General features: G+C 37.4%; 1 protein-coding gene across 2 annotated transcripts; it reads left to right on the top strand.

Moving 5' to 3' along the window:
• Positions 1–3,391: 3,391 nt before the first annotated feature.
• On the top strand, positions 3,392–102,383 carry cpne2 (copine II). 2 transcript variants are annotated; one of them, XM_059335105.1, is made up of 16 exons: positions 3,392–3,617; positions 8,019–8,217; positions 30,703–30,882; positions 33,230–33,304; positions 35,671–35,742; positions 39,261–39,344; positions 40,340–40,429; positions 41,692–41,790; positions 45,750–45,836; positions 49,387–49,446; positions 66,684–66,817; positions 68,881–68,935; positions 69,466–69,517; positions 81,369–81,502; positions 98,185–98,421; positions 102,082–102,383. In XM_059335105.1, exons 2-16 carry the CDS (start codon positions 8,041–8,043, stop codon positions 102,187–102,189), a joined length of 1,644 nt encoding a protein of 547 aa, XP_059191088.1. In that variant the 5' UTR covers positions 3,392–3,617; positions 8,019–8,040; the 3' UTR covers positions 102,190–102,383. The 2 variants fall into 2 exon arrangements, with proteins under 2 accessions (XP_059191088.1, XP_059191089.1); XM_059335106.1 differs by lacking the exon at positions 102,082–102,383 and adding an exon at positions 99,036–99,102 and having other exon boundaries at positions 3,393–3,617; positions 98,185–98,431.
• Positions 102,384–112,581: the final 10,198 nt, after the last annotated feature.

The following is a 112,581-nucleotide window of genomic DNA, read 5'->3' as shown; positions in this document are numbered from 1 at the left end:
CGGCTAACTGATGCTAGCGGCTAACTGATGCTAGTGGCTAACTGATGCTATCGGCTAACTGATGCTAGCGGCTAACTGATGCTAGCGGCTAACAGATGCGAACGGCGCTGCTTGTTACAGCTACAAGAGTAGCCATTAGCGTATTAATGCTAACTCAAAATTGTAGTTGCAACATTAGCTGACAAGTTATTACAATGTAAATTATAAGTTAGTACAATTTACAGTTGAGTTGACAAAACTCAGAATTCAGACTTGAGAAAACTAAAAAAAACAAAACTTTAAATATTTAGTTTAATTGTCCAACTTAAAATTTTATCGAAGTTTGTTGCCTTGAAAGTTTGAGTTCACCCAACTTTTCTTTTTTTGCAGTGCACTTTGCACAAAGCTTTGTTATAATCCACTCTTCTAGGCAATCTCCTTCTGACTGAAGCCAACAGGAACAGCTGAAGTGACAGTTCTATACCAGACCTGGGCATTGGGCGGCCCGCGGGCCACATCCGGCCCGTTGGCTGTCCTTGTCCGGCCCGCGTGAGGTTACCAAGAAATTAGAAATCAATATAACCGCAGTGCTTTTATTTTGAAAAAAAAAAAGCAAACATTATCATTAGCACTAGAGCTAACAAGCACTTTTACTATAGTTAAGACAACAAATATAGCCACTAATATATATGACAGAATAAAATAAACTCTAACAAACCTTGTGTCCTGTCAGTCAGCCACTATAGAAGCCTTTTGATACTTTATATCAACTTTATATGAATTACTACGCACTCGTTATTATTTACCGTTCATTTTTTAATTTAACCGTTCTACCGGTTATTTCCTGTCACTACCTTTCAAAATTAAAGCACCCGTTTTACACTGGACGACACCTTTTCAAAATAAAAGCATCACAACATTGTAAAACACCTTGAAAATGTACAAACATGAAAAAACAAGCTATAATACAAAAACATAAATAGGAACCTTGCTAAAGGTCATTTACAGTTGTGTTTAAAATAAATGGAATAGTGATATAGTGATTGGAGTATTTACTACTTTTTACTGCTATACTTGATTTACTCCACATTAACAGTCTCATCATAACATGTGTTCTTATCAGTAGCAGCTCAAAACCAGATAATTTACTATATTTCATAAATCGATTACATGAATATTGTGCAGAATTTAGGGTTGGTATTGGTCATGTGGCCCCTTGGGAAAATTAATTGCCCACCCCTGCTCTATATAAACTGTTGTCCTAATTATTGTCATTTGACATTACTTCATTGTGGGTAAAACGCAGTGGTGGAATGTAAATGAGTTATCTGTTAAAATGGTTACAGTTTTAAGGTTCATTTCAGATGGAAATATTGAACTTTTTATTCCACTACATTTACTTAGAATTATTTTTTTATTTTTTATTCCTTGGCCTTTAACCACGCATGAGACTCTGCTCTTGTTTTTAGTGTTTTATGGTTTGCTTTTATTTTTATTTTTTTTAATTGTTTAAAAAAAAACATGAATCTATTTATTTTAGTGTTTACCTGTTTTATTTATTTATTTTATTGTCTCTTGTTCTGTTTGTTTATGTACAGAACTTTGTTGCAGCTGTGGTTGTTTTAAAGTGCTTTACAAATAAAGTTGAGTTGAGTTGAGTAGAATGATATATATATATATAGATAGATAGATACAGGTGTATCTCAATAAATTAGAATATCATAGACAAGTTTATTTATGTCAGCAATTCAATTAAAAAGTGGAGATAACACATTTTATAGATACATTACACACAGAATGAAACATTTCATGTCTTAATTTATTTAATTTCTTCTAATTATAATGATTATGGCTTACCTTTAATTAAGACCTTAAATTCATTACAAAATACCAATTTTAAAGTATGTTTAATATGGAAATGTTGGCCTATTTCACTTGAACTACTGTAAATTGACTTTCCCATGATATTTAACTATTATTTTAACTAATTTATTGAAATGCAGCTGTAGATTCATTGATTCATCGCTGATCATGTCACTGCAACGTGCTGAAAGTGTGAAAGTGATCGAACATTTGTGGTAATATATGTCTCCACCAGAAGAGGGCGCCAAAGGAACAATGCATTTTCAGAACTTCATTTTATATACTGCAGAAATACACTCCAGATTATCCTGCTCATTCTAAAAAAAAACACCATAAAGAACGACGGTTACACAAGAGCATACATATTTACGTGTCAAGTATAATGTTGGTTAACCCATAAGAACCCAGAGCCAGTAATCCTTAAAAAGGAAAATTATGGGGGATATACCATAGACCAAGTGGACCTTATGATATATCTTATTTTTAAATGAATAAACTAGACACCTTTTCTGCTTACAGAAACACAAATTTGCCTTTTTCTTTTCATCTCCACCACATATATCAAAGTTGTGACGTTAATAGTGCTGTTAGACAACAAATTCCATTTCAGATTTGTTTTTAAGTAACAAAATAATAATAAATCGAGAATAAATAAATATAAATAACACTGCCTTATTGGACGGCTTCTCAACAAGCTGCTGTAGCTGTTAGAACACTAAAAAAAACACTTATGTACTTGAGAAAACATACATGAACATTACTAGAACACAGTGGCGGTTCTAGACCAGTTTTACTGTGGGGGCCAAGCAGGGGCCAGTGTTTAATCAGAGGGGCACATTAAAAAACGGCAAAAATGATATTTAAGCATTCAAACCCTTTATTTTAGGTTATTTAAAAATCAAATATAAGTTTATTTCGAAGATACAAATACATAGATTTAAACAATGAGACTTACCAACAAGAACAGTTATTTTTGTACGACAAGGACATTTCTCATTTCTGTGCACAATTACTTTTTTTTATTTTGAAAGTGCAGTACAGTGAGAATGATCTTTTTTTATATATACACACAAGCTTTTATTGCACAATTCGACTATTATACAATGTAACATTCTGGGTTCCTTCTGTGTACAATGAGATATTGTTTGAACAAAAAATAGGTAAGAATTGTTCCGTCGTTCATCGTTATAAATTGATCATTTTATTATTAATTTGACACAGGGGCCACAGCAGGGGCCAAGGGCTTCTTCACAGGGGCAGTGGCCCCTGGAGGCCCCTGTGTAGAACCGCCACTGCTAGAACATTTAAAATGTTTGTGACACCCGTGTCACCGTGGGTTCTTATGGGTTAAAAGACAAGCAACACACACAAAAAAAAGAAAGAAAATCCGATATACAGTTCTGGTTGTAAAACGGAAGCGTGCTATATGAGTTTTTTAGTGCGACGCGTTTATTTTGTAAGGTAACTCGCATTACTTCCGGTCGTAGTCAGTGCCGTCAGCTTGACGCAGCTGGGTCCATCAGCGGCGCTGGGCGCAGAGAGCAGAGTCCAGGTGGCACCGAGGATGATTTACCTTCACACACTGTTGCGCCTTCTAGGATACTCAGGATAAAAAAATGGCAGGAGCTACTTCAGTTTTTACTCTTTGGTAAAAAAAAAAAAATATATATATATATCTATATATTCGGGGGGATTTTATTTCACCTCACTGAGCGCAGAAATTAAAGTAATTGTCAACTGAAAAGCGGCGAAGAAGTTGGACGTCGTTTACTGAGGTGAGTGTACTCAGTTTTTTATATTTTGTTCATCTTTGAGATTAATTTGTAGATATTTAACAGTTAGCTGGTGTGATGTGTTTGCTGTTAGGAGGATGATGATGAAGCGCTCAGTTGTAAAAAAAAAATGACTCTAGAGCCAAAATGTGCAGTGTTGGTTAGAGAGGTTAGGGACGGAAGGATGTGGACGGATGTGACATTTAACTAAAACATCCAGCATGCACAGTGAACATGAAAGGAAACATGTAGAAGTGTGTGTGTGTGTGTGAGAGTTGCTGCTTTATTGTCTATTTCATGTTGGAAAAAATCTCTAAATGATTACTGTTTACACTCTGCACTTCATTTCTATTGGCCACTTTGGCTCGAATATGGCAGCCAGGACATATAATTAGACTTAATGACTGTGTGCACAGCTCACTCTGATATTAACAAGCAGCCATGCTGTTTAGCTCGTCAGTCAGTCTCACTTATCCCCTGTCATCCTGCTGAGGGGGTGACTCAGGTGTGAGGTCTTCAGAGCCAGGGTCAGAACTGGATCAGAGACCTGAGCAGGGCGGCCAGGTGCCTTTTCTTTCTGCAGCCCTCAAGCACACAACACTGTGCTGCTTCAAACTCCTACACACAGAGTGCAAGTGGTCGTTGTATAATGGCAAAGGGCGGTGATATGGGTTTAATAGCAGGTCCAGGTTGTTTGCAGCTGGGGCGAATACGTGATGGTGCAGCAGGTTTATTAGTTTAGTTTATTATTAAGATCCCCATTAGCTGCAGCTATTCTTCCTGGGGTCCAACAGTATCAAATATACAGTTGAAAACACAAAACATAATAAAAATACAAAACAAAACAAAAATTATTCACATATTAATCCATATTACACACATACATCCTTACAAAATCTACTGACACATAAAATATATGTTGTATATACACATTCGTTCTACAGCAGGTGACTAAAGACATTACAATTATGTTTCAATCCGATCCCCTTTATTTATATAGCACAATTTTAGCAAACACAAGGTTTCCAAAGTGCTGCACAAACAATAAATACATAACACAATACAAAGAGATATAGTAAACAATAGATCAGTAAGATGCAATAAATTAAAAATGGGATAAAAATAAATAAAATAAAATGTAAAATGTACTGCCCGCACAAAATAAAATATGCACGAATACAATAAAAACAAAAAAATCATAAAATCAACATAAAATCAACATAAAAAAAATGTTTGTAAGCTTTCAAAGTTAGGTTTGTGTTTCTCTCTGTTGATCATTCTTGACTGTTATAAACAAAACCTGCTCTCATGCATTGTAGCATCACATATGAATTGTATACAGTCATGCAAAAAAAAAAAAATAAGACCACCCTTGTTTTCTTCCATTTTAATGCCTGGTACAACTCAAGGTACATTTGTTTGGACAAATATAATGATAACAACAAAAAAAATAGCTCATAAGAGTTTAAAATTAAGAGCTGATATCTAGACATTTAACAAGAAATTAAAGAAAACAATAGTCTAATAATTCTTTTTTTCCATGACTGCAAGTACGGTCTGTTATTGTGTTGTCATTTCATTTCTTTCAGTGTAGCATAACCTTCACTTTTTTATTCATTCGTCATCTGCAAACACTGAATGAATGAATGAGTTAACGTGTTTCAGCCAGTCAAAACAAGCTTTTCACCACCTGTGATGAATGGCTGAGTAAATGAATGAAAATATTACACTGGCATTTTCAGTACATCACCACTACCAGTGTGACATCACAGGAGCAGACCAGGAGGAGCATGCTGGTTATGACACATTAGTATCTTAGCAACAGACAGCATCCTTTTTAGCTTGCCGCTCTGAGAACAAAACCACCTTTATGGACACAAGGTTCTTTGCTGTTTATGTTTCGTAAAAGCCTCTGGGAAATGATTTTAAAAATGACACCAGTTATTCCCGAGAACAACGTGTTCACAGTTTTTTATTACACTCAGAAAGTGCTGCATGACATACACGTGTGTATTCTCCTTTCTGCCTTTTTTTTCTTGCCTGAGGCTTCTCCATTTTGGAAGTTTTGCGATGGCTTTGATCTGTGTGTGTCTTTGTAATGTAGTGAATAATGTTGGGGTTATCACAGGGTCAACCATGGCCAAGGCCTCACATTCTTCCTGTGTGTTTATGCCTCAGCTTCATTTCTTCCTCGGTGGGTATTTCTAGACAAACAGTATCATTAGTCTAATTAAATTTAACTCTTTAGGGCCCTAAAACCGCAGGAGACATATTGTAATTGATGTTACTGATTATTTGCAAAGTACTTACTCGTGTGTCTCTTCCCTTCTTTTTTTTCCAGCTAAATGATACCTAAATTCAACGCACTTTAAACTGTTTTGCAGCATTATTTTTTATGATAATCTGTGTCTGTAAACTGCTGATTTCTGTGGTGAAACACACACTCTGCCTGGCAACAGATAGAGACACCCAGAGTGTTCCTAGCATCTTATTTTCTCTCTGCCAAGGTGTTTCCAGTAACTGATGATTTTGTCAGCTGTCAGTGTGAGCCACACATAACACACACACACACACACACACACACACACACACACACACACGCTCTTGTGAAGTTTTACGTCAGACCCTTATTGAGTAACTACGTGTTAATCTGGACGCTAGCCATCACAACATAGAAACAATCTACAGTACACTTTAGAGCTGCACGTAACAATTATTTATTATTTTAGGACTGTTGGTTACACAAAACAAAACATTGCATTTTATCAACTTGGGCATTTTCTATTTTTTCTAATAATTTAAAGATAAAACAATTAATCGTTAGGTCAGCTTTTATAGTACAATAATAATATAATAATTTGGTATTGCCTCGCGGGCCAAATAAAATTACACTGCGGGCCAAATTTGGCCCGCGGGCCAGAGTTTGACACCCCTGCTCTAGGCCATGGACTGCCATATATGATAAAATATAGAAAATAAAAAAAATTGTGAATGTTGCTGAAACTGAAATAAATATGTGAAAGTAAAAAAACAGAAAAAAGAAACAGATTGTTTTGGTGCGAGTTGCCGCGTGTTAGAGATATCTGCCCTCTCACAAATATAATGGTATTAGAGGGCATTTTACTTTTTTGATTTGTAATATTATATATTTGAGTCAAGTCAAGTCAAGTCAAAGTTTATTTATAGAGCACATCTAAAAACAACCTCAGTTGACCAAAGTGCTGTTCAGTTATTAAAATAGAATAAACCATACACAACTGGATATAAATACAAACAATAAAAAGAATAAAATACTAAAAACAGTAAAACAATAAAATAAAATAGAATAAAATAGTAATAAAAACTCAATCCAAAACAGAGTTAGAGATAAAAAAGACAAATAAAAGGGTAAAAAAGTAAAAAGAAAGCCAAGGATTCTTGCCTAGCTGGGACTGAACGCCAAGGAGAAATTGAGAAATTTGAGGGAAAAAACAACAATGTCTCCTTTCAGAAATCATGACAAATTTGGCCCGTGGGCCAGAGTTTGACACCCCTGCACTAAACTATGAACATAATGAACATTTCACCTGTTAAACATAACAATGTTTGCATATTTATGCATGTGGCTCAAGGCCCAACTGCACTGCAAAAAAGCCAACTTGTATTTTTTGGCCTAAAACAGTGATTTAAGTTGGTAAAACTTGGAAATATAAATTACTGACATTTAGGGCAATAATGTAAGTTAGCACAACAAAGGAAGCCAGTTGTCTGCTCAAAAACAAGTTGGTGAGTTGTTGTTACTTATATCTTTAAGTTGGGGTTCACAACAAGGGACAATAGTTCTGCTAACTCTTATTTCTTTGTTGGGAAATGCGGGAAAGCGGTAAAATTCGGTCATTAGCGAAAGCTAGCGGCTAACTGATGCTATCGGCTAACTGATGCTAGCGGCGCTGCTTGTTACAGCTACAAGAGTAGCCATTAGCGTATCAATGCTAACTCAAAATTGTGGTCGCAACATTAGCTGAAATTTCGTAGCGGCGTTACAATCGTGCCAATTCAGCACATTGCAGAAGTTAGCAGAAGTAAGGATTAAAAGTTATTACAATGTAAATTATAAGTTAGTACAACTTACAGTTGAGTTGACAAAACTCAGAATTCAGACTTGAGAAAACTCAAAAACAAAACTTAAAATATTTAGCTTAATTGTCCAACTTAAAATTTTATCGAAGTTTGTTGCCTTGAAATTTTGAGTTCACCCAACTTTTCTTTTTTTGCAGTGTGAACATAATGAACATTTCACCTGTTAAACATAATGTTTGTATATTTATGCATGTGGCTCAAGGCCCAACTGTGCCAAGACACAGCCGGTGTGTGTTGGTGTGTGGGTATGAAACTAAAGTTCATCCTGTGTTTTCTCTGCTCCAGGGTAACTCATCGACCTCAGACCATGGCCTACACTCTGGGCTCGACCACCGAGGGCCAGACACGCAGCGTGGGGCCGCAGCACTGCGTCACTCGGGTGGAGCTGTCCGTTACCGCCACCAGCCTGCTGGACCGAGACGTAGCCTCCAAGTCTGACCCGTTCTGTGTTCTCTTCCACGAGGTGGATGGAAACTGGGTGGAGGTAAGGATGGAGGGGGGATAAGATCAGTGGCGGTTCTAGACCAGTTTTACTGTGGGGGCCAAGGAGGGGCCAGTGTTTAATCAGAGGGGCACATTAGCACATGAAAAAATGGCAAAGATGATATTTAAGTATTCAAAATCTTTGAATGTCTTGAAAAAGACACAAAATGACCAAAAAAGACAAAATGAGAAGACAGAATAACCACACAAAAAAATCCACAGAAGACATAAAAATGACCAAAAAAAGACACAAAATATCTAAAACAGACACAAAAAAGACACATAAATGACACCAATGACAAAAAAGACACAAAATGACAAAAAAGACACAAAATTACCAAAAAAGACACAAAATTACCAAAAAAGACAAAATGAGAAGACAGAATAACCACAAAAAAAAATCCACAGAAGACATAAAAATGACAAAAAAGACACAAAATTACCAAAAAAAGACACAAAATAACTAAAACAGACACAAAAAAGACACATAAATGACACCAATGACAAAAAAGACACAAAATAAACTAAAAAAGACACAACAACAGACACAAAATTACCAAAAAAAGACACAAAAAGACACAAATGACCAAAAAAGACACAAAATGACTTCCAAAGACATGAAAAAGGATTCAAAATGGACAAAATAGCCCTTTACGACTCCACAGAGTTTAACTATTATACAATGTAATATTTGGGGTTCCTTTTGTGTACAATAAGAACAAATTTTTGAAGGTTAGAATTGTTCCATTGTTCATTGTTATAAATTGATCATTTTATTATTAATTTGACACAGGGGCCACAGCAGGGGCCAAAGGCTTCTTCATAGGGGCAGGGGCCCCTGGAGGCCCCTGTGTAGAACCGCCACTGGATAAAATGAAAGGTGAAAATGTAACAGGTGAAGAGAGAAGTGGAAGAAGAGAGTCAGGAGTGAAGAAGAGGCATGTTTTGTCTTCAGGTGGAAAAAGGCAGAGAAATCGGCAGAGAAAATGTCAGATTGAGGAGAAAAGGCTGAGCGGAGAGATAATATATTAGTGTTGGGATCATAAGGAGTCAAACACATTTCTGGTGCTTCTTCATGCTGTTTATTTCAATTCTGGGGAGGTGGAGAGAAGAGGATAAGAGGGAGGCAGAAATAAAAAAGAAGACTGAAGGGATGATGGAAAATTTGAAAAGTGTTAGAAGTGCTTTCAAGGTCACGTCCACCATGCTGGCTCTGTCCCCGCAAAGAAAGACCAGAGGATTGTGTTTGTTGTCGATGGTGCTTTGCAGACAGTATATGTTGTGATCCAGATCCAAACTCATGATGTCTTGACCATCTGGCAGGAGCCCCAGCATGCTGAGCCCAGTAGGATGCTGCAACATTTGTGAGCGTTCTTCCAATGTTGATCTGGCGCTGTAGTCTTGGTAAAAAGCAAGTTAATGATATAATGTTCCTCATGTAGATTCCATAACAGATCTCTATATAATACATTAATACAGATATGTGATATCTGTATTACACTGTAAAAAAGGTTTGTAGAAATAACAGTACAACTCTGTCAAATACATCAGAAATAGGGCATAAAATGAAAAATTGTATATCACCGTATTAGACACTTTTAATTACCGTAAATCAAAGAATAGCGCAAAACTTTTACTTTTTTCTGTCATAAACTGGAAGAAACACACAGGTTTTAGGTAAAATATAATATTTTCATGCAAAATTTATGGAGAAATACCATGATGTGTGAATGAATGACACAATTACCCTAAAAATAACAGGATTATTCAGACTAAATTACAGTTTTTGCTGATATTTACATTTAAATTTGGAATAGAAAATCCACTCACTGTCATTTTTACGGTGAAGTTCTGGCAACCACAGCTGCCGGTATTTTACCGTAAATTAAACAGATTATTTTTTACAGTGTAGTGTATATGTTTGGAGACAAGTAACAAGACATTTAAGGCATTTCTAGCTGTTAGCTGGGACTTCTCTGTGTTGAGCTAACATTTTTTTTTATTTTTAATTTTTATAATTATTTTTATTAACGAAGAAACAAAGAAAAGAACAGTGGATTACTTATTAGGAGCCACAATATGAAAACAAAACACTAAAACACAATTCTAGACAACAAAGACTCAGAAACATATTTACAAATTAGACAATGTACACACAAATAACATACAAAGAATAATATAAAGGATAACCACAACAACAAAAATGAAAACAACGATACACCAGTATAAAGCCACACGGCGAAAACAGACAGACGAACAAAAAAACTAAACAAAAAACAACAACATAAATTTAGCCCAAACAGAAATATAGAGAGACTGGTAATAAAAACAGATTCCAGGATAAAAAGAGAATCATATGAAACGTTAATTAAATTCAAAGTAACCCTTGGACCACAGCAATAGCTTTAGACCATGGGTCTCAAACTCGCGGCCCGCGGGCCAATTGCGGCCCTTGTCACGATATTTTGTGGCCCCCACCTTGATATGAAAATTTAATGTGAGTTTTATATGAATGTCACTTTACTGTGTTGTGTGTGGAAGGTCCCTTTAATTACTTTTTTGGGGTAATTTTGTCTTTTTTAAATAATTTTGTCTTTTTTAATAATTTTGTGTCTTTTTTGGGTAATTGTGTGTCTTTTTGAAGTAATTTAGTTTTTTTCTGTCATTTTGTGTCTTTTTGGTCACTTTGTGTATTTTTTTGGGTCATTTTGTGTATTTTTAACGTAATTTTTTTAACGTAATGTAGTGTTTTTTCAGTCATTTTGTCTTTTTCTGTAATTTTGTGTCTTTCTTTGGTCATTTTGTTACTGCCTCCAGCGGCCCCCAGGTAATTTGAGTTTGAGACCCCTGCTTTAGACCAATTGATTATGGTTTCAGATGGAGCATTATTAATCCTGGCTGTTGACCTCTCAAGAAGACAGACATAAAAAAAAACAATAAAAGCCAGGTTCTCTTGAAATTCGTGACAGGTTCAACCCAGTTCTTTATAATTGGTGTTGAGCTAACATGTCCTCTCAGTTCCTGCTGTTGCTTCATGCAAAGTGTTTGCTGCCTCAGTCCAAAGACAAGCAGGTTAAAGGCTCGGTCACACCAGGATTTGAAGTGGTGAAATTTCACGGCGAAATCAATTCATTCCAGTGAATTAGTGGATCTGCTTGAGGAGGTGAAATTAACTGAGAGGTCCATGTAGAGTTCAAATTTGACGCCACTGACCAATGGCAAGACATCTTGAAAGGGCACGAGAGAGAGCCTCGAGATCGAACGTTCACTTTTATTTCACCTCATCTATCGGAGTAAAACTGTTTCAAAAAAGAGGAAACATTTGCAGGCGCTTATGAGACAGGAGCTAATGGTGCTGATACATCTGTTGAATAACTGTGTGAACTTATTGTTGCATTAGTGATTAAGCTAATCCAATAAGTTTGCTATTAAAAAAAATAGTTTGGAAGATTGTAAGGGCAGAGAGCTTTATTTATTGGATATTTAAACCAATAAGGCAACAGTGTTTCCCACAGACCAGATAGCAATTTGTGGTGCTCCACTGACACCGGTAAAGTCCTAAATTCTTTAAATATATCACTTTATTGACATTTCAAACATTTTTAGGCGAGAAAGTAGCCACTGAGATCCCCAGTGCGTTGTTAATTTGTCTAAATACCAGCTGTTTACACTTTTGTTACGCTACTCAAGCTAGCCATCGTGAGCAACGCACTTCCGGTTACATTTACAAAAATAAAACGCCCGTTGCCCTTCACAACGATAGAATTGGTGCTTTTACTTTGAAAACAGGAAGCGAACCTATCCTCGATGTAGCTAGCTTGAAGCAGCCGTTTGGACTGCTCTCGTCCCGTTAACGGCATTTGCGGCAACCATTCAACATGCCTTAACGCAGTAGTTCTCAACCTTTTTGAGTCGCGACCCCCAATTTAACATGCATGTTGTCCGTGACCCCCGCTCACTGAACACAATCTCACACGCACAGTTCAGATCACCCAAAAAAGACACAAATTGACCACAAAATGATCAAAAAAGACAAAAAATGATTAAAAAAAGACACAAAATTACCAAAAAAGACAAAAAATGATTTAAAAAAAAGACACAAAATGACCAAAAAAGACAAAATGACCAAAAAAGACACAAAATGACAAAATAAAGAAACAAAATGACCAAAAAAGACACAAATTGACCACAAAATGATAAAAAAAAAGACACAAAATGACCAAAAAGATTAAAACACATCAACACATGAACACTTTAACACAGTGGAGACAGAGCTGACTTCCAAAATGATTTGGCGACCCCCAGATATCATCTCACGACCCCAATTGGGGTCCCGACCCCAAGGTTGAGAACAGCTGCCTTAACGTTACCGGAGAGTCTTGCCAGCTCTGAGATCGGCCCGGTTCATTGTAAAACTTTTATTTATTGATGTGAATGCGGTGTCTTCTGTGCGTAGGCTAACGTTACGGACAGTTTTTTTAATGTCCTAGAGAGGAGAAAAAAATAATAGAATCATTTTGTGGCGGTCGGTCTCCATTATGTGTGCCACAGAATGGTCTATGTGTGGGAAACACTGAGGCAAGCTAATTGTTCTGGATCTAATATTAATTAAAGTTCTGTGTTCGTTTACACATCCAAAAGATAACACGCACTTTCAGTCCACTTTCACACAGTGAGCGTATGTGAGCGCATCATCTATGGACATCACAAGAGTCAGACGAAGCCAGAAATCTACCACATTTGTCTTTTTTTATATGTAAAGGAGCTGAGAGAAGCGTGCCGTCACTAAATCACAAAATAAAAGAGTCTGGGTCGACCGTATAGTCGTCCTTGTGCTCCAAAGTGCTTCATTTACCACCAGCTCTCTGAAGATGGTAATAATTTCACTCTAACTGTGTGTGGCTATTAGCGCTGCTGTTTCAATTGGACTTTTTTTGCAATGAGGCTCATTTGCACAAAAAGGAGCCAATTTGCACCAAATGCATTTATATTATCTCATTTAAATATGTGAAAATAGAACCGGAGCGGCGAGTTACAATTTGCCCTTTGCGGGTGCGTTGAGAATTGTTTGTTTTTGCTTCATTTGTACATTTGTTTAGCAAAAGCCACACAATTTTTTGGGGGGAATAACCCCAGATGTTTGTTGCTGTGTGACATGCAGGAGAACATCCTATGAAAATCATTATTGATCAGTTTATCAGACAACCAGAGCAGGTCCTCGAACACAACCTGAAATGAGCAAGATGAGGGAATAGGGCTGTAACGATTTATATCAATTTAATGATCAGTGATCTAATGTCACTGTTGCAACGTGAAAAGATGACAAATTGATAATGTCATCTTTAAAATATGCATTTATTTTGAAATTCCACTCCTCTAAAACTCATTTTTTTGTAATACCAGTGCTGTGCAAAGCTACTCCAGTCCCTGCCAACCCTGCACAGGATAAACCACCATAGAAGAAGAAGGTCCACAGCAGGATTAGTAACAATTAATTAGCTCAATCAAAACTATAATCAGAATATATTCTGTATAAATGAGTTGAGCCTTCAGTGGCGTTGCATCAGTCAGCATTGAGTCCAGTTTGTACTCTGTGTTCTGTTTTTGTTTCAGGCGCCTCGTCCCTGATTGTAATTCCGTGCACAGTATGTGACGTAATGTATGAAATACAGTATTTTCACGGTGTGGAAAAATAAACACATGATTGCTAAGTTGAAGCTGCTGAAGAGGAACATGGTGATGAAGTTTTGGTGTGTGTAGGCTGCTGCCTCGAGGCTTTTTTTCTAGCGAACAGCTGGTCAACAGGGCAAACTGGCTTTTTTGTACGTGTGTGTGTGTGTGTGCGCGCTCATGCTTGTGTGTGTGTGTGTGTGTGTGTGCGCTCGTGCTTGTGTGTGTGTGTGTGTAGGCGAGTGCCTCGGGTTGTAGCTAGCTGTCGGTCAGCAGGGCATGTGGCTCTGATGTGAAATTGCCAACGGTTACCATGGCAACGGAAAGGGAAACAAAAGCTTAGTGCTCCTGGAGTGAGGGAACGACGGAGGAGGCGAAATGAGGCCTGAACCTTTTCTCGGATATTATCCACAGCTCGCTCTTCCTCTCGCTCCTCTTCCTCTTCCTCACTTTCTCTCTGATCCCCCTCCTGTTCGCTTTTGTTTTCTCTCTCTTCTTTGTAATTTCTGTCACCAGTCCTCCCCTCTGTGTCTCCCCCTGCCTCACTTTCTGTCTATCTTCGTCTGTCTTGTGAGATAGAGGTGTGAGAAGCAGCTGGGTCCATCAGGGGGAAAGAGAGAGAGAGAGAGAGAGAGAGAGAGAGAGTGAGAGAGAGAGAGAGAGAGAGAGAGGGTAAACGTGTGAGAGCGAAGAGGTGTGAGAGAGAGATGAGAGAAGGGTGGAGGAAGAGGAAGAGAGAGGATGAGGGGAAAATTAACACGAGGATCGAAAAAGAAAAGAGGATGATAGAAAAAGAATGGAGGAAAGTGGTGAATGATAAGAACCACGATGGAAAATGATGATAGCAACTAAAACTGGTGTTACAGAGTCTGCTTTGACAATTTTTTTTCTTCCTCTCCGAACTGTAAATCCTCATACTAATCTGGACACGTGTTATGGACACAGATACACGCCTGAAACACTGCAAGTGTGAGCTCACATTCAATGTGATGCTTTAGCACGTACAGTAGGGAAGCTAAAACCAGTGGGGTTTAAAATCACATCTTTAGTGCAGCCTTATTTAGCCCTGTAATGTCATTTGTTGCTTCAAAATCTGTGATACTGACTGAACCATGTTTTTCAATTATACACGGCCGTTTGTAAAGTTGGAGTAACGTATTTTTTAACCTCTTTCCAGGAAATGATTGTGACTACACTGCAAAAAAAGCCAACTTGTATTTTTTGGCCTAAAACAGTGATTTAATTTGGTAAAACTTGGAAATATAAATGACTGACATTTAGGGCAATAATGTAAGTTAGCACAACAAAGGAAGCCAGTTGTCTGCTCAAAAACAAGTTGGTGAGTTGTTGTTACTTATATCTTTAAGTTGGGGTTCACAACAAGGGACAATAGTTCTGATAACTCTTATTTCTTTGTTGTGAAATTTGGTCATTAGCGAAAGCTAGCGGCTAACTGATGCTAGCGGCTAACTGATGCTAGCGGCGCTGCTTGTTACAGCTACAAGACTAGCCATTAGCGTATCAATGCTAACTCAAAATTGTGGTCGCAACATTAGCTAACATTCATAGCGGCGTTACAATCGTGCCAGAGAAATTCAGAGTTGAGCAAACTCAAAAACAAAACTTAAAATATTTAGTTTAATTGTCCAACTTAAAATTTTATCGAAGTTTGTTGCCTTGAAATTTTGAGTTCACCCAACTTTTCTTTTTTTGCAGCGTAGGGCTGCAACTAACGATTATTTTAATAGTCGATTAATCTGTTGATTATTTTTTCGATTAATCAATGAATCGGATAAAAAAACCCCCATTAATTTCCATTTATTCCAAAAACAGAACTGATAGCAGGATTTGTTTGAACGTTAGAAGTTGTTCTCTACACTTCACACAATCTTTTGAGACATTTTGCATTGCAATTATTACCATTATTTACCATATTGTAGTAAGTGCAAGTTAATTCATACACCACATTTAAACACAGCTTAAGATGACCAAGTGCTATAAAATAACTTGAATGAAACACACACAAATATATTTGTCAACACTAACCGATATGAGACAGCACAGCAATGTCACGACCCGGCTCGATTTTGAGAGCCGTAACATGTAATAATAGGAATAGAAATGAGGTGGAACGCAACACTGGGCAGTTCTGGTTAAAATCGAGTGTTTTTTTTTAGGAATAGGTAGGAATAGGTCTTTATTTGTCATTGTCACATGTACAACGAAATTCAAAGTGCTCTCAGTAAGTGCAACATTTAAGAGTCTATAAAAATATAAATATAAAAAGAAAAATATGTACAATTCAAAATACCTAGTTTAGCCAAACACATAAACACACCCAGACATACATGCAGAGTCGCACTGGAAAAAAACAAAACAAAAAAACAAACAAACAGCATGAACACACAGTCTCTGTGTCCAGTAAGAGAGTGCTCTTGTACAAGGAAATATAACAAAAGGACAACAGATTGAAAAATTAATGGGTCAAAAAGGCGAGTGAATAAAAACGTGTCTTTAGTCTTGCAAACTATCAGACCCGTGCATCACCACTGTTATTTTATTTAATTTTTTTCAAACTTCTCTTTATTGGGTTTTTTTTCTTTCGTTCACATACAAAAATAAAGAATGTAAATGTTCATTCATGCTTAAAATCAACACGAAAGAGCAGAATGATAGTAGAAAAATGAAAGCAATAAAATAAAATAAAAAAAACCCCCACAAAAAACAAAAACAAAACAAAACAAAAAAACCTAGGTGGAGTCAAATCAAATATCAAAACAAAAATAAGGTTTACAAATAAAATAGATTTAAATATTTTAATACAACTCGGAGGATGTCAGGTTTTCCAAACTTTACATTTGTTAATTTTTCATGGGGTTATATGTAGTATAATAATCCATAAAAGGCTGCCATATTGTGTAAAAGGTATCTATCTTACCTCTCAGGGTGAATTTTAGTTTTTCTAACTGCAAATGTTTCATTATATCATTCATTAAAGTTTGATAAACTGGAGGATTTTTTTGTTTCCAGTTCAGCATAATTGTTCTTTTTCTTCACCACTGTTATTAATGAGCTAACGCTAGCTTGTCATGCTTGTCAAGCGTTTCTCCCGTGGTCTTTCCTTTTTTGTTTTTGCTCCGTTGTGCTCTGATCCATGCTCAAACCCAACTTTTTTTCGCTATAAGCAAACATCTCTGTGACTTACCGAGAGGCGTTGTAATTGTGCGACACTATGAATAGACGATGAAATTTGTTGCCAACACTTTTAATAATCGAATTCTATCGTTTATATCGATTCATTTTTGCAGCCCTAATTGTGACAATATGGCTTACTCTTGACATATAAAATGTATATATTCTCAAAACTTTATTTATCGATCTCTTCAAAGCCACAGTTAACAGAGGATTGTGTCTGAAAACAAAATGATTCCAACTTCATTCGCAACCATGTGTTTCTGCTTTATTATACACATTTTAATGGAGCAACTAAGGAAAATTCTTCACCAAAATGATCACGAGAACAGTGTTTGTGTCCTTTGTTAAGTTGCTTTAGGTGTTGTACAAATTTTACAAATCAATTCACAATTTCACAAAGTACAGTAACATGAAGGGTGACGCTCAGAATGGCAAATTAGCATCTTTAAGGTCATTGTCCTGGTTCCATGCTCATGACTTTACTGTTTTGTTTCATTCTCAGCACTCTCATCAACCTTATTTCAGCTGCAGTAGCAGCTGCTTTCAGTGAAAAAGCTCTGATAGATCCATTGAACGCTACCTGGGCAGCATCAAACAGCCAGCAGACAAAGTTAGAGACCAGCTGGTGAGCATGGTGCAGCGTTTAGCAGCGAAAGAGACGGCACCCCAAAATAAGGCGAATGTTGATACTGTTTTTAGTGTTGAGATGCTAAACACCTGCTGTTTTTGTGTTCATTTTAGTGCCACAGGTTTGTCTCAGTGATTCCTTTTCAACAATAACTTCTCTGATGTCTGAGTCTTTGAAACCATTTGGGCTCGTCTCATTGATCCAACCTCCTAGCATTTGGCTATTGAGCAGAAAGAATCTATACTCAACCTCATTATAGTCATAAATCCCTCATGGATGTGCACTGCAAAAAAGCCAACTTGTATTTTTTGGCCTAGAACAGTGATTTAAGTTGGTAAAACTTGGAAATATAAATTACTGACATTTAGGGCAATAATGTAAGTTAGCACAACAAAGGAAGCCAGTTGTCTGCTCAAAAACAAGTTGGTGAGTTGTTGTTACTTATATCTTTAAGTTGGGGTTCACAACAAGGGACAATAGTTCTGCTAACTCTTATTTCTTTGTTGTGAAATTCGGTCATTAGCGAAAGCTAGCGGCTAACTGATGCTAGCGGCTAACTGATGCTAGCGGCTAACTGATGCTAGCGGCGCTGCTTGTTACAGCTACAAGAGTAGCCATTAGCATATCAATGCTAACTCAAAATTGTGGTCACAACATTAGCTGACTGTTACAATCGTGCCAGAGAAATTCAGAGTTGAGCAAACTCAAAATTCAAAAACAAAGCTTGCAACTTAAATATTTAGTTGAATTGTCCAACTTAAAATTTTATCGAAGTTTGTTGCCTTGAAATTTTGAGTTCACCCAACTTTTTTTTTTTTGCAGTGTGCACACTCAGCCCAAAGTCACACACATACACTTTAGAAAGTTTCTGATAGATTAGAGATGTTGTTCAGGCCCTTGAGGAGTCGCATAACTCTTGTAAACACAAGCCAACCCCAAAGAATGAACAATCAATTACCAGCTACAAACAATGGTTGTAAACACACCAACAGGTCAAGCAGCAAACATGACAAATTGAGTAAGTTATTTATTATTTGTGTTATTTATTCAGATGGATTAAAGGTACCAGCATATCATTTGAGGCCAGCAATGAATTGTAATGGTAGACAGCATTAACCTCCCAAGTTAACCCTCTATGGCACGCATTATGATGCCAGTTAGGAAAAAGTTAGTTTTTTTTGTCTTAAAATAGACTAAATAAACATAATCTGAAGTAGACCAATGTAGACAGTCATCAGTTGGATATGGAACATTGCACTGAGAATATTGCACATTAAAATACATTTTGGTGCTTATATATATATATAAGAGTTAATTATATGATAGGTGGAAGAAGCTACATGCATATTTAGAGTAATTTCATTAAATAATTTTATTTAATATATTTTATTCCATTCTTTGTAAACAACAATGTCACCATAGCAGCATATCATTGTGTGTTTAGTTTTGCCGTTCTGCCAAACAGTTTGTTTTTTATAGCCGTGCTGTCCAGAAGGTGTTGTCTTTTCTTCCTCTACCGTTGAATCCATGTGAAAACAGCTTAAAGCTTGTGTGATATTTATTATTCAAGTTTGAATACAGTCTCAAGACATTCTTGTTGTAACCCTGTAGTAACCGATTGTTGAATCCAGCTGTTCATATTGTTATTATTGTACACTGCAAAAAAAGAAAAGTTGGGTGAACTCAAAATTTCAAGGCAACAAACTTCGATAAAATTTTAAGTTGGACAATTAAACTAAATATTTACAGTTTTGTTTTTGATTTTGCTCAACTCTGAATTCAGATTTTTGAACTTATAATTTTACATTGTAATAACTTTTAATCCTTACTTCTGCTAACTTCTGCAATGTGACCACAATTTTGAGTTAGCATTGATACGCTAATGCAGTAGTCCTCAACCTTTTTGAGTCGCGACCCCCAATTTAACATGCATGTTGTCCGCGACCCCCACTCACACACGCACAGTTCAGATCACCCAAAAAAGAAACAAAATGACCAAAAAGAGTAAACAAATGACCCAAAAAGACACAAAATGACCAAAAAAAGACACAAAATGACCAAAAAAGGACACAAAATGACCAAAAAAAGACACAAAATGACCAAAAAAAGACAAAATGACCAAAAAAAGACACAAATTGACCAAAAAGGAAACAAAATGACCAAAAAAGACACAAATTGACCACAAAATGACAAAAACAAGACACAAAATGACTAAAGAAAGACACAAAATGACCAAAAAAAGACGAAAACACATTAACACTTTAACACTGTGGAGACAGAGCTGACTTCCAAAATGATTTGGCGACCCCCAGATATCATCTCGCGACCCCAATTGGGGTCCCGACCCCAAGGTTGAGAACAGCTGCGCTAATGGCTACTCTTGTAGATGTAACAAGCAGCGCCGCTAGCATCAGTTAGCGGCTAACTGATGCTAGCAGCTAACTGATGCTAGCGGCTGATGCTAGCAGCTAACTGATGCTAGCGGCTAACTGTTAGCCGCTAGCATCAGTTAGCCGCTAGCATCAGTTAGCCGCTAGCTTTCGCTAATGACCGAATTTCACAACAAAGAAATAAGAGTTATCAGAACTATTGTCCCTTGTTGTGAACCCCAACTTAAAGATATAAGTAACAACAACTCACCAACTTGTTTTTGAGCAGACAACTGGCTTCCTTTGTTGTGCTAACTTACATTATTGCGCTAAATGTCAATAATTTATATTTCCAAGTTTTACCAACTTAAATCACTGTTTTAGGCCAAAAAATACAAGTTGGCTTTTTTGCAGTGTACTTGTTTTTCAGATGAAAGAGCCTGTTTCATGTGTGTGTTTTTATTGGTTTCTATAGTAAACATGCCACGACAGACAACAAACCAGAGTAGAAAATGGATGAAATGCAAAAACAGTCTGATTCATTTCCATAGCCCGGTGAGCCAGGTTCAGATCCACAGTGGCACAAATATGAGACATGCACTTGAGACCGCCGGGCTGCCGTGATGCCCCACCACTATCAGTTTTTAAGCCACAGAGTGCAGCCATACTCCTCCTCCTGCTCTCCTCCCATGCGTCAGACAGATGGATAAGTGCTCTAAGCACTGTTAGCAGGCTCAAGTTAAAACCCTTTTCCCTCTGAAGTAGGTCTGCAGCAAGCCTCTTCTCAGTTCTGTAGTTAAAGCAATTCGTACAGTCAGAGGCACAAAGATATTTGAGATAAAAGCATTTATAATTATGTGGAAAAAAGTAAATTTCATAGAGATGTTGTGGTGGCATCACACCAACTGTGACTGTGTGTGTGTGTGTGTGTGTGTGTGTGGGAGGCAGGCAATGGCAATGAACTCTGCCTTCTACAATCTACAATCTGCAATGTCATTTAGCAGACGCCTTTATCCAAAGCAACGTACATTAGAGCAGCTATTCTCAACCTTGGGGTCGGGACCCCAATTGGGGTCGCGAGATGATTTCTGGGGGTCGCCAAATCATTTTGGAAGTCAGCTCTGTCTCCACTGTGTTAAAGTGTTCATTTTTTTAATGCGTTTTAGTCTTTTTGGTAACTTATTGTCTTTTTTTTGGTCATATTGTGTCTTTTTGTGTCTTTTTTTGATCATTTTGTGGTCAATTTGTGTCTTTTTTAGCCATTTTGTTTCCTTTTTTTTGTAATTTTCTGTCTTTTTTTAGTCATTTTGTGTCTTTTTGGTAATTTTGTTTCTTTTTTGGTCATTTTGTGTCTTTTCTGGTAGTTTTGTTTCCTTTTTTAGTCATTTTGTGTCTTTTTTGATCATTTTGTGGTCAATTTGTGTCTTTTTTGGTCATTTTGTTTCTTTTTAGGGTGATCTGAACTGTGCGTGTGAGATTCTGTTCAGTGAGCGGGGGTCGCGGACAACATGCATGTTAAATTGGGGGTCGCAACTCAAAAAGGTTGAGAACTACTGCATTAGAGAGATTATACAACACAAGCAAGGATGAAATCAGGAAACAAGACAGGAATAAGCAAGAGTAAGTGTCATGGGCTAAGTCAAGGCCTTCATTCTGATCTCAGTTAAACACACTTAAAGTTTCATGATTGCATCTTGCACGCTTGTGATGCTATTGTGTTAAAAAAAAATCTAAACAGTCATATAAATACTCAGCGAAGTACTCAAAAGCACTTCTGTAGTTCTGGCTAGAGAAGGTGTCTCTACGCCCACACTTTGCCATGACACACACACAGACTCACAAGGTGAAAACAATATCTGCTACACACTGTTGCGGCTGGTAAATGTGATGTCAAACAACAGTGACAGGGATATTGGCTATTGTGGGACAGATAAATTTGAACAAAGTAATAAAAAAAAGAAGATGACAGAAAGGAGGAGAGCTACACGGTAAACAGCAAAACCAAGTCCTGATCGGACACACTACACTACAACACGTGGGTCATGAATTGGAAGTTGGTGAAAAGAGGAGTAAGATTATTCATTCCCCAAGTGCCTTCAATAAGTCAGAATGACTGAGCCTACGATCTTGGAAAAGCAGACTACAGTTACCATGCTGGGCTCTGACGCTGATGAGTATCTGTACTATAATATTTACCATTTTCACCATGTTAGTTTTGGCGTGTAAGACTCAGGCGGCAACCTCCTGGTCTGAGCAGGGAGGCAAACCAGGAAATACCTGAAGCTGCATTCTACCAAAAATTCCAGCAGGGGGCGCTGGCGAAAGGTTTCAAAAGCTTTTGGGTCCATTCATTCCAATACAAAATGAGAAAACTTCTCGCTTGATTTATTACCTCAGAATTATTTTTGGGACAACACTATGGTCTCAAACGCTAGTAAAACATCTTTTTCAAGACAATTAATAGTGTAAATAATGGCCCCATTTAGAAGAAAATAGAAGATATATATATATATATATATATATATATATATATATATATATCGGAATGTTACAACCATTCCTAAAAAAGTTGAATGCTGTGAAAATGCAATGATTCACAAAATATTAGACCACCCTTGTTTTCTTCAATTAATTGTTCATTTTAATGCCTGGTACAACTAAAGGTACATTTGTTTGGACAAATATAATGATAACAACAAAAATAGCTGATAAGAATTTAATTTATGAGCATTAGACATCTGGACATTTTGGTTTTCTTGATAATGATTTTGGTTATTATCTAGAACACCATGGAAAATGGCTACGTATATTCAATTCCATACAATACCAAGACAAGATATTTAATGCTCAAAATAGTGAAAGTTGTTATTCACTCATTCTGAATTTGATGCATTCTGCGGATTGTCATGCTTTACATGGCGTCACAACTTTTTGTAATCAGGGTCGTACAATTCTAGACAGTGAACGAGGTGTTTCCTCCCAAGTGTGTTACTTGATTAGACATCGCAGCATGATGTCAAGTTGTGTTTCACCAAAAGTTGATTCAACTTTATTTGCCTGATTAGGTGTGAATTCAGACCAAGGTTATTATAGTTAACGAAAACTAACGAAATAACGAAAACTAGAATTGAAAAAACATTTTTTTGTTAACTGAAATAAAAATAAAAACTAGAGTTTAAAAAAAAACGATAACTAACTGAAACTGTATTTTGTGGTTACAAAACTAACTAAAACTAACTAAAATTATAGTGAAAATGTCCTTAGTTTTCGTTTTTGTCAACTTTTTTCATTCATAATTCAGTGTTTCTATTTCAACATGCAACACATGGTGAATATGTTTACTGAGACTGGGATGTTTACACTCCAACCAAAATACAAAACACCCAGAACTGTAAGAGTTAATAACCTTATTGGGGCTGAGATGATAAACCAAAGGAAATAAAGGCAAAATTTATTATGACCTCTTTGAATCTGGCACCCAACACATAGCCCATTACAAAAAAAAAAAAACTAACACTAAAACTAATAAAAACTAAACTAAAACAAAGCATTTTCAAAAAATAAAAACTAAACTAAAACTAGAAAACTCACTCTAAAAACTAACTAAAACTAACTGAATTTGAAAACAAAAATTCGCAACGAAATTAAAACTAAAACTAATGAAAAATCCAAAACTATTATAACCTTGCTTCACACTTAGTAGCTCTCTAAAATAGCTCTCTAAAATAGCTCTGGTGGTAAATATCCACCTGAATAGTAGCACTTGATTCTGTGTGTGAACTTGTTCAAATGATCTCATTTAAATGTAGCAACACTTAGCTCCACCAAACACTGTAATAGAATATGACAACAAACAAAGTAAAGTGCTTTGTTTAGTACTTGTTAATCAGCAGGAGGACACATGTTATTCAGGCTCAGAGTGCTGATGGCTACCATTAGCTGTCCAATGACCATACAAAATTGCCTTTTGTATTCACTTAAAATCAGAAGTGGTGACAGGCTAGACGCACACTGACCCTGTCTAATGGTGGATAAACACACTATGTGGTGTGTTCAGGGTGAGTCACAGTGGAGAGTAGCACGGCCAGTGAGTATTAGTCATCCAACCACCGGGTTGAGAGGACTCCGAGCAAATAACATGACTCTCACACTGCACTTACACACACCCACACACTCTGATCTGTCTGTGTGCTGTCCGGGCTATTTTTTGTGGGGCCATCATCACTTAGATGCTTCTCAAAGCTGGATCCACCTGGGAAAAGTAGCTGACAATTTTAGGGTGAAAATGTTAATAATCTATTTTTCTTTCTTTTTTTTTTCTTCTTAGATAGTAATAGTATTTTCTCATTTAATCAAACTAGTGCAGTGACCGTAGCAAGTATGTATTTGTACATTACATGCCACACTACACTGGAAACAATTGTCTTGTAAGTTAACAGTAAAATACTGGCAGCACACTGCAAAAAAGCCAACTTGTGTTTTTTGGCCTAAAACAGTGATTTAAGTTGGTAAAACTTGGAAATATAAATTATTGACATTTAGGGCAATAATGTAAGTTAGCACAACAAAGGAAGCCAGTTGTCTGCTCAAAAACAAGTTGGTGAGTTGTTGTTACTTATATCTTTAAGTTGGGGTTCACAACAAGGGACAATAGTTCTGATAACTCTTATTTCTTTGTTGGGAAATTTGGTCATTATGAAAGCTAGCGGCTAACTTATGCTAGCGCCTAACTGATGTTAGCAGCTAACTGATGCTAGCGGCTAACTTATGCTAGCGGCTAACTGATGCTCGCGGCGCTGCTTGTTACAGCTACAAGAGTAGCCATTAGCGTATCAATGCTAACTCAAAATTGTGGTCACAACATTAGCTGACATTCATAGCGGCGTTACAATCGTGCCAGAGAAATTCAGAGTTGAGCAAACTCAAAAACAAAACTTAAAATATTTAGTTTAATTGTCCAACTTAAAATGTTATCGAAGTTTGTTGCCTTGAAATTTTGAGTTCACACAACTTTTCTTTTTTTGCAGTGCAGGGTTGCCAGCATTATACTGTTAATTTTACAGTTCCTTTACTGTTATTTACTTTACAGTATGGTACTGTGATAAAACCACATACTGAATTACATTAAAATCCTGCATTTCATTGATTTTTACAGTAGACTAAAACACAGTATAGTGCTGAAGCTAGTTGCAATATTGTTGCAGTATACAATGCAGTCATTTTTTGTAAATAGAGCATATTACTGTCTGAAAGACAATTACTACGAATTAAGCGCTGTCTTCACTGTAACCTCAGTCATTTTAATATACCATACAATGAATGAGTTAGTTAAGTAAAATACAGCCATTAAAAAATGTGGACAAGAAGAGACTTAGAAAATATAATTTATATATATCATATAATTTATGGTAAATGGCAAGCTACTTACAAATATTGCCCAGAATGCATTGGTTTTTTTTTACAGTCTAATACCTTTTTAATGGAAAACCGTATGTTACTGTCACAGTTTGGCTGTTTTCTTACAGAAATGTGTTACAGTGTACAACTCCATAAAACACTTACTTTTCATAAGGTACCACACCATCCAGCACATACACATTGAACATTGATATTTGCTGGAAAATATTTGATCATGATTGGAAAATCGAACCTTGTAGCGCACTTTAAAACTCCTAAAGATAGGTCGGCTAAATAGACTTCAGATGAGATGAGTCAGGGTGTAAATCCAGAGTGAATTGTGTTACTGACCAGGTGTAGGCCTATCACACAAAGGGGCGGAGCTCCAATAAAAGGCGTCCAATCAGAAACAGAGCAATGCTGCAACACGTCCTACATAAATAATGATATTTTTGAAAAATGAATTCAAAAATCTTCAAAATCGAGGATGCACACCTTCGTGCCATGAGCAAGCCACATACGAAATCTGAGGTCAGTCTGACTAACGGACAGAGAGATAGACACACACAAACACACACACACACACACACACATTCTTGTTTCTTTATCTTTGTGAGGGCCCTCATTGGAATAGTTAATTCCCTGGCAAGGTTATAATAGTTTGGGATTTTTCATTAGTTTTGGTTTTAATTTTCGTTGTCAATTTTTGTTTTCAAATTCAGTTAGTTTTAATTAGTTTTTAGAGTGAGTTTGCTAGTTTTAGTTTAGTTTTTATTAGTTTTAGTGTTAGTATTAGTTTTTTGTAATGGGGTATTTGTTGGGTGGGAGATTAAAAGAGGTCACAGTGAATTTTGCCTTTATTTCCTTTGTCTGATCCATCTTGATTATGTATGAAAAAAGTTGACAAAGACGAAAACGAAGGACATTTTCTTGATAATTTTAGTTTTGTAACCACACAATACAGTTTCAGTTAATTATCATAATCATGTAACCTTTAACCCTTAAAACAAAGTCTTAAATCTCAAAAAAGGCTTTAAAGAAGTGAGGACCGGCCGAAATGTCCTCACTTTGCAAAAATGTCCTCACTCTGTTGGTTACAAACGTTCCGGTCCTCACAATGTAGGAAGTACAAGAACACACACACACACACACTGACACTTCTTGCTTTATAGAAAGATGACTGTTATGTGAAGACTCACTGTGCTGAAATTAAATACAGACAACCCTGCAACTTTACAAAATCTTTTAATGTCTTGGTTTTGGGTTTGGTTTTAGTGTGTATTTACTGCTGTATGGGACAAGCAGAGTTAGCAGTTAGCTTAAGGAGAGAGCAGCTAAAGAGCTATTTTGGGCTGTTCTCAACAATTGTAATCATTTTAATGATACTAATTTTTTTAGCTGGCGCCCACTTCAGACCAAAAATCGCAGTTTTTCTTATGGCAAATTACATGCAAAGCTAAGGACATTTCCATTAGCTCCAGCTGTACTTTTGTTTTGAACTAATTAGCAATTGTTAGCATGTTAACATGCTAATGAGTAATGATGAAAACCTGCTTTACATCTGCATGTTTTTGTTATAGTTGTGAACATTTAGCGTGCATAAAGCTCAGATCACCTCACTGAGCTGCTGCATGTCTGTAGACTATTTGTGTTGTTTTTCAGCCCTCGGTGGAGAACTAAAGCACCCGGCAGTTTTCATTTCACAAATAAGTAAAAACACAGTTGCTCATAATGATGTGCCTACAAATACTGAATAAATACCCCTTGTATTAATATCGTAAGGATATACACTACCGGTCAAAAGTTTTAGAAGACCCCAGTTTTTCCAGTTTTTTATTGAAATTCAAGCAGTTCAAGTCAAATGAACAGCTTGAAAGGGTCCAAAGGTAAGTGGTGAACTGCCAGAGGTAAATAAAAAAAGGTAAGCTTAACCAAAACTGAAAGATAATGTACATTTCAGAATTATACAAGTAGGCCTTTTTCAGGGAACAAGAAATGGGTTAACAACTTAACTCTATGGAGTCTTGGGCTATTTTGTCCATTTTTTAAAATTCTTTTCATGTCTTTGTAAGTCATTTTGTGTCTTTTTTTTGTAATTTTGTGTCTTTTTTTTGTCATTTTGTGTCTTTTTTTGGTCCTTTTGTGTCTTTTTTTTGTCATTTTGTGTCTTTTTTTGGTCCTTTTGTGTCTTTTTTTGGTCATTTTGTGTCTTTTTTAGTCCTCTAGTCCACCATAAAATGTGATTTTGAATCTTTTCTTACTTTCAAAACACTATCATGCTCAATCAAGAATTTTAAATGTTGCAAATGTGCATTCATTTCAGAAACTGCATAATTTTCAATTAAATTCTGGAAAAAGTTGGTGTGTTCTAAAACTTTTGACCAGTAGTGTAGATTTATTAGTTTTTACTCTTGAGACTTTTTCATGCAGTTCTGATGCTATGATGGATGTTGTTTGAACTACTGGCCAGCTTTTACATTTTATTACTCCACTGTGCAATGTAATGCAGTTCAGTAAAAATTGTGTTACTTGTTGCTCATGTATTTCATTACTGGTGACGAGAAACTACCTCCAGCAGGGTGTGAAAGCAGTAGAGTCCAGACAGTCTGAGACAGAAGTGGGATGAGGAGTCAGACACAAGTCTGCACTGACACAATTAGAAACCTGCATCATGTTAGAATAATGGGATGATATAAGCAGGCTACTGTAATTAATTTATATAAAATATCTTGAATATGTTCACAACCAGGATTGCAGAACCTGATAATGTAATAAATTCCCGATAATGTAATAAAAATCTGTACTTGAGTCCATTGAAAATGTAATAAAACCTGATAATGTAATAACTTCCCGATAATGTAATAAAGTGCATTTCCCAATAATGTAATACACTTTTTTACCAATAATGTAATAAAGTATAACACCAAGCACCTTTAGATTTCAAGAAGCTGTTGAATCATTCAGTTGTCATGGATACCTTGTTGGTGAAAAACGGATGAACGGGTCAAAAGTTAATAAACATTCAACTTTGACCTGTTGGTGGCGCTAGAGCTCTTGAGCTAGAGTTGCTACACAGTATCACCACTTGAACCCAAGTAATGGGTGGTCTGCTGTTAAATTATTACAATATTGGGGAATTATTACATTATCAGGACTTGCGAAATGAAGGTTAACCTGATAATGTAATAACCTCCCATTAATGTTGTACTTTATTACATTATTGGTAAAAAAAAGTGTATTACATTATTGGGAAATGCACTTTATTACATTATCGGGAAGTTATTACATTATCAGGTTTTATTACATTTCCAATGGGCTCAAGCGCAGATTTTTATTACATTATCGGAAAGTTATTACATTATCAGCTAGAGTTGCCTACACAGTATCACCACATGAACCCAAGTAATGGGTGGTCTGCTGTTAAATTATTACAATATTGGGGAATTATTACATTATCAGGACTTGCGAAATGAAGGCTAACCTGATAATGTAATAACCTCCCATTAATGTTATACTTTATTACATTATTGGTAAAAAAAAAAAAAGTGTATTACATTATTGGGAAATGCACTTGATTACATTATTGGGAAGTTATTACATTATCAGGTTTTATTACATTTTCAATGGACTCAAGTGCAGATTTTCATTACATAATCGTGAATTTATTACATTATCAGGCTCTACAAGGATAAGCCCTACGGTGAACTAGTGTTCATGTTAGCTGAAACAATTTGATATCACATTGTCAGATTTAGTTAAAAGGCGAAGTCGTATCCACACGCCCCAATGCATGTGGATGTCTTTTTAGTGAAGCCTCACCAAAGATCTGTAAAAGATAAAAATGTCATTTTAGGGGCATCCTGGTGGCACATCTGGTGGAGCGCATACTACAGAGGCTTAGTTCTCCCAAGCAGACAAACCTGGCTCGGAGCCCTTTCCTGCATCCCCCTCACTCTCAGTATGTCTATCAATAAAGCTATAAAATGGCCAAAATACACTACCGGTCAAAAGTTTTAGAATACCCCAGTTTTTCCAGTTTTTTATTGAAATTCAAGCAGTTCAAGTCAAATGAACAGCTTGAAAGGGTACAAAGGTAAGTGGTGAACTGCCAGAGGTAAATAAAAAAAGGTAAGCTTAACCAAAACTGAAAGATAATGTACATTTCAGAATTATACAAGTAGGCCTTTTTCAGGGAACAAGAAATGGGTTAACAACTTAACTCTATGGAGTCTTGGGCTATTTTGTCCATTTTTGAATTATTTTCATGTCTTTGTAAGTTATTTTGTGTCTTTTGGTGTCTTTTTTTGTCATTTTAAGTCATTTTGTGTCTTTTTTTTGGTCATTTTGTGTCTTTTTTTAGTCCTTTAGTCCAACATAAAATGTGATTTTGAATCTTTTTTTAACTTTCAAAACACTATCATGCTCAATCAAGAATTTTAAATGTTGCAAATGTGCATTAATTTCAGAGTACACTGAGACATTAAACTGCATAATTTTCAATTAAATTCTGGAAAAGTTGGTGGGTTCTAAAACTTTTGACCAGTAGTGTATGTCATTTTAATACATTTTGACTGATATTGCAATTGCGATATGATTCCTTTTAATCATTTTAAAGATATTCTTATTAATCTTATGATTTCTGAATGTGCATGTGCTCATTGAATTTATTGTGCTTCTGTTGAGTATATATTATTATGGATATGTAGTGTAATGTGTTAAATTGTATTTGTACTGTAATCAGGGCGCCATTGGAAATGAGAGCTTGCTCTCAATTGGCCCTCCCTGAATAAATAAAGGTGAAATGAAATTAAATGAATATGATTCACAGTATTCATTTGCACCATTGTCATTTACATTGAAAATATATTTAAATAATCATGGTGTGATATTTTTGTGAGGATCTGTACCAAATGATGTGTTCTTAAGTCTGCAGAATACAATTTGTTGTCTGGGGCATCTCTGCAGAACTGCAATTTTTAATTCAGAATAGTATTTTGACTCATATTAAGCCTTTAACAAATACTGTGCATTTGGCTATTGTATTAATCAATATTGCCATTTCAATAAATCTTAAGAGTTCTCACTCCTCTCTGGACTTCCTTTTGGCCTCATCAATACATCCACCAAGAGTGAAGTCCAACGGATGAAAGGTTGTCTATAAAATAGCATTTTAGTTAAATTATTTATTTATTTAAGTCTTTCCCTCTCCTTGTTTCTTGTCTTTTAGCTCAGCCGCACTGAAACAGCTGTGAACAACTTGAATCCGGTGTTTGGAGTGAAGTTTCAGGTGGACTACCACTTTGAGGAGATCCAGAAGCTTCGCTTTGCCATGTTCGATGAGGACAAGTGTGCCACACAGCTCTACGAACACGACTTCCTGGGGGAATTTATTTGTACACTGGGAGTGGTATGTAATGCTTTTTTTATTCTCACATGAAAATTGGTTATATTTGATAAGGTATAAGCTGCCATAATGTGTATTGACTCAAGCTATGCTACTACATGCATCATCAACAGACTATAATTGACCCATTTTAAGAATTTTTATGCATTTTAAAATTTTACCAAATTACTTTTTTTTTGCAGAGGTCATTTTTTACATGCCATAATATGGGTTTTTTTCCTACCATTTCTGCCCTATACCTGCTCTAAGTAAGAGTACAAGCGACCCATTTTAAGCATTTTTCCCGACTTCTGATTGGCTGCCTCGCAGGAATCTCTGCCGCACCAATCACAGACGAGTAGAGGCAGTAGAACCAGGAAGTAGGCGGTCTCTCAGCTCCAGAAGGTCCAACCAACTCCAGGCAACCTCACAGCTGAATTTACATAAATGCAGAGTAATGCAGAGAAACAATACAATAAATAAAGAACGGCAGGTGGCCGTAACAGATGCAAGTGAAACCAGATGTCTAATCTCGATTTGGGCAGAAGAAGAATCTTGACAACTCATAGCGCAATTGGCCTGTTTACGAGGGTATTATTAGCAACTAGCAACTCGAGTTGTTGTTGTTATCCGCCGTAATAAATGTGCAATTTAATCTTTTAGCGGAAGTGACGTAGGTAGTAAGTGGTCAGTTGGACACCCTTAGAGACGCATGATACACACATGTGTAAAGCCATGTGTCTCATCTGTCCATCTGATTTCATCAAGTTTGCGGATCGGAGATGGCAGCCATATAAAATCTATGAGAACCAATATATTTTCCAAGCCACTTAGAAGGTCAATCTTGGTGTCAAAATATACATTTTCTGGGTCAAGGAATCCATTAAAGCTATTGAGAATATTATAAGATCATTATTTGATCAAATAGATATGTTCATGTTGGCCATGTATTTGCATAATTTCCAACTCCCTTCCTAAACGGTCAGACATAAATTATTATAGGTCATATACAGTGTATGTATTCTGAAAAATGAAACATGCACTGCAAAAAGGAGTGTCTAAAACAAGATAAAAACACAAAATCTGAGGGAAATGATCTTGCTGCATGGACAGATAATTTACCTTGACAAGATATTAAATCCAGAAATAAGCATGTTGAACACTTAAAATAAGAAATTAATATTTAAAACAAGATAAATTATCCAACACTTCTAAATCTAAAGTTTTTTTTTTTATCTTGGTAAGAAACAAATAATCATCAGGTCACTCTGCTCGGGCCAGTTCATCGCTGCTTGCAGCTTTAAATTATCTTGTTTTAAGAGTTAATTTATTATTTTAAGCGTTCAACATGCTTATTTCTAGATTTAATAATCTTAATTTAAGAAATCTTGTCAAGTGAAATTATCTGTCCATGCAGCAAGATCATTTCCCTCAGATTCAGTGTTTTTATCTTGTTTTTAGACGCACCTTTTTTGCAGTGTGCATACATTTTTATTAAACTTTATTCATTTTATTAGGGCCCGAGCAGGCAACGACCTGCGAGGTCCCTATTGTATTTCGAATTTTTATTATTATGTTTATGTTATTTCTTATTTTAAAATAAATAGACACCTTTTCTGCTTACAGAAACACAAATTTGCCTTTTTCTGACGTCTTGTTTTATATTAATTTGTTCAGGAAATATGGTCAAAACAGGTTAAATGCAATAAAGGACATTAACGGATTAGAATTGTTATTCGGGTCTAAACAAAAAATAAGCTTTTTGAAATGAGCTACTTTTTCACATTTCTGTTTCCAGTCACAGCCATATTTTGGAGAAGTCACTTCTTGTCACAGTCACATGACCACCATACCAGGGAGTTGAGTATGTGTCGCTTAGGGATTTAATGAGTTAAGGTGAAGCAAAAAGCTGAATATGGGAGATTCTAGAAGATTTAAAGTTTTTGTTACATGCATGTCACTGTGGGTTCTTATGGGTTAAGGAGCAGAATGGGCAGTCAACCCCAGTTTTGGGTTGACTGCCTGGTTTTTTAATTTTTAATTTTTTTTATTTTTTATTTTAATTTAATTAATTTATTTATTTTTTTTTAATTTAATTTAATTTTATTTAATTTTATTTAATTTTATTTAATTTAATTTAATTTATTTATTTTTCTTCCTGTCTGTTTTTGGTGTCTGTCTCGGTTGTTTGTAAGTGTCTGTACTATATGTTGAAAAATGAAAAAATTAAATAAATACTTTAATAAAAAAAAATTAAAAAAAAGGAGCAGAATGGGCTATAATAAAGTTGTTAGATGGTTCAAACCCATGCTTCTTTAGTTACTGTAAGTCTTATTCCTGTCCTGTGTATCTCTCTTTAATTGTCCACTAGATTGTGTCCAATAAAAAACTTCACAGACCGTTGATCTTAGCCAATGGGAAGCCAGCTGGCAAAGGATCCATTACGGTGAGTATCAGTACCTGTTGACTAGGGCTGCACTCTATAGCAAAAGTCTTAATCACTTTTTTTTGTGGTCCGCTGTGTCTTTTATTTATTTTATTTATTTTACTACTTTTAACTACGTCTTTTATTTTATTTTACTATGTTTATCTGTATGATTGTATTGTTTTATTTTATTTATGGCATCATTTTAGATTGATACACTTATTATTTTATTGCTGATTGGTATATGGAATTGTTTGTTGTATTGTTTATTTAATGTACAGCACTTTGGAGACGTTTGTGTTGTTTAAATGTGCTATACAAATAAAGGGGGATTGGATTGGATTGGATTTTTTATTTTATTTGATATAAAAATCATGATTATTTATCACAATTGTTTATTGATTTTCGAAACATGCAGCAGAGTTTTATAGGAGTTTTATATTTACTTGATGTAAAAAAAAGAAGAAGTAAGATTCACATTTTAATTACAAAGCTGGTGGAGGTTCTAGAGGTGCACCACAAAGGTCTATTTGCTATTTATTTTAACGTTTGAATAGCCACAAAGCTGCTGCATTTGGGCATTTGTTCTTGTTGTACTAAACAAAACCAAAAACTCAGGACACTTTATTTATGGTTGCAGTTCTTTTATTAGTTTGTCCTGGAAATTGTTGCAATTTATTTTAAGTTCAATATTTTAATTAACTACCTCAGACATTGAGATTTCCTTTATTTGTTAAAGAAAAATACTTACACTACTGGTCAAAAGTTTTAGAAGACACCAACTTTTCCAGAATTTAATTGAAAATGATGCAGTTTAATGTCTCAGTGTACTCTGAAATTAATGCACATTTGCAACATTTAAAATTCTTGATTGAGCATGATAGTGTTTTGAAAGTAAAAAAAATATTCAAAATCACATTTTATGTTGGACTAAAGGACTAAAAAAGACACAAAATGACAAAAAAAGACACAAAAGACATGAAAAGAATAAAAAAATGGACAAAATAGCCCAAGACTCCATAGAGTTAAGTTGTTAACCTATTTCTTGTTCCCTGAAAAAGGCCTACTTGTATAATTCTGAAATGTACATTATTTTTCAGTTTTGGTTAAGCTTACCTTTTTTTATTTACCTCTGGCAGTTCACCACTTACCTTTGGACCCTTTCAAGCTGTTCATTTGACTTGAACTGCTTGAATTTCAATAAAAAACTTGAAAAATTGGGGTGTTCTAAAACTTTTGACCGGTAGTGTATGTGTTATTGTTTTTCAATAAAATAAGATTCAAACATTGAAAGTGTATGCTGTGAGTTAGAAAAAAATTGGCATCGGCCAAAATCGGAATCGGCAGGTCAGGCTTTTTAAAAATCGGTTCTATATAAATATTATTAAAGTATCAAAATGGCAATCCATGGAGAAATGCACACAGCCCATAGTCATCAGTAGCCAGAGAATTAGCATAATATGTCCCCTTTAATTGGGGGATGCCAAAATCGTGATCTCAAGTAATATTCAATTAACTGTACAGCCCAACTGTTGAAACCAAGGTTATAATAGTTTTGGATTTTTCATTAGTTTTAGTTTTAATTTTGTTGTGAATTTTTGTTTTCAAATTCAGTTAGTTTTAGTTAGTTTTTAGAGTGAGTTTGCTAGTTTTAGTTTAGTTTTTAGTTTTTGGAAAATGCTTAGTTTTAGTTTAGTTTTTATTAGTTTTAGTGTTAGTTTTAGTTTTTTTGTAATGGGCTATGTGTTGGGTGCCAGATTCAAAGAGGTCATAATAAATTTTGCCTTTATTTCCTTTGGTTTATCATCTCAGCCCCAATAAGGTTATTAACTCTTACAGTTCTGGGTGTTTTGAATTTTGGTTCTAGTTCCCAGTCTCAGTAAACATATTCACCATGTGTTGCATGTTCAAATAGAAACACTGAATTATGAATGAAAAAAGTTGACAAAAACGAAAACTAAGGACATTTTCACTATAATTTTAGTTCGTTTTAGTTAGTTTTGTAACCACACAATACAGTTTCAGTTAGTTATCGTTTTTTTAAAAACTCTAGTTTTTATTTTTATTTCAGTTAACAAAAATGTTTTTTCAATTCTAGTTTTCTATATTTCGTTAGTTTTCGTTAACTATAATAACCTTGGTTGAAACACACACACACACACACACTCTCTATCTCTCTCTCTCTCTCTCTAGTCTAAAGTTGTTGGTCATGTTGCTGCAGTTGTTGTCGTTTTCTATCATAGCATGTTGTTTTATTCTGCTGCTGTTGCTGTTATTGACGACTGTTGTTGTTATTGTTGCTGCCTTTCCTGCTGATGTAGATGTGAATGTTAATAGTTGCCAGGACTTTTTGCTGCAGCTAATGTTGTTCTGTTCTGTTATTTTAGATAACAGCTCAGGAGCTGTCTGACAACAGAATCATCAGTTTGACCCTGAGTGGGCGAAAGCTGGATAAGAAGGTAGGCTGTTAGACCCACACACACACACACACACACACACACACACACACACTTTGGATGCAAATGAAAGCACACACACACACGCACACAGGACACACACACTGTGTAACACTTTAGGACGAAGCCCACACAGAAATAATTTACAGTAAATGTTTTCACACCCTTCACCTTTGTCCGCCAACTAATGGGCTATCAGGTGCACAGCAAGCTGGGAAAAAATTGCAGGATTTTATTCATTTTTATGAGTTTATTTTCAATCTTGGACCTAAAGAGTAGCTGCTGGTGTTTAGTGAGGGGAAGAATGACAGTGGGTCAGAAACAGCACAGCTTGAATTGTGATTTGAACTAATGCTGATGAGTTCCTGCTGCGCAGCCTCTGGTTACGATTAACACAGAGTCATTGCTGGAGCTCCGAGTATCTTTTAATAAATGCTTTAATTAAACTCTTCTGCTCCACCCCTCCTTACCGTATACCCTTCTTTTGTCTGCTTTTAGGGGGAGATAGCATGTCAAGTTTAGTGTGTATAAGGGCTTAAAGGACTTAGAACAGCAGGGTATCAGATGTCTGTGCTCAGTCTCATAAGTTATGGTAGCATTTTTTGAGTTGATACCATTTGTTACGCACGTTTGATGCTTAATGTAACACGTTTTTTTTTTTTCCTCTCGGGAATTGATAAGATAAGATAAGATAAGATAATATAGAACTTTTTTTTATTTATTTTTTTATTTTAATGTTTTAATTCCACTTACATGACAGCACATAACCAAATAACGTACTCCGAGTGTAACTTGCAAATCCTGAACCCCACGTCCCATATTTTTAAAAATCAAGATACTGTAATTAGAGGAAACTGGCACTACTTTGTGACTACTTAATGGTCAGCTTTCTACCAAGTTACTTTAATAATCTGTTTATATTTAGCATGGTTTTAGTTTGTCTTTTTCACAACGCCATTCCAAGGAAGGTAAATGTTACTGTAAACCACCTGGTTCAAGCTAAATCCTAAGCAAAAACTGCCAGTTTCAAAGCACGGAGTCAAATCAAGAGTCAAAGGGAATAAAATACACACACAAAAAAAGAAATTACCAAAACACCAGAATAGAAAAGAGTAGAAAGCCACATAAAAGCATATGGCAAAAGTATCCTCAGATAGAACTTTTTTAATCCCAAAGTAAATCCTGGTTTTAGATTGCTCCAAAGCCTCCAAAACAATTATAAAAACAGTCACAATATAGGATAATGTAAGAAAAGCAATTAAGTAAATAGGTTGCAATAACAATATATAATATTAACATAAATATAAAAAAATAAAGTGTCTAAGGAGTAAAATGTGTAAAGTTCAAATGACATGGCAGTATGTAAAAATAAAAAATAATAGAGGTAAAAAAGAAGGAGCCATTGGAAAAGACAGGTGATTTGGTATCAACTTTCTGTACACTCAAAAAAAGCAAACTGGGTGTCTGTTACCTTCTCCTTAGTCTAACATGTAGCTTCTACTAAATAAAATGATGTTTTGTGGTTGAACAGTTTTAAAACATGTAGTTTTAGCATAAAATGCAACACTTTAAAATTCACTAGAATACTTTTTGTTAAAACAACCTAATTAAATTGCTGAATATAATACTCTGTTTAAAAATGATTTATTTCCTGAATAATTACTATTATGTTCATTTTCATATGATAAAGGTAATCTTTTAGGCTAAACCACTTCAACCTAACTGTGTTTTGTTGGCTCAGCACAATTAATTCATGTACTTCACTATTTTAAAAAGTAGTTGTAACTACCCTATTAAATAAAGTAACTCTTAATAATGTCATACATGTTTAAATGGCCCAAGAAAATTACGTTCGTATGTTACAATTACCCTTATAAATCTAGTTGGACTGAGCCCTGGTAATTAATTAACAGTAACGCAAATACATCATGTTGACCCTATATTTTTACATTTTGTTCACTCAACAAAACTGTTTCTCGCTAAATTAAAGCATTTTATTTAGGTGGAAATTAATTCCATAATTTTATTTCGTTCTGGGAACAAGTTATTTTTTTGAGTGTAAGAATAGCATTTTCTGCGATTGGATGGTGAGCACTAATGTTTTGGAAACTGCTGACAAACCCCCTTATTGCCAATATACCTAGAAAAATCATACATCCTCTGAATGCTCCGGTTCTCTAGTTTATGGCTGTTAAGTTTCACCAGACTGTGATTATCCTATAGGTCACAACACGTCATCATATACATTGAGGACAAGTTTTAAGAAATGCTCTCGCTACAATTCAGTTCTCCTATGGGAACTAATATCACACATGAACAGGATTGGGCTTATTGAATCCACAAGAGCCCCAGCTCTCCAGTCATTCACAATTAGCCTAAAGTGGGCAGATCTGTAAAGGGGGAAATGTGGGTACATATAGAACCTATTTTCATTCAGATATATTGATATCAGAGGTCCATCGACTGGCACATAAATGGCCAAAATATTGCCTAACTCAGTAGTTCTCAACCTTTTTGAGTCGCGACCCCCAATTTAACATGCATGTTGTCTGCGACCCCCGCTCACTGAACAGAGTCCACACGCACAGTTCAGATCACCCAAAAAAGAAACAAAATGACCAAAAAAAGGAAACATAATGACCAAAAAAAGACACAAATTGACCACAAAATGATCAAAAAAGCCACAAAATGACCAAAAGAGACACAAAATGACCAAAAAAGACACAAAGTGACCCAAATAAGGAACAAAATGACCAAAAAGACACAAAATGAGTAAAAAAAAGACATAAAATGACCAAAAAGAGGAAGCAAAATGACCAAAAAAGACACAAATTGACCACAAAATGATAAAAAAAGACACAAAATGATCAAAAAAGCCACAAAATGACCCAAATTAGAAACAAAATGACCAAAAAGACACAAAATTACCAAAAAAGACACAAAATGACCCAAATAAGAAACAAAATGACCAAAAAGACACAAAATGACCAAAAAAGACACAAATTGACCACAAAATTATCAAAAAAGACACAAAATGACCAAATAACACACAAAATGACAAAAAACACACAAAATAACAAAAAAAAAAAAGACATTAAGTGACCAAAAAGACTAAAACACATTAACACATGAACACTTTAACACAGTGGAGACAGAGCTGACTTCCAAAATGATTTGGTGACCCCCAGAAATCATCTCGCGACCCCAACTGGGGTCCCGACCCCAAGGTTGAGAATAGCTGGCCTTACTTTGGAGCATTATTTGTCCTCCTCCATGACAAAGTATCATGCTTGATCTTTAAGTTTAAGAATGTAAAACCAACATTTTTTTGTACCTTTAAGACTGTGAATTTTAAGGGGTTGTTATCATCAGTTAACACAATCTTTGCAATCTTCTCGCCATTTTTTACACCTGTCTAAGACTTGTATTTGTCTATATTAAATAAGTCAAACGATGTGTTGCAGTTTGGCTAAAGAGAGTTGAGAATTTTCGATAAAATAAACTGTCTCTGTTGTGTGCAGGACTTCTTTGGGAAGTCAGACCCCTACCTGGAGTTTCACAAACAGGGAGAAGACGGCAAATGGATGCTAGTGCACAGGACAGAGGTGAGTCATCAATAGGGGCTAAAACACCTTTATCTAACTGTTATTATTGTCAACCATGAGCAGTTATTGTCAGGTAAACCAGGTCTTAAAGACGGTCATACGCCGGATTTTTCACAATAAGCCCGAAGTGTAGGTAATTCCACTGTGGCTTCAACTGCATTATATATTAGTCTAGACGGATTTCAGAATAAAGGCCTTCTATAAGAAGTGAGGAGCATTTATGGGTACAAGTCAGGAACCGGCCTACCTTACATATCTCAAGGGTGCTGAGTCCAAAAAAAATGGTTCACAAGCGAAATTTTGAGTTTTTGACCTTCTAATTTGTATCAAATGGCCACCAAATTGCCCATCTTGCTCAGTCATTGGACCATTTCCCCTTAGTTTCTTGTTAGTAGGCAATCAAGATGAGGAAATTAAGTTTCTGGATCTATAGTCTAGAGTCAGAGCAAGGATATAGTGGAGGCTCAGTGTTTTTTTTTTAATATATATATATATGCAAAATACCAACTGGAACATTTAAAAGTGATATTGATGGAATATTTATGTCGGCCTTAAAAATGACACAAATAATGCTTAATTTCACCTTAAAAGTTGGTATTTTCCATATGTATATATATATATATATATATATATATATGCATAAAAAAGACACTGAGCCTCCACTATATTCTTGCTCTGACCCTAGACTATAGATCTAGAAACTTAATTTCCTCATCATTGATTGCCTACTTACAATAAAACTAAGGGGAAATGGTCCAACGACCAACGGCCGCCATTTTGATATGCAAATGAGAAGGTCAAAAACTCAAAATTTCGCTTGGGAACCTTTTTTTTTTTTTATTCAGCACCCTTGAAATAAGTAAAGTAGGCCAGTTCCTGACTTGTACCCATAAATGCTCCTCACTTTCACTTTTTGGACAATTCCGTCTAGACTATATCTGCTGCTGTGTAATTCAGTGATTATTATGTGCCTCTTTCTGTGTCTCTGACTTCAGGTCATAAAGAACACTTTAGATCCATCATGGAAATCCTTTACTGTGCCGCTCATTTCTCTCTGCAATGGAGATGTGGACAGAAACATTAAGGTTGGTCATAAAGAGTATCATCTGTCATAAAACTGGTGTAGCGTGGAGTTTCTACGTTGTTAAGTCAGGACCACAATGCAATTTGAAGAGTACAAGTATAAAACGTGTTATATATAAAGCAGAGGTGTCAAACTCTGGCCCGTGGGCCAAATTTGGCCCGCAGTATAATTATATTTGGCCCGCAAGGCAATACCAAATTATTATTATACAGCGCAAATAATACTACAAATCCCAGAATGCTCTGCTGGTGTTTTGGCTTGAACACAGTAGATCAGTGTGTAGCAAACTGAGCAACAGTTAAAGTTGTCTTTATGCACTTTTTCTTGCTACACTGTAAAAAATGTTTGTAAAAATTACAGTAAAACACTGTCAAATTGCATCAGAAATAGGCCGTAAAATTAAGAATGTAATATCACCGTAGTAGATGCTTGTAATTACCGTAAATCAAGGAATAATGCAAAACTTTTAGACTGTAGAAAACACAGTTTTTTCATGTAAAATGAATGGAGAAATACCATAATGTCACAAGGACACAATCACCCTGAAAATAAAGGCACTACTCAGTCTAAATTACAGTTTTTGCTGATTTTTATATTTAAATTTACAGTAGAAGACTCCCTGTATTTTTTACGGTGAAATACTGGCAACCACAGCTGCCGGTATTTTACTGTAAATTAAACAGATTTTTTTTACAGTGTAGTCCAAGGCATGGGCTTGAATGGTTGCACATTCATTGAAGGATATTATTATTAGTCATTTGGTTTATTATTGATATTTTATTCTCACATTTATTTTTAGCCTGTGGAAAAAAGATTACTGTTAAATTTAAATTTAAAGAAGGCCGCATATAAAATAAAGGGACATACGATTTTTATTTAAATTTTATTTAAGAAATGAATGCCATTGATGTGTTTGTTTGTTTTATTTGATATTCGATTTTGCATGTTTGCAATATTAAGTTATATCAAGTTTTGCTTGTTCCATTTCGTTTGAACTTGTTTAGGTCAATTTTTTCAATAAATATCAATGTTGGCCCGCGACTTTGTCCAAGTTTTACATTTTGGCCCACTGTGTATTTGAGTTTGACACCCCTGATATAAAGCATAACGTTGAGATGAGTTTTTAGGATGAGTTTGAGAAGGCTAAAAGATAAAGTTACAAATACAATAGAGTCTCAAAAAGAAAACTGAAAAAGCTAACCACTTGGATGGAAGATTTTTAATTTTATTGCATGATCTGATTTTTTTCCTCCACTATGACAGGTCCTGTGTTACGACTATGATAATGACGGAGGCCACGACTTCATAGGAGAGTTTCAAACCACGGTTACCAAGATGAGTGAAGCCCAGAACTCAGTGGAGGTAAAATAATTATGAAATTAGTGTCATTGTGGGTTGGTTTCAGTTCAAGTTACTGTAATCTGTCATGTGGTGAATTAAAGCAACAAGGACTGGACCTGAAAGCCAGGCTGAAGCTCCAATTATGCTTTCTGCATGGAGGATTGCAGGAACATGAGCTGACATAGAATCAGAGACTTTTTGTATCTTTTATATTCCCCTCGGGTGTTTCATAGTGGCCACCAGCAGCTTATCAGAATTCTACCTTTGTCCCCACCTTTCCACATCCATGTACACTACTGGTCAAAAGTTTTAGAACACACCAACTTTTCCAGAATTTAATTGAAAATGATGCAGTTTAATGTCTCAGTGTACTCTGAAATTAATGCACATTTGCAACATTTAAAATTCTTGATTGAGCATGATAGTGTTTTGAAAGTAAAAAAAAAGATTCAAAATCACATTTTATGTTGGACTAAAGGACTAAAAAAAGACACAAAATTACCAAAAAAAGACACAAAATGACAAAAAAAAGACACAAAATTACCAAAAAAAGACACAAAATGACTTACAAAGACATGGAAAGAATTCAAAAATGGACAAAATAGCCCAAGACTCCATAGAGTTAAGTTGTTAACCCATTTCTTGTTTGCTTGCTCGCAATGGATAAAATAAACCTTTGGATCTAACAATCATGCATGGACATCACCTTCTTTGCCTGCGTACACCGCACGTTCATGGTGCATCAGTGGCATTTTGATTAAGTTTGTTTTAAGTTTAATTTTGTTATTTTTTCGGACAAAATTGCCACTACACCGTCCCAAAGCACTCACAAGCGGCTCAGTCCTCCCGCAGCAGTCTCTCCCAGCTGCAGTCAACAGAGCAGGAGGTGTTAACCCCTCAGCGTGCAGTCTGCACCAGTCTGCAAATTAATCACGCATACGCAAAATCGCTGCTCAGTAGCGGCTCAGAAAGTAGCTACCCAAGGCAGGTACTTTCTGAGCCGATACCTAAACCGCTAACCGGTGAAGTTGGGCGGATCTTCTCTCCCAAGTCACACCCATAGCGGCTCACTAGAGGTACCTCATGGAAATGTGCCTAAAGTCACTTAAATTTTATTTTTATTTAAAAAAACATACAATCGTTAAGAAATAACAGTACAAGAAACAGTAAAAGAAAATGCAGGAAAGATCAAAAAGCTGAAAGGGCTTATATACGCGACCCTCCCTCTTAAACCTATAAGTAGCTATACTTTACTTAAATTACATAGCTAGATGAAAATGAAAAAATACAAACAAAATTTAAACAAACAAATACAAAGGTGTAGAACATCTATAGGGATTTTTTGAGCTTGGTCTTAAAAGTATTTAAAGAGGAACATGATTCTGTTAGATGTTTTATGTCATTCCACAGCACCTTGATAAACAAACGAGAATTTGGCAACAGAGGTCCTACAGAAAGGAATATGTAAATCATTCTTTCTTCTTGTAAGATGTGCATGATAATGAGAATTAAACTCAAAGTAACTATGAAAAAAGTTAGGTAAAGATGCAGGAAGGCAAATTACTTTATACAAAAGAACCCCTGTTTGATACTTATTGACCTCATACATTGTAAGTAGTTGCAGTTATTTAAATAATGGTTTAGTTGGGGCTAAATAAGAAGAGTTAGTGGCAATTCTTACATAAATTACCTTTTCTTCCTCATTCTGATGCTCAGTTTGAACTTCAGCAACTTGTCTCCACCATGTCCACATGCCAAAAGTTGCTGCCGTATGATTGACTGATTAGATATTTGCATCAACAAGCAGTTGAACAGGTGTACCTGATAGTATATAGAGCAGCTGGTGAGAACATGAGATACAGGTGAGTGAGGGCAGAGAAGCAGATGAGGGGAACAGGAACAGGTGGAGGAGTGTGTCGATGGCTTGGCCACTCAGATGATGGAGGAAGCTTCTGGTGGATGGCTGGAAAAATGTCAAAGGGAAAGAGGAGGAACACAAAGAGAGACACCGCCATAGTTATCTGTATAACTGTGTTCTTATACAACTCTAAACATTATCTGTGTTATCATAATCCTGGATTACCTAAATGTTAGCTGTAACTTCATGTATAATTATTAATATATACACTACCGGTCAAAAGTTTTAGAACACCCCAATTTTTCCAGTTTTTTATTGAAATTAAAGCAGTTCAAGTCAAATGAACAGCTTGAAAGGGTCCAAAGGTAAGTGGTGAACTGCCAGAGGTAAATAAAAAAAGGTAAGCTTAACCAAAACTGAAAAATAATGTACATTTCAGAATTATACAAGTAGGCCTTTTTCAGGGAACAAGAAATGGGTTAACAACTTAACTCTATGGAGTCTTGGGCTATTTTGTCCATTTTTGAATTCTTTTCATGTCTTTGTAAGTCATTTTGTATGTTTTTTTGGTAATTTTGTGTCTTTTTTTAGTCATTTTGTGTCTTTTTTTTGTCATTTTGTGTCTTTTTTTGGTCATTTTGTGTCTTTTTTTAGTCCTTTAGTCCAACATAAAATGTGATTTTGAATCTTTTTTTACTTTCAAAACACTATCATGCTCAATCAAGAATTTTAAATGTTGCAAATGTGCATTAATTTCAGAGTACACTGAGACATTAAACTGCATCATTTTTAATTAAATTCCGGAAAAGTTGGTGTGTTCTAAAACTTTTGACCAGTAGTGTATATATATTTTTAGTATTACATTTGGCTAAATATTAAGCGATGGAAATAAAATATGAATTTAAGACAGAGAGGGAATGCAAATTGTGACAGTGCAACAATCATGACCTGGATTTAAACCACCATCTTTTAGCTGCTGAGTCATTTTGGAACAGATGGTTAATGGTGTGATTTTGAAACATAAACTATTTGTTTTCTAAATCCATAAACTAAATAAGATGCCCTGTCATTACCTAATGGATAGCAGTTTTATTTTTTATTTTATCTACGCTGAATTGCCCCACACTGGCTAATTTACAGTTTAAATGCATTCAGTAGCATGTATCAACAATGAAGCAGAAATAATCATGCACTGATTTGCATTTGTGGGCATTCAAACATTTTAAGCACCAGTTGGGTCTTAGCTAGCTGCTGATGAATAAGAAATATTGAGATTTATTCTTTTACTTTTGCATTTCTGGTCTGCTAAGGATGTAAAGATGCAGAGATCAGAAAAAGGTTCATTCATTAGTGGCTCTGTGTGTGAGGAAATGCCAGTGTGTGTGTTCATTTGTGAAACTGCGTGTGCCAAAGCTGCCTCATGACTTGTTCTCCAACTGAGTCTCTTCATGTGTGGTAATGATGTGGGGACACACACACACACACACACACACGAAACAACATGATGGGGGATGGAGAGAGAGAGAGAGAGAGTCGGTGTGAAAAGAAGGATGAGAAAATGAGAGGTACTTTTGAGATGTAAAACAGCCTTTAGCTGAGCCCTAGTAACACGACAAGGCATTTAGAGCTACCTGTCATATGAATCACCAACTGTCTCAAGACATGTGAGACTGTTTAGTGTGTGTGTGTGTGTGTGTGTGTGCATGTCTCAAATGTCTCTTTATATCTAACGTGTGCTTGTGTGATCCAAAGCTTCATTCTCTAGTCTTCATCACGTGAATAGCATTCACAAAGTGCATTATTTTAGTTGTCTACATGTATCCATACGAGCTGAATACTACAGCGCCGTAGTATAGTTTGCTTATAATAAATCTCCAAGTCTGACTGTCAGGTTGTAGCTTCTGGAGGCGGAGTGTGGAAAACATGCTGATCCAAGTCACTATCTCACAGTCATCTGTTCATTTCCCCCATCGCTCCACTATGATTTACAACTTTGCTGTCATCGCTACTTTTCCCATCATTTCATTTCAGCCCTTTTTTTTATTTTTTCTTGTTTTCCTGACACTGATACTTGTCATCTTTCTTTTCCCTGTAACTGTATTCCCCCCCTCCTCCCCTTCAGGTGGAGTTTGACTGCATCAACCCCAAGAAACAGAAGAAGAAGAAGAATTATAAGAACTCTGGCTTCATCATTGTCAAGTCGTGTAAGGTATGGAAGGCTTGGTGGAAGGAAGAAGTCTTTGGTTGCATCTAAATTATACTACTGGTGTGACTGTATTCTCAACCTTGGGGTCGGGACCCCAATTGGGGTCGCGAGATGATTTCTGGGGGTCGCCAAATCATTTTGGAAGTCAGCTCTGTCTCCACTGTGTTAAATGTGTTAATGTGTTTTAGTCTTTTTGGTCATTTCATGTGTTTTTTTTGTCATTTTGTGTGTTTTTTTGTCATTTTGTGTCTTTTTTTGTCATTTTGTGTCTTTTTTGGTCATTTTGTGTCTTTTTTGGTCATTTTGTTTCCTTTTTTTGGTCATTTTGTGTCTTTTTTTAGTCATTTTGTGTCTTTTTTGGTCATTTTGTGTCTTTTTTGGTCATTTTGTTTCCTTTTTTTGGTCATTTTGTGTCTTTTTTGGTCATTTTGTGTCTTTTTCGGTCAATTTGTGTCTTTTTTTTGGTCATTTTGTGTCTTTTTTTGGTCATTTTGTGTCTTTTCTGGTCATTTTCTGGCTTTTTTCGGTCATTTTATGTCTTTTTTGATCATTTTGTGGTCAATTTGTGTATTTTTTGGTCATTTTGTGTCTTTTTTTTAGTCATTTTGTGTCTTTTTTGGTCATTTTGTGTCTTTTTTGGTCAATTTGTGTCTTTTTTTGGTCATTTTCTGTCTTTTTTCTGTCATTTTATGTCTTTTTTGATCATTTTGTGGTCAATTTGTGTATTTTTTGGTCATTTTGGTTCTGTTTTTTGGTCATTTTGTTTCTTTTTTGGGTGATCTAAACTGTGCGTGTGAGATTCTGTTCAGTGAGCGGGGGTCGCGGACAACATGCATGTTAAATTGGGGGTCGCGACTCAAAAAGGTTGAGAACTACTGGTGTACATCATTAGACTGATGGTTGGTTTCTCACTGTTATGCAATAATTAGCCTGGCACATAGACCTGTGGACTCACATGGAAGGCACATTTCCAACATAATCTCCTTGAATCTCTCCCATTGGTGCTTTTGCACTGCCCTTAGGGCAACTTTATCATTATACAGCTGCAGAATCCACAGTTAAAGTAATTAATGTGTAATTTATGATAAACAAAACAAGGACTTACATTGATATGAACCCATTAAGAAATTCTGGGCCAATACTGATGCTCAAACTAACAATATAGTCTGTTTTAAAGTCTGCTTTAAATGACTGTTTTGTCCAGCTGCATATATCCAATACACAATTAAGCCAAAATTGATGCGCCACGTCCATCGACTTGTAGTACTAAAATAATGGACGTAGTCACCATGACGTCCCACATTGGTTTACAGATTCCAGAAAGAAACTATGTCATCATTTATTCAAAATGAAAGCTGACTCCTTAGAGTGTCTTTTAACCCAATCAAACACTGAAAACCAAAACACAGTGCACTTTGGTAGTCAATCATAAGGTCGCCCCCTCTAAAGCATGCTCTGCTTTATCATCTATTTTCTCTAATGATAATAATCTTAATCTTAGTGTTAATACCCCTTTTCGAGCAACGCAAAACTAGTTCTGGTGCTGGAGCTGGTTCTCATTTGGTTCACCTTGTGACCTGTCTCATGAGACAATATGAACTACACGCTGTATGGAAGACAACATGAAACTAAATATTGTGACTGTATCCTCATTAGGAGAATGTTTACTGAGATAATACATATTATCATGTCATTATCATTAAAAATTAAAAGTCCGATTTAGGGTTATTTTCCTATTGACTTACATACAAACAGACTTGTTTTTGGAACCAGTGGTGTATTTTTTAATTTTTAAATTTGGCCCGCAGTGTAATTGTATTTGGCCCACGAGGCAATACCAAATTATTATCTTATTATTGTACTATAAAAGCTGACCCGCCGGTATTATTCGGCGCATTTACCGCTAATACTACAAATCCCACAATGCCCTGCTGTTGTTTTGGCGCGTCAATCAGGACAGGACCCAGAAACGCTCCTCTGTGACAGTCGTCATAGCAACCTCAAGCTAGAGCTGTCTCCCAGCTACCCCTTCCCAAAAATGGAGAAAAGAAAGGCAGAATTTATTAACCTGTTGAAAAAGTTTATTTTGATATTTAAATCAGAAGGATGCAAATAGAAAAGAGGCATACCATTTGTATTTAATCTTTATTTAATACATTAATGACATTTATGTGTTTTTTATTTGAAATTTGATTTTGCATGTCTGCACTATTTAGTTATATATTGTATGTTTATAAGCGTTGCTGGTTCCATATTTAATGTTAAAGCAAAACATGTTTGTTATATATTAAAAGGTTTATTTGTTCAATGTTGGCCCGCGATTTTATTCAAGTTTTAAATTTTGGCCCATTGTATATTTGAGTTTGACACCCCTGGATTAATTGATCGTTAACGTTATAGATGCTTGAGTTGGCAAGTTTCTTCCAAACACCCATCCCTTCTTAGATCATGGCTTCCTAGTGAGTTATAAGTCACTACCATGGTGGTGCCCTCAGGTTCTCCCATGCTCCTCCCCAACTCCACCCTCTTGCCACAATAGGGTCACTTCAAAATCCAAAAGTCAAGGCTTGGTGGTCCACATACCAATGGATGACATTCCAGTAATTACTTCCACTTCTTTTTCATACAGTCTTTGGTTAATATCCAAAGTACTTAATGTTTAAGCTACTTAAAAAATGTGTCTGTTCAAGGTGAATTCCCATTCAGAATATCAATAAGATAAGTTATACCCATTAAAATTCTGAGCTGGTGGAACAAAAAATAACTCACTTGATTGTCAAAGAAATCTCAGCACGTCTCGTCACCTCATAATGACCCATCTTACCCTCGACGCAGTGGAACATTTGATGAAAGCAATGTGTTTTTGATCAGCTGACACACTTCTTACTGGGTGTCCATAACTCACTCCGAATAACCAATTAGTGCGGTAGCTTTGAGCCCCATAGAGGACACATTAGGCTGGAACACTGAGTCTTTAGATGCCTATTGGAATGACATTAAAGCTGGGCGCATATGATGACAAGCTTTCATAATTGATTCATTTCTTTCTTCCTCCTTTCATTCGTACAATCATGAACAAGCCTTTGTACAGACGTGTGCACGTGCAAACACACACACACACACAAACACACTCACACGGACATTTACACATTCACATCGAGCTAATACAGTAATTATATTTGTTGGCTGCCGGCAGGGATTAGACTAATGACAGTAAAATCCATGCTAAATATTCATTGTAATTGGAGTGGAAATTTTGTTCAAACAAGATAATAATTGGTGCTCAATTGGTGGTATGTTGAATCAGAAAAACAGGCTCTGTTTTGTCATTTTAGAACAATTGCTTTTAAAAACAGTTGAGAACGATTTTTTTTTGCAATGTTCTATGTTAAGTGAGGCTGTTACATGGACTAGACTCTTGCTCACGATTATTTAATGGATTTGTTTAACATTCCTAATCTCCCATTCTCAATAATTTCATATTCTCTTGCTGGTTATGGTTATTTTTTGTTACGTGTTTGCTCACTTTGCGCTATATCTCTTGTCTCCCCAGATTACAAGAGACTACACTTTTCTGGATTACATATTGGGAGGATGCCAGCTCATGTTTACAGTGAGTATAATATTAGCATGCCAGTTTTTTCTTCTTCTGCAATGATGTGGTAATGAGATACATGTTTCCGCTTGCCTTGCTCTCAAAAACAGATGGAAAACATTTAGATTTTCTATTTTCATCTCCTGGGGTTACAGTTGGATCACAATCATTTACATACAGAAAGGAAATGTGCAAGGGACAGGAAAATGAGTGGAGGAGAAAAGAGTGATGGGGTATTGTGGAACACGGAAATGTGGCTACCTTTTGTTAAATTGTGAAAACAGGAGGATAGAAAGAATATGGGGAAAATCTGATGAATGCAAGAAAATAGAAAGTTAGTGTGGCATTAAGATGCAGGGACGGAAAAAAGAAAGAGAAAGAAAGAAAGAAAGAAAGAGAGAAAGAAAGAGAGTGATGGGTATTTTATCAAAGGAAGTGAGAGGGAGAGAAAATCGTCATCGTCTATTTTGGTCTCTTGCGAGGAGAAACTCTTGTGTGTCCCTGGTGATGTCACACCTTTGTGTGTAAGTGAGTGAGTGAGTGAGAAAGTCCTCTTTTGTAATGGCCAACAACACACACACACACACACACACACACATACACAGTTATATTATTATTATCTGGCGGGTTTTTGTCCAACAAATACAACTGCGCTGCTGATAAAACCATTCAGAAGAGAACAGATGGATTCTGTACCAGCTTTACATATGCACATACACAGTGTACTTTTTTCCCCCTTCTCTATCTCAACAACAATTTCCCAGCTTTGTGAGCTAGAACCAGGGTCCAGATGCAGCAGGGTGCAGATAATGTAGTTGGTTACATGCTTGATGTTGTGGCATTTCCTTTGAAGTGTTTCTGGAACTAGACACCTGTGCTCCTCTTCGTATTTTAATGTTTGTCGAAATCATATCATTTGTTCACTATCTTTTTTCTGATTGATAAAATTCAAATGTGATGTCTGGTAAAGCTACATATTTAGGGATAAGTACGGTGGCCCTGAGAGCTCACAGCACTGCAACACAAGTAAATTGAGAAAACGTCTTTATCAATTTTACAGCACAAGCGTAGCATTTAGACAAGACCACAACACAACAGAAGTGTTTCCAGAAGCAACCTGGTCTTACAGAAATCCGTGAAATAGCCACGGATTTTCTTAACTCAAAATCCGTGGAATATCCACGGAATCACTCAAATTTCCGTGAAATTGACACGGATTCCGCTACAATGCAAGTTAATGACAGTCATATCCCAATCTGGTATTTTTTCCTATTGGCTTGTGTCCAAGTCACATGACTTTCAAGGTTCCGGCGGTCGGAACCAAAAACATGGCGGACAGTTCTCTCATTTTTAGTGAAAAAAAAATCAATATTTTGACTTTGTTTCTGCATAAAAATGGATTTTGATTACATTTCTAGCGAGAAATATATGTTTTATTTTCTAAATATTCACTTAGTGAATGTACATAATCACTTTGTGGCGAAGATCTCGCCAGAAAAAGACGATCCGCTGTGTTTTATTTTGCAATCTGTTTTATTTTGTAATCTACCGCGATCCTACCGGTACCTACCGGATGTGGTGTGGAGTTAAGAAAATCCGTGGCTATTTAACGGATTTCTGTGAGACCAGGTTGCCAGAAGACACTTAAAAGTGATGCACGCATCTGGACATGCTTGTGATATTACCATGTTATTGCGAGATAATGATAATTTTACATTATAACGTTATAACCTGAAATTAGCACGTTATTTCTCTCTTAAAATGGGCATCTCTGGCTTGGCTCTGTCCTGGTTTGATTCCTACCTGAAAGGACGCTCATTCAGTGTATCCTGGCAGGGACAGTTGTCTACTATGTTGACTAGTAGTGAATACTAGTGAATGTTTCTCCACAGGGGTTCCCCAGGGCTCAGTGCTGGGACCCCTGCTATTTACTATAGGGCTGCAACGATTCGCCGACGTTGTCGTCAAAAATCGATAATAGAAATAGTCGACAATGAATTCCATTCCACTAAACTAAAACTAAGCATTTTCAAAAAATAAAAACTAAACTAAAACTAGAAAACTCACTCTAAAAACTAACTAAAACAAACTGAATTTGGAGACAAAAATTCACAACAAAACTAAAACTAAAACTAATGAAAAATCCAAAACTATTATAACCTTGCTCTATGCTGTCAATTAGAGTTCTCAGATTGAAAATCAGAATCAGCCAAAACATGTTCTAATAATTTAAACCCTTAATGTTTAGTTGAGCAGACCATTTCTTTCATTTCAGGTAAAGCTGTGATTGTAGTAGTGATATTATTACCACTACTGTTGTATTTCTGCCTCAAGGTCTCGGTCAAGGACATGAGAGTTGTTGTGTGACAGTGTCAGTGTCAGAGGAGGTGTTTGTTACTCCCAAGGGCAAAAAGCTGCTAGATCTCAAATTCAGGGCATTGTTATAGTAAAGAGCATGCACACACACACACACACACACACACACACACACACACACACAAAAAGACAAGCTTCATTGTCAGCCAGTTATTTCCACCATATCGTATTGGTTGAAAATGAGGCTTTCAAGCAAAGAGCATAGGGGTGTTGCCATAGTGACGCTTGGTGCTGTTGTGTGCGCCATGATGAATAAGTGATTCAGGAAAATAAATATGTGGTGAAAAGAAGCATTAAATCAGAATGGCATAATGTTTTTTGTATGTAACAATGTAGGATCTTATCAACATAATGTATTTTCACATCCCAGGAGGCTCATTTTCTGTTAATTGCAGATCTGCATTGACTAAACATTTACACCTAATTCCATGTTTTTATAAAATTGACTATTTTAAAGGTTAATCTGTGACACAAACTAAAAACAACTGACCAATTAAACACCATTTGTCCGTTTACAGCACATGTTGAAGCAGAGTAAGATCGCTTTCACATATAAAGTCTGGTGGACTTGGTGTGATTCAGTGGTGAAGCTGTTGCATTTTGCAGACTTTATTGTATTAATAATAATAATAATAATAATAATAGTAATAATACATTTGATTTTTATACGCTTACAGGGTATTGTTGGCTGAGTTTTCTCTCTTTCAGCTGCATTGATCTGCTGCACAGTTGAATCCATTAGCCACCAAACTGTCACTAAATCATTTGAAGACTTGGCTGTTTTTGTGTCTAGCCACAAGCAACTGTGTTCTGTGATCGTCTGATTTAATTTGGATGAGGGCCTTGACTTCATCATTAGACATCGTCTGTCCATGAGAGATTTCTCAAGCCTGCTACTACTTTGTCTGGTTTTGATTCTCAAATTTCTGCCCAAATGCAACCCAGAATGCACTGTGTTTTGGTTCGCTTTCTTCCTTTGGTTCGGATTGCATTCTCACCTGCAGGACACCGAGACCCCCATTTCTTAGTGCAGCTATTCTCAACCTTGGGGTCGGGACCCCAATTGGGGTCGCGAGATGATTTCTGGGGGTCGCCAAATCATTTTGGAAGTCAGCTGTGTCTCCACTGTGTTAAAGTGTTCATGTGTTTTAGTCTTTTTGGTCACTTAATGTCTTTTTTTTGTCATTTTGTGTGTTTTTTTGTCATTTTGTGTGTTTTTTTGATCATTTCGTGGTCAATTTGTGTCTTTTTTGGTAATTTTGTTTCCTTTTTTTGGTAATTTTGTGACTTTTTTTAGTCATTTTGTGGCTTTTTTTGATCATTTTGTGGTCAATTTGGGTCTTTTTTGGTCATTTTGTTTCCTTTTTTTGGTAATTTTGTGACTTTTTTTTAGTCATTGTGTGGCTTTTTTGATCAATTTGTGGTCAATTTGTGTCTTTGGTCATTTTGTTTCCTTTTTTGGTAATTTTGTGACTTTTTTTTGTCATTTTGTGGTCAATTTGTGTCTTTTTTGGTCATTTTGTTTCCTTTTTTGGTAATTTTGTGACTTTTTTTTGTCATTTTGTGGTCAATTTGTGTCTTTTTTGGTCATTTTGTTTCCTTTTTTTGGTCATTTTGTCGCTTTTTTTGATCATTTTGTGGTCAATTTGGGTCTTTTTTGGTCATTTTGTTTCCTTTTTTTGGTCATTTTGTGACTTTTTTTTAGTCATTGTGTGGCTTTTTTGATCAATTTGTGGTCAATTTGTGTCTTTGGTCATTTTGTTTCCTTTTTTTGGTAATTTTGTGACTTTTTTTTGTCATTTTGTGGTCAATTTGTGTCTTTTTTGGTCATTTTGTTTCCTTTTTTTGGTCATTTTGTGACTTTTTTTAGTCATTTTGTGGCTTTTTTTATCATTTTGTGGTCAATTTGTGTCATTTTTGGTCATTTTTTTTTTCTTTTTTTGGTCATTTTGTTTCTTTTTTGGGTGATCTGAACTGTGCGTGTGAGATTCTGTTCAGTGAGCGGGGGTCGTGGACAACATGCATGTTAAATTGGGGGTCGCGACTCAAAAAGGTTGAGAACTACTGTCTTAGTGGACCAGAGTTTGGTTTGTTTGGTCTGCACCAGCGTTCGTTTCACATTCAAACCAGCAAAAACCAAACGGACTATCCGGAAAAAGTGCCAAGTAACAGTTTAAAGGTTCTTTTTTTAGCCATTCCAAAACCAAAAACATCAGAGGAAAAATGCAAAGAATGGATTAACTTTGTGTTTATCTTCTCTAATGCAAGCTGCAAACCAACTGTTACACGGCTAAGGCGGAGATCATCGTTTGTGGGGCGGTGAGGTGAATGACAAACATCCTCTCTGTCACCAGCCAGCAGCCGAGTGCCTCTAAAAGGTTGGACAGTGTTGCATAGCAGCTCTCAGCTGTGGAAATATTTCACTGCTCAGTGTGAATCAGGATGTTGCTAGAAAAGGCATATTTTAGCATCCAACAAACTGTTATAGAAACATTTATTTGTGTAATTTGCAAATGGGTGCTGGTAGTTACTGACAGACAGACGGATGTAAGTGTTTTAATCGTTTCCTCACTCAGGACCTTGCTTGTTTTTAATGAGCATAATTTCAGCGCAATGGGAACATTTTTTCTGTTTTAGCGGCGGTGAGATGAGCAAATTTACGGCGGAATGGGATCTCTTAAATCCTCCCTGCTCCCTCCTAATCTTTTGCCTTTTGTCAAAGACCTGCAGCTCTTTCACTGATACACACACACACACACACACACACACACACCTAATTCTGTCTTAACACAGATACTTCCTCTCTCCTGCTTACAAACTCATTTACATACACATACATACACACATGTGAGCACAAACATATAATATTCTCGTCACACTCTCTGCTCTCGCACATACTACTGATTTACATGCAAACTCCCAAACCATGACTTTGGCACACACACACACACAAATCCAAACTGTATCTTCTTCATACAGACATTTTTATCACATGTACCTCTGCACTCTGAACAAGACTTGTACTGAAGGTGTGCACACACACATACAATATCTTCAAACATGCACCTTCCCTGCTAACGAGCACTGGCTGATTTAGACATGCACAAGCACACATAATCTCACGCAGACGCTCAGTCACCGATGACATCTTCTCCTCACGCACACACACACACACACACACACACACACACACACACACACACACACATACAGTGAGGAGCAGCCGTGTACAAAAACACACCAGCGCAGACACACACATGCAGAAAGAGCTGTTTTGCGGTGTTCAATCAGACTTATGGCTCTAATCCTAATCTCCAGGAAGGGAAAGTCTCTCCTCGGGGCTGTGGGAGCTGGAGGAGAGAGCAACGTTTCTCTGTTACACACTCCAACACAAAGAGACAGCCTGCTACTGCTGTTGAAAGACTCATTTCAACTGAATTATACTATTATTCATATCTTATGTTTGATATCATTCAGAGCTGTGTAGAACGCTGTGCCCCTGTCCCTGTGGATTCATGAGGGAAAACACACTTTTCATGAATGATAGCACAGATAAGAATTTTTTTTACAGCTCAAAATGTTGACATACGATATCAGTTAAGATGCATCGATGTTTGTTCAGTCTCTTCCTGCTCTACACGGCAGCCTATTACACTGTTTGAATATTATATGTCATTCTCACAACACATCTCAAGGCCTTATCACTTAACTCAGTGAAGTGAGGCCATGCAACATTTGCAGAAATATCATAGATCGTGGCATGTTTTTTAATTCCCAAAGCCAGACGGTATCTGATGCTACATGGAGGTTCTGTTAAAATGACAAACTTACCTTACAAACAGGAGGTTATGTAGAGCAGTAGTTCTCAGCCTTTTTGAGTCGCGACCTCCAATTTAACATGCGTGTTGTCTGCACACAATCTCACACGCACAGTTCAGATCACCAAAAAAAGTAAACAAAATGATCAAAAAAGACACAAATTGACCACAAAATGATAAAAAAAGTCACAAAATGACCAAAAAAAGACACAAAATGACCAGAAAAGACATAAAATGACCAAAAAAAAGACACAAAATGACCAAAAAAAGACACAAAATGACCAAAAAAAGACATTAAGTGACCAAAACGACTAAACAAAATGACCAAAAAAAGTAAACAAAATGACCAAAAAAGACACAAATTGACCACAAAATGATCAAAAAAGACACAAAATGACCAGAAAAGACACAAAATGACCAAAAAAACACACAAAATGACCAAAAAAAGGAAACCAAATTACCAAAAAAGACATAAATTGACCACAAAATGACCTAAAAAGACACAAAATGAACAAAAAAAGACATTAAGTGACCAAAAAGACTAAAACGAATGATTTGGCGACCCCCAGAAATCATCTCGCGACCCTAATTGGGGTCCCGACCCCAAGGTTTAGAATAGCTGATGTAGAGGACAGGCAGAGTCTTATGAAAGATGCTATACAGTTACATTATGCATATTGTTGGATCTTTTTGTAACTTGTCTCATAGGAAATAAAAGTCTTGATAATGAATGTGAGTGATCATTTTGTGATCATCTTTTTTAATCTGTCTCTTGTGAGTCCCTGGTTTCCAATCATCAGTTAATTGCAGTTAGTCAGTTAGTTTTTAACTGATTTCCTGCAGATGTTTCATATTAAAAGACCAATTTTAGAGAATTTGTGTAATATCCCACAAGGCATTTAAAATCTAACCACACTTCAAAATTATCTTTGTCAAACGTTTAAAAACAAGTAGTGTGCATAAAACTTGGCACAACAACACACAAGAGCTTACTGTATATCAATAGACTGTAATTACACTTCCCCACAGTAAAAGTCTAACAGTGGGCAAATCTTTAGAGTGAGACATTATCCTCTTTTAGACCTCCGCTTCAACCTGTGATATTTACGGCTATATAAAGTTTCACCTTCTAACTGAATTTCCCCTCGGGGATGAATAAAGTAATTTGATTTGATTTGATTTGAATGTTCCAGAGGCATATTGGGGGGACCATGACTGTTGGAGGTGGGAACAATGTGATCTGGTGAAGCCGGAAAGATGAAAAATAAGTGACATACGTTATTTTTGCTCCCAACACTCAGGTAATAAGAATGGAAGTTGAACGTATCATCAGAAAAACGCCTCTCCCTCGAGTCCGACAGTAATCATGTTAAGCAAAATGCAGAATAACGTTGCTTCAGTATGTAGAATCTCTACAGTAGCCATGTTTCCATCAATGAATTTTGATGCAGTTTTTGAAGATTCGCATGAGAAAAAAGCTTGATGGAAATCCTTTACACTTGCTTGAGGTGGTTTTTGTTTTTTTCGAGAAAAAAATACTAATAAATGAAGTTGGAGATGGAAGCAATTTTTGCCAATAAGTTCTGATGTAGCGAACATTTAACTCACATGACTGATTTTTTTATTTTATTTATTATTGCTATTTTCTTCTCTTCTATTGTTTCCTGACTTCATCAATGCAGTACACTGCCATCTTCTGACCAAAGTACGTTTATGCAGCTTCGTTTATTCGCTCTGAATCAGTCGATAGAAACACCCCTTGTTCGCATTTTCTTTAATGTGACATTTAAAAATTTTGCTTCAAAATTTGATTTGACTTTAATGGAAACATTGCGACACACAGTTCTTCTGCCACAATTGTTTTGAATTCACTTGCTGCTGCCGTCACTTATTGTACGCATATTGGTCTGTTAAACGCCACTACATCTCTCCCACTGTATCTCCTCCCACTTTATCTCCTCCCACTTTATCTCCTCCCACTTTATCTCCTCCCACTTCATCTCCTCCCATTTTATCTCCTCCCACTGTATCTCCTCCCACTTTATCTCCTCCCACTTTATCTCCTCCCACTTTATCTCCTCCCACTTCATCTCCTCCCATTTTATCTCCTCCCACTTCATCTGCTCCCACTTTATCTCTCCCACTTCATCTCCTCCCACTTTATCTCCTCCCACTTCATCTGCTCCCACTTTATCTCCTCCCAATTCATCTGCTCCCACTTTACCTCCTCCCACTTCATCTCCTCTTACATTATCTTCTCCTACTTCATCTCCTCCCACTTTATCTCCTCCCACTTCATCTCCTCCCACTTTATCTCCTCCCAATTCATCTGCTCCCACTTTACCTCCTCCCACTTCATCTCCTCTTACATTATCTTCTCCTACTTCATCTCCTCCCACTTTATCTCTCCCTCTTTATCTCCTCCCACTTCATCTCCTCCCACTTTATCTCTCCCACTTTATCTCTCCCACTTTGTCTCCTCCCACTCCATCTCCTCCCACTTCATCTGCTCCCACTTCATCTGCTCCCACTTTACCTCCTCCCACTTCATCTCCTCTTACATTATCTCCTCCCACTTCATCTGCTCCCACTTCATCTGCTCCCACTTCATCCCCTCTCACTTTATCTCCTCCCACTTTATCTCCTCCCACTTCATCTGCTCCCACTTTATCTCCTCCCACTTTATATCTCCCACTTCATCTCCTCCCACTTTATCTCCTTTCATTTAATCACCTCCTACTTCATCTCCTCCCACTTCATCTGCTCCCAATTAATCTCCTCCCACTTTATCTCCTCCTACTCCATCTCCTCCCATTTCATCTCCTCCTACTTTATCTCTCCCACTTTATCTCCTCCCACTTCATCTCCACCCACTTTATCTCCTCCCACTTTATATCTCCCACTTCATCTCCTCCCACTTTATCTCCTTTCATTTAATCACCTCCTACTTCATCTCCTCCCACTTCATCTGCTCCCACTTTATCTCCTCCCACTTTATCTCCTCCCATTTTATCTCCTCCCACTTCATCTCCTCTTACATTATCTTCTCCTACTTCATCTCCTCCCACTTCATCTCCTCCCACTTCATCTCTCCCACTTTATCTCCTCCCACTTCATCTCCTCTTACATTATCTTCTCCTACTTCATCTCCTCCCACTTCATCTCCTCTTACATTATCTTCTCCTACTTCATCTCCTCCCACTTCATCTCTCCCACTTCATCTCCTCCCACTTCATTTGCTCCCACTTCATCTCCTCCCACTTTATCTCTCACACTTTATCTCCTCCCACTTCATCTCGCCCACTTTATCTCCTCCCACTTCATCTGCTCCCACTTCATCTGCTCCCACTTTATCTCCACCTACTTCATCTCCTCCCACTTTATCTCCTTTCATTTCATCTCCTCCCACTTCATCTGCTCCCACTTTATCTCCTCCCACTTCATCTCCTCCCACTTCATCTGCTCCCACTTCATCTCCTCTCACTTTATCTCTCACACTTTATCTCCTCCCACTTCATCTCGCCCACTTCATCTCCTCCCACTTCATCTGCTCCCACTTCATCTCCTTCCACTTCATCTCTCCCACTTTATCTCCTCCTACTTCATCTCTCCCACTTTATCTCCTCCCACTTTATCTCCTCCCACTTCATCTGCTCCCACTTCATCTCCTCCCACTTCATCTGCTCCCACTTTACCTCCTCCCACTTCATCTCCTTTCATTTAATCTCCTCCCACTTCATCTCCTCCCACTTAATCCCCTCCCACTTTATCTCCTCCCACTTCGTCTCCTCCCATTTTATCTCCTCCCACTTCATCTCCTCTCACTTTATCTCCATCCATTTAATCTCCTCCCACTTTATATCTCCCACTTCATCTCTCCGACTTTATCTCCTCCCACTTCATCTCCTTTCATTTCATCTGCTCCCACTTCATCTCCTCCCACTTAATCTGCTCCCACTTCATCTGCTCCCACTTCATCTGCTCCCACTTCATCTCCTCCCACTTAATCTGCTCCCACTTTATCTCCTCCCACTTCATCTGCTCCTACTTCATCTCCTCCCACTTTATCTCCTCCCACTTCATCTCCTCCCACTTTATATCTTCCCACTTCATCTCCTCTTACATTATCTTCTCCCACTTTATCCCCTCCCACTTCATCTCCTCCTACTTCATCCCCTCTCACTTCATCTCCTCCCACTTCATCTCCTCCCACTTCATCTCCTCCCACTTCGTTCTGCAGTGCTGGATTGCATAGTGAATATAACCCATTGCAGCGTCAGTATGAATGTCCTAATAAGGAGAAGACTTGTTCTGCTTGTTATGGCTCCTTTGCAGTAACCATAGACTGTATAAAATGGCAGTAACGCCGTATTAAAAGGCCTATAGAGTTTATCCAGAACGTGCTCACTCTAACATAACCATCCATCCAAACCATCCATCCACCTCTCCGGCTGTTTAACTGCAAATATATTTGAGATGCCTGATACTCAATGTGGAACAGATGAGGAAACTCCAATGTGAACGTCAGTATGTCAATTATGTGACAGTAATTTGGCAGTAGTGGAATCCCTCTAATTGAATTCAGTCACAGACGTTTTCTGCCACATTGCTGCTCTGAAATCTACAGTAATGAGTTGTTGCTCGGTCGCCCCCTGTTCATTTTAATTCTGTGTGTTTGCCATGTTTTGCGTTTAGTCTACTTATGTGTTAGCAATTACTAATAGCTCGGGGCAAGGAATAAGCTGGAAACAGAACGGTGTCATCTCCCACTGTCATCAAACTCACAGCCATCAAACTAATAATGTCTGTCACCGCGGAGGGCACTGGAGGAAAAATGCCATAATAGTTTGGGAGCCATCGACTGTCAGTTTGGGGATGCATATTTTCAGGTTCATGGAGAGAGAAAATGAATGGATACAAGGGCTGAAGAAAAATGAACATCACTTCTATTAACAACAGGAACAAATAAGAACTAGAAAATTTCCTCTGGGGAAATTTTGAAAGGGCCACGGGGGCTACTGCCGGTGTGTGTACACTATGATGAGATTCTTCAGAGATTTATAACTATGCCCTTTAACCTCAAAATGTGTGTGTGTGTGTGTGTGTGTGTGTGTGTGGTGTGGGGGGGGGGGGGGGGGGGGGGGGGGGTAGCCACAGGATATGACTGTCATTAACTTGCATTGTAGCGAAATCCGTGTCAGTTTCACGGAAATTTGAGTGATTCCGTGGCTATTCCACGGATTTTGAGCTAAGCGAATCCGTGGCTATCTCTGCATAAAGCAGACCTGGGCATTGGGCGGCCCGCGGGCCACATCCGGCCCGTTGGCTGTCCTTGTCCGGCCCGCGTGAGGTTACCCAGAAATTAGAAATCAATATAACCGCGGTGCTTTTATTTTGAAAAAAATAGCAAACATTATCATTAGCACTAGAGCTAACAAGCACTTTTACTATAGTTAAGACAACAAATATAGCCACTAATATATATGACAGAATAAATAAACTCTAACAAACCTTGTGTCCTGTCAGTCAGCCACTATAGAAGCCTTTTGATACTTTATATCAACTTTATATGAATTACGACGCACTCGTTATTATTTACCGTTCGTTTTTTCATTTAACCGTTCTACCGGTTATTTCCTGTCACTACCTTTCAAAGTTAAAGCACCCGTTTTACACTGGACGACACCTTTTCAAAATAAAAGCATCACAACATTGTAAAACACCTTGAAAATGTACAAACATGAAAAAACAAGCTATAATACAAAAACATAAATAGGAACCTTGCTAAAGGTCATTTACAGTTGTGTTTAAAATAAATGGAATAGTGATATAGTGATTGGAGTATTTACTACTTTTTACTGCTATACTTGATTTACTCCACATTAACAGTCTCATCATAACATGTGTTCCTATCAGTAGCAGCTCAAAACCAGATAATTTACTATATTTTATAAAGCAATTACATTAATATTGAGCAGAATTTAGTTCAGAGTTTTGGTCCGGCCCCTGCAACCTTCGTGGTATTGGTCATGTGGCCCCTTGGGGAAATTAATTGCCCACCCCTGGCATAAAGGAAGCCCTGTTTGGTGCAAGAGCTCCAGGGGGAGTGCAGTTACAGCTATGACATCTTGATATGAGGGGTTGTATAAAATCGGATGGTGCAACAGTGCTGATATGATAGCAGAACCTCTTTCTGGATCGAGCAGTTCTCTGCATTCTTTCAGAGACGAGCAGCACGGCCAAGACAGTTTGTAGTTAAGCCGGGCAGACGCTGAGCAGCCAAATTAATCTTGTACAGCACGTTGAGTTACTGTAACTTAGTTTTGTCTTCTGAAAATTCCAGTGAAGTTTATTCAGACAAGACACTGATGGAGATAACCAGTATTTAAATATGTTCAATCAGACAAATGGCAGTAAGGCAACATAAAGCACGTTTTGTATTGTCATTAATCCACAATCTTTCTCCCTTTTTATTAGAGGGGCCTCCAGGGGCCACTGCCCCTGTGAAGAAGCTCTTGGCCCCTGCTGTGGCCCCTGTGTCAAATCAATATTTAAATGATCAATTTATAACGATGAACGACGGAACAATTCTGACCTATTTTTTGTTCAAACAATATCTCATTGTGCACAAAAGGAACCCAGAATGTGTCCATTGTATAATAGTTTAATATTGCAATAAAAAGCTTGTGTATATAAAAGAAGATCATTCTCACTGGACTGCACTTTCAAAATAAAGAAAAAGTAATTGTGCACAAAATGAGAAATCTCATAGTCGTGCAAAAATAATTATTGTTGGTTAGTCTCATTGTTTCAATCAGTGTATTTGTATCTTCCAAATATACTTAAATTAGATTTTTAACCCCTTAACGCCTGAATTTATATAACTGTATATAAAAAAAATGTTTTATGTGTGTTTTTGCCTTTAAGTAGATGGTAAATAATGTTGAGATTATTAATTTCACTTTTGCACAAAAAATAAATTTTGGTATGTTGCAAATTTGCGACAACAGGCATAATGGTCAATAATAGGATAACAATAACACAGTAATATAACAGTGAAAAAACAATGTTTTATTTATTCACCCTCGTTTATTTATATAAACCTGCAACAGCAGGTATTCAACCGGCATTGGGGGAACGCAGACGCTATCTCGGCTGGTTGCCTGAGTCAAACGGTTTGTCGCATATTTGCGACAGCAGGCGTTAAGGGGTTAAATTAGCTAAAATAAAGGTTTTGGATGCTTAAATATAATCTCTGCTGTTTTTTAATGTGCCCCTCTGATTCAACACTGGCCCCTGCTTGGCCCCCACAGTAGAACTGGTCTAGAACCGCCACTGGAAGTAACTGATTAATTTTCTAACTGTTGCATCTCTGTTTGACTTCTACTATACTTAAGTCAGTATAATATTGCAACTCTTTGGTTTGCCACAGAGTTTAATAAACTGACTGAACACTGAACCCTTTAGACCAGAGGCGTCAAACTCTGGCCCGTGGGCCAAATTTGTCCCGCAGTATAATTGTATTTGGCCCGCGAGGAAATACCAAATGACAACCAGAGCTGGCCCGCCGGTATTATACAGCACAAATAATACTACAAATCCCAGAATGCTCTGCTGGTGTTTTGGCTTGAACACAGTAGATCAGTGTGGAGCAAACTGAGCAACAATTAAAGTTGTCTTTATGCACTTTTTCTTGCTAGTCCAAGGCTTGAATGGCGGCACATTCATTGAAGGATATTATTATTAGTCATTTGGTTTATTATTGTTATTTTATTCTCACATTTATTTTTAGCCTGTGGAAAAAGATTACTGTTAAATTTAAATTTAAAGAAGGCCGCATATAAAATAAAGGGACATACGATTTTTATTTAAATATTATTTAAGAAATAAATGCCATTGATGTGTTTGTTTGTTTTATTTGATATTCGATTTTGCATGTTTGCAATATTAAGTTATATCAAGCTTTGCTTGTTCCATTTCGTTTGAACTTGTTTAGGTCCATTTTTTCAATAAATATCAATGTTGGCCCGCGACTTTGTCCAAGTTTTACATTTTGGCCCACTGTGTATTTGAGTTTGACACCCCTGCTTTAGAGGGAAAATTACTTGTTTGGTAAGAGTAGTATACTACATGGACCTTTTTTTCACACATATGTCGATCCAGGACTAACACACATGCTCACACTTATACAAAATAGGCAACAGCACCCTAATTCTGTCACCCTGCATCTCTGTGTCCGTCAATCCTGCTGCTCCTGCTGCTTTCATGCCCCATCCTCTCTCTCCTCTCCCGTTCTTTACCTCATTTGCCCGATTTCCTCTCTTGTACTCACACCTCTACCACCTTTTGCTCTCTCTTCCTGCTTCTCCATTGTCTTTTTTCTCTGCCGTTGTCCCCATTGAAGCGGAACATTGTTGTTTTATAACACTCCAAACAAAGAGAGGAAGAAGGAGATGGTTTAGACTGTCTTTAAGCTGATAGGAGGGAGGCGGAGTTTCTGGGTCGGGTTCTTGTCAGCACACAAACCGTTATTCACCGCCTGAGGAAAAGCTTGTCACTCTTAATCTCATATTATGTTCGGCTGTGTATCTGTGTGTGTGTGTGTGTGTGTGTGTGTGTGTGTGTGTACTTGGGTACATGTGTTCAAAGCATCTGTGTTCATATTCGTATACACTGTATGTCATTGCAGTGTCGCCCTGTGGTCATTTGGGTTAAAAATATGGCTCTGTGTGGTTTCAGGGACATTTTGTTTTTTATAGATATGGCTGCACTACCCTTTTTTATTTGGTCCTCAGATTAAATTTTTTTTTAGAAAAACAAATTGAGTCCTCGCTCGGTGACCTTTTTGAAATGTCTTTTTATTTTTACGCTAAAATATGGACTAAAATGGCAATCTTAAATGGGAAATCAACAGTGCTAATACAATTTTACTGTAATATTACAAAAAGTCGCACCGTATTTATTACGGTAAAGTTCTGGCAACCACAGCTGCCAGTTTTTTACAGTGTTGTATCATTTCTATTCTGTTCAATTAATGAGATACTCAGTATTTTAAATGTGTTGTTAATTCTTTAGACTAATTAGTTATTCAATTACTAGAAAACATACCCTTTTGCAATATATATCGTTATCCAGATATGAACTAGTACAATGAGATGGGAGATTTTGTTCAGTCTTAATGCAACAACTGTCTAAACCCAATAACCTAACATGCAGAAAACACAGGAATGGCTGCCAGCAAACCTTACACAACAGACTTTTTTAAACTTTCTCAAAAGTTCTAAAATAAGGGTTTTATTTGGACAAGGAGCAAATCTGCAGTGTGTTAATCCTGAGGCTAAAACAGTTCCGTAGTTTTACATAATCTTGGTTACTTTTAATAGAGAGACAAACCTACACCATCAGTGGCTCCAGCTATGAGGAACTGAGAGCTCACATTAAATTCTTCATCCCACATACAGTCAAGGTGAACAGAATCACATATTAAAACTCACAGCTTGTATAGTTGCTGGATAAGTCTATAGACTGTTTAACCCATTGACGCCTGAAACGCCTGTAAAACCTCTGGGCGATTTTAAAATAAGCCCCTAAAACCTGAAGTTTTTCTTGAAATGTGTCAACGCTTCTACTAAATAATAGATTTTTCAGCTTCTGTAGCAGATAGAAATGAAATTCAAAAAGTATTTCAGAGCTTATACAAATACTACAAAACGACGTATCCGCTTTCCAGGCTTCAATGGGTTAATGATGGACAGTGGTGGCTGCAGTGTAGGTAATAAGCCCCGCCCCCCTCCATGTGACATTCAACCAGTTTCAGTTTGTGGAGTGAGGCTGTGGAACAGACTGGGTGTGGAGCTCAAGCAATGTCCAAGTATGATCCAGGCCCCGTTTACACCAGGACGCTCACGGGTAAAAACGACAAAATATTTTATCGGAAGTGCCTTTCGTTTAGACGGTGACGGTGTTTTTGGGGCTTAAAAACGCAAAAATCTGAAACCACCCTCCAAAGTGGAAAAGTTAAATATGCTCCGCCGTAAAAACGCAAAAACTCTGATCTGATCTGCTCACGTCACGTATGTGTTTACGTCACATACATGCTCCAGTACAGGAAATAAAGAAACGTGGGATTATTTCCATGGTGGGACCTTCAAGCTGCTCTGGCAGCTCTAATAAACTTACAGGAGTCTTTCCACCAAATGTCCAGGATATGTACAGATAGTATTAGTGAACAGAGAAGGATCTGGAATTACCTCCATCACATTCTGGATGCAGCAATTGGTGGGAGGAGCCAGACGGCTGTGAACGAGACCTGGGAGATCTAGTGATGGTGGAGAACTTTGTGGAAGGAGTAGCTGATGAAAATGTGTGGCGTGAAAACTTCTGCATGCCCAAAGATGCTCTTATGGCTTTAAGTGATGCCGCCTGGCTGCATACAATCCAATTTCACACACTTTTGCGTCACCGTATGCAGCAGATTTCCTCCTGAAAACGCTCGTCTAAACGAGGAATAAAAAGTGAAGACGCGACGCCACTTTTGCGTCTTCTGTTCAGACCGTCCTCGTGTAAACGGAGCCCCAGTTTAAAAAGCGGTACAAACACATGGTTTTCACAAGGTACAGGGAGGAAGAAGGGCTTTAATAACCGGGTGTTTTCATAAATGATAAATTATTCATGTATTTGTTTATGTAATCTATTTATTTTCAAAAAAAATTTTTGTAAATATGTATTATTTAAATATGTATGTTTAAGGAAAAAAAAAGTGTTAATTGAGTAGTGGAGAAGGTTTAAATAAGCATATTATGCTTCATCCTACTCCTTTTCGGACATGTTGCGTTCACATTACAGCTTTTGTTTTGACTATTGCTATTTTTTTTGTTTTGATTATTCTCATTGGATGTATTTGTTTTTGAGTTTACTTTGTTGTGTTACTCGCACATGTTCAAATTAAAAGCTGAACTGAACTGAACCACTCTGTTTGTCTGCTTGTCACTCCATTATTTTTGGTGACCCTGCTTTGTTATACTTAATGGAGTAGGAAATAAACTCTGTGTGTTTCCACAGGTTGGTATAGACTTCACAGCGTCCAATGGGAACCCTCGAGAGCCGTCCTCCCTCCACTACATCAACCCACTGGGCAGCAACGAGTATCTCGCTGCCATTTTAGCTGTGGGACAAATCATACAGGACTATGATACGTGAGTATCTTATTGTTTGTTACACTGTTTTTTTAATTATTAAGGACTACAGTTATCTAAAGCCAGGTGACTTCACTGTCAACTTTTGGGGAAAGGCTCTGATTGACTCCTTAGCCTTCCGAGCCTGGCCAACGTTTTTCTTTGAGCAGCTAAACCGGGCTACAGTGAAAAAATGCTTCAAAATTAGGATAAATCTACAGATGAAAAATGGCCATTTCAAAGGGGTCCACTGACCTTTGACCTCAAAATATCTGTTACTTATATCTTTAAGTTGGGGTTCAAAACAAGGGTTCAACAGTTCTGCTAACTCTTATTTCTTTGTTGTGAAATTCGGTCATTAGCGTTAACTATAATAACCTTGATTCACAGTGCTGAGCTTTCAGATGATGTACACAACTTCTACCACTTTTGGCATCTACAGCCATGGAAAAAAAATATTAGACCACCTGTGATTTCTTCACTTTCTTTTCTTGGTTCTTGGGACAAATTATTTGCCCAGTCTGTCAGTTGCAGTCTCCTGCTGAACAAGCTCTTCTGCAGGATAATGGTGTTGTAAGGTGGATGCCCTTCAACGTCTAGATATCAGCTCTTAAATTAAACTCTTGTGAGCTATTTTTTTCGTTATCATTATATTTGTCCATACAAATGTACCTTTAGTTGTACCAGGCATTAAATCAGTAGTTCTCAACCTTTTTGAGTCGCAACCCCCAATTTAACATGCATGTTGTCCGCGACCCCCGCTCACTGAACACAATCTCACACGCACAGTTCAGATCACCCAAAAAAGAAACAAAATGACCAAAAAAAGGAAACAAAATGACCAAAAAATACACAAATTGACCACAAAATGATAAAAAAAGACACAAAATTACTAAAAAAGACACAAAATTACCAAAAAAGACACAAAATTACCAAAAAGACACAAAATGACTAAAAAAAAAGCCAGAAAATGACCAAAAAAAAGACACAAAATGACAAAAAAAAGACACAAAATGACAAAAAAAAGACACAAAATGATCAAAAAAAGACACAAAATGACCAAATAACACACAAAATGACCAAATAACACACAAAATGACCAAAAAAAGACATTAAGTGACCAAAAAGACTAAAACACGTTAACACATGAACACATGTGGAGACAGAGCTGACTTCCAAAATGATTTGGCGACCCCCAAAAATCATCTTGCGACCCCAATTGGGGTCCCGACCCCAAGGTTGAGAATAGCTGCATTAAATGAACAAGAAAGCAAGGAGAAAACAAGGGTGGTCTAATATTTTTTTCAATTACTACACTGATCACCTTTAATTTACCCCTGAGCATCCTCTGTCCCCCCAAAACCCCTCTGAAGGGGGTTAAATACAAGCTTTTACACTGAAAGACTGATTATAATAAACAATGAGATGGACCTGGAACCATATGAGAAGTTGCAAAGTTAACAGTGACAGTGAACTGGTTTCTTTTGTGTCATTTCCATGTACGTCACTGTGGGCTTTGCAGTAAGAATTAAACCGTTTTATCACTTCCCTAATTTTCATCTTAATCCCATCATACCCAGGAGCCGCTGTACAGAGCTCTAGTCACATAACCATCTATTTTTTTTTTATTTTTTTTTTTTACTGTTTTTAAGATTAGGAGGGAAGGCAAAAGGTTTGTGCCACTGAGAACATACTGAAGACCACCAGTGTTTCATACATTCATATAAAAATGTTCTCCCACTCTTACAGTGTGATGAAAACCACTGTAGGTCAAAAGGACAATATGTCAGAATTGCTGTGTGTGTGTGTGTGTGTGTGTGTGTGTGTGTGTGTGTGTGTGTGTGTGTGTGTGTAGCAGGTGCTGCTCCTTGTAGTGAGAAGCCATTTGAACAACATTGCTTTATTTTTCTGCCAGCTCTCTGCTAGTTCCTCTGTTAATGTCTTTGAATGCATTTCTTTGTGAAAAAGGTAACAGGATTTCCTCTGCTGTCTAAATCCAGCTGGTTGAATTTAGATGGGAAAAAAAATGAAAAAAAAAAAGGTTTAACTAACGTTCCAATCTGTTGTCATGGTTTCCTCCTCAGCGACAAAATGTTTCCTGCTCTGGGATTTGGAGCCCAACTCCCACCAGACTGGAAGGTATGTGTGTTGTTGTTGTTATTGTTGTTTGTGTGTGCATGCTTGGTGCTAGACACGGAAATGTGTGATGTATGTATATACAGTATGTGTGTATATGTGTGTGTGTGTGTGCGTGTGTGTGTGTGTGTGTGTGTGACAGAGAGGAGAGGGGGCTGTCATACGCAAACTTACAGTTAAAGGGAACCTATATCATTCATGCAATTCACACACACACACACACACACACACACACAGATAAAACTGTAAGCATTATACATGCATATTCACATGATTACGCAACTGTCAACCCATCTGTGTTGCCATGGCACTGAGCTGATGAAAAGGACAAAGGAGAGAGAGCGGTACAGAGAGAGAGAGAGAGAGAGAGAGAGAGAGAGAGAGAGAGAGGGAGAGAGAGAGAGAGAGAGAGAGAGAGAGAGAGGGTGGGAGGGAGAAGGTGTGGGAGAAACGGACAGTATTTCTCAACAATATTTTACAGTGTAGTGAAGGAGGAATATTAAGTTTATTGTCTGTGTTTCTTGTCTCCTCAGGTGTCACATGAATTTGCCATCAACTTTAACCCCACCAACCCGTTCTGTTCAGGTGAGCTACTGTTCAGGTAGTCCAGACAAAGATTTTTTACATCATGCTTTAATTAGGGCCTCGGGGCAATCGCACCGAGCACTGGTCCCATACAGCAATAGCTGTAGGGACCAGTGCTCGGGCGAAGCCCCGAGCACTACTGTTATACTGTGGATTTCTTCTTATTCCTCTTGCGGACGCAATTTCGTCCCGCTACTAATCTTCCTAAAAACGCAGGAAGATTTCGGAAAAAGTGAGATTTAACTGTTTTTTTAGATCGCTCTAACAAAGCTATTTTTTTCATTTTTCTTAAAAAAAAACATATGTAGAGGTTCAGGAAGAACTCAGGACGCTCAAAGTGAAGTCGGATCAATGATAGGTATTATGGTTTTGCCAAAAATGCTTTCTGTTCGCGGCCAGAAATTTCACTCTGCCCACCTCTGGCTGCTGTCACTCTGCCAGAAGATTCCACAGCTGTTAATTCCGTTGATTGCTCTGCTCTGATTGGTCGACCCCACGCTTTGATGCTTTGATGTGATTACAGTTACAGATACACGCACACACACACACACACACACACACACACACTGGTCATTTAATGTAATAACAGTTAAAGATACACGCACGCACACACACACACACACACACACACACATATGCGCGCGTAAGCGCGCACACTCCAGATGCAAATGTTTCACACACACACACATTTTGAGGTTAAAGGGCATAGGTTGCTGTATAAATAAATATTTGAAGAGGAATGTTTGTTGTAGGTGTGCTCCTTGTATATTATATAGTATCATAACATTACTAGTATTAATTGTTTGAAATCTCTGAAGAATCTCATCATAGTGTACACACACCGGCAGTAGCCCCCGTGGCCCTTTCAAAATTTCCCCAGAGGAAATTTTCTAGTTCATTTTTTTGTTTTATTTCTTTCAAAATTATTTTTATTGGATTTTCCTTGGATGCATAATTATATCAGCTGTCAGAGCACACATCAGTTTATCCAATACACTGCAAAAAAAGAAAAGTTGGGTGAACTCAAAATTTCAAGGCAAAAAACTTCGATAAGATTTTAAGTTGGACAATTAAACTAAATATTTTAAGTTTTGTTTTTGAGTTTGCTCAACTCTGATTTTCTCTGGCACGATTGTAGCGCCGCTATGAAATGTCAGCTAATGTTGTGACCACAATTTTGAGTTAGCATTGATATGCTAATGGCTACTCTTGTAGCTGTAACAAGCAGCGCCGCTAGCATCAGTTAGCCGCTAGCGTCAGTTAGCCGCTAGCGTCAGTTAGCCGCTAGCGTCAGTTAGCTGCTAGCTTTCGCTAATGACCGAATTTCACAACAAAGAAATAAGAGTTAGCAGAACTATTGTCCCTTGTTGTGAACCCCAACTTAAAGATATAAGTAACAACAACTCACCAACTTGTTTTTGAGCAGACAACTGGCTTCCTTTGTTGTGCTAACTTACATTATTGCCCTAAATGTCAATAATTTATATTTCCAAGTTTTACCAACTTAAATCACTGTTTTAGGCCAAAAAATACAAGTTGGCTTTTTTGCAGTGCATTTACTTAAAAACCTGAACTGCAATATATTTTTACTTGTTGGCTGATAAACTGCATATATGCAAAAACAGATACCAAAAAGATAATATTGTCCAATATATTTGTCTATAGAGAAACTTGACTTTACTTAACCCAACATAATAAAAAACATCTGACCCTTTGCTGCTCTCGATTCCATACATAGTGACTTGTTTTCTGTTTACAATACAGAATACTATTCTGTTTATAGTAGTATCAGCTGGAAACAATGTCCCTTATCTATATTTATAGGTTGTTGGCTTCTTTGTGGCCCAGACCCACATCTTCTGCCAGCAAGCTGCATTGACAGATACTGTAGGAGTTACTAAGCTCTTTTTTTTCCTATGAAGATGTAAAGCATTGTCTTATTTTCTACAAATATCCTGTCAGGCCCATATTACCATGACTACACTAGTGTTGTAACAGCACAATGTTGCCACCACTACTTGAAAGACAACATATTTATGATGTGGGTTTTTTTGGTCATTCTGTGTCTTTTTTTTGTAATTTTGTGTCTATTTTTTAGTAATTTTGTGTCTTTTTTGGTCATTTTGTGTCTCTTTTTTAGTAATTTTGTGTCTTTTTTGGTCATTTTGTGTCTCTTTTTTAGTAATTTTGTGTCTTTTTTGTGTCTTTTTTAAGTAATTTAGTTTTTTTCTGTAATTTTGTGTCTTTTTTAAGTAATTTAGTGTTTTTATCCGTCATTTTGTGTCTTTTTTTGGTCATTTTGTGTCTATTTTTTAGTAATTTTGTGTCTTTTTTGGTCATTTTGTGTCTCTTTTTTTAGTAATTTTGTGTCTTTTTTGTGTCTTTTTTTAAGTAATTTAGTTTTTTTTTGGTCATTTTGTGTCCTTTTTTTCTTTAGTAATTTTGTGTCTTTTTTGTGTCTTTTTTAAGTAATTTAGATTTTTTGGGTCATTTTGATACTGCCTCCAGCGGCCCCCAGGTAATTTGAGTTTGAGACCCCTGTTCTAGAATATTTAAAGTGTTTGTTACATGGGTGTCACCGTGGGTTCTTATGGGTTAAACATCACAACAACAGAAACGGGAGTATTCTTCAGAAGAACAAATATGCAGGAGACGCAGTAAAAAAAAGACTTGCCAACTCCAGATCATGTGACAGCAGCAGGTGCTGTACTCCTCTGTGAGTGTCTTGCTGAGTCTGAGTAAATAACAGCTTCACACTTCACCTACACTTTCTGCTCAGGACGTTTGTCTAAATTGGCAGCATGACTGCCAGTGCAAACTGTGGCACCAAACAATTGCTCCTGACAATTCAGAGCAGTGAGAGAGCCAGATAAGGGCGTTCACATTTATTTATTTATTTATTGTGTACATAACATCGGTCAGTAACATGCACTTTATGTGTTCTTTATGCACACTGTTCATTGTACCTTATTTGTTTCACGGCACCAACATTTTTATACTGTATATTCATATTTATTCTGCACTGGAATTCTACTCAATTCAATTCAATTCAATTCAATTCATTTCAATTCAATTTTTCAATTTTCAATTCAATTGGCTTTATTGGCATGACGTAACAATGTATATATTGCCAAAGCAAGCATCAGAATAAAAGATAACAGGATAAGGAAAGCAATATTTACAATAGATTATTATAATTCTGTTTTTCATTTTAAAAGAAAAGAAAAACTAATAACAATAAAAGAAAGCAATATTTACAATCATTGAATTACAATCAACATATAATTTATGCAATCTAACTAATAACTAACGAATTCTACTCCTTAATACATACTCCTTCTTTAGACACTTTATTTTTATTTTTACATTACATTTTATTGTATTTTTATATTTTATTGCTTGAAGTATGCCTAGGTTGCTCTTTTTATTTAATTGTGTTGTCATTGTCTCTGTGTGTAATGCTGCTGCTACACTGTAATTTCCCAGCTTGGGATAAATAAAGTCTATCTATCTATCTATCTATCTATCTATCTATCTATCTATCTATCTATCTATCTATCTATCTATCTATCTATCTATCTATCTATCTATCTATCTATCTATCTATCTATCTATCTATCTATCTATCTATCTATCTATCTATCTATCTATCTATCTATCTATCTATCTATCTATCTATCTATCTATCTATCTTCATACTGAACTCTCTGAGATAGAATATGATCTGGATGACTGATGACTGATCTTTACAACTGTTGTCGCTGGCCTCTCTGAGCATTTAGCACATTTTGGCCGCTAAAGACATGTCAAGTCCATTTTGTTTATATTGCCCAATACAAGTGTGTTCTGTATGTGTACAGAATAGACCTGGGGTCCTCCAGGCCATCAGCAGTGGCTCTGCACTGCAAATTTAAGTTGGTAAAACTTGGAAATATAAATTATTGACATTTAGGGCAATAATGTAAGTTAGCACAACAAAGGAAGCCAGTTGTCTGCTCAAAAACAAGTTGGTGAGTTGTTGTTACTTATATCTTTAAGTTGGGGTTCACAACAAGGGACAATAGTTCTGATAACTCTTATTTCTTTGTTGGGAAATTCGGTCATTCGTGAAAGCTAGCGGCTAACTGAGGCTAGCGGCTAACTGATGCTAGCGGCTAACTGATGCTAGCGGCGCTGCTTGTTACAGCTACAAGAGTAGCCATTAGCGTATCAATGCTAACTCAAAATTGTGGTCACAACATTAGCTGACATTTCATAGCGGCGTTACAATCGTGCCAGAGAAAGTCAGAGTTGAGCAAACTCAAAAACAAAACTTAAAATATTTAGTTTAATTGTCCAACTTAAAATTTTATCAAAGTTTGTTGCCTTGAAATTTTGAGTTCACCCAACTTTTCTTTTTTTTGCAGTGTGTGTGGCTGTGACAAAGAAATTATACAAAATAAAAAGTTTATTCCTTTCCTTTTTAAATTTAATTTATCATTGGTATAGGCCCAAAGCAATCAGTTGTAAAAATGTGTTAATTATATACCCCAGTTAACAGTCAACTAACATTTTTGAGTTTATCTAACTCAGCTATTCTCAACCTTGGGGTCGGGACCCCAATTGGGGTCGCGAGATGATTTCTGGGGGTCGCCAAATCATTTTGGAAGTCAGCTCTGTCTCCACTGTGTTAAAGTGTTCATGTGTTTTAGTCTTTTTGGTCATTTCATGGTTTTTTTTGTCATTTTGTGTGTTTTTTTTTTGTCATTTTGTGTCTTTTTTGTCATTTTGTGTATTTTTTGGTCATTTTGTTTCCTTTTTTTGGTAATTTTGTGTCTTTTTTTAGTCATTTTGTGTCTTTTTTGGTCATTTTGTGTCTTTTTTGGTCAATTTGTGTCTTTTTTTTGGGTAATTTTGTGTCTTTTTTTGGTCATTTTGTGTATTTTCTGGTCATTTTCTGGCTTTTTTTCGGTCATTTTATGTCTTTTTTGATCATTTTGTGGTCAATTTGTGTCTTTTTTGGTCATTTTGGTTCCGTTTTTTGGTAATTTTGTTTCTTTTTTGGGTGATCTGAACAGTGCGTGATTCTGTTCAGTGAACGGGGGTCGCGGACAACATGCATGTTAAATTGGGGGTCGCGACTCAAAAAGGTTGAGAACTACTGATCTAACTAAGCTAACTTTCGATTCCAAATCTCCTGAGATGTTTCTTTGGTTTCCAGCCTCTCTTTGCATTTGGGTCCTTGCAGCATTCTGACAAAGTCATATGAATAAATGCTCATTATGACCTATTGTTAATGATGGTAGGTAAGTTAGACTGAGTAGGCTGTTTTATAGAATTAATATAAGGTTTGCGGCTCCATTCCGACTGTTTTTCTCTTATTTTGGCTGACTGTGGCTCTTCTGTTAGTAAAGGTGCCGACCCCTGGAATAGACCAACATAAAAAAAAAATAATTAAAAAAAAATGCTAATGGTTAATGGTCACGCGCTCCTCAGGATAAATTGTAATTGCTTTAGTGAGCCCCTGACATTTCATTTAGCACCATCGTCTACATTTTATTGTCTTCTGTAGTTTGGGTTATGACCTTATACTTGCAAAACTAAATAGAAAATGTAATTGGTCAACGTACACAGGGTTGCCGCTGGGTTTTAAAAGGTATTAAAAGGTAGTAAATGAAAAAAATAAGGCCATTTAAAAGTAATAAACATCATCAAACACATGTAGCTTTCAAATTAAGAGCAAGTGGATGTGTTAGCAGAATCCACCACAGAGTTTACAAGAATACTGTCAAAATATGATGCCTTGAATAAAACAGAAGAACCCTTAATCTCCTTTACATAATTCATTAAAATATGCAAATGATTAAGATAGATTAGAATGTGCGAGAGGCACCAAATTTAGGCTTTTAGGACAAAAAAATTATCCCCCACCTTTTCCGGATACCTGGATTCCGAATTTTTTTATACTTTATAAATTGCTGTTTGATATTTACACGCTCAGACCATCCAGGGGAAGAATAACCCTTTACCCCCGCTGCTGAAAAAATCCTAGAGGAAACACTGGCTTCTGTGGTTAAAGTTGTAATTTAATAAAGTTATTAGTTGCAAGGTATCTCTTTAAATCGTGATGGAATTTTTTACTCCTTTACTCGTCACTTTACTTTCTTCATTTCATTTCACTTTTCTGTTTTTAACTTTTTTAAACCTTCCTCATTTTGTGCCCCTTCATAGAGAAAGCATGATAGAGTGTAGCGGTGGAGACATGGTCTGTGCTCTTCCTACACATAACAATGAAATAACATGTTGTCTTGGGTTGAACAGCAAATATTTGTGTAAAGGTCAGTGCTACTAAAAAGCTAAAAGTATTAAGAAACTGTGATACACACTACTGGTCAAAAGTTTTAGAACACACCAACTTTTCCAGAATTTACTTGAAAATGATGCAGTTTAATGTCTCAGTGTACTCTGAAATGAATGCACATTTGCAACATTTAAAATTCTTTATTGAGCATGATAGTGTTTTGAAAGTAAAAAAAAGATTCAAAATCACATTTTATGTTGGACTAAAGGACTAAAAAAAGACACAAAATGACCAAAAAAAGACACAAAATGACAAAAAAAGACACCAAAAGACACAAAATTACCAAAAAAATACACAAAATGACAAAAAAAGACACCAAAAGACACAAAATGACTAAAAAAAGACACAAAATGACCAAAAAAAAGACACAAAATGACCAAAAAAAGACACAAAATGACTAAAAAAAGACACCAAAAGACACAGAATGACTAAAAAAGACACAAAATGACAAAAAAAGACATTCTTGTTCCCTGAAAAAGGCCTACTTGTATAATTCTGAAATGTACATTATTTTCCAGTTTTGGTTAAGCTTACCTTTTTTTATTTACCTCTGGCAGTTCACCACCTTTGTACCCTTTCAAGCTGTTCATTTGACTTGAACTGCTTGAATTTCAATAAAAAACTGGAAAAATTGGGCTGTTCTAAAACTTTTGACCGTTAGTGTAGGTACTTAATTTGACTTGAAGTAAAAACATTTTTACAGTAATCAGTTACTTTATAATTTGTTACCTCCAACACTGAAGTTAAAAAGTTTGGCGCTACAGTTGCAGATCAATGTCGTGTTGGTATTAAAAAATATTTCGAAGGTATTAAAAAGGTATCAAAATGTATTAAATTCAACTTAAGTACTTCTATATATACCCTGTAATATAAGGTGTGTGTCTTGCTATCTTGAGACAAGATTTAAAAAAATGATTGACCCACAAAAAACTGGTCTAAAGTCAATGGCACAGTATTTTCCTGCTATCTAATGGTTGCATAATTCAGATAGTAAGATGCTCCTACACAGGCAGGTTCACACATAATCTGCTTGTTAACACAGGGATGCACAGCAGCACTCCCCCTCCTCAGTTCAATAGGTTATCAGTGTATTTACTTGTATGCTATCAAATGGAGTTGTTAATGGAGCAGAGGACTGTGAGTGTCCTCTCTCTACTACAGTTTGTCTGATCTGCCATTTAAATAGCAATGCACCAGGTCCAGGCACACCTGGCTTTTAAAGATGAGGATCCGGCCCGCGTGAGGTTACCAAGAAATTAGAAATCAATATAACCGCAGTGCTTTTATTTTGAAAAAAATAGAAAACATTATCATTAGCACTAGAGCTAACAAACACTTTTACTATAGTTAAGACAACAAATATAGCCACTAATATATATGACAGAATAAAATAAACTCTAACAAACCTTGTGTCCTGTCAGTCAGCCACTATAGAAGCCTTTTGATACTTTATATCAACTTTATATGAATTATGACGCACTCCATATTATTTACCGTTCGTTTTTTCATTTAACCGTTCTACCGGTTATTTCCTGTCACTACCTTTCAAAATGAAAGCACTCGTTTTACACTGGACAACACCTTTTCAAAATAAAAGCATCACAACATTGTAAAACACCTTGAAAATGTACAAACATGAAAAAACAAGCTATAATACAAAAACATAAATAGGAACCTTGCTAAAGGTCATTTACAGTTGTGTTTAAAATAAATGGACTAGTGATATAGTGATTGGAGTATTTACTACTTTTTACTGCTATACTTGATTTACTCCACATTAACAGTCTTATCATAACATGTGTTCCTATCAGTAGCAGCTCAAAACCAGATAATTTACTGTATTTTATAAAGCGATTACATTAATATTGAGCAGAATTTAGTTCAGAGTTTTGGTCCGGCCCCTGCAACCTTCGTGGTATTGGTCATGTGGCCCCTTGGGAAAATTAATTGCCCACCCCTGCACTAAACACAACTTGATTAATAAACTTAATGCAACCACTTTGTGCTTTGAAACTTACTTTGTGGTCAGATCGTGCACCATTTCACTTGCAAAAAAGTCGGCTTGGACACGTCCTAGATGCAGTTGCACCATGCAGTTGCATTATTACATGAATTATAGATTCACTAGATAGTGATTGTCATGTTTAAGCACATGAGTTCTAGTGAAAAGGCAACGTAGCATTAGCAATTCATGCTACAACAACATTTCCTTATCTTCATCATATCTAGTTAAATTATAAACGATGTGTAAATCATCATTATCTTGCACCTTATTTTAATGAACCACAAAGCCAGCACTCCCATTCTAATGCAACATTAGCATTTGAAATGTGTAGGATGCAAATGTGTTTATTGACGAATGCAGATGACTTGACTGCTGAGAGCACAACTGTGAGAGCCAGAGGGGAATTGTGTAACACATATTTTAGCCTGACAGAGGCAGGAGGTTATTCTAAAGAAGAAAATGTCAAAACATGAAGTTATGCGCTTCTTCGAAATAGATCCAGAGCTTGTTGTTAATAAAACATATGCCTCCACAAACCCTTTCTTTTTCGAAGGTTACATGGTGAACTGCTCCTCTACAAACTACGTCAGCAAGCATTACAGCCCTGTTTTTCTTGGCCAATTCAGCCTGCAGTGCACTCTCAAAGGAAAAAAAATTACAGGCCAAACAATAAAACCTGATTTGAAAGACTGCAGTCACAAAGTGCTGCTATAACTACAGTATAAAGCTTTTTTATATGGCATGCAATATGCTACCACCCTGACAAGGGCTTCACGTTGTATTTTCAGCACCAAATGATTATTTGTTGTCATTTAATAACATACCATATTTTGTAATATCCTATAATGTAAATGAAGACAACTTTTTTATCAGGGAATAAAGATGGACCTGGAAGCTGTGATTAAGCTGCAGTGTTTCTGACTTCCTTTAAATAACAAAAAGACATGCAGGTGACTGAAACAGGAGGCAAGTGTTCAGCAAATGACCTCATACACACATTAAATTGTCTGTTTTTTTAAGCTGATTGGAGTTGTTAGAAAAATTGCATGAGGAAACCTGGAAAATTGATAATCTGTCACCAACAGAAAAAACCTCACCATTTCTCTGCGCATTCGTTGATGGGAAATGAAGAGCTGGAGACGTCCAAGTTTCTCAGTTTAACAAAAGTTTTATTACAATACGTCAAAAAATGTGCACTTTACAGAGATTCTAAGGGTTCAAAATTAACTCATGTCCCAGAATACAAACAGACGTGTTTCAGTTGGTGAAGTCTGAACCACGTCTCTCTCCCTGAACCCATTAAAATAACCGTACAATTGTTTACAAAACATGCTGGTCGATTTCCTCCAGGAAGTCCCGCCCTCTTGATCATGATTCGCCAGTTTTAATTAATACAACGGCACGTCAATGCCACCTGGTTGCTTGCTGCCCCGGACAAGGCCATCCTGACTTCTCCAGGACATTCAACAAAAAACCTCCTGCCTTGTTTTGTCTCACAAAGATATTATGTCTACAAAGTCAAAGGAATTTAACTGTCTCACATAGATTCTAAAAGTCTAAAAAATATGAACCAGACAATAAAATATATGTAGTCAAAGTTTCTAAACCAAAATTAACACACAAACATAATCATTGTATCAAATCATATTGTCTGACTTAATATAAATGCATAGAGATATTTATTACACTCAAGGTTTAGTGAATTACGCATGCATAGTGACCTGTGATGACTGTTGGGAGAAAAATCACAAAGAGGAAAAAGAGAGGAAGACAGTAACATTTCATTTTCAACAAGTATAATATTCAAATTATTTTAACAGAGTCTAAAACAGCACTGATGAGAAACAGTTTTTCAGCCTCTCTTCCTCCTGCCCTCAGCGCTTCTCTACCATCCTTAACCTCCTGAGAACCTGCGTCCTCATATGTGGACATTAATTTTTAGGTTTGCTGGACTTTATACTTAATTCTGCTTATCTATGACATGTTGTCCTCAGTATACACACTCTAGAAAATACATCAAGGAGTGTAAAAATCAGATGGCAGCATCTTGGTAAAGTCAATCAACAGCTTATCCCCAGAAAAAAGTGGACCAGGTACAAAACCTGATCAGATTTTATGGTTAAAACTTGTTTATTTGTGCTTAATAATGTTTGTACACTGTAAAAAAAAATCTGTTTAATTTACGGTAAAATACCGGCAGCTTTGGTTGCCAGAACTTCACTGTAAAAAATACAGTGAGCGTATGTAAATGTAAATATCAGCAAAAACTGTAATTTATACTGAATAATCCCATTACTTTTAGGATAATTGTGTCATCATGGTATTTCTCCATTAATTTTACATCAAAATTTTATATTTTTACACTAAAACTGTGTGTTTTCTGCAGTTTATAGAAGTTGAATTTAAAGTTTTATGATATTCTTTTTTATTTACAGTAATTAAAAGTATTCACTATGGTGATGTACAATGTTTAATTTGACAACCTATTTCTGATGCAATTTGACAGTGTTTTACTGTAATTTCTACAAAGGTTTTTTACAGTGTAGTTTGAGATTCTGTACAAATTTGACTATTTTTAGCAATAGCAACAAGCTGCGACTGCTAATCAGGAAGTTCTCATTTGACAACGAATAGATTTTACTATCGTTCTTTCAAAGAGAGGCTGTAAATGTATGGAAATAAAAAGGTTTACACACTGGTGAATTAATTGTGTTCTACAGTAAAATAACGCTTTGTTTTTAATAACGCTTAGTTTTTTAATAATTCTTAGTTTTTGTACTTAATGTCTTTGTACTTTTGTCTTTGTACTCAAATCCTACTAATCCTAAATATCTACACTGCAAAAAAGCCAACTTGTATTTTTTGGCCTAAAACAGTGATTTAAGTTGGTAAAACTTGGAAATATAAATTATTGACATTTAGGGCAATAATGTAAGTTAGCACAACAAAGGAAGCCAGTTGTCTGCTCAAAAACAAGTTGGTGAGTTGTTGTTACTTATATCTTTAAGTTGGGGTTCAAAACAAGGGACAATAGTTCTGATAACTCTTATTTCTTTGTTGTGAAATTCGGTCATTAGCGAAAGCTAGCGGCTAACTAAATGCTAACGGCTAACTGATGCTAGTGGCGGTGGTCACAACATTAGCTGACATTTTATAGAGGCGTTACAATCGTGCCAATTCAGCACATTGCAGAAGTTAGCAGAAGTAAGGATTAAAAGTTATTACAATGTAAAATTATAAGTTAGTACTTAGTTATAAGTTTGACAAAAATCTGAATTCAGAGTTGAGCAAACTCAAAAACAAAACTTAAAATATTTAGTTTAATTGTCCAACTTAAAATTTTATCAAAGTTTGTTGCCTTGAAATTTTGAGTTCACCCAACTTTTCTTTTTTTGCAGTGTAGGACAAACTAACAATACTTACCAAACTAAAGCTTGGGTCTCAGGAGGTTAAATTAAAGATATGGTAACATTTTATGAATTATTTCTGTCTGTGTCCCTGTGCAGGTGTGGAGGGTATCGCCCAGGCCTACTCTGCCTGTCTCCCTCACATCCGATTCTACGGCCCAACAAACTTTTCTCCAATCATCAGCCATGTAGCACGTTTTGCTGCCCAGGCACTTCAACAAGAGAAAGCAGCGGTAGGTGACAACTACTTATTTATCTGCCATTCCATGTTTTTATTATTCTTCAGTTGAACTCAGGCGGCAATCTCCATGTCTGAGCATGGAGGCCACCAGGAAGTGCATAAAGCCTGCAATTCACCGAAAATTCCAGCAGGGGGTGCTACGTTTGGCTGCAAAAGAAATCTGCCCATTCATTTCAGTGCAAAATTTGAAAACTTCTCACTTGATTTATTACCTCAGAAAAAAATTTCAGGGACAACATTATGGTCTCAATCACTAGTAAAAAATCTTCTTCAAGACAATTTGATGTCAATAGTTCTAATAATGGCCCCATTTAGAAGAAAATAGAAGATAAAGAATCGTATGATTTGGGGCGGGACTACCTTTGATTGACAGGTCACTGACAAGGCGAGCCGTCACCAGGAGAGAAGCAGAGCAATGCGTATCCATGGAAACGATATATCAATAAAGTTATATATAACGTTATATAGATAGAAAAGAGGACGTTTACCGATTTGGTCTCATAACTTTGACCCTTTCACTGTATTTTCACTTAATGACAGTTTATTTGAACGTTTTGTTCATTAAATGTCTTGTTCAGTGTTTGGTTGGACTAACAGACACTCCAAGGAGTCGCTGCTCAGTTTTCTGAGATCAGTAACATTAATTTTGTTTTTGTTTTTTTGCTAGCCAAAACTAACATCCCAGTTAATGCTCCAGTTAATGCTAACATGAATTAGCAGCAGCTTCTCTCAGTCAGGTTGAGGTGTAGAGAGGCTGTAGTCAGTGATCAGATTCCTCGCACTCCGCCACAGTCCAGATATGGTCTGCTCCACGTATCGGAAACAAGATGGCGACGAGTATAACGCTGAACTCGAGGCTTCCAATGGGCCACAAACCAACAGGTGACGTCACGGTGACTACGTCCATTATTTATATACAGTCTGTGGTTGAACTTGTATAATGCAGGCGAGAATCAGAAGACACAAGGGAACATACAGTATGCAAATCAACTGCAATTATGCAGGCTGTATTCCAGTTTCCACTACAGTCAGTAAACACTACATTGCCTTAACACAGCCAGCCACTTAATCAGAACCTGTCAGAGCAACCTGTTCTGTCGACACACCTGCCCATAACGCTCCATATGGCCAGGTTCCAAAAATAGATTGCAAAAAAACCAAACATATGCAGCATCTGTGATAAGACCCAAAGGTTTCTTAAGGGAATCTAAAAGGAGCAGAATTCCTTATTCTTCAGTAATGAAATGCACAGAGATCCTCCGAGGAGCACAATGATCTACTTATTGGATTTTTAGATGTGTATGTGGTCGAGTGGGATTCATCCTCTTATCAAATCCATTTGGCTCCATATTTCATTTGGTGACGTTGGTATTAATCTTCCACTTTTCATGCAGCATGGTTTCTTTGGTTTGACCTGCTGCGTTTTGATAGGTGTATTCTTTTTATATAATTATTTGGGATAATAAAAAAAGTTGAAGTTAAAGTTGCGATGGATTAAATTGGGCAGACGTAACAGTTCAGTCAGCCATGGTAGTTTGGGTTATGTCCCTTGGTACCTTTAGGTTGCAGTTGTCTTTAAAGGGGTCAACTTGTTCCAGAACCAAGGTTTTTTCTGGTACCTGTCCTGACTGCCTCTTTCATTCCCTGAATTGGAGCAGGCACTATTACTGTCATACCTTTCAGCTCTAGCTTCATTTTTGAATTCCACTGTCAGGTTTGCTGGAATGCATAGTTGGAGTTTTATTTGGCTTTACTGTTTGTAGCCACTCTAACAGCTAGCAGTGGTCGTATCAAGCCTGTCTGAACTATCAGAGATGATCTATCTTGATCAGACCTGGGCATTTGGCGGCCCGCGGGCCACATCCGGCCCGTTGGCTGTCCTTGTCCGGCCCGCGTGAGGTTACCAAGAAATTAGAAATCAATATAACCGCAGTGCTTTTATTTTGAAAAAAATAGCAAACATTATCATTAGCACTAGAGCTAACAATGACTTTTACTATAGTTAAGACAACAAATATAGCCACTAATATATATGACAGAATAAAATAAACTCTAACAAACCTTGTGTCCTGTCAGTCAGCCACTATAGAAGCCTTTTGATACTTTATATCAACTTTATATGAATTACGACACACTCGTTATTATTTACCGTTCGTTTTTTCATTTAACCGTTCTACCGGTTATTTCCTGTCACTACCTTTCAAAATTAAAGCACCCGTTTTACACTGGACGACACCTTTTCAAAAAAAAAACATCACAACATTGTAAAACACCTTGAAAATGTACAAACATGAAAAAACAAGCTATAATACAAAAACATAAATAGGAACCTTGCTAAAGGTCATTTACAGTTGTGTTTAAAATAAATGGAATAGTGATATAGTGATTGGAGTATTTACTACTTTTTACTGCTATACTTGATTTACTCCACATTAACAGTCTCATCATAACATGTGTTCCTATCAGTAGCAGCTCAAAACCAGATAATTTACTGTATTTTATAAAGCGATTACATTAATATTGAGCAGAATTTAGTTCAGAGTTTTGGTCCGGCCCCTGCAACCTTCGTGGTATTGGTCATGTGGCCCCTTGGGAAAATTAATTGCCCACCCCTGATCTTGAAGGATAACCTTCTTTCTCTAACTCAACTCTTTTTTTAATGAAATTTTAAAAAGTTTTTTCCTCGAGTGCCATTATCAGGTCATAATTTTAATTTCCAAAAAGAAAAAGCTTTGCTCGACAGCCCCTTGCAACACTACTTTGTGTCCAGTGTTACTTAGCGCACTGTGAGTTTAGTATACCAAGGTTAGCATTTATCCAAAGAGCATGCATATCTCTGTGTGGGGTAAGAACTGAGCTCAGCTTAACTCTTCACAAGTTCAAACTTCCTCTCAAAGGTAAACAAAACACCTTCTTCAGTTATTTTTGGTTGTTTGTGCTTATAAACTCTAATAAAGTTATATGTCTTGGGAATTTAGGATGCCTCTTTTATGAGGCCCCTTGCACGGGGCGTCAAATTGTAAAAATTGGGAGGGACAGCATTTATGAACACGACTTTTTTTATTTTTTTATTTTTTTTATTTATGTATTTTTTTTATTATTTTTATTTATTTATTTATCTATTTATTTTTTTCTGTATGTTTTTGGTGTCTGTCTCGGCTGTTTGTAAGTGTTTGTATTATATGTTGAAAAATTAAATAAATACTTTAATTATAAAAAAAAACAAATTGTAAAAAAAAAAAAAAAGTCGTTATCATAAATGCTGTCCCTCCCATAAGGATATCAAATATGTGAGGATGGATCTGAGCAACACATCATAAATAATTATGAAATATAATAAATGATATGACTTGATTTACTCTAAGTCACCTCGGAAATGATGCACCACTTTGTAAAAAACAGAGAAAAATATAGCCAATTCACTTAAATCACTCTCATAAAGTTACTAATTTATCAATTTGGAACACTGATTAATAATTAACCAAATAACTATAATCCAATTACCATATTTATATTAAGCAATGGTTGATCACAATATATGGTTTTATATGGTGTAGTGGTTTGTTAGCATGAATCACTACGTTTTTTGCTGTATTTTTAATAAGATTAAAAGTGTATTCACATTCTTTATAGAGTAGCTGCTACATGATGTTATTGACACTTACCAGTTTGTCTGACTAAAGGGGAAAAAGTGTATGATTGCTTCAGTTTCTTTTCACAGTCGTACTTCATGCTCTTGCTGCTTTTCTCCTTTCTGAACAGTGATTTGACAGCTAACAGATTGTACGATGCTCCACTACCCCGTGTCATTTCTTCTCTTCAAAAAGATTCTCTATTCTTTTCAGAACTGTCAAACACCTAACTTCCTTTGTTCTCAGCTGTACCTTTAGCCCGCCTAGTGCCATTCTCAAATCAGTATTTAGAGATTCCATTTTATAAGCAATTAACCTGGAGGATTCTGTACAGGGATATTTACCTTTGTTTGTTTCATCTCTGCTCTCTGTGGCAGTTTGCTGTCCAGACTCCTGTGTTTCTGTGTTGGATGAGCCACTGTATATTCATACCTTTAACTCTGAAGCACCGGGGCACCATTCTCTCTTCTTCTTTGCCTTTGTAAACATCTTGTGCAGGGGTGGGCAATTAATTTCCCCAAGGGGCCACATGACCAATACCACGAAGGTTGCAGGGGCCGGACCAAAACTCTGAATTAAATTCTGCTCAATATTAATGTAATCGCTTTATAAAATACAGTAAATTATCTGGTTTTGAGCTGCTACTGATAGGAATACATGTTATGATGAGACTGTTAATGTGGAGTAAATCAAGTATAGCAGTAAAAAGTAGTAAATACTCCAATCACTATATCACTAGTCCATTTATTTTAAACACAACTGTAAATGACCTTTAGCAAGGTTCCTATTTATGTTTTTGTATTATAGCTTGTTTTTTCATGTTCATGCTTTTATTTTGAAAAGGTGTCATCCAGTGTAAAACGGGTGCTTTAATTTTGAAAGGTAGTGACAGGAAATAACCAGTAGAACGGTTAAATGAAAAAACGAACGGTAAATAATAACGAGTGCGTAGTAATTCATATAAAGTTGATATAAAGTATCAAAAGGCTTCTATAGTGGCTGACTGACAGGACACAAGGTTTGTTAGAGTTTATTTTATTCTGTCATACATATTAGTGGCTATATTTGTTGTCTTAACTATAGTAAAAGTGCTTGTTAGCTCTAGTGCTAATGATAATGTTTGCTATTTTTTTCAAAATAAAAGCACTGCGGTTATATTGATTTCTAATTTCTTGGTAACCTCACGCGGGCCGGACAAGGACAGCCAACGGGCCGGATGTGGCCCGCGGGCCGCCCAATGCCCAGGTCTGGTCTTGTGTCTCTGTAATTCTCCACTTTGTTGAGAAATGCATTGAGGAAACCTTTCAAATTAAATGATCTGACTCCAACACAAATTCACAAAACCTCACCTATTTCTCTGCACAGATCGTTTGATGGGGAATGATGAGCAGGATTCGTCCGACTTCTCAATTTAACTTCATTTTATTACAATAAGTCAAGAAATGTGCAGTTACACAGTCTCTGGGTTCAAACTACACATCCCTGATTACACAAAGGCTGATCAGTTCATGAAGTCTGGACCAGGTATAATTTTCCTAAAACCCACTTTTCTAGCCTAACAATGTTTACTAAGAATGTAGGTAGATCTCTCCAGAAGGTGCACTGCAAAAAAAGAAAAGTTGGGTGAACTCAAAATTTCAAGGCAACAAACTTCGATAAAATTTTAAGTTGGACAATTAAACTAAATATTTTAAGTTTTGTTTTTGAGTTTGCTCAACTCTGAATTTCTCTGGCACGATTGTAATGCTGCTATGAATATCAGCTAATGTTGTGACCACAATTTTGAGTTAGCATTGATACGCTAATGGCTACTCTTGTAGCTGTAACAAGCAGCGCCGCTAGCATCAGTTAGCCGCTAGCATCGGTTAGCCGCTAGCTTCCGCTAATGACCAAATTTCACAACAAAGAAATAAGAGTTATCAGAAATATTGTCCCTTGTTGTGAACCCCAACTTAAAGATATAAGTAACAACAACTCACCAACTTGTTATTGAGCAGACAACTGGCTTCCTTTGTTGTGCTAACTTACATTATTGCCCTAAATGTCAATAATTTATATTTCCAAGTTTTACCAAATTAAATCACTGTTTTAGGCCAAAAAATACAAGTTGGCTTTTTTGCAGTGTGCCGCCTCTCGATCCACTTATTTGTCAGTTTATTGCATACGTGGACACGTCATGTCACCAAGCAGAGAAGACAGTTATCTTTCTGCTCAGCACATCATGTCTGTGACCTGACCTGTTAACAAAACTTTCACACAAACTCCTGCCTTGATATGACTTGCAGAGATATTATTGGAGACACAGATTCTGCAACAAAACAATAAAACATAAAATATATCTTTTTGTGATTATAGAATCTTACTCTAAGTAGGACAGAGGAAGTTTAAGCAGATGCAGTAAATTTACTTAGTTTAATCATAGTTTAAAAACAATATTAACACATGAGCATTGTAGCAAAGCAGCTTGCATGATCAATCCACCAATGCACAGAGACGGCACACACACACACACACACACAGACAGTGACACACACAGTACACATAGTGAAGTATGTCAACAGACAGCGACCCACAGAGACAGACAACAGAGACAGAATGACAGATTATTCGAACAACTTTCTCACCCAGACAAAGTTTTAATTTTGTGTGCTTGCTTGCAAAAGCACACTAACTACTATTCACCGGGACTATTTTTATTCTTCCGTTTCTTCCGCTGTATAAAGCTGTCAGAGTTACAGTTTGGGCGTAGGACGCACAGATGCGCCACCAACACGCACCAACTGCCTCATTGAGTCCCATATTAAAAACACAGGATGATTTCAGAAAAAAGGAAATCTGAACGTTTTTTTAGATCGCTCTAACAAAGCTATTTTTTTCATCTTTGATTAAAAAAAAATATGTAGACGTTCAGGAAGAACTCAGGACGCTCAAAGTGAAGTCGGATCAATGATAGGTATTATGGTTTTGCCAAAAATGCTTTCTGTTCGAGGCCAGAAATTTCAGTTTTTCCACCTCTGGCCACTCTTCTGGAACATTCCGTTGATTGCTCTGCTCTGATTGGTCGACCCCACCTGGCCACCTGGTTGCTTAGCTACCAAAGCCTCCCCCAGCCCCCGTCTCCCCCCCTCCTAACTAATGAACCGTTTGTCCTAGAAACTTGTATAAAGTGTCAGATTACTCGGCCTGAAATCCCTGTTTAGGTGGTGATTTATTACCCCGCCCCTTTTGATTAGCCACGCCCCCTTTCATAACTTTTGAACCGTTTGTCCTAGATACTTGTATGAGGTGTCTGTGAACTCAGGACAGAGTCCCCGTTTAACTGCTGATTTAAGCACCGAGAATCGGTGGGCCAGAGGCAAGCACACAATCAAAATTTCTTTAGAAATTTTCTAGTTATTATTAGCCTTCTATAGAACAAATGCCACCAAGAAAACACAAGCATACTACTAAGTCATAGTATTTACTCACCAGTAGTAGAGCAGCAGTCAGCAGTGAGGGCCTGTCAGGTCAGTTTGTACTCATAATTTATCAACTCTGAAGGCTGACTGGACAAACAAGTGTGTGCATCTGTTAGCTCTAAGTCCTGTCATGGTGACCAGAGTGCCAGGGAGGAGGTGACAGACTGGAGTGACAACTTCTGTCCTCTCTTCTTTCACCTCACACCTCTTTTCCTCTTTTCAGTGGAGACACTGACCAGGCATTTGACACATTTTCGGGCTTAATAGCATGACAGCACCCGCCGTCTCATTTGATCACGTTTACCTCAAAAGTTACTGGATGGATTGCCATGTAAACGTTAGCATGTTAATATGCTTAACCCTCTATGGTACGGTGTTGCCCTCAGGAAACATACCCATTTTTGGCCAATAGCAATGCTTTAATTTGTCACATGACCTCCAGGAGGCCATGTTGAAACCCTATTTTGCAAAGGAAACAGCTTTGCGCCACAAAAAAAAAACAAAAAAAAACCCTCAAATGTAATTTCCTGGCCCTTTTCCATCTGGAAAAAAATCTACTCCTACTTCTAGGGGCACAAACCTTAATTTTTTGATAGTTTCATACACAGGCAACATTCAGACAAGAAACCAGTTTAAAAAAAGTTCCTTTTATAATGTTTTTAAATTTAAAATGTTATGTATTGTACCCGTTGAAGCTACTGAAGCTTTTACACATGTTAAATAAATGTTAAAATTAATTTTAAAAACGTTTTCACTTGTGCACCGTTATGGTACAATGTTGAAAAATTTCCACAAAAAAACTAACATTTCTTCAGATTGTGTTTATTTAGTCTATTTTAAGACAAAAAAACTATTTTTCCTAACTGGCATCATAAAGTGTCTAATACGGTGATATACAATTTTTCATTTTACGTCCTATTTCTGATGTGTTTGACAGTGTTTTACTGTTATTTCTACAAACATTTTTTACAGTGTAGTAGCAACAGTGCCTGTGCAGCTTAAAGACTATTAAACCACAACTTAATGTGTAATCATTGCTGCTGCTCTATCACAGCCTCCAAATCTGTCACTTGGGGACCCAAATAGGAGGCAGCAGGAGTTCGCACTGTCAAAGGTCCCTCGCTTCAACTCAAGTTAGGCCCACTGGTGCAGTTACGTGTTTGTAATTCAGAGCTAGCAATGCAAGAAGCAGTCATTCAGTAACACAAAAAGGAACAATCCTTTAATAAGAAGGCTGTGCAGCTGGAGGAGGCCTGTCTCCATCCACGGTTCAGTCTGTTTCTATTTATTCTCATGTTTGGGACTGCGTGACAACACTGCAGCCTAAACGAGATGAGTTAGGCCACAAGCATGTAACTCACATCTGTAGGGCAGCAAGACATACAGTTGAAACCAGAAGTTTACATACACTATATAAAAAGGAACATGGTCTCACAGGAATCCGTGAAATAGCCACGGATTTCGCTTAACTCAAAATCCGTGGAATAGCCACCGAATCACTCAAATTTCTGTGAAACTGACACGGATTTCGCTACAATGCAAGTTAATGACAGTCATATCCCGTGGCTATTGGTTTGTTCCAAGTCACGTGACTTTCAAGGTCCCAGCGGTCAGAACAAAAAACATGGCGGACAGTTCTCTCATTTTTAGTGAAAAATCAATATTTTGACTTAGTTTCTGCATAAAAATGGATTTTGATCACATTTCTAGCGAGAAATATATGTTTTATTTTCTAAATATTCACTCAGTGAATGTACATAATCACTTTGTATGTTGGAATAGCCACGGGATATGACTGTCATTAACTTGCATTGTAGCGAAAATCCGTGTCAGTTTCACGGAAATTTGAGTGATTCCGTGGCTATTCCACGGATTTTGAGTTAAGCAAATCCGTGGCTATTCCACGGATTCCTGTGAGACCAGGTTCACTGAACATACATATAACATTACCTATAAAGCTCAACATGATGTTCCCACCAGGGTCATTCATAACAATGATTTACAGGTGTGTGACTCTCACAACTTTATAAAATGGTACATGTCCCCACCCTTGTATGTATCCAATGGCACATCTCCTGCCTAAATCTGAAGAGAGTGCAGTAGCTGGGTATCATTATGCTCCCACGGTGCTTTTTGTCCCTAATTGTATCCTGTCACCCTGTGGAGAACAAATACATGAGCAACACACACAAAGGATTGTAGTCGTCTGTGTGCTGTGTGCCAGAATCCTTTTGTTTCTGTAAGGAAATGATTGCAGACCCCTTTCTTGTTTTATATTACAGTGAGTTCAAACAGGGGTGGAACATGGGAAAGAGTGACAGACAATGAGATGTGGCAGCCGCAGAAGAAGAGCGTGTGGACCACATACTGGGGTTGTGGTTAGACTGGTGTCGGTGTGTGTGTGTGTGTGTGTGTGCATGTGTGTGTGTGTGTGTGTGTGTGTGTGTGTGTGTGTGGTGTAGATTTGACTTTATTTATCCCACAGCGGGGAAATTTCTTTGTTACAGCCGCAGAAAATCACACAATATTAAGATAAGATAAAAAAAACAATCTAGAAAAGACATTTAACAATATACAAAATATACAAAAATAATAATAATAATATACTATATACAACTTAGTGCAAATTAAGTGGATAATGTGCAGAGTGCAGATTATGTGCAAAAATGTTCAGATTGTGCAGGTGTTGAACAGTCTTATGGCAGCTGGAATGAATGACCTGCGGAAGCGTTCCTTCTTACACCGTGGGTGTAACAGTCTGCTACTGAAGGAGCTGCTCAGAGACCCCACAGTGTCATGCAGGGGGTGAGAGGGGTTGTTCATGATGGATGCCAGCTTGGCTAACATCCTCCTCTCACCCACCTCCTCTATGGAGTCCAGCGGACAGTTCAGGACAGAGCTCGCTCTTCTGATCAGTTTGTTCAGTCTGTTCCTGTCCCTGTCCGTGCAGCCCCCTCTCCAGCAGACCACCGCGTAAAAAATAACGGAAGCCACCACAGAGTCGTAAAAGGTCTTGAGAAGGACCCTGCCGACACCGAAGGACCTCAGTCTCCTCAGCAGGTAGAGACGACTCTGGCCCTTCTTGTACAGGGCGTGGGTGTTGTCAGTCCAGTCCAGTTTGTTATTTAGGTGAACACCCAGGAATTTGTAGTTTTCCACTACCTCAATGTCCAAACCCTGGATGTTCAACGGAGTAAAGAGTGTCTTTTTCTTCCGGAAGTCGATCACCATCTCCTTCGTCTTGCTGGTGTTCAGCTGGAGCTGGTTGGTCTCACACCAGCTGACGAAGTCCTTGATGACCGTCCTGTACTCCAGATCGTTCCCCTCCGAGACACAACCAACAATGGCTGTGTCATCGGAAAACTTCTGGATGTGGCAGTTTGTGGAATTGTGTGTAAAGTCAGAGGTATAGAAGGTGAAAAGGAAGGGAGAGAGCACCGTACCCTGAGGGGCACCTGTGCTGCACAGCACCACATCAGACACACAGTGCTGTAGCCTCACATACTGCGGTCTGTTGGTGAGGTAGTCTGTTGTCCATGCAGCAAGTTGTTGGTCCACTCCCGCTCCCTCCATCTTCATCCTCAGCAGTGATGGTTGGATGGTGTTGAAAGCACTGGAGAAGTCAAAGAAGATGACCCTCACAGTGCTCCCTGTGTTCTCCAGATGCGACAGTGATCTGTGCATCAGGTAGATCACTGCATCGTCCACCCCTATACCGGGCCGGTAAGCAAACTGCAGGGGGTCCATCAGTGTGCTCACCAGGGGTCTCAAATGTCTCAGAATAATCCTTTCCAAGGTCTTCATGAGGTGGGAAGTCAGGGCAACGGGTCTGAAGTGGTTAGGCTCCCTGGGGTGCGCAGTCTTTGGTACCGGGACCACACAGGAAGTCTTCCACAGGACCGGGACTTTCTCCAGACTCAGGCTCAGGTTGAACAAATGCATGACCACCCCACAGAGCTGGTCTGCACAGTCCTTCAGCAGTCTGGGGCTGATGCCGTCCGGGCCAGAGGCCTTCTTTGCCTTGATCTTCTTAAGTTCCCACCTCACCTGATCAGCTGTTAGGGAGACATGGGTGGAGGAGGGTACGGGGGTGGAAGGTGACAAGAGTCTCAGGGGGGCTGAGATGGGGGTGGTGAACTGGTGAGAGGAGGAGGGAGTGGGCTGGTGCAGGTCAGGTGTTGAAGAGGGCAGGCTGAGTCTGCTGGTAGGGGGAGGGGGAGGAGGAGAAGCTGGTCTGAGGAGGTGTGAAGAGGAAGCAGGGTGGGTGAGGGGTGGAGGGGGGGCAGAATCAAATCTGTTGAAAAACAGATTCAGTTCATCTGCCCAGCCCTTGTCACCGCTGGCTTGGTGTCTCCCCGCACCTCTCCCATGGCCCGAGATGTTCTGTAGTCCTCTCCAGACGTCCCTGGTGTTGTTCTGCTCCAGCCGCTCCTCTAGCTTCCTCCTGTAGCAGGTCTTCCCCCTCCTGATCTTCAGCCGGAGTTCCCTCTGGACTCTGCGCAGCTCCTCTTTATCCCCCGATCTAAAAACCCTCTTCTTCTCGTTCAGCAGGGCCTTTATCTCGGAGGTCACCCAGGGTTTATTGTTGGGAAAACACCGTACCAGCTTGGAGGGCACAGTGTTCTCCACACAAAAGTTGATATAGTCCGTAATGCAGTGGGTCATACTGTCAATGTCATCACCGTGGGGGCTGCAGAGTGCTTCCCAGTCCGTTGTTTCAAAACAGTCCCTGAGCCTCGCACTGGTCTCCTCAGACCACTCCTTCACAGACTTCTTCTCAGGTGGCTGTCTGGCCACCATGGGGGTGTAGTCTGAGATGAGGTGGACAAGGTTGTGATCTGAGCGACCCAGCGGGGGGAGGGGGGATGAGGTGTATGCTTTCTTGATGTTTGCATACATTAGGTCCAACGTTTTATTGTCCCTGGTGTGGCATTTCACATACTGAGTAAAGGTGGGGAGAGCAGAGGACAAGGAGGCATGGTTGAAGTCCCCAGAGATGAGGATGAGGGCTTGGGGGTGCCGGGTCTGTAGCTGAGAGACGACAGTGTGGATCAGATCTGTAGCTGCGGTAGCATCGGCCGCGGGGGGGATGTAAACAGTTATCGCGAGAACACTGCTTAGTTCTCGCGGGAGGAAGTAAGGCCGAATGCTAACAGCTAGCAGCTCAATGTCTTTGGTGCAGCGTTGCTCCTTTACGCTGATATGTCCCGGGTGACACCATCTCTCATTAACAAACATAGCAAGCCCCCCTCCTTTCTTCTTACCACACTCTGAGGCTTTCCTGTCCGCCCGCACGAGCTGAAAGCCGTCCAGGGTGACGTGAGAGTCAGGTGAAAGTTCATTCAGCCACGTCTCCGTGAAACACATGAGGCTGCACTCACGGTAGTCGCTCTGCAGCCGGGTTAGCGCCGTTAGCTCTTCCATCTTATTGGGAAGAGATCTTACGTTTCCCATGATGACAGACGGTAGGCATGGTTTATACCGTCTTTTTCGCTGTCGGCGCTTCACTCCAGCCCTGCAGCCTCTCCTCCTTCTCCTTATCTCCGCGGGGATCTCCGGTCGCTCTGAGCAGCGAAGGTGTGTGTGGCTCAGGGCTAACAGCTGATCCCGTTTGTAAACAATGGAGCCGTGAATGAATGGGTCTCCTGAAGCCGCGTCCAAAAGTACACAAAACAGCAAGAGCAAAACTACGAATATAGCACAATGAACATCCATAGCTGCGCACTTGCTGGCGGTCAATGTGGTCACAAAAAAAACACAAGAAAAGTACAATAAACACTATAGAAACACAAAAAAGGTCGAGAAAGCTACGGAGCTGCTGTAACTAGCTGCCACTCATGCGGCGCCATCTTGAAGAGTGTAAGTGGGTGGGTAGGTTGTAGGCTGCACAAATCGGCTGCTGCTCTGCCTCAGTGTTCCTGTTCCTCAGATAATGAGAGAACCTGCGACTGCAGACAGTGTTACTGTGTACGAACACACTCGTGTTACTGACACACTCACGCACACACACATAAACACGGGCTGCAGGCCAGTGTCATTTGTGCGTGTCCCAGTGTGTGAGCGACCCTGTCTGTCTGTGTGATAATGATTCTCTAATGAGCGCTGCTGTTAGCACATTAAAGAGACAGGCTTCAGAGCCCTCCCTGTGTGTGTGTGTGTGTGTGTGTGTGTGTGTGTGTGTGTGTGTGTGTGTGTGAGTGTGTATGTGTGACATAAAAGTGTGATTTTGTTGAGAGTAAAGTCAGTATGTGTCCTCACTGTGTCTGTTCTTATCATCAGGATAACCATTCGCATTCTAGTACACTGATGCATGCTCTTTGTGTGTGTGTGTGTGTGTGTGTGTGTGTGTGTGTGTGTGTGTGTGTGTGGTGGTGGTGGTGGTGGTGGTGGTGGTGGTGGGGGGGGGGGCATGACTGTTCAACAATGTCTGCCTTTCTAAGAGCTTGCTAAGACATCGGAGCTTTATACGACAAATCTAACTGGATTTAGGCTCCGTTTACACGAGGACGGTCTGAACAGAAGACGCAAAAGTGGCGTCACGTCTTCACTTTTTATTCCTCGTTTAGACGAGCGTTTTCGGGAGGAAATCTGCTGCATACGGTGACGCAAAAGTGTGTGAAATGTGATTGTATGCAGCCAGGCGGCATCACTTAAAGCCATAAGAGCATCTTTGGGCATACAGAAGTTTTCACGCCACACATTTTCATCAGCTACTCCTTCCACAAAGTTCTCCTCCATCACTAGATCTCCCAGGTCTCGTTCACAGCCGTCTGGCTCCTCCCACCAATCGCTGCATCCAGAATGTGATGGAGGTAATTCCAGATCCTTCTCTGTTCACTAATACTATCTGTACATATCCTGTACATTTGGTGGAAAGACTCCTGTAAGTTTATTAGAGCTGCCAGAGCAGCTTGAAGGTCCCACCATGGAAATAATCCCACGTTTGTTTATTTCCTGTCCTGGAGCATGTATGTGACGTAAACACATACGTGACGTGAGCAGATCAGATCAGAGTTTTGTGTCTTGTCAGTGTAGACGACACGCTACGGAGGAGAGGATTACACTTTTCCACTTTGGAGGGTGGTTTCAGATTTTTGCGTTTTTAAGCCCCAAAAACGCCGTCACCGTCTAAACGAAAGGCACTTCCCATAAAATATTTTGTCGTTTTTACCCGCAAGCGTCCTCGTGTAAACAGGGCCTTAGTCTTTGTGACATCAGCTATAGGTTTCTATATAGTGATTGTAAAGCTCACTGTGATGTCACCACCTGTCACCATACTGGCAGTGCCCGACTCATCCAAACTTCTGGCTTATCCAAAACTGGGCAACGAGGAGGAGCTGATGGAAGCCTGGTTGCTGAAACAACACTCACCAGTCTGTTACTCAGAGCAGCCATGCCTTTAGTAATGCAGAAGTGTAAGCCTTAATATAATTTCACGGGGTCAGCTATATAAACCCCTCACCCCCACAAAGTCACCATGAAGGTGAAAGCAGCTATGGAGACCAAATCCATTTTTTGTAGACATATTGATTTCTGCTGTGAAGTTTGGCACTTTAACATGAGGGTCTATTAGCCTGGGTATACCCAGACTGCCTTGCACGCTCAAATTTAATTTCGAACCTCCATCCAGTCTGGAAACCAAGACAGTTTCTTAGCCCTGTTTTAGGATCCAATCACAGAGCGGGGAGGGACGGCAAGACGATGACGCGTACTACTCGGCACTTGGAAGCTTGTAGTTTTCTTACGGATCCAACATGGCTGCTGCAGACGCGAAACTCTCTTTAGCTGTAGATGGTGTTTTAAATAGTTTAGAGCGAAAGTTGAAAGGCGAAAGGTCTCTCGGCGGCTCCGCTGTCCCCCGGCTGGTAGCCAGATCACCGGCGAGATCACCAGGCTCAGGATCAGAGGCAGAAAGCAGATCAGTTGGGAAAATGCTATAATATTTTGAGCTGCTTTGAACAAAAATTGCAGCAAATTTAAACGAGCGTGGAGTGAACACAACCCCGTCATCGGAAATTTGAGTGATTCCGTGGCTATTCCACGGATTTTGAGTTAAGCGAAATCCGTGGCTATTTCACGGATTTCTGTGAGATCATGTTGTCGAGAACGGTAAAACAGAACAGGCGTGGAAACGATGCGGTGTTTCCTTTATTCTGTCTCTGTGCAGCTCCACATTAGACGCACATCATTTACCTGACAGAGGCCAGAGAATATATTCAATATGAGTTACATTTCTTAGGCTGCTTCTTTAAATACGTTTGATGAGAAAATATTTCCTTCAGTCATTCTTGTCAGATTGTAATAAGAAAATGACAAACAGCGTTCTCTCTTTTATGCATGTGTATGAATGTGAGTGTTTATAGACAGGACATGGTCTCCTGAAGGTGCTTTATTTATCATTTGTGTTGTTTTTTTTTTTGTAATAAGAATAAGAAGAGACAGTATGAGTGCCATCTGTCTGCACAGTCTGTCTCAGACTTGGCCATGAAACAGTCACCCTTTTATCCAGTTCATACAAACACAAAGTCTCATCAGCCCCTTATGTTCCCCTCATTACTTCATGTTTGTCCTTTAGCTTGTGTTTAAATTTACAGAAAAAAGAAACACATTATGCTACACACTGTAAAAAATAACCTGTTTAATTTACGGAAAAATACCGGCAGCTGTGGTTGCCAGAACCTCACTGTAAAAATTACAGTGAGTGGGTTTTCTATTCTAAATTTAAATGTAAATATCAGCAAAAAATGTCATTTAGTCTGAATAATCCTGTTATTGTTTAGGGTAATTGTGTCATTCATTCACACATCATGGTATTTCTCCATAAATTTTGCATGGAAATGTTATATTTTTACAGCAAAACTGTGTGTTTCTTCCAGTTTATGACAATAAAAGTAAAAGTTTTGTGCTATTCTCTGATTTACGGTAATTAAAAGTGTCTAATACGGTGATATACAATTTTTCATTTTACGCCCTATTTCTGATGTATTTGACAGAGTTTTACTGTTATTTCTACAAACATTTTTTACAGTGCAGGATATTACAGGTTTATGCTGAACCCTGATCTCTCTCGCTTCTGATTTACTGAAAATTATTCACTGTTTGCTCTTCCTTTCTTTTTTCATCTCTGCCCCTTTGTTCATCTGTGGATACTTTTTTTTTCCTTCCATCATTTTTTCCACGAGCAGATGGTCTGCTCCGTTATATGAATGGAGCTCAACTCGCTGTAATGCAGAAAAGCTTTCATTCTGGTTTCTATTTTCTCTGTCGTCCAGTTTTCGACTTGAATCATTTCCTGTTTCCACTTCACTGTCACTCCGAACACTCTCTTAAAATGTCTTTTATTGCTTTTTCATTCCTCCCTCGTCTCCGGCTTTGTCCTGGCACCCTTCTGTGCCCCCACAGCACTGCTTACCATTATTGACAGCATAATCATGATGATTGTAACCGATTGTCTCAGTCTTTTTCTTATTGTTTTCTGCAGATTTATCCTCAAGTGACAGAGAGTGGCATCACATAAAAATGGGATTTCTCATTTATTTCTCTGTCTTCTCCCCCTCTCCGTATCTTCCTCTTCCCCTCTGCAGCAGTACTTCAATCTCCTCATTATAACAGACGGCGTCATCAGCGATATGGACGAGACGCGTGACGCCATTGTTCAGGCGTCTAAGCTCCCCATGTCCATCATCATCATCGGCGTAGGCAACGCAGACTTCGCTGCTATGGAGTTCTTAGATGGAGACGCCAGCGTTTTAAGGTCCAACTCAGGAGAGGAGGCCGTCCGGGACATCGTGCAGTTTGTCCCTTTCAGAGATTTCCGAAATGTAAGTATAGGTCAAGGTTATTATAGTTAACGAAAACTAACGAAATAAGGAAAACTAGAATTGAAAAAAACATTTTCGTTAACTGAAATAAAAATAAAAACTAGAGTTTTTAAAAAAATGATAACTGAAACTGTATTGTGTGATTACAAAACTAACTAAAATTATAGTGAAAATGTCCTTAGTTTTTGTTTTTGTCAACTTTTTTCATTCATAATTCAGTGTTTCTATTTGAACATGCAACACATGGTGAATATGTTTACTGAGACTGGGATGTTTACACTAGAACCAGAATTCAAAACACCCAGAACTGTAAGAGTTAATAACCTTATTGGGGCTGAGGTGATAAACCAAAGGAAATGAAGGAAACATTTAGTATGAACTCTTTGAATCTGGCACCCAACACATAGCCCATTACAAAAAAACTAAAACTAACACTAAAACTAATAAAAACTAAACTAAAACTAAGCATTTTCAAAAAAAATAAAAACTAAACTAAAACTAGAAAACTCACTCTGAAAACTAACTAAAACTAACTGAATTTGAAAACAAAAATTCACAACAAAATTAAAACTAAAACTAATGAAAAATCCAAAACTATTATAACCTTGGTATAGGTCTCACATGCATACTTAGATAGATAAAAAACAAAATAAAATAGAACCTGAACCTGTACACTTGTTGTTAATTTAAGATATTTTAAGATCAAATAAGATAACATAACATTCTTTTAATTCTTATTTATATTTATATTAAATTATTTATATAATTTAAGTATTCTTTTAAATGTATTTATAGTATATATTGTTGTTTGCACTAAAGAAAGAACAGAACAAGAAACATTTTAACCCTCTATGGTACGGTGTTGCCCTCAGGCAACATATCAATTTTTGCATCTTTTTGAGTGATGTGATATTTTAAAAAAGAGGGAAGAGTATAGGGAACCAATAGCAATGCTTTAATTTGTCACATGACCTCCAGGAGGCCATATTGAAACCTTTTTTTGCAGACTTTTCCAAAGGAAACAGCTTTGCCATTTTGCGCGACAAAAAATTGCTCAAAACGTCATTTCCTGTCCCTTTTCCATCTGGAAAAAATATATTCCTACTATAATTTGGTAATTTTGGCAATTTTTTGTTAAGTTGTTTCCTTTGGAAAAGTCTGCAAAAAAAGGTTTCAATATGGCCTCCTGGAGGTCATGTGACAAATTAAAGTATTGCTATTGGTTCCCTATACTCTTCTCTCTTTTTAGTATCGCATCACTCAAAAACATGCAAAAATTGATATGTTGCCTGAGGGCAACACCATACCATAGAGGGTTAATAAATTAATTTTAGCAATTTGGTGTTCATGCAAGGTCTCATCACCGAGTTGATTGATTTTGTTTCTCTATCCTGTGGTGTTTTTCCACAAGTCCCTGAGGTGAAGTTATTATATCCTTTACTGAAGTAAATTTTGATGCCACAATTGAAAGTATAATATTTACAGTACAATGTACTCTAGACAAGCTCTTCAGCAAAGAAACTTTAAAAGCCCACTGTAATCAACCTGCTCAGCACCAAAATACAAATGGACAAAGGAAATGGTATTTTGCATATATATATATATATATATATATATATATATATATGCATAAAAAGACACTGAGCCTCCACTATATCCTTGCTCTGACCCTAGACTATAGATCTAGAAACTTAATTTCCTCATCTTTGATTGCCTACTTACAAAAAAACTAAGAGGAAATGGTCCAATGACTGAGCAAGATGGGCAATTTGGTGGCCATTTGATACAAATTAGAAGGTCAAAAACTCAAAATTTCGCTTGGGAACCATTTTTTTTGGACTCAGCACCCTTGAGATATGTAAGGTAGGCCTTAGGTAGGAGGCCTTTTTTTCTGAAATCTGTCTAGACTAATAGAAGAGAGTTTCTGTTTAATCATCCACAAACTTTAGCAACCAAACAGCTTTAAGCTAAGTTTTCCAGTCACCATTTGCCGAGATGCCACTTTAGCAAATGTTTGGACTCGCTGATGTGATTTGCAGTGTCACTTTGACTCCATCTTAGTTCTGCAGTGGAGGCTTTACCTAATGACATGATGTCATGCTGTGTGAGTGTGAATGTGTTACCAAATGGCAGCCTGTTGCTACTCAGATTGTAGCTGCTCACACACTCACAGAGTCTGCTAGATGAGGAGCTGCCTGGTTATCTCAGACGCCACAGAGACACTGTTGATGAGCAACATGCACGGAAAAGATTTCATGTGAGTGTTGGTTCAGTACGTGTGCTGCAGAAAGAAGAGCGTGTGGGCTATTTGTGTGTGCACGGGTGGACTCACATGTGCATGTTTGTTCATTTTTATATATTTTGTGTGTGTGTGTGTGTGTGTGTGTGTGTGGGCTGAAGGTGGGCGAGATGACTTCCTCTGTGGTGGGAGGCTTGCTGGCTTTGTTCCAGTTTATTGGTGGGAGGGTGAGAGACAGCAACAGATATAATAGCGAGGAAGAAGAAGAAACGAAGCTGAGACAGAGAGGAAACATGATAATGAGCTGAAATGATGAGCTGTGTTGGCAGGCTGGGTCCAACTTTCAATTAGTGTCTTCGTAAAGTTGGTGGTGATCACAGACTGTATTAAAGAAGCAAGGTTATAATAATAGTTTTGGATTTTTCATTAGTTTTAGTTTTAATTTCCTTGTCAGTTTTTTTGTTTTCAGATTCAGTTAGTTTTAGTTAGTTTTTAGAGTGAGTTTGCCAGTTTTAATTAGTTTTTATTTTCTGGAAAATGCTTAGTTTGAGTTTAGTTTTTATTAGTTTTAGTGTTAGTTTTAGTTGTTTTGTTATGAGGTATTTTTTGGGTGCCAGATTCAATAAGGTCACAATAAATGTTTCCTTTATTTCCTTTGTCTGATCCATCTCAGCCCCAATAAGTTTATTAAGTCATAAAACCAGATAGATGAAATAGATTTCATATCAACCAAAAAGGTTTACGTATGAAAAAAGTTGAAAAAGACGAAAACGAAGGACATTTTCACTATAATTTTAGTTAGTTTTCTAACCACACAATACAGTTTCAGTTAGTTATGGTTTTTTTTAAAAACTCTCATTTTTATTTCAGTTAACGAAAATGTTTTTTCAATTCTAGTTTTGAAAAATGACAGAAATAATGCTTAATTTCACCTTAAAAGTTGGTATTTTCCATATATATATATAAATATATATGCATAAAAAAGGCACTGAGCCTCCACTATATCCTTGCTCTGACCCTTGTCTATAGTTCTAGAAACTTAATTTCCTCATCTTTGATTGCCTATTTACAATAAAACTAAGGGGAAATGGTCCAACGACCAACGGCCGCCATTTTGATATGCAAATTAGAAGGTCAAAAACTCAAAATTTCGCTTGGGAACCTTTCTTTTTTTGGGATTCAGCATCCTTCAAATAAGTAAAGTAGGCCGGTTCCTGACTTGTACCCATAAATGCTCCTCACTTTCACTTTTTGGACAATTCCGTCTAGACTATTATCAGCCAGCGCTGGTGCACTTAATGCGCTTCATTCACTCAAAGCAGAACCACAACCACCAGTGTTCTAACCTCCAGCCTTCATTTCCCTCTGTGTTTTTGTTTTGTGGAAATAAATGTGCTCTCCTGGTCTTTTTCATCCCTCAGGCTCCCAAGGAGACCCTCGCCAAGTCCGTCCTGGCCGAGCTGCCTCAGCAGGTCACCCAGTACTTTAAACAGCGGAATCTACCGCCCGCCAACTCAGCGCCCAAGTGAGACGCCCGGAAAGACGAGCCCACACCATGTACAATAGCTCTACGAAACCTCTCTTCTCGTTAACAGTAGAGAATGAAAGCGTGTATATCAGCTGTGAACAAAAATGAGTTGTGGACAAAAAAAAAACCTAACCTTGTAGACATACCTGCCATTATATTTGCAAAGTTGTTGCTGGTTAAAGAATGTTTGGTCAGTTTCCAGCGTGAATCCATCAGAAGTGATACTGTTTGCTATGCAGCACTCAGAACCATGACGGTATTGTGTAAAGCAGCTATTCTCAACCTTGGGGTCGGGACCCCAATTGGGGTCACGAGATGATTTCTGGGGGTCGCCAAATCATTTTGGAAGTCAGCTCTGTCTCCACTGTGTTAAAGTGTTCATGTGTTAATGTGTTTTAGTCTTTTTGGTCATTTAATGTCTTTTTTTGGTCATTTTGTGTCTTTTTAGGTCATTTTGTGTCTTTTTTGGTCATTTTGATCCTTTTTTTGGACATTTTGTTTCTTTTTTGGGTCATTTTGTGTCTTTTTTTGGTCATTTTGTTTCTTTTTTGGGTCATTTTGTTTCTTTTTTGGGTCATTTTGTGTCTTTTTTGGTCATTTTGTTTCTTTTTTTGGACATTTTGTGTCTTTTTTACTCATTTTGTGTCTTTTTAAAATCATTTTGTGGTCCATTCGTGTCTTTTTTGGTCATTTTGTTTAATTTTTTGGGACATTTTGTGTCTTTTTTGATCATTTTGTGTCTTTTTTGGTCAATTTGTGTCTTTTCTTTGGTCATTTTGTGTCTTTTTTTGGTCATTTTGTGTCTTTTCTGGTCATTTTGTGTCTTTTTTGCTCAATTTGTGCCTTTTTTTAAAATCAATTTGTGGTCCATTCGTGTCTTTTTTGGTCATTTTGTTTCTTTTTTGGGTGATCTGAACTGTGCGTGTGAGATTGTGTTCAGTGAGCGGGGGTCACGGACAACATGCATGTTAAATTGGGGGTCGCGACTCAAAAAGGTTGAGAACTACTGGTGTAAAGGACCTAGCATGTCTCCAGTGATGGCAGGTGTCTAACAATTATATGGATATATATGAATATGCAGGAAATACACTGGCCTTTTTCTAGAGAAATAAAAAATATCTTGATTTATCAGGATGTAGGTTTTTTTGCTTTTTGCATGTGTGTGTCTTGTGATTGATACCATGTGCTACAATACGACTCCTTGATGTTAAGTCCCTTCTTAGCTGAAATACAGCGTATCAGTGGTTGAATCCCCTCCCATTGTCGTACGGATCTGTTCAGGTACACTGCAAAAAAGCCAACTTGTATTTTTTGGCCTAAAACAGTGATTTAAGTTGGTAAAACTTGGAAATATAAATTATTGACATTTAGGGCAATAATGTAAGTTAGCACAACAAAGGAAGCCAGTTGTCTGCTCAAAAACAAGTTGGTGAGTTGTTGTTACTTATATCTTTAAGTTGGGGTTCACAACAAGGGACAATAGTTCTGCTAACTCTTATTTCTTTGTTGGGAAATTCGGTCATTAGCGAAAGCTAGCAGCTAACTGATGCTAGCGGCTAACTGATGCTAGCGGCTAACCGATGCTAGCGGCTAACTGATGCTAGCGGCGCTGCTTGTTACAGCTACAAGAGTAGCCATTAGCGTATCAATGCTAACTCAAAATTGTGGTCGCAACATTAGCTGACATTTCATAGCGGTGTTACAATCGTGCCAATTCAGCACATTGCAGAAGTTAGCAGAAGTAAGGATTAAAAGTTATTACAATGTAAAATTATAAGTTAGTACAACTTACAGTTGAGTTGACAAAAATCTGAATTCAGAGTTGAGCAAACTCAAAAACAAAACTTAAAATATTTAGTTTAATTGTCCAACTTAAAATTTTATCTAAGTTTGTTGCCTTGAAATTATGAGTTCACCCAACTTTTCTTTTTTTGCAGTGTAGCGAATCAGAAGGCTTTTTGCATTTGTGCTCGCGTGTGGAGAAATCGCAGACTGAACCTGAACAGAGCACTTTTTCTACAGGTTTTAATTTTCAAGTTCTGATTACAAGTCGTCTGAAAGGCGTGTTTTAATGCTCCACTATGCTTATGTGATTCAAGAGGACAGAACCAGAGGAGGACGAGGCCGTAGTGGCAGCTGTAGCACTAACACAACATAGATGTGGGATACTGTGTGAACGCATTTGGCATTTAAATATGAGGCCATTTTGCTACATTTTGCAAAATCCTTATATGACTTATAATTTAAGTTCATCCTGCATGCTGCCAATATCTACTCACTGTTTACAAACGGATGCCGATGATCACAAACGCATGTTTGTGTTTTTCAAATTATGTATTTATCAGATTTTGTAAATATTTTAATGAGATTCTGTTGAAAAGGTGTTAGATGGCAAAGAAAGATGTGTGAGAGAAGTCTGTTACTGTCAGAGTTTAATCCGTTGGAAGCAGAAGAGGAGTCCCTGATATGCATATATATCGAATGTATATTTATATGATGCTGTTCATGTTCTGATAAGCCAATGTTTCTGACCTGTTTTTAATGTACTTTTTATGCAGTGCTGAATTGTGTACTTAAACTAGTACTATGTGTATTACTGTGCATCTTTGTACGAAATGTGTTGCTATTAATTTTTTAAAGTTGTGTCTTTGTCACTCAGGTTAATAAACTGAAGGAAATGTCACATGTCCTCAGTGTCTCTGTGACAAACACATCCAGAGAGATGTGAAATGACCACAAACTGAATTAAAAAACAGAAAATCTGTCTATTGCAAAACTATGGAAATGTGTCTTTGACATGGTTCACATGCACTGTAAAAAATGTCTGTAGATTTTACGGTGAAAAACTGCTAAATGACAGTAAAAGACCGTAAAATGATAAATGGGTTAATTCAGTTTCAGTAACAATGAAACACTGTAAATGTATACTACTGGTCAAAAGTTTTAGAACACCCCAATTTTTCCATTTTTTTTATTGAAATTCAAGCAGTTCACGTCAAATGAACAGCTTGAAAGGGTCCAAAGGTAAGTGGTGAACTGCCAGAGGTAAATAAAAAAAGGTAAGCTTAACCAAAACTGAAAAATAATGTACATTTCAGAATTATACAAGTAGGCCTTTTTCAGGGAACAAGAAATGGGTTAACAACTTAACTCTATGGAGTCTTGGGCTATTTTGTCCATTTTTGAATTCTTTTCATGTCTTTGTAAGTCATTTTGTGTCTTTTTTTGGTCATTTTGTGTCTTTTTTAGTCATTTTGTGTCTTTTGGTGTCTTTTTTTGTCATTTTGTGTCTTTTTTTTAGTCATTATGTGTCTTTTTTTAGTCCTTTAGTTCAACATAAAATGTGATTTTGAATCTTTTTTTTACTTTCAAAACACTATCATGCTCAATAAAGAATTTTAAATGTTGCAAATGTGCATTAATTTCAGAGTACACTGAGACATTAAACTGCATCATTTTCAATTAAATTCTGGAAAAGTTGGTGTGTTCTAAAACTTTTGACCAGTAGTGTATATATCAGCCAAAACAGTATTTTTTTACATTTAAAAAAAAAAAAATACATTACTAAAATGTAAAATTCACTGGCACCGTGTTTGGTGCAAAAATATGCTGTAATATATATATATATATATATATATATATATATATATAAATACAAGCCATCATTTTATGTAAAAATACTTTTTCTCACTGTTAAATGTACTAAACACCATATCTCTAACAGAAATATACTGTAATATTTAATGGTAAAATCTTTAATTCATGTGGCATTTAAAAAGTATTTTCTTGTCAATTATATGGCAGAACAGGGTTTTTTTTTATGTAATTTTTTTTTTTTATCGTAAAATTTGAAATAAAATGGCAATCTTAAATGGGAAATAAACAGTGCTAATATAATTTTACCGTAATATTACAAATAGTTGCACCGTATTTATTACGGTAAAGTTCTGGCAACCATAGCTGGCAGTTTTTTACTGTAAAAACAACAGTTTTTAAACATTTTTTTTTTTACAGTGTGGGTACAAATAACAAAAACAGAGACTTTTCTCATTCCAGCTTGTTTATCTCGTATCCAGGCAAAGGATCACTAATATGGACTGCAGCACCACAGGCAGGGAGACAGCATCAGTGATGCCAATTTAACAATTTTGTTGCTTGATTTAGCAACTCTTCAGGCAACCCAGACAACTTAATTTTCAAAAAGCACCTAGCAAAATGGATCTATAAATAAAACAAACCAATGATGTGTTGTTTAAAAAATAAAGATCATAAAAATAACAATATGTGATAAAAAGCAAACAGATCTAAACAAACTCATTCTAAATGCTATTTGTGTTGAGATGGCCAGTCAATTTCACAAATGTCTTTGTGTTTTCTATGCAACAACAGTTTTATGTCACTGCTTAATGGTTTCATCACACAAAGACGTTATTTCACAACAAATCAACCTGCAGCACACTGTAAAAAAAAAAAAAAGTTTAATTTACGGTAAAATACCGGCAGCTGTGGTTGCCAGAACACCACCGTAAAAATTACAGTGAGCTTATGTAAATGTAAATATCAGCAAAAACTGTAATTTATACTGAATATTCCCATTACTTTTAGGATAATTGTGTCATCATGGTATTTCTCCATTAACTTTACATGAAAATGTTATATTTTTACAGCAAAACTGTGTGTTTTCTACAGTTTATGACAGTAGAATTTAAAGTTTTATACTATTGTTTGATTTACAGTAATTAAAAGTATCTACTACGGTGATGTACAATGTTTAATTTTACGACCTATTTCTGATGCAATTTGACAGTTTTTTACTGTAATTTCAACAAACATTTTTTACAGTGCACCTTCCTATGAAAATTACTTGGCAACACTAGACAACAGACATTTTGAAGTCCTACTGCTTAACAGCAAAAGTAAAAATACAATATAAGATTGTCAAATATGAATCGTAACAGCATATACTGACTCATAATCTTAAACTAGGTTTGTGAACTACAGTTTTGAAACCTTAAGTCCACATAATGTACAGGGCTTCCTGCAGGGGCCTCCAGGGGCCACTGCCCCTGTGAAGAAGCCCTTGGCCCCTGCTGTGGCCCCTGTGTCAAATTAATAATAAAATGATCAATTTATAACGACGGGACAATTCTTACCTATTTTTTGTTCAAACAAAATCTCATTGTACACAAAAGGAACCCAGAATGTGTCCATTGTATAATAGTTTAATTGTGCAATAAAAGCTGGTATATAAAAAAAGATAATTCTCACTGTACTGCACTTTCAAAATAAAAAAAAAGTAATTGCAAAAAAAAAAAAAAAAAAAGGGAAATCGACATACCATAGTATGACTTTTTTGAGTGGGTCATTTTTGGACGTCCCATTATATGTTGTTTTTCTGTAATTTCTGGCCATATTATGCTCTAACATGTATCCACAGATTATGATTAATCCATTTCTAGCATGTTTAGGCATTTTAAAATCTGACCTATTTTGACAAAAATCAACATACTATCTATTCTAATCTATTTTAAGAATTTTAGGCATTTAAAAAAATTGACGATTTTTGACAGACATGCTATAGTATGACTTTTTTTTTGAGAGGGTAATTTCTGGACATCCCATAATGTGGTATTTTCCCACTATTTTTGGACAAACTATACTACCACATGTATCAACAGAGTATAATTGGGCCATTTCTGGCATGTTAAAATTCGACCTGTGCCTCATCAATCTTAAAGTAACTTGCCAAACAACTGCTCTGAGCACTCCTCACCCAAGACCTGTGTGCCTCCTCTGAAGCCTCGTCAACACACAGACAGGTGATGAATTAAAGCAAAAGCCTGAATAAATGAGAGGAGAAACAGAACAAATGCAGAAGTTTCCAGTCAGCTGCTCTGCATGGTACAGTTAAGTAATTAACATCTAGTCATGCTGTGAATGCAGAGCAAGCCCAGCTGAGCGTGATTTTCTTTTCTTTTTTTGTGATCACCTTTGTCCTATGATGAAGCATTTCTATCCTGATGGGAGACGTCTCCTGCAGGACGCCAAAGCATCTTTCCACATGGTATAAGGCAGTAGTTCTCAACCTTTTTGAGTCGCGACCCCCAATTTAACATGCATGTTGTCCGTGACCCCCGCTCACTGAACACAATCTCACACGCACAGTTCAGATCACCCAAAAAAGAAACAAAATGACCAAAAAAAGGAAACAAAATGACCAAAAAAAGACACAAAATGACCAAAAAAGAAACAAAATGACCAAAAAAGTCACAAATTGACCACAAAATGACCAAAAAAAAAGTATAAAGTATAAAGTAAAGAAGTATAAAGTTATATAAAATGGAAATACTCAATTAGAGTACCTAGAGTAAAAGTACCTCAAAATTGTACTTAAGTACAGTACTTAATGTAAGTTAATGTAATTAGTTACATAGTTTGTAACAGATGTTTGGATAGTTTTGGTGAACTCAGCCCCCATTTACATCAATTCACCAAAGACTTACTCCGTTTTAGGATTCTCTGTTATTTGTTGAGTTTTTACTGCACACATTTTTTATTGGAATGAGCATATTATTGTGTATTACAATCTTTACCGCCTGTCACACTATGTGGGCGTGGCATGGCGGCAAAATATGGCGTCTCGCCATAACACACGAGACTGTATAACTTGACCATACATTGTCCAATCTGTCCCAAATTTCACACACGTGATTAGGGTCCAGCCCGGAACACACCCATGTGTCAATATTGACACACAGTCATAGCGCCCCCTGCTGGCAACAGCAAGTAACTTGTTTTATACTTAGCCCTTGCAGTAGGTTTCACGTAGAGACACGGAATTTGGTACACACATGAGTCATGTGGAGATGCACCAAAAAGCCTCTTGGACCCATACCTCAAACCCAACAGGAAGTCCGCCATCTTGGTTTGAATATCGCACTTGTCATCGTTTTTGGCAATTTCCAGGTCGCATACTTTAACGAACTGCTCCTACAGATTTTACCCGATTTACTTCAAACTTGGTCAGTACCATCACAAGGCCTTTGGGATCAAAAGTTGTATAAATCTTTACCGCCTGTCACACTATGTGGGCGTGGCTTGGCGGCAAAATATGGTGTCTCGCCATAACACACGAGACCATATAACTTGACAATACATTGTCCAATCTGTCCCAAATTTCTCACAAGTGATTAGGGTCCAGCCCTGAACACACCCACATGTCAATGTGGACACACAGTCATAGCGCCCCCTGCTGGCTACAGGAAGTAACATGTTTTACACCTAGCCCGAGCACAGTGGTAGGAGACACGCCATTTGGTATGCATGGGACTGAGCCCACAGCACCGCGCCCGATGGCTCCACTCTGCTCGTTGTGTATTACTTTTGAGCAGAGCTTTTGATATTGTAACCTACAACTGCACATAGACCATTAATCTTTACCTTTCATTTTTTCATGCAGGGTACCAGTCTTTTTTTTAATCTTCTTGTTTTAGTCTGCTATCTTCTGTATCTGGTACAAATTCAGCTCTAAATAGTCATTTACTGTATTATGTCCACTCCCAGCATTAGTCAGAGCCGTGTCCTACAGTGTGAAGGATTTTTTGAATATATTTGTCCAAACCCGAGGGTTTGTATAACAGCAGCCTGATGGGAGGAATTGGAATGAGTTGTGGAGGGGGTGTGAAAGGTCCTGTGTGATGAGGGTTGTTATGCATCTAACTGCCAGGCTGCACCGATCTGACAGGGAGGACTGGATGGAAAATGCCTGCAAAGAAATGCAAAATGTAAAACTGTTCATTTATATGATTTCATATTGAATATTTTAAGTATTTTACTTGGCATTCATACAATTCATAATGACAAAATACAGTTTATTGCTGTTAACCCAGGCTTTACATTTGAGTCACACACAAATACATTTTTACTCATTTTACAAATGTGCCCTCTTCCAATGACCTTCTCCTTCAAAAAGAGAAACAGAAGGGCTTAGAAAAACACTCCACACTGTTTTTTTTGTTTTAGTTGTTGTTGTTTTTGCTTTGATTGAAGATAATGAATGCTGCTACCAGCTAAATGGAGTGAATTCGGCTCACACAAAACATGCCATCAAAGAAACTCTTAAAGGTGACAAAGAAGAATGTCCTTAAATGAAACCCTTTTCTTGTTTTCATCAAACTTTCATCCTTCAACCGTTTTCTGGCATTATGTGTGTTTTTTTCCTGATCCAGCTTCATACAAACCACCTCAAACGTCCTGAAATAATTACCAGATTGGGGGGGGGGGAAGTGCTGTTGCTGGGGACAGGTTTTCATCTAAAACACTTTGGTACGCCTCAAAACTCAGATCCTGAACTCTCATATTTTATATGTGTATGTTGGTAATATTATTTGTTGTCATGGCAACTCCTGTCACAGCTACACCGCACTGCAAAAAAGCCAACTTGTATTTTTTGGCCTAAAACAGTGATTTAAGTTGGTAAAACTTGGAAATATAAATTATTGACATTTAGGGCAATAATGTAAGTTAGCACAACAAAGGAAGCCAGTTGTCTGCTCAAAAACAAGTTGGTGAGTTGTTGTTACTTATATCTTTAAGTTGGGGTTCACAACAAGGGACAATAGTTCTGCTAACTCTTATTTCTTTGTTGTGAAATTCGGTCATTAGCGAAAGCTAGCGGCTAACTAAATGCTAACGGCTAACTGATGCTAGCGGCGGTGGGCACAACATTAGCTGACATTTCATAGCGGCGTTACAATTGTGCCAATTCAGCACATTGCAGAAGTAAGGATTAAAAGTTATTACAATGTAAAATTATAAGTTAGTACTTAGTTATAAGTTTGACAAAAATCTGAATTCAGAGTTGAGCAAACTCAAAAACAAAACTCAAAATATTTAGTTTAATTGTCCAACTTAAAATTTTATCAAAGTTTGTTGCCTTGAAATTTTGAGTTCACCCAACTTTTCTTTTTTTGCAGTGCACATAGTTGATTGCATAAAAAGATCTAGCGGTTAGATGCTGATATAATTAACATAGCTTTGTGTAAATCATCTGCATAGAAACAAACAATACAGCATGTTAAGAACAGGAATTTATTCTAAATTAATGTATAATAAAACCTAACGTGACCTCTGATGCAAGTCATGTAGGTGCAGGTGTTACAGGGGAGGAGTTGATTAACTGGTCTGTTACCATAAAAAATACATTCATACCGGCTTAATTACACTATAGAGAAGGAAGTACTTCCTCCTTTCTAAACGCTTCAACATTTTGAGGTAAATTTAGGTTCTGTATGCTATGCTATCGGCTTACTGATGCTAGCAGCTAACTGATGCTATCGGCTAACTGATGCTAGCAGCTAACTGACCCTAGCGGCTAACTGATGCTAGCAGCGCTGCTTGTTACAGCTACAAGAGTAGCCATTAGCGTATCAATGCTAACTCAAAATTGTGGTTGCAACATTAGCTGACATTTCATAGCGGCGTTACAATCGTGCCAATTCAGCACATTGCAGAAGTTAGCAGAAGTAAGGATTAAAAGTTATTACAATGTAAAATTATAAGTTAGTACTTAGTTATAAGTTTGACAAAAATCTGAATACAGAGTTGAGCAAACTCAAAAACGAAACTTAAAATATTTAGTTTAATTGTCCAACTTAAAATTTTATCGGTTTGTTGCCTTGAAATTTTGAGTTCACCCAACTTTTTTTGCAGTGCAGTGATGCAGAGCTTCATCTGTCTTAATGATGTCAGTGAATTGTCCTCAGACAACTGAGACGCTTGTGAAGACAAGATAACATCATCTTCCATTATCACCATCACTCTGTTTACAAAGGCTTTGAGTCATTCACTTCCCTTGAGAAACACACTCACACTCATCTTTTTTTCCACTCTAGAGAATTACAAACATTGCACTGTTTTAATTGTTTCATAAGACTGACAGACTTCAGTATATTTTAACATGTTCTCAACCTGAGTGCCCCCCTCAACCAGCTGAGTTTAGCGTTAGATACAACTCTCTCCTGCCAAGGTTTTAATGAGGACTGAATACACATCGCAGACTCCAATTACCCACATTAGTTTTGATCTAGTCCAATTTTACACAGCCATGTTTGGACCATCTGGCTTTGAACCACATCTCAGATCTTTTAACCCCCAACAAGCTCCAGTCATTACTAAGAGTGAAAGCGTAAACAGGTTTTTACCGTGCCAAGCATTTAGCTTTCTTATGCTACCTATACACCAGAAGACTTTGAAAAGATTTGGAAAGACTCCTGCAAGACTATCAGCTCACACCTGCTCACATCTAAAGACAAGTGTTGAGAGCTTTTAGTCCCAGTCTAGTCTCACACTGAGATCCTACAAAGACTGTGAATCTTGCAGGGTCACTATTTAC

This window comes from Centropristis striata, chromosome 6 (assembly GCF_030273125.1).
Source record: "Centropristis striata isolate RG_2023a ecotype Rhode Island chromosome 6, C.striata_1.0, whole genome shotgun sequence".
NCBI lineage: Eukaryota > Metazoa > Chordata > Actinopteri > Perciformes > Serranidae > Centropristis > Centropristis striata.
The sequence above is the reverse complement of the archived record's forward strand: the minus strand, read 5'-3'. Positions and strand labels throughout refer to the sequence as shown.

What these genes read in the sequence shown, in the direction of transcription:
- cpne2 (XM_059335105.1), top strand. Translation starts at nt 8,041, where the DNA reads ATGGCCTACACTCTGGGCTCGACCACCGAGGGCCAGACACGCAGCGTG. An exon ending in GATGCCAGCTCATGTTTACA is followed by an intron (nt 49,447 to 66,683) that starts GTGAGTATAATA and finishes GTGTTTCCACAG; the next exon opens with GTTGGTATAGACTTCACAGC. An exon ending in TTCAACAAGAGAAAGCAGCG is followed by an intron (nt 81,503 to 98,184) that starts GTAGGTGACAAC and finishes TCCCCTCTGCAG; the next exon opens with CAGTACTTCAATCTCCTCAT.